General features: G+C 46.1%; 1 protein-coding gene across 1 annotated transcript; it reads right to left on the bottom strand.

Moving 5' to 3' along the window:
• Positions 1–23,689: 23,689 nt before the first annotated feature.
• LOC111767615 (heparan sulfate glucosamine 3-O-sulfotransferase 4-like) lies at positions 23,690–143,894 on the bottom strand. The gene is given in 3 exon segments (XM_023616837.2): positions 23,690–25,705; positions 143,177–143,528; positions 143,531–143,894. Coding segments are annotated over 3 exon segments (1,353 nt in total). The 3' UTR covers positions 23,690–25,068.
• Positions 143,895–144,179: the final 285 nt, after the last annotated feature.

Here is a 144,179-nt window from a genome sequence, read left to right as displayed (position 1 = left end):
TAGACACAGTGACTAAGGAGCATCAGCCTGAGATTCAGGAAATGGAACTCAAGCATCCGCCAGTTAGGAGGTTGTGTTGTCGCTGCCCTCTGGTAGGAGGCCGGGAGACCACCTGCCAGACACAGGCCACACCTGATGGCACCTCACTCTGGGATAGAGTCAACTAAGAATAGGTCTCGCTTTCTGGGGAAGAATGAGACACTGGGGTGTGGAAGAGATGGCAGCATCCACTTGAGAGAACAGAACATGAGCTAAAGCCCAAGCTGGCTGGCAATGTGCCTTCACTCCCCAGATAGTAACTGCTGCCAATGACCCTGATAGTCAGCAAAGGAGTAGTTAGTGAGCACTGCCCATGTGTCCTCAGGTGAGGTTGGGCCATCCTCCTTGTGATGCCAACTGTTTTAGTCACCTCCACTTCACTCCATTGGTGAGAGGGAGATTTCTACCCTAGACTCATGGGGGTGGCTAAACACAGTACACTCGACAGTGGACAGGTGGAATGGACAGCAGTCTTTTAGTTTATCACACATTCTCACAGCCTGGGAGGAGGACAGCACACACCATGCAGGGCCACACGGGAACTGCACTTGAGAGCTGACTGAAGAAGCAGGGGTTTGGGTAGTAACAGGACTCTGTGGTAGCAAGAGGGTGAGGTGAGCCCTGGTTCCCACAGGAGGGTGTGATGGGCTTGTTGGAATGATTCTGTGATAGGGGACTGAAGCCTGAGGTCAGGAACAAGCAGGCACTGTGTCTGCTTCCTGTGATGAGAAGGGGTGTTTGGCCAGGGGACCTTATCTGTGGGAGAAGAGGAGTGGCGAATTGCAGTTAGACTATTTGAGGTCCCCTTGATTTATCAGATGTCAAGACAGGTCATAATATTGAATCTTAATATCATGCTTTATGTCACAAGAAGTTATTAAAAATAATTCTTGGGTCTGGTCCAGTGGTACAGAGGTTAAGTTGGTGCACTCCGCTTCAGTGGTTCAGAATTCACCAGTTCGGATCCCAGACACAGATCTATGCATCGCTTATCAAGCCATACTGTGGCAGGTGCTCCACATACAAAGTAGAAGAAGATGGTCACAGACGTTAGCTCAGGGCCAATCTTCCTCAAAAAGAAAATTAAATTAATACATAATTCTTCCTAGAAATGATAATTGAGTTCAGCAACATGCTAGGATAGAAAATAAACATGTAAAAGTCAGTTGTATTTCTATGTACTAGCAATGAACATGTGCACAGGATACCAAAATTAAAAGTACACTTGGGATCACTAATAAAAATAAAAGACTTAGGTGTGAATCCAACAAAACATGTACAGGACTTGTATGGTGAACTCTACACAACACTGATAATAGTAATGAAACAGCTAAATAAGTGGAGAAAGATACCGTGTTCCTGAATTGGAAGACAAAATATAGTAAAGATGTCAATTCTCCGTAACTGTTATACAGATTTAATGCAATCAAAATCCAGTAAATTGGTTTTGTAGCTAGAGACAGAGTAATTCTAAAATTTATACAGAAAGAGAAAGGAATTAAAATAGCTTAAACAACTCTGACAAGGAAGAAGTGGGAGTAATCAAGCTACTCAGTTTCACAACTTATTATACAGGTACCGTGAGCAAGACTGTGTGATATTTGCAGAGGGACTGACACATAGATCAATGGAACTGAACAAAGAACCCAGATATAGTCCCAACAAATATGCCCCACTGATTTTTCACAAAGGAGCAACAGCAGTTCAATGGAAAAAAGTTGGTCTTCCAAGAGACTAGAGCTACTTAAGGCTTGGGAGCAAATCACAGGTCAAAACTTAGGCAAATGGAAACACAAGGAAGGAAGAAAATGGTTGACTGAGGTACTACCAGGTGGTGATGGAAAGGGAGGGATAGTTGGCGCCTAGCTCAGGAATAAAGTTGCAACTACCCAATGACAGCTTATTTCATCTTTCTGAATTTAGCTGCTTCTGATTGACTATTTCCACAGGTGCTGGTGATTTTCCCATCAGCTACCACACTCCAAACTCAGGTCACCGCTAATTGTGCATATGGTGCCCCAGACTCTGTTAGCCTTTCCATTAGCATCATTCTCAGGCTATATGAGATGGCAAGATGGCTCTCAGTAGCTTCAAAGGTACATCCTCCCAGGTTCAAGTCTGGCCAAAAAGAGAGCTCTTCTAGACTTAGTAACTCCTGGTTTGGTTCAGCTCCTTGGATTCGTTCAGATTGGACCCACCTGGTCACCGCCCTCCCCCGCCCCAACACACACATATACACACTCCTAAAGTATCACTGGGGGGTTCTGGGTATCATTGCCAGGCCGCGGTAAGGTTCTGCCCCCCGTGCCAAGCATGGAGCCTCATGTGATACAAGTGGACTGAAAGGAGAGTTTAGTTCTTCAGAATAGACTCTAGCTGTTGCTCGAGAAGAAAGCAATCCTGGACAGCCAAGGCAGCAAATGTCCACTTGAGTCTCTTGGGGAGAAAGGCCATGGTTCATGCCCAGCTTTCTCTCCCAATATTAGTGTTCACAGGGATTGAAACTCCAGTTTCTCTTTTCTTGACTTTGTCAGAGGAGGCAGATTAGCCGGCAGCCACCTTCTCTGGCTGGGACATTGTTCATGGCTCCCCCAGTACAGTCGCAAACTTGGAGGCATCATGCAGCTTGAGATGGTTAAGCTCACCATTTCCAGACTCTACTGCTATGTCCTAAAGTTTCAGCCCCTTGATCAGGAGCTTAAATGGAATGAGCTGGCCCTGCCTGAGGGAAGCCTTTGGGGTGGCCCCGCAATGAAAAACTGACCAGAGTCCTCTGAATCACCAGTTTTTCTGAATCAGAGGCTCAGCAAAGAACACAAGAATTCTTTGCTCATCGATCAACAGAGGTGTATTGGTGCATCTGCCTCCACCTTCTTCCAGTCCCCCTCAGCCTCCCCCTCTAGACCAATGGGATCCTAACCTTCTACTGTGTGTTGTTGACACTTCTTACCCACTCACACGTGTGGACTGTGTGTGCTGCAGAGCCCGACTATGCTTGTTCAGTGGCTTGCAATACCCTCTAGGCTGAGGATGAGTCAAAGAAGTGGGGTATTTCATCTCCTAACCTCTCCCCATAGCTAAACTGCCCCACCTCAGCCTCGACCAAGGTCATTTCTACTTTGCGTATCAGTGACACCCATTCGTTCCTCAAATGAATGAATAGGAAGCAAGCTTTTAATAACTGATCTCCCCCCGAGGGTGACAGGGGTCCTGGGTTTCTGTTGTTGTGGTTGGTTGGTTGGCTGGTGTCCATGTCGGCCGACGGAGGGGGGGCGGGGCAGCGGCCGGGGAGCGTCTGAGCGGCGGCGCGCGCGAGGAGAGGAGCGAGGAGAGGAGCGAGGAGAGGAGCGAGGAGAGGAGCGAGGAGAGGAGCGAGGAGAGGAGCGAGGAGAGGAGCGAGGAGAGGAGCGCGCGGCTGCTGGGCCGCCGTCGTGGGAGGCATCGGTGAGAGCCGCGCGTGCCGAGCCGAGCCCAGCCCGGCGGAGTCGGCCGCGCTCTGCTGCTCTCTCCCGGGCCGGGCTCGTCCGTGGACGCCGCTCCGTGTCCCCGGTGGGCACAGCAGCCCGGGCCCTCCACAGCCACGGCCGGCCGCTAGCCTGAGGAGGCCCTCCTTCAGCTCCCGCTCTTCCTGCTCGCCGGACGCGGACGACCAGGGCGCCTGCGAAGACGATTCCGTCTGGGAGAGGTCCCCGGGGGCGTGGGCCTGGGGGCTGGTGGGAGGCGAGCGTGTACCCGAGGAGCAGGCTTGTGCGCCGAGAGGTGCCCGTCAGGTCGTGGGACAGCTGTGCGGCGCGCGGAGCGAGGGGGTCTCTTCGTGCGCTTCACGCGTTCGTGGAACGGGCGGTGTGTGCCGGGCACGGGGCCGGCCTGGGGACGCGGTGCCCGGGAGTCGGGCGCTGAAGCGGCCCCCATGGTCTTGGCTTCTTGGAAGGACAGACGCGAAGTCGGTAAGGACGCTGGTCTCGATGCGTTCTGAGGAGGGCAGGTCTCCCCCTTTTAGAGGATACGTGCCATTGGGGGTTTTCATGAAGCCTGTTGTGCGCCTGAAGCTCAGGCCGGCTCAGGGGAAGTGGCCTGTCGAGGGCCGCATAATATTTGTGTGCAGAGCCAGCGCTTTCCAAAGCCCTTGACTGTGCGGAAGTCTACCCGTTAGGGGTGCCGTGGGGGCTGTACGGGGAGCGTTGTGAGCACAGGTAGGTGTCCCACACTTGAAAGTATGGAAAAGAAAGCGTGAGGCTCGAGGGTGCTCCCGTTCGTCCCGTCCTTCCACAGAAAGTCTGGAGAGTTGACTTTGTGACGAGTCCTTCCTCTCCTCTGGTCGGTGCGTGTTCAGTGGTCTGGACACTTGGTGAGCAAGGCTGACAGGGTGTTTGACGTACTGGACCTCACAGCCTAGTTGGAAAGGACAGACAGGCAGTAGCTGATTACCTGTGAGATACGTAAAAACAATTTTGTGTTGAGTGTTGAGAAATACAGCATTTACTGTTCGACTTTGCGACTTAGGCAGTGATGATTAAGCTGAGAGCCGATGCCTAAAAGAAAAGGAGGACTTGTGCGGGAGAGTGTTGGGACAGGGCAAGGGAGGAGTGTGGCCTGTGAGAGGAGCTGAAAGAATGGCCTGGAGAATGGGGTCGCGCAGGGACTGGAGGGTGGGGAAAACAAAACTTTTCGATTAAGGCTGGTGCTTTCTATAGGTTTTTGGAGACCAAGCATGGTGATTCGGAACATGGACTCTGGAGCCAGACTCTGTCAAATGGGTCCTAGCTCTGCCACCTACAGGCTGTGTGAACTTGGGCAAGTTACTGTACCCTTCTGTGTGTCAGTTTCCTGATCTGTAAAACGGGGATGATTATAATACTCCATAGGTGAGTGTAAAGGTGAAAGGATATTTTGTATCCGTAAAGTACTTAGAGCAGCGTCTGGCCTTTAGTAGGCCTTAGGAGAGGTTGGTTAAATCAATGGATAAATGCATACAGAAGTGTTAAAGGCTTGGAGGCTGTCCCTGGTGAAACGTGTGAACTGGAATGGATTACACCCAACTTTGTTTCCTTTCCAGCTTGCGGTTGCTACTGACCGCATCTGTAGCACTGTGGAATTAGAAGTACTCTCTCTCAAATTGGCTGCTATTGGTAAAAGAATCTAATGCTGTCAAAATTATCCCAGGGAAATAAAAGCCTTTTCAGTAGCATAGTAGGGTTAGGCTTATTTAATATGTATTGCTTACATTGGTTTGTTTAGTATTTGTTGGTAACATTTTTTTGGCAAAGCTGCTTGGTTAAAAGAAGTAGATTAGCTGTAAAATAGGTCAGACACAGAGAAAAGCAGAGAGTCATGTAAGCAGAGCACGCCTTTCCTTGACTCTCTGTCGAGAGCTTTTGTGATTCCAGCTGCTCTCTGCCTCAGACACAATGCCCTCTGCATGTCCAGTCATCTAAACAGTGCAGGGTCTGGAACCATGGAGAATCGAAGGCAGTGCAGTCATGCTTTGCTTAACAGTGGGGATAAGTTCTGGGGAGTGTGTCATGGTCAGGCAATCTCGTGATCGTGCAAGCACCACGGAGTTCCTAAACCTAGATGGCAGAGCCTCCTACACACCTAGGCTCTATGGGACTAATCTTATGGGACCCCCGTTGTTGACTGAAACGCCCCGATGTTGGGCATGGCTGTACTGCCCAACTCCAAGGGCACGTAAGTGTAGCCTGTGGGGCTTTTTAAAAGAACAGAGATGCTCAAGGCCTACTCTGGACCCACTGACTCAGGATCTACTGGGATGGTTCCAGGCTTTAAAGACCAGACATATTCCTCATCTGGAGACATTTCATCAGCGGTTTTTCACACTGGGTTTTCCCTCATCTGAAAAAACACGCAAAGAGATTGTGAGGATCCATAATTAGTGTTTTAATACATTTTGCAGGACTCAGTGTTTTTCACGTTCTGTGATACTGTGATCTGCATCTTCACTGTGATGTGTTGAACCTTTAAATCTTGTCAAAAAGTCATGTCGTTAAATAGAGAATCCTTATGTGAATTACAGGCAGATTGCCATCTTTCTGCTTCCGTCTCCTTACCTTTAAAATGGGGAGAGTAGCGGTAACCCAGCTTTTGGATGTGAGGATTAAATGAGGTAGTTGGTGCAAAGCAGTTAGCACAGGATCTGGCACAAAGTGAAGCCTTCAGTAAACTATTATTATTATAGTAGTTTTGATTTCCCTCCAGTCGGAATATAGTTTAGTTGAAGTTAGTGACTGTGTCACAGCTGTGTCTCAGGCTGGCGTCTGCCGCCCTGAGCTTAAGCCATAGAAATCCCTAGAATAACTTTGCAGAAGCCTGTTAGCCTCTTGAGGCTCCTACACTTCTTTATTTTATTTTATTTTATTTTATTTTATTTTATTTTATCTTATTTTATTTTTATTTTATTGCAGTAACAGTGGATTATAACGTTCTATAGCTTTCAGATGTACATTGGAATATATTTCGAATTCTGTGTAGATTACATCATGTTCACCACCCAGAAACTAATTATAGTCCGTCACCCCACGTGTGAGCCTCATCGCCCCTTTTGCTCTCTCCCCTCCCCCTTTCCCCTATGGTAACCACCAATCCAATCTCTGTTGCTCTGTGTGTGTTTGTCCTTGTTTTTATCTTCTGCTTATGAGTGAGATCACACGGTGTTTGACTTTCTCCCTCTGATTTATTTCACTTCACATAATACCCTCAGGGTCCATCCATGTTGTCACAAATGGCCGGGTCTCATCATTTCTTATGGCCGAGTAGTATTCCATTGTGTATATGTACCACATCTTCTTTATCCATTCCTCCCTTGATGGGCACCTAGGTTGCTTCCCAGTTTTGGCTGTTGTGAATAATGCTGCAGTGAACCTAGGGGTGCATGTGTCTTTCTGCATTTGTGTTTTCAAGTTCTTTGGATAAATACCCAGCAGTGGGCCAGCTGGATCATATATATCGTAGATCTATTCTTAGTTTTCTGAGGATACTCCGTACTGCTTTCCATAGTGGCTGCACCAGTCTGCACTCCCACCAGCAGTGCAGGAGAGTTCCCTTCTCTCCACATCCTCTCCAACACTTGTCTCTTGTCTTGTTAATTAGAGCCATTCTGACCAGAGGGTGGTGACATCTCCTTGTAGTTCTGATTTGCATTTCTCTGATGGCTAATGATGTGGAGCACCTTTCCAAGTGCCTGTTGGCCATCCGGCTATCTTCTTTGGAGAAATCACTGCTCAGATCTTTTGCCCATTTTTTTTAAATTGGGTTGTTGATTTTTTTTGTTGTTGAGATGTATGAGTTCTTTCTGTATTTTGGATGTTAGCCCCTTATCCGATATGTGGTTTGCAAGTATCTTCTCCCAGTTGTGAGGTTGTGTTTTGGTTTTGTTGATGGTTTCCTTTGCCGTGCAGAAGATTTTTTTACTTTGATGTAGTCCCATTTTTTCATTTTGTATTTTGTTTCCATTGCCCAGTCAGACGTGGTACTTGAACATAGGCTGCTAAGACTGATGTCAAAGAGCATACTGCCTATGTTTTCTTCTAGAAGTTGCATGGTTTCGAGTCTGACATTCAAGTTGTTGTGGGTGGGTGGTTGGTTGGTTGGTGGTTTTGCTTGCGTGTGCGCGTGATCTGAGGTTCTTCAAGTCTAAGTCTGTGCGTTCCCTGGTACCCAATAGGAGATGAAATACACAAGCATACTTCTTTTATTTATTTAGAAAATATTTTACCGTAAGCCCAGTACAAAATGCGTTGTGAACATCTTCAGTATGCACAATTGTGAAACAAACACAAGTGAGCAGAGCCCAACTTGAGAAATCGCTGGGGTGTCTCTGTACTCCTCCCCCATTCCCGTTCTTCAGTCAGCCAGTGTCCTACCCTCCCCGCTTCCTCAAGGTGACAGATCCTGATTGCTGTTTTTTCCCCCCTCATTCCTTTCCTTTTCTGTGTAGTATTTTTCCTCCGTGGATGTATGTTTCTCTAAACGACATTATTATTGCTTGGTTTGAACTTTACCAGAATGTCCTATTTCTTTCTTTCACCGGATATTCTGTTCCTGAAATTCAGCCCCTGATGCTTGTAACGGGTAGCTCTAGTCCGTTTTCACTGCTCCCTAGTTTTCCGCACAGTCCTTGCTTCACAACAAAGGCGAGCAGGTGTGCGAAGCCCACAGCACAGGTCCCGCCGTGAGTCAGCGCTCAGTGAACATTTGTTGAATGGAACTGAGCGCGGACTGACTGTAAACAGCGATGCTTGGTTCCCCAGGCTGCATTCTCTGTCCTTCGCGCCAGGGCCAAGGATCCTTTTTAATTCATTTTGAGTTGATTTATGTGCATGGTGTAAGTTAATGGTCTACTTTCATTCTTTTGCATGTGGCTCTCCGGTTTTCCCAACACCACTTATTGAAGTGACTCTTCTTGCTCTATTGTATGCTCTTGGCTCCTCTGTCGAATATTAGCTGTCCATAAACGTGTGGGTTTATTTCTGGGCTCTCACTTCCGTTCCATTGATCTGTGTGTCTGTTTTTGTGCCAGTACCATGCTGTTTTAGTTACTAGAGCTGCTTAGTATATGTTGAAATCAGGGAGTGTGATACCTCCAGCTTTGTTCTTTTTTCTCAGGAATCCTTTCGCTATTCGGGGTCTTTTGTTGTTCCATATAAATTTTAGGATTCTTTGTTCTATTTCTGTAAAAAATGCTGGAACTTTGATAGGGATTGCGTTGAATCTGTAGATTGCTTTAGGAAGTATGGACATTTTAAATATGTTAATTCTTCCAATTCAAGAGCACAGAATATCTTTCCATTTCTTTGTGTCTTCTTTGATTTCCTCCAACAATGTTTTACAGTTTTCGGTGTACAGATCTTTCACCTCTTTGGTTAAGTTTATTCCTAAGTATTTTGTTATTTTTGTTGCAATTGTAAATGGGATTGTATTCTTAATTTCTCTTCCTGCTACTTCGTTGTTAGCGTATAGAAACACAACCGACTTTTGCCTGTAGCGGATAAGAACACTCAGCCAATGCAGGCTGACAAGTAGCCTGAGGGCTTGTTGTTGGGTGGGGCAGGTCCCTAGGGCCGCCTGCCTGCCCTGGCTGAACTGGATTCAATCTGTGCTCTAGTGGGTGTGGCAGCCCCCTGGGCTAAAAAGCCAGGGGAAGAACCTCAGTGGTGTCTGCTGGGGTCTGAGTTAGCACACCTGGACCATGTCAGAACAATAGCCCCCAGCAATGTCTCAGTGTCAGGAGAGGTCTATTCTTTCACCGAGATGCCCCCAGAGCCCACCAGGTGAGTCTCTTTTCACCAAAGGACTGTCAGCCTTCTCTCTGGTGATTTTAGTTTGCTGAGACTGGTTGAGTTTGTGCATGGGTCATTTAAGACCCGACTCTTTTCAGTTTTCATCTGATAGCTTTTCTGGGGGTGTTCCCTGCTGCAGTTAATAGCCAGCGAAGCCAGATACTAAGACCCTCGTCTCAGTTGTGCTGAGTCTAAAGGATGCTTTTAGTAGTATTGGCCCCTGCTTTGGACCTCACCCCTCCAGGGAGGGCTGCATACCCTAGGGTGGCTCCCTCCTGGCCAGCTGAGAAACTCCACTGCTCCCAAAGGTGACTTTTTTCTCTCCAGCTGGAATTTCTGGCCCTTCTGCCTTTGTTAGGACTGTCCCTTGTTGTGGGGGTTCTTTTTATCCAGTTTTCAGTTTTCTATACAGGGTAATTTTCCCAAAAATAATTGTAACCTGGTTGCGTTCATGGGAGGAGATGAGTTCAGAGTCTGCTTACACCGCCATCTTGACAAGATCCGCCACTTCTACACTTCTGTTACTTCTGTTTTCATTTTCTCCCTCCTTTGGTACAGAGCCCATCTGGGGACCCTATTGAGGTCATCTGTCTCATGGGGGTTGTGAGGATTAAATGTGGAGTGCTTCCAACAGTACTTGGCACACAGTAGGTGTTCAAGTTTGGTAGTTATTGTCATGACCACCACCCCCATCATCCTCAAACCATCACCATCGCCATCACCGTCATCATCATCATGACCTCGTGCTGTCACTCCTACAGTCTGATAGTTAGGACTCTTCAGATTGGATACACTAGATTTATGCCTAAGAATTCCCCTTGTTTCAGCAGATATCTGTTGAGTGCTTACCATGATAGCTAAATTCTCCCCACTCCCCATTGTCTCGTCTCCTTATCTTCCCATCATGCTGTGACCCTAAGTCAGCTCTCCACTCTTAATTTTTTTAACAATGACCCCCCAAAGCCTCACAGTGTCCTTGAAATTACCACTCCATAGTCGCCAGCCTCCTCTATTTCCTCAGCCTCTTCTTAGCCCTTCCCTCCCTCTCTTTGCCTTGGCCCTGGCCCTGCCTACGGAATATCCTTTTCTTGAAGCCCTGTCAAGTGGTGCCTGCAGATCTCAGGATTAGGGGGTACGAGATTTATGTCCTCTCTGCTCTTTGTCCTCCCACACCATTTCTTTGAGATCCATAGTCCCCAGCTGGAGCACCCTCTCCTCCTCATTACTCTTTTCTGCCTAATTAGTCCCCTATTTCATTGAAGACTTGATCGCCTGGCCCACAGCTTTCCTCTCTGCCTCAATTCTGGGTGTCATCCTAGTTGACTTCAGTGTGCATGCGGAGGACTGAGCCTGCACACGGGGTACTCATTTTCTTCAATACCTCATCTGTACTGCTGACCTCTTCTCATCCACCTGTCCCCATTCCCACCATAATACCCTGGATTTGCATCCTGATGCTGCCCCACCTCACAAATGAGCAGTGCAGCACCCTCCAGCCCTGATCTCTTCTTTCCAGCTTGCTTGGTCACTTAATTCAGCTGTGCCCTCAGCATATTTTTCCTCAGGCCCTCCATGGTGTACTCTATCCTTTAGATGCTTCCTCTATGCTGTTACCTCTCAGTTGAGCTTGGACTTCATAGTCCATCCATGATTAATTCTCTTGGCAATGCCTTCCTCTCCCTTGCCCTTCAGTCCCAGTAAACCCAAAACCAAACTACCCATTTTTGTCTTGAGTACTGGAGATAGGACTCAGAGCAGGGCAGCTGGGTACTACTTTGAGTTCATGTCACCCCACCTCCCCTGTGCCCTCACAGAGCCTGACCATTCTAGTAGGATTCTCTTGTCAAGTCACTCTCCCATGCTCCAGAATATTTAATTCAGACGTTTTCCACAAACTTGTGATTTACTCCCCCAACCCTTCATTCTCAAGATAATATGGGTGATGTTTTGAGTATGCTTAACATAGAAAATAGAAGCCTTCAGATTGGAACTCCATTCACTTCCTCCAAGAAACTTAACCAACCTATCCTGTTAGAGTTGCAATGCCCTCCAGCAAAGACCACCAGAAATACATCAGTAGGTAAACCAGTTGGGTTTAATTACTCTTTGTAATGAGGGAGGCCTCACATCATGGGGAACTCTGGAGCCTATCAGGATGAGGGCATTAGAAAGAACTTACAGGATTTGGACTTTGGTTGGATAGTTTGGGGAAGGTTCAAGGAAACAGGGATTTGCTCTGGACTGGGTGCTGACAGGAGGCAGGGACGATTCTGTGATTGTGTAGCTCAATCAATCCTTTCTAGAAGGAGTTGTGACTAGAGTGAGACAAACGCTGTAATTCATAAAGAAGCCACAGTTGCTCGCTTCAGGCAGGAGAGAGGGATGTTTGGTATTTTCTGGATGGCACGACGGCCTTGTGTTTGTCTGTTTAGGCAAAATGATGAAGTGGTCTTGTTTTGTCTCACGTCATCCCTGTTGCAGCGTGACCTTGTGCTGGTGTCTGTGAGAAGTTTATGTCCAACAGGTGACCGGCATGGCTTGTGTGAGCACGAGGCCGGCTTCTAACAGGAAAGCCTAGCTCATGGTACCGGACCAGCTCCTGGATGTCAGCACTGCTTTTCTTCTTTTCACAGAGGAGGAAGTGAGTTTTAAAAAGATAAATAGGTGTTTGCCAGGCAGGAGAAAACAGCATGAGCTAAACAGGATGCAGACTGAAGCAGAATACTGTGTTAGGGGACGTTGACATCGGGTGGGGGAATGGGTGGCAAGAGAGAATTCCATTGAGGTTGTGGGAGAATGAGATGTAGAAGGTGTCAAGGCTAATGGAAGGTCGTGAGGGGTTTTAAGTGGAAGAACTGACACGATCTGGGGTGTGTTGTAGAAGACTCCCAGCAGCCGTGGGGGAGATGGGTGGTGACAGAGGGAAGGTCTGTGCTCTTTTCCGTCCCCACCGCTGCAGCCCTTGCTCAGGTCTGTTCTCTCACCTGCTCTATTGCACCACGTCCTTGGTGTTGGACCTGCTTCTGGTCTAACCCCCTCCCCCAGCCCAGTGATCATGCTGTGGCCAGGGTGATTTAGCAGAATCACAAATCTTATCCTTTCACTTTGTCAGTTACAACCTTTGATGCCCCATCAGCCATGAGGTAAAAAACCTACAGGACGTTGCATGACACACCACACCTTTCATCATCTGATGGTGCCACCTGGATACCCACTGCCAGTTGGGAAGATCCGTTAGGATGTCTCAGAATGATCTCAAATTCATTATTTCCAAGACTGTGCTCTCGCATCATCTTCACGTGTTCTCCTCCTTGTCACCCCACCCCAAAACCCAGTGAATGGGGCCGTTCATTCAGTTCCCAAGTACCAAATGTAGGAGTCAGCTTGGAACTGCCCTTTGGTGTACCACCTTATGTGATCAGTCACCCACACCTGTTGATTTTATTTGTTCGATATTTCTGGAATCTACCTCCTTTTCTCCACCTGTGCTTCTGCCATCTCGGTCCCAGCTGAGGTCACCTGTGGGCTGAGCTGTGGCACTAGTCTGCTGACTGAGGACCCCAGTCACTGTTCCCTCCTCCAAACCCATATCTCAGTGAACCCAGAGGTTTGTGAAGGGCATATTTTATCCTGTCACTCCCTAGTTTACTAGCTTCTTGTGTCTGTTGTAAAAAGACCAAAGTTCCTTATGTGGTCTCCACAGCCCTGCCTGCTCTGTCCTACTTCTCCAGCCTCCCATCACACCACTCCCCCCTTCCCTAAGGGGTCCTTTCTGTTCTTCAAATGTGCCCTGTTCCTGCCTCCCTTGGCGCCTGTCAGCACGCTGTTCCCTCTGCCTGCAATGCTTTCTCCCACCCTCCCTGCCGCAGTGGTTCCACGTATTCTCTCAGATGGAGGCATCCTTTCAACATGCTTTATTGAGTGCCTACTCAATTTCTGGAGACAGTGTTCTAGCATGGATACAGAAGTGAACAAAACAGACAAAACTGGAGCTCTTAGGCAGCATTTATTCCAGGAGGGAGACAGCCAGAAAGACAATAAGGACAATATTTGGCGTGTCAGGTGGTGATAGATGCAGTAGGAGTGTTGGAAGGAGTTGTGACTGGAGATGGGATGGCCAGGGAAGGCCCCAATGAAGTTAATGCTGGGGAAAGACTTGTGGAGGGTGAGGGAGTGAGTCCTGTGGATATGTGGGGTAATGGTGTCCAGGCAGAGAGAACAGAGAGCAGAAAGGCCCTGAGGCAGGAGCTGGCCTCCCCTGTTCCAGGAGCCACAAGGCCAGCCTGAGTGAGATGGAGAAGAGTAGCAGATGGAATCTGGGTGGCCGTGGGTACAGATGCTGCAGGCTCTTGTAAGGCCCTAACTTTTCCTCTGAGGTAGGCACCATTGGAGGATTTTGAACGGGAGAAGGAGGTGACGTGACTTGAGTTTTCACAGGATCATGTCAGCTTCTCTGTGGAGAATAGACTGTAGGAGACAAGGCTAGAAAAGGGAGATGAGTGAGTGGTACTGGAATATTCCAAGTCAGAGATGCTGTGGCTTGGATCAGGATGGTAGCAGAGCAAGTTCTGAGAGTCCGTCAGATTCTGGGTCCATTTTGAAGAGCAAATGAGCTGATATTATGTGCTGACAGACTGGATGTGGGGGAGACTGAGGAGTCAAAGATGACTCCAGGGTTTTTTGGTTTCTCTCAGATATGGATCCCTCAAGGAGGCCTTTCTGACACCTGCAGTCAAGATCTTGCCCCTGTTATATGTCCTCATGACAGTCTCTGCATTGCCTTGGTGGTCATCAGCTCAGTTGTAATTCAGACATACTGTTTCGTGCTTTTCTGTCTAAAAGTTCTTGGTCAGCCCTAAGAATCTCCGTGGCCTCTCGAGGAACCCGAGGCTGCAGTTCCCCGAGAGCATAGCGGTGACCCTGCGTCCCTCTCAGCGCACCTTCCAGCTCTGAGAAGGTCAGAAACGTGTGGGCGGGGCCCCAGGAGTTCTCCCAGGAGGGTGTCCCTGTCCGCAGTCCACCGCCAGAGGGGGCTACAATCTTAAATGGGGTGGTCAGGGAAGGCCTTTCTGAGATGGAGACATTTGAGCAGAGACTCAGTGGAGTGAGGCAACGAGTCACACAGATATCTGGCAGAACACTCCAGATATAGGGAATGCACTTGACACTTAGTAAGTGCTCAATAAACACCAGCTCACAATAATGAGAAAGCTCTACAAACGGATGGCATTTAGTCAGACATAAAGGCAAAATTCCTGTCCATGATGATAAAATGCTAAAGGAGCATTGAAGTCTGGAGTCTCCAAAGCATTTCAGGAAGAGATAAAAACTGTCCTTCCTGGACTGTTTTCCTTGCCTCTTGAAGTCCTCAGTGACGTTTTCCAGTGAAAAGTTAGATGCCTGTCACAGCCTGACAAAACATACAGTGGAAATGTGAACAGCTCTTCTCCTTCGTTTATTCACCACATTAGCTCTCACAGGAGATCAGTACACTTAGAGGGTAAGGAGGCAAGAAGTGGGAAGTCAGATTAAGAGAAGGTAAAGGGCTTATTAGAGGTTGAAGAATAGATACGTGCATTGTGGGGAGTGGGCTCAAATGAAGACTACAGACTCTTTGCCTGGGGCTCTCCTCATTTAAATAACATATTTACTCATTTGCTAAACCCTTCATTCATCCCTTTGTTCCCTGTTTACTGTATCACTCCTAAGACTGGGCATCAGTGGAACAGAGATGAATGAGACATTCCTACCCCCAAGGAGCTCACAGTCTGGTAGAACACAATGGCTCAGAGAACTGAATCACAGGGTCTTAAGTGGCATTGTAGAGTGTTTAAAGAGCAGAGGATGTGACAACCAATGCAGCCAGGGAATTATGAATGAACATTGGCATCAGGTCTTTAAGCATGAGTACTGTTTTGCAGGAGAAGGAAGGATCAGTGTAGGGAAGGTGTTTCAAGTACAAGGTACATAAAAACTGTGTTGGGGATGATGACAAACCAGTGTGATAGGAGCATTAAGTATGCAGTAGTTGCCAGGGAGGAGGCTGGAGGGGTGGCTTGGAGACAGATCGTAAAATCTTTATGTGCTAAGCTGAGGAATTTGGAATCTAGACTGTAGCCTATAGGGAACCAGGAAAAAATATTTTATTGGTTTTCCCAGCATCTCTTTTTGGATCATTCTCTCCCATTTAATAATTATGTTTCCCAAATCATAAGGGCAAGGACTGGATCTGCCCCATCCTCAGGCGTAATTTAAGCCAGACTATGAGAGTGCTTTAGATCTTTGGCCACAGTGATTGGTTCCTGAGTGGCCATGTGACCCATTTTTGATGCAGCTTTTAGGAAAACGTTTCCTATGGAATTGTTGAGAGTGGTGTAGGCTAGACTGCAAGCGGTCATACAAATATCATGTGAAAAGAATCCGAGAATGATAACACTCTTGTCACGTGAAAGGAGATGAGTGGAGGTGAAATATTGGAAGACAGAGAGGGTGCGGGAGAGGGGATTGGAAAAGAGCAAACTTACTGTTATTAGTAGGCTCCTGGATGCAGCCATACCTTAAGCCAGTCACCTTTTGGAAATCTCAGTTACATGAGCCAGTACATTCCCTTTAGTCCTTAATGCTGTTTGAGTTGTGCTGTCTGTCGCTTCCAGTTAAAGTGACAGATTAAAGTGGAGGTTAAAAGCTAGGGATTCAAGGCAAAGTAGGAAATGATGAGACATAGGTGGAGGAATTAAGGATCATACCACAGCTAGTATTTTAAATTTACAATAATAACAATAACAATAGCAAGCCTATTGGTGGTCAGGGAATCACACCACCCATCTATTGATTGTCAGAGTGCGATGGCTGTGTTTTGCTGTGATGCTGAAAGCTCTCCCACTGGTATTTCAAATACCCGCAGGGGCACCCATGGCAGACAGGTTTCAGTAGAGCTTCCAGACTAAGACAGACTAGAGAGAAGGACGTGCCCACCCACTTTCAAAAACATTGGCCATGAATAGCAGCGGAGCATTGTCTGATAGAGCGGGAGAAGGGGAGAGGATGGCGCAGAAGGAGGGGCAGGGTTCCCTCTGCTGTGCACAGGGGCGGGAGGAGTCGAAATCCACTCGATGGCACTAACAACAAAAGTTGGGCTGTTTCTTTTTGCCAGTTCCTCTTTTAAACTTCTTGCACATATCTTCTCACTTAGCCCTCAGACTGTCCTGACAGGTGGGTGCCATCACTGTCTCCATCTGAAGGATGAGGGAACTCAAGTGCAACGAGACGCAGGGAGAGACTACCTCAACTTTCTCCATGAAACCAACCCCCTTGACCAAGGGAACAAGGGGAGGCGATATGGGTAGAAATAGGAAACTTAAAAAAAGGTGGAAATCTCTGAAACAAATACAAGGGACCTGGCCAAAAGAGCTGCCCAGGGGAAAATAAAAGGAATGACTAGCAGAACTGAAGGCCTAGTTGAGGTTAGAAACTAGAAATTTACAGAGATCCCAATCTGCATTCTCTGCCAAGAGCACCAGAGCAGAATAAATGCATGACGGGATTCATCCTGGCTTGGGGACTGGTCTGTGAGTCCATGATTTAGACTCAGTCCTCGGATGTGCTGCCTATGGCATGAACAGTCCCCATTTTATTTTTCTGCTTTTTCTTTCCTCTCAGCAGGATGGCCAGTGTAATGAAAGCCCTTATTTCCAAGGCCCTTCCCCTAAGCATTCCCGGAAGCACATCCTCTCCCCTGGCACCCTTTATAGGCATTTCTACTGGGATAAAAACTAAGGAAGCTTTTCTTCCTTAAATGATGGAAAAGAAGCCATCTTCTGCTCCATCAGAAAGTCTCGCCTTTGATCGTCAAAGCCACAGTGGAATCTGCAGCCATCGTCTTGAATGCTACGTGCTCTTTCCTCTCGGGATGGAAGGAAGCAAACTGATTGCTAAATATTGCTTTTTCCATGAGTTATCAGAAGGAACACACACCACTTTTTTTTCCCTTTATATCATTTATTGTAGTTTTTTTTTATCATCCTAGGGCTGTTCCCATGATCTTAGGAACAAACTGATGACAAAAGCTCAGCCCCTAAAGACATGTACATTTAAGGAGGAAATATCCTTTGTTACAGAGACACTGGTATAATCGAGTTGCAAGTGAAGATGTGGCAGAGATGGATCTGCCAAGGGGACTGGGGCTGGCTGAAATTTTTTAGGGAAGACGACTAAATCCTCCCATCCAAGATGAAGCTGTGCAAAGTGCTGTGTCCTGTCCCAGCCTGGCCTCTGTGGGCCCACCGACAGGACAAGCAGGATATGAAGCGATGTGCTCTCGACCTTTCAAGAACCACAATTTGACATTTTCCCAGCCTGGTTTCAGCCTAATCCTGCAATTCCAGTTTATGTCATTCCCTTTTTTATAGGACATTTTGTGTTTCTTCCAGTTAGGGCGACGTTAAAAAAGAAACAAAAAAACTTAGCTGAAAGTTAAGAAGTTAGTTAGAAATTCTCAAAAAGCTTAATATCAACTCTTGTCTCAAATTCAGACCTAAAGGAAGGAGATATCCAGTATCTTCTACAGCCCAAGATCCCTTTAATAATCAAATTCCACAACTTAATGTGTCCTGGGAAACCATCCTATCCCTTCTTGCTTACTGGCTGGATTGCTTCTGTACCTTTCCAGACAGAAGGGCGTCTTTCTCCTGTTAAAGCTTCATGAGAACAAATAATGGGACTTCTGGTTTACAACCTTTCCCTAACACCTAGCACAGCTATGATACATAAGTGCTTGTCAAATAAATGATGGAATGGAATAAGTGGTGGGAATTTCACAGCCCACTTGGTTTGCTTTAACAATCACTGCTGCCTAAAATTTCCTTCTTGGGTCTAATTTAGTTGATTCTGGATAGAAATGATTCCCAATGAGCTCCTTCGGACTTCATCTTACCCCTTATCCAAAGGTCCCTCTCCTGGTTGACAGACTAAATGTAGACTTGGCAAAGAGCAATGGAAAGCTGTGTGTACCGGTCAAACACACACACAGGCCTAGGTCGACCCAAAGATGTGCTCCTTCCAGAACTCTGGAACACTCTCAGCCTAGCATGGTTAGCATCTCATAAGGTGGGGCATCTGACTTTGGGTACACCATTAGGAAAGGCTGAACTGCACTCAGAGGAGGTGAGCCTGGGGCACATTCAGAATCAAGCATCAACTCAACACTTGCTTCCTGAAAATTCTCCCTGTTAGCATTGGTAGAAGCATCCCATTTCTGAGATCTATCCGTTAGGCAAGGCTACTTTTGAATACCCTTGGTTTGTCTTCTTAATCTCTGAGGTGAGGGTAGTGGAAAGTACACTGGGTTAGAAGTCAAGTGATCCAGGTTGGAAACCTGGCTCTTCAGCATTACGTTAAGTGAAACAGGATGCTGCCAAATTTTGTGTCTATCAAATGAAGACAGAAGACACGAACTCTGAGGGTTCTTCACACCAAATTTCTCAGCCCTACTCTGGACTCCTACATCAACTTCTTCTAGTTCTCAGAGCACCCCTAAATGTTCTCCCTGATTTTCCATTGCCTTTTTTCTCAGTATAGCCTACCCCGGAGAAATACTACAGGACCCAGGTTCCTGAGGCAGATGAATAGAGAATCTGGCTCCCTGTAAGGGGAGGCTTGTCTCAGTAGAGACAATGCGATATGTGGGTGTTGGAAGACAAGAGCAAAGAGCAAAAAATTAATTAGGGAAATAAGCTGTCCAGGAAAGATCCATGGAGGAAACCTACAAGGAAGTACTTCCTGGAGCCAGTGGCTAATGAGAGAGGTGTCTACTGCTCTGGGTCTCAGTGTGAATGTAAATCTTTATTTAATTTTGGACAAAAGGCCAGGGAATGGGTTCACGATGCTTGACACTTGCCAGTGAAAAGTGTTAACCCAAATAAGCTCCATGACTCACATTCAGTCCTACTTATGCCCCACAGTTATCACAGCAGGGTATTATGAGCCTCCTCAGAGCCAGAAAGAAGCTGTGCTGAAGATCCTTCTGTACTCCAAAGACAGTAAACTGTTCTAGCTCTAGTCCACTCATGGCCTCAGGGGTGAGCTCCTCACTGGTCATTATTCTATTTCAAAATCATCCTTTTCCAAGTGGTCCAGAATGATTAGATGGAATCAGAGCTATTCAAACTGACCTTTTCTGGGCTTTGAGAAAAGATTCTGAAAATATCCTTTGAAATCGTGTTTACTGCTATTATTCAGGGCAGGCTGTCCTGGCACTTCTCTCTCCCACTAGCCCCAGGGCAGCAACCTGTTTTGTGGCTTTCCTTTGGTCATTACACTGCTGTGGAACTTTAGGAAATTCCCTTAAATTCTCAAACCATCGCAGTCCCCATCTGTAAAATACAGACCCTAACCTAAAGGACAAGTCTATATCATCTTCTAATCCAAGTTAAGATGTGTGAGTGTGTAAGCATGTTTTCATCTGAGCTATTATTGATTTCAGCACATTTTCAAAGAAGTTAGGTTTCTGTTGGTTTTGTTTCCTTCTCGCTATATGAGTCTACAAGTAGCTGACAGCTAAGTGAAGAGGGTTTTCATCTGACCTTGGCCTTAGACAATGGCAAGGAAGCTATGGGTGGTCTCTGGAAGGATTTATGTTCCCTATTAATGACTTGGTTATAGTCATTTAAAGAAAAGACCACAGCAGCTTCTCTTCTGAGAAAAGATTATCCGTGATAGCAATGGCCCTCGTGCACACTTTTCTTTTTCTTTCCCCAAATCGCTGCCGTTTCGCCTTCTTAATCACCCAATCTTGTACTTTTTTTATCTTTCATTTTGCTAGTGTCTACCTCTTGTGCTTTAGTCTAACTCTGGAGCGTGAGAATAGTCCTATGATTGAGGCAAAATGCTGCTGAGGATGGTCTTTGATGCTGCAAGGACTTGGTGGCGTCTCCTTTGCCTTAGTTAGTTATCACCCCACCCCCGACCCCGGTTTCATGTTTCCACAGCACCCTGGGCATCCCCTCTGGTAACTCTGTAAACCTTACCGTACCTATTTCTTTCACGTCCATCTTCCCTACTTGGCTGGGAGCCCTGTTGAAGCAAGTCAGCTTTGCTCTCTTCACATTTCTTTCAATTGCCACTTGGTCACTCTGTACATATTTGTGGAATAAAAGCCTGAATGAAACATGATTGACTACAGCAGTGCTGTTTTCCTGTACCAGGGACACTGGAGATTCTTGCCTGTTTTCTATCAGTGGACACACTTTTCATACATTTTCTCGGCCTTTATTTCCCACCTTCATGACAGATGATGTACTATTATAAGATATTTCACTATTAAAAAAGGGGTTTCATGTACATCTTATATGTGAAAATGACACATCCTTACCCCCCTGAGAAGCTGGAAATCGTATGAACTCATCTCTCCCCGCCCCGATTTGTTACACAAAGAACCTGAGGAGATTCCCCAACCCCACTTTATTTTCAGAAACGTGTGAGACCTGCTCCCAAGCACCTGCCCTGGTTCTCACTCTTCTTTGTCTTCCATCTAACTTTTAGGAGTCAGAGCTCCAGGTCCAGAATTCACAGCCTGGAAGCCTGGAAACTTCACCCCATTGCCGTCTCAACAGGATCTGCTTGGCCCTGTGTGAATGAGCCTTGGTGCCTCGTTGTGTCTAAGAGAACCTTGAGTGTGGAGCGAGGGCAAGGCCGGAGTGAGAACCTGTCTGTGTGTGGGGTGGGAGGAGGGTCCTGACCCGGGTAGGAAGAAGGTTGTGTATTTGAATGCCTGAAATCCAGCCGGGTCAGTGCTATGTATACACAACTTTTCTTCTGGCCCTAGCTTTGAGAAAAATCAACGGTGCTTCACTTTCTCTTAGCATTTTCATAATTGTCCAGTTTGAGTAAAGACATACCCTTGGAACGCTATAAAGACATATTGTTCTGGAAGGGGTATCTAATCTCCTCCCTTCTCTCTTCCTCCTTCTTCATCTCCTTCATGATCATGATTATGATCATCTTCATCACCATCTCCTCCTCTTCCTCCTCCTTCTTTATCTTCTTCATGACCATCATCAGCATCACCATCATCATCATCACTTCATCACTATCTATTGAGTCGATGAAGTGTTTTATTCTTTTCACATGTCTTTTCATCTATTAATTCATTTTGGTCATTACAGAAACTCTGTATAGTAAACCAGTAAGGATTAAATATGCCTATTTTAGAGATATGAAAATTAAGGATCAGATAGATAATGCTACTTGTCCAAGACACAGATAGTGGCAACAATAAACCCAGCTACCTTCCTCCTGACAGTAGTCACACAGTTTTCTTTGGGAACAAGGAGATTGAGGATGGAAAATGAGAAAGGGAAGGAAAGACAAGAAGCTGGAAGAACCAAAGTGTTGAGATTGTAAAGAAGTGAGGCTCAGATTAGGACTCCTGGTCCAGGGTACTGAGCAGGCCACTCTACTGAACTTAAAATTTGATCTGAGAGGCCCTGAAGGTTGCAGGGAATTCTCAGTGAACAGCCACATCTTTACTACTCTGAAGCTGTGGTTTTCATATAGTCTAAAGATAAATGGGGCTGCTGAATGTATTTGTTCTTATCGTTGCTATTTTTTGAGCTGGTAGGCCTAAATACAAGGTCAAGGCTTCCATACCTTTGAGGTATAGAACGATACTGGCAAAAAGAGATCCATACAGGAACCATGACAGCTGCACCATTTGGAAGGTTGAATTCTCCCTTTCTTGTCTCTGAACCACATGCAGCAAGCTTTCCAGAGCTGTGAATCATCCATTCAAGGGAAGGGAGGAGAACAGAAAATTAAACATAATTATGCTTTACTAATTGAAATCAAATACAAAATTCAATCTCCTATGAGTTGCAATGCTCATGTTTAAGTAGGGTGGAAGTATTATTAACCTGACTCTATTTTAGCAGGTTGACTTAGCTTTTCTGGATAGGAAATAATTCTTTTGTTGAATTTCCCTACTGAAGAAGGGGACATGGCTTAGTGGCTCACTCTGAGTCACAGGGATCAAGCTAGAGCAGACATTGTGGAAAACAGAACTTAAACATGTCAGGTTTGCATTTCTTTTCAGAACCATGAGCTTTCAACCATATCACCAAAAAGACCTTTAAAATAAAAATCCTCAAGATCTCAAAGCTTAGGCTTCTGCTCGATTTCTCCAGAGAATTTTAGCCTACGGTTACATGCAAGAGTGTATGAATACTTTAAGAGGGATCCCCCACTTTTATTTCCCAGGTCAGAATGGCTTATTAACCATCAGCCAACCATATTAAAAATGGATTTGCTTGTCATATTTATGTGAGGACACATACTTACTAGGTTTGTTTATACGCAGCACTTAAGGTCTTGATGTTCTGGGTTTACGGGGACAGGTAGACAGCCAGGGAGGTGGAAAATGGAGAGTAGGTGTGACTGAGGGGCTGATCAATGTGTGTCTATTCAGGATAGAAGAGATGAAGGCAGCCTAGAGTAATGGTCATTCTTAGCTGGCATAAAAACATCTGTGAAGCTTTCCTACAAGAGATGCTCCTTTGACCCCCGAAGGGATAAGCTCACTCCTTACCTAGCTGCCACTGAACTCCAAAAGAGCCCATGTTCATCCAAGGAAGCCAGAAACCCTGAGGGCCACTTTTCTTGGAAGTAATCCCCACAAAAGCATAAAAGGATGGGAGGGAGGATGAGAGGACAAAGAAACACACAGGTAAGACTTTCTTCCAGTTGTTCTCAATCCCAGCTTCCATAAGCATGTTTTTGAAAGGACGGATGCCTGGGCCCCACCTAGAGATTCTGATTCCTCAAGAAGTCTGAAATGGAGCTCAGGAAGCTGTCGCTTGAAAAGCCGCACAGCTGACTCTGGTGTGTAACTAGACCCACTCCTTTCTCTGCTTATAAAACAAGGCCCCAAATGAGCCAGCCCACAGGACACTCTTCTGAACAAGAAGGAATTTTCTTCCTTCAAACAGGGGGTGTGTGTGTGTGTGTGTATTTTTATCTATATCTTCTTTTACTTTGGTAGTGAAGGAATATATGTTACTTTCAGTTCAACATCCACTTTCTTATCTGGAAAAAAATTATGTTTAAGGTTGTTCCTGACTCGGGCCTGTCAGTCCATTCCTTGCCGGGACTGGTTAAGATAAGGAAAGCTGTACCCCTTACAGGGACCACTTCCTTTGTGCTGTTTCAAGAATCCTCCTGCCCTGCAGACAGGATTCCCTGGAAGATTCTCAAATCTGCGTCTTTCTGGCCGTATCAGAGACGGGATACTCCCAGAATTCGAGGGATGGGGGTAGGTGTGGGGATGGAAGTGACAACACAAACACGCCATCAAAACCCGTTAATCAGGTTGCATTAAGCTTTATAACAACACGGTTTTCATTTAGCAGGAGAAATGACAGTTTAATAACAGCTGAACAGATTACCTCCCCCACTCATACATATTTCCAGTTTTACTAGAACAGTTCCCGGTTTTGGAGATCTGTGCACAGTGCTTCATGTCAAATGCTGTGTTTTGATGGAATCGAATGAATGGAAGGGAGACTTTATTCAGCAGCCCTTGATGGGGTGTCTGCAGACAGCCCTTGCGCTCCCCCACCCCCATAAACTGCATCTGACAAATGGAGTCAGCCCTTTTGTCACTGCCCCAATATGTGCCAGCTCTGAAAACAGCAAAGGAAGTGTGAGACGTCTGTGAGGGGGGAATGGTGGGGCAAATAGAAGACAGGTAACTGGTCCCCTCCTCCTTGTGCTGCTAAGGGTTCTTCATAACAAAAGATATGCCAACTTTCGGGTCCTTGCCCCTCTGGGGACCCTAAAGGACAGAGCCCACCCCAAAAGCATGACTCAGAACCATGGTGCTGAGAGAGGGTCTTCAGGTGCAGAAACCTCCCACCAAGAGGACTGGCTTTCTTTTTTCCCTCCCAGATGTGGCACTCGTCTTTCCCAACCTCAGGGCTCTGAAGTCAGCTGCAAGCACACTGCTCTGAGAGCAGCCCTGCGGGCCTCAGTGTAACACCAGGGCATATGCTGGGCTTCTCCACAACCTGGGCTGCTCATGAAGAGAGAGACTCAACCCTCCTTAGAGGGCTCTTAGAAAGAAGGCTTCCAGGGGTATCGGCTTTTTTTGGTGAGGAACGTGCATGCCTCTGCCTTCATAAGATGAAGAGAGAGGAAGTCGAAGGGTTGTGGGATGAGACCTTTAAAGAGAAGGCTAGAGACACCTTAGAGGGAGGACCTTGCTCCTTCGGAGTCCTGCAGCACTCAGCCACAATTAACACTCTGGGGAGACGCCAAAGCGGACGTTTATACAGCAGGGGCCTCTGCCAGACACAGGGCTAGAACTCAGGCTTCCCAAAACAAAGTGAGAGCCCCCAAAGGGAGACCTTCCTTTCTTTTTTATCACTTAAACATTCATGGCACTGTCTCTGACCTTGACAGCTGTTTGTTCCGTCTTCAGACTCTATTAACTAGCAGAAGACGAGAATTAGCAGTGGATTCTGGTGGCCATCTGGTCAACCAGATGCTGCTGGTTCCTCTATGAGGATGCCATGAGATCCATCCCTTTGCCTAAGCCAACAGCATTGGAAGTATTCCTGACTGGATAAAGGAGGAGATCTACTTGGCACTCTAGCAAGGCTGAGGTTGCAGACCCTGGGAGACTCAGGACTCAGGTAAGGAGCCTCCTTAACTATTCACTTGCCTTCCCTCCACATCTCTAGCCTCATTTGTCACCCTCTTCCTGTTCCCACTGGAAATCTTGGCCAGTCATTTGATAAAACATCATGGTGAAGGGTTTGTAGAATTTCCGCAGTCTGTGGATCACATCTGGGTCGATGCGGGGATGAGTCCGACCTTTGCTCTTGCCTAAGCACCTCGGGACACTGCTGTCTTCCGGCTTCTTTAGGCAAGGGAACCCCTTGGTCTTGTTGAAATAGAAATGTTTCTCAGTCACAACACGCTTGAGGCCTAGAAAATCCTGTACTTTGGCCATTTCCCCAGCGGGGTCCACTATGAGCCGCTCGCCACTGACGAAGAGGATCTGAGAAAGGGGGAAGTACTGGAGCCAGTTTTCCAGGTGCAGAGCATAGATCCCGATTCGAATGGCGCTCCAGGAGGCGTCGATCAGCCCCAGGGTCCGGTTTTTGAAGGCTAGCACCTCGAAGGTGGGGATCTCCGGTTTCTTTGACAGTGTCTGGGTGTAGTCAGAGATGGCCCTGGTCACGGGGTCTCTCACCACCACGATGAGTTTGATGTCCTTGGCCATGGAGTGGATGCGCTTGGGAGCCTCACTGGTCACAAAGTAGCTTGGCATCTTCTCCATGGTTATCTGTCCATCCAGAGTCTTAGGCATCACATTTCTGGAAGAGGGAAGAAAAGGAAAGACCCTGGTTATTCCTATCCAGAAATATCTTAACTTTGGTATGAAATGTGTGAGATAAATAGCCTAGTGGGGAGCTACTAGATAAAAGTCATTGATAAACACTTGGCAGTTCTTTTTAACTATATGTCTCAGTATAGTTCTGACTATAGTATTATCAGAAAAGGCAGCAAAAGGCTTACGCGTTCATTCTCGGGAACCTTATTCACCTGGCTTAAATTGCCGCTCCTCCTCTGACCAGTTATGTTTAACCCAGATATACTCTTAATTTCTCTATGTATTAGTTTTATAATCTCTGAAATGGAGATAATAACACCTACCTCACACGGCAGTGTAAGGATTAAGGGAGATCATGCTTGTAAAGTGTTAAGCTCTTACACATGCCAGATTCTGTGCTAAATAAATCAAGGATATTATTATTGCTGTAGTGGCTTTCTGAAAATGTTTGAGCTCAACAAGACCTCAAAGATTATCTAGTCTAGGGATTGGCAGACTGCAGCCCGCCTTCTGTTTTTGTAGGGCTCGCAGCTAAGAAGGACTTTTAATCTTTTTTTTTAAAGATTGGCACCTGGGCTAACAACTGTTGCCAAACTTTTTTTTTTTTTTCCGGCTTTATCTCCCCAAACTCCCCCTGTACACAGTTGTATATCTTAGTTGCAGGTCCTTCTAGTTGTGGGACGTGGGACGCTGCCTCAACGTGGCCTTACGAGTGGTGCCATGTCTGCGCCCAGGATCCGAACCCTGGGCCGCGGCAGCGGAGCGCGGGAACTTAACCACTCGGCCAGGGAGCCGGCCCCCAGGACTTTTAATCTTTAAATGGTTGGGAAAAACCCCCAAATAATAATAATAACATTTTGGGATGCGTGAAAATTATACGAAATTCAAATTTCAATGCTCATAAATAAACTTTCATTGGGACATACCTACACTGATTCCTTTATGCGCTGTCTGTGGCTGCCTTTGCAAGGCAACAGCAGAGGGGAGTAGTTGCAAGAGAGACCATATGACACACAAAGCCAAACATATTTACTATGTGGTTCTGGAAGAAAACGTTTGCTGACCCCTGACCTAGTCCAAAGGCATCATTGTGCAAATAAGGAAACCGAAGCCCAGATACAGAGAATCACACGGGCTTCGTGACCTCAGGAAATTGAATTACATCCTCGAGCCTTATTATCTTCATTTGTAAAATCCTCAAACTTACCTCAAGTTCAGGTGAGAATAAAATAACATATAATATGAAAGCATCTAACATAGGTTTGGTTCTTTTTTGGGATTTCTTCTTTCTTTGCTCCCAAAGTTCCCCAGTGAGCCAGTGGCAGACCCCACACTGGGGCCCACGCCTCTTGGTTTCCTTGCCCAGGTTGCATTTCTAAACCCGCCCCTCCATCCTTGTTCACCTTCAGAGTGGCCTTGTCTTATCTGGAAGCTTCAAGATATTGAGGGATTTTGATGCTCTTCGTCCCCCAATCCCGATGTGGCAGGCCTGTCACCGACACAGCGAGGCTCAGGTCTATTACACAGTCAATCTGCTATAGGCACGTGCAGACCAATGTTAATTGACGATAAACCTGTTCAATACCCGTCAGGGCAGCAGGCCATCTGCCATTAAGCCTATTCATTTCCAAGCCTTGCACCAAAATGCTACGTTTGGGATTACACAGGCCCTCTTTGTTACGACGACATGCTTTTAAATGTCTCAGCTAATAAAACTTAATGCCGACACACATCCCTCAGCTTCCTCTACCATAATTAAATTTATTTACTATTGCGTGTGTGGAGAAAGAATGACTTTTCTTTTATCTCTAATTCACATGCTCTGTCAATAATTAATTGCTACTGGGTTTTGAGCTTTCTCAGCAAGCACTTTTATGAGGCAAGAGGAATTTGCCTGGTAGAGAAATTCACACAGAGCTGGAAGTCGTTAGTGTATAACAGCTGGGCAGCACGGAGCTTTCAGATCAAAGCAACAGCCCCGGCCGGAATCATGCTCGTCCCGGACGAACATATTTTCCAAAGTATTTTGCGTGTCTTTGCGTTTGTGAGCCTGTTTTACTCTCACCAGATTTAACTGTCTCATTTGGAGGGACAGGGCCAAGGAACATGGCCTTGGAGAGCCACATGTGCTCTGACTACCCATGTCACCTCGATGAAGGTACTCAACCCACTTTGAATCTCAATTTTCTCATCTACTAAACAGGGCTAATAAGAGTCCCTCCCTTACAGGATTGTAATGAAGATTAACTGTGATAATGCAGGTAGATCACTTAGCATAACGCCCAATTAATGTCAGAATTTTTTTAACTTAAGCCAGGTGCACCAGATCATTGGCACAAAAATTCTTAGAGAAGAGCAAGGAAAAAATATTTACATTTGACCAAATGGACAAGCTGAACAATCGGAACTAAGGAACTGATCTAGCAAAAAAGTATTCTGACTCAAGCTAATATCATCAACCACACTTCCCGATCTGGAGGCTGGTGACCAACGAGGGACCTCCTGTTAGCTCAGCTGGGACTGAAGGAATACACTGATGTCCTACTTTTATTTCAATGGAAGCGATGTATTCTCGTACTATGGAACTCATGTCATATTATGAAAATATTAAATAAATGTTGATGCAAAAAATACCTGAAGATAGTTATTTTTGCACGGCCCTTTCCAGATTTTAGTCCCTCAGATGTATTTTAGCTTGTTTATTTTTTTTTGCATTTTTGTTTAGCGCAGGAGCAGCTGCTCGGTTTTTCTTCCCATTCGTTTCTCTGCTATTCATCTCTTAGACCTCAGTGTTTGTCTTTACCCTGTGCCCTGTTTGAATTTATCTCCTTCACTTCAGCTAATTGCCACAGTCTCTCAAGATCTTTGCGTATCTTGGGACTTTTATCTGAAGCAGCTAGGATGAATTGGTAGCCAGCCTATAAGCCAGTGTGTGTAGGAGAGTAAGTGCGTGCCTAGCCCAGTGCCCAGTGCAAAAGGGAATGAGAGGAGCTGAACTAACTTTGATCATCATGTTACAGATGAATTAAACCATGCAATTTAGGAGAGCTCCTCCATTTGGGGCACACATGGTAAGACCATCACATTGAGCCAAGATACAACTGTTGTGGCATAAACTACCCAGGATTTTTGCCAGTAAGAAGATACCCTTAAGCTTCTCAAAATCTGTGAAGTAGCAGTATCCCTTCCCAAAACTGATTCTGAATCAGTTACATTCATTCACCCATTGGTTCCATAAATGCTCACTTCCATAAATGGCAATATAATAGTGAACAAAACAGACATCGTCCTTTCCTCCATGGACCTTCCAGTCTAAGTACCACATCAGAGAAATGTAGAGCTCTTTATAGCATCACATAAATAACTATTTGAATCAACAGAGCAGGCATCATTATTATTCCAGTTTTATAGAGAAGGAACCAGGCTCAGAACCTAAAGATATTTTTCAAGGTCTCACTGAGTGCGTATGTCTTTGGTTTCTAAGCTCAGTGGTTTAGCAAAAGTAACTCAATACCAGCGTCAGTGCCTAGCACTTATTCCTGGTAAACAGCAGGTGCTCACTAAATATCTGTTGAATGAATGAACGAATGAATGATGACAAGCCATTCATCTCCTGTCCTAAGGCGAGGCTTTTGTTGAGATTGGTTTTGTTGTCTTAATCTGCCTTTTCTCAGCCCTTATCCCCTCGCCAGTCTTCTCACCTGGCCCCTCCATCCAGCTTCTATTTCTATTTCTACACCTCTCCCAGTCTGCCTCTTCCCCAAAAACTAAAGGACGCAGCTCTCCTACTGGATGAGACCAGGGCAGGTAACAGATGGTGGAGGGCGGCCATGGAAAAGACACTGGGTTTTATTCTATATGTGATGAGAAGCCACTGAAGAATATAGAAATGGACACTGTGATATGATTTACATTTTAAGAGATTTGTTTCTGGCTGCTTTGCTGAGAATGGACAGAAGTGGGCCAAGAGTGGAAGGAAAGCCATCTGCTAAGAGGCCCTTTCAGGAGAGCAGGTTAGAGATGGTAGTGGCCCGGATGCAGGGATAGAGGGCAACGTGGTAAGAGGTGTTCAGAATTGGGATGCATTTTAGAAGTAGGGCCAGCGGTCCTTCATGATGGGTGGGATGTATGTGCAAGAGAGAGAGTGTCATATAGATGACTCCAAGGTTGTTTGGCTGAGCTAACGTTTAAACAGTAGTGCAGTGTATTGATGTGGAGAACACTGGGAAAGAGGCAGGTTTCGGGGGAAGGTACCAAGTCTGACTTTGGACTTGTGATATGAGATATCTGTTCCATACCCAAGAGGAGGTATTGAGTAATCATCCTGATACAGGAGTCTGAAGTCCAAGGGAGACCCAAGTTGGAGATGTACATTTACGTCATGTGTTCACTGTCCACCTGCCAGGGACTAGGGAGAAGGAATGTCTGACTCTTTACCTTCGCCAATAGAAGAGGGAACCTGACCGTGGCCTATTTTGGGAGGAAAGGTATTTAGATGCTGGGCGTGCAGAGAAATTTTAAAAAATCCAATCACAAAGATTTTCACTAATTCTTTTTCATTCCCAGAGCCCTTGATAACTACCTCTACACAGAGCTTAGAATAACGTCATAACATGATTTGTTCCCATGTCCTTCATGACTAGTCTCAGTTCTTCGAAGGCACGGGCAATGTTTTATTCACCTTTATGTCCCCAGGGCCAACAGTACCCGCCCCATGGTAGCTGCCCCAAACGCTCTGCGTTATTGGCTGAAAAAATGAACGGCATTCCAATAGAGACGTGGTCCCTGGCAGCCGGGAGAGCCGGAGCACTTTGCAGGGCATGGCCCCTCTAAGGAGGTTCTGCACATGGGGGTTCGGCGTTTGAGTTCCACGCCATCCCCGTCTGAAGACCATGCACTTCAGCGTGCACCATATGGTGAGAAAACACGACATCTGGGCTTGGAACAGCTCGTTAACAGTATCTGGGGTGCTCAGAGCAGCTGTGACATCAGCGTCAACACACAGTCCTGAAGCGAGAATCCTTCCGCAGGATCACACAGCTGCTCTCACAGCCCCGAGTGTTTACGAGACACTCTCTCCAATTCGCTCGCCCTGCCCCCACCCCGCTCCACGGAGCGGGGCGCTTTGCTCAGCACAAGCCCGGTCCAGATGTGGGTCAGCATCTGGCGGCCTCACAGGAAACCACAATAACAGTAGTAATCATGACAATATTTATCATACACCATTTACTGACTGCTCACTCCGTGCTGTGTTTTGTGGTTGAGAGTTCAAATTCTGACGCCAGACCAACTTCTGTAAGCAGTTTCAGACATTGCACTCCACAGTCTAGCGCTTGAGAACATAGACTCCAGACTTACTGATTTTGGATCCACGTATTAGCTGTGTGACCCCGGGCAAATCACTTAACCCATGTAATTTGTGTCTCAGTTTCATTATCTGGAAAACAGGCATGATGTTAATCATACACATTTCATAGGGATTTTATGAACATTAAATGAGTTAATATCTGAAAAAGGGCCTCACGTACAGCAGGTTCTCAACACATTAGCTGTTAATTTGTGTGTGTGAGTCTTCTTCAATTTTGTATGTGGGATGCCGCCACAGCATGGCTGATGAGTGGTGTGTAGGTCTGTGCCCAAGATCCGAACCCTTGAACCCCAGGCTACCGAAGTGGAGTGTGCAAACCCAACCGCTATGCAACCAGGCCAGCCCCTAGCTGTTAATTTTTAAAACAACTTCCTTAAGAAGGTGCTACTGTTACCCCCACTTTAGAGATCAGCAAACTGAGGCCCAGTGAAATTATTAATTTGCCCAAAGTCACAAGAGGTGGAGTTGAAATTCAGTGCCAGCTCTGCCTCACACCACAACCCAGGCTCCTAGTTACTGCCCAACAATGCTTAACCAGACTAGAGAGGCTCAGCAAGATTACACAGCTGGCCCAAGGTCACTCTGCTGGTAGGTGGTAAAGCTGAATCTTAAAATGAGACTCATTATGTGTGTTGTAAACGTGGGCTGTCACCGACTTATTATTGGGAGTTACAGAAACCCAGGCCAGAATCCCTAGAAATTCTTGCCAGATCAAGCTACATCGTTCAATTTGTGATATCTCTCTCCGGGGCCTCCTCCACTGAAGCAAATGGATACCATCATGAATGCCGAGGGAGAAAGCGATCACCTGTGTTAGATGTTAAGTGCTCATTCTCTCCGGAAGGGTCAGCGGCACGGCTTGCCTTTGGCTTGCCTGAATTAGAGGTACGTGGGCACCTCACATTTTCCCAAATGCATTATCCAGGGGAACAAATGGTGCATAAATTAGCAATATTTTCTGAGTCTTCCTGATGCACTGTAACCCAAGAGAGTGGCGGTTAGAACAAGGGCAGGAGGCAGGGCCATCTCCTCTGCACTGAAGAAAGAAACTCACTCAGAAATTCAACGGAGCACCTGCTCAGCTGCCAGCTGAGCAAGGCAGTGTCATGTGTTGTCCCGGCTGAAACTTGCAAGTACTGATGGTTCACTGAACCCATTGTAGAGATGTGGAAACTGAGTCAGAGAGACACTGAACCGTGTCCAAGGACACACAGCCGGGACCTGGCCCTGCCCAGTTCTGTTGGAAAGTTCATTGTGCTTTTCAAACCCAAATTCATGAATCCTGGAATCCCTGAAGGCAAAAAGCCAAACTATTTGCAAACTACGTTTCTTCTATAAAGACACCAGAAGAGCAGCATGCCTGGGGCCGCATGGCTCTCAGCCAGACTGAAGCCGAGGGAGAAGGGATGTTGAACCGATGCGCTGACCTAACAACTAACTCACTGAGTGAATTTAGGAGGAACTTTCCCTCCTGGACCTGTACAAGCAAAGGGCTGTGTTAACATGAATTCCCTCATTAATTCTGTCGAGTATTTATTGGTGCTTACTATGCAGCAGGTGTTGGGTATAGAGTGAGATAAAGCACGCATGGTACCTGCCCTTCAGTAGACTGGAAGTTCTTTGAAGGATAGGCCTGAATATCCCAGCTTGCAGAGTGGTCTGTGGTTCACATGGGGCATCTCCGTGGTGGGCAGACATCTTTCAAAGAAATCCTATCCGCTGAGTCTCAGCCGTATTCCTGTGTGCCCACAAGAGGGAGGAGGAAGAGACAGAAGCGGGGGCAGGGGAGAGGAGAGGAGGAAGAGGAGAAGCAAAGGCTGAAGGAGATGAGAAGGGAGAGGAGAAATGCAGACCAGAGGGAGGAAAGAAGTGAGGAAGAGGAGGAGCAGGAGGAGACAGGGAAGATGAACCTGGGCTCTGAAGATACGCAAAGAATCTAAATGACCGGAAAAGAATGAGGAAAGCGTTCCAGTTTTAAATGACGCACGACCAGCAGCTCTCAGGCGTGTTTGCTGTTTTAAAGTTTGGGCCAGGCAGGCACAGGTATGTCACGACTAGAAGGTTTGTGATGGTCTTTGTGAGAGACACTTCGCTGAGGTGGTAAGAGCACTAGCCCTACTAAAGTAGGCTGAGAAGGGAGACACTCATTGTTCCTCATATTACCAAGGAGTAAACTGAGACTCAGAGAAGTTAAGTGCCTTGTCTAAGATCACACAGCACATATGTGGCAGCGTTGGGATTTGAAATCCAGCAGAGCCTGGGCTCCTCACCACCATTCAATATGATAAAAGACTGGAAGGTCCAGAGTGGAGCTAGAGCATGGAGGACGGGATAGGACAGCCACCTCCGGTGGACAGAGGAGGGTGCAGCAGGCATTCGTACTGCGGGAGAGAAGCCCTGGTATCTGCAGGCGTGGACGTTGAAACGGTCTTGAGATTTGGGAGCTGGGATGTGGGAGAGATCAGAGAGATCCGTATTTGGGAATTTCCTGCCTAATGGCTTTGACATTCCCAATGACAGAGGAGTAAGGTCATCTGCTAAGCTTGAGGCCTCGGGAGTGGGGTTAGAGGACTCAGAGAGAAGAGAATGGAGCTGGATGAAATATTAATGATTTACGGATTATGGTGACCTGTTGAGGAACTTTCCTGTGTTTTTGCCTCTGGAGACTCACCTGGAAGAAAAGGCAGGCCACTCATCACGACTCTCACTCCACCACCATCAGACATCCCTGTCTCCACAGAGGGTAGCCAGTCCTTTATTCCCAAGGCTTGGCTAATTTGGATCCCCTGGGGAGGGGAGCAGTTTATGCATAGACTGAAAAAATATCCGAGTGCCCTGGACAAACCCATTGACTGAGAAGCCGTTACGTTTCAAAGACCTAGGCCTACCCCGGGGTTTCTGTCTCAGCGCTGTCAGCACTGCGGGATGGAGGGTTCTTTGTTGTGGGGGGGCGGCTGTCCTGGGCACTGGAGGATGACGAGTAGCATCCCTGACCTCGACCCCCTGCATTCAGTAGCAGCCCCCAGTCATGCCAACCACAAATGTCCACAGACATTGCCAACTGGCCTTGGGGGGTCAAAATCACCCCCAGCTGAAAGCTGCTTGTCTAACCAAATTGCCCGGGTGTAAATTTGGGCACTTATCAATGGAACGCTTTGGACAAATTACCTAACCTTTCTGTGCCATTTTATGGGTGAGGATGATAATAATTGTGGTAGCAGTAGTGCATATCTCAGAAGTTTGTTTTAGAAATTAAATGAGTTCCTATACATGCCGCCTTTATTGCCTGACACATGATAAGCACCATCTAAGTGTCTGCTATCACTGTTGTGGGTGTTACTCCACTGAGACAATGAATCTGCAGTAGTCTGGAGGCTGGGTCCCAACTCCTGGAATGGAGAATATCCGAAATTACTGAATACACTGGATTTGGGAAAACTGTGTAGATGTTTGTGTGGATGGGTGCTATGTGCTGAGTCTTTGAAGACCTTCTAGCCAAGCTTGGCACAGAGAGGGTGGGGCCACCAACAGTCAAATCCCATATACCCAAGATTGGGGCCATTTCCTATGTCCCTGGGCTGCTCCACAAGAGGTGTCACAGGTACTTCTGAATAGTGATCAATAAAGGACTTCTGTTCAAACTAGCCATATGGGTTTCAAGCCGGGTTTCATTTGTATTAGAACAAAAAATTTTCTTGAAACCCAAGGGTCAAGGAGTAATTTCATCTGTTTGACACAAGAGAATTATCAACGGGCATTGAGTGCCCAGCTGAAGCTGGAAACCGTAATTTGAGCTGACAATTATCTACTCAGTGCTCAGGGGCCAGGTGTACATTCAGGGATTGTGCCAGGCAGGTGTGGCAGAATGACCAGAAACAAGGAAATTGAGGATGCCTGTGAGCATTTGAGCCTTAGGCCATATTCATGTCTCAACTAAGTGATGACTGGAGAAGCTCCGTGGGAGCTGAGGGACAAGAAGACAATGGGCAGCAGAAAGCACTAGAGGTCTTTATGTAGATGTTGGAAATGAAGAGTACTTTTCTGGGTGAAATGTGAAGAAAGCACTGAATTCTCATATTTTTCCTGATGATCCTACTGAGGCAAAAGCACTACAGATGGATTTCTGAAGATATTATCACAAATGAATAAGGTGAGCGTGCAGGGCGTCAGTAGATGACAGCAATCAGAAAGGGGGAGAGAGGAATATGAGAATATAGTCCACTCTGGGAGGGGAATTTACTAGGAAAAATGATGCCTGTTACTCTCTTCTGAGGACCTCGAGTGTCCTGAACCACTTGGGACGGAACTGATCTCAAAGAATCAGAAGGTAACGACACTGCCTATCCTAGGTCCTCTTTTGTGGCCAGAGACACAATACAAGACAAATAAAAATGGAAAAAAAGGAAGACCCCTTTCAGGCCACTTCCAGCTCCACAGCAGATTGGCTCACAGCTTTTCAAAGGTATCTCTTATTCTCCCAAATGAGTACAATAAGGACTTCATTGTTTTTTGTCAATCTCATGGTGTTTTCACTCCCTGAGTAGTCAGGAGCTGCTAACATGGAATATTAAGGTTCTCATATCCATGTTCTCGCCTCAGGACCCCAAGAGAAATTGGTCTGGTGGATTCAGGCTCGCAGCACTTCTCTGGAGCTCAGAGGAGGTTTAGGTGTCCTGGGTGTGTCCAACTACCCCTGGAGGGTGGGGAAATGGCAGTCTATCGCGGAGAGCTGAATGCCTCCACTTCCACGTCCTCAAGTGATTTCCATATTGATCTCTCATATTATACATGTTTCCCTTCATGGGATCTAAGTTTTGGAACCAACTTCACTTATCCAAATAATTATATATTTATTATTTAATATTGCATATACCAGAACTATGTACAATTGCTTATTAGGGTTTCTTCACAGGAGAAAATCAAGATCACTACACTGAAACAAATTTTAGCCAAAAACAAAAAGAGAAAAATATTCATTTGTTCATTAACTTGTCAACTATAGTGTGCCAGGCACTGTGTTAGTATCGGGAGAGAAAATGAAGAAGATCTCACCATGAAGAAGTTTGCATTTTTTGAAATAGTAAAAGTAGTTGGAAAGGTCTACCCTCATCTTTTGGGATTCACAGAGGTCCATGAGTTTTAGGCTGGGAATCACTGGCTGAGGGTCAACTTAATTCCAGGGTCCACAATCACCTCCTTTGGAAGCTTGTAAGCGCATGTTCATCCTGACCAAGGTGTGTGGCTAAGCGTTGGACTTTGGGGTTCCGTCTCTGGACTGTACTTGCTTTGAGCAACTCACTTAATGTCTTTGACCCTCAATTCTGTCATCCGTCAAATGGGGACAATAATATCTATTCATTCACAAGAAAAGGTTTCAGGCATCCTGGCGCAGAGCTAGTATTGGTAATACTAATTAGTACATGTCCCCTCTTGTTATTACTGCTAGAGTCATGTAGCACACACTAGGTACAAACAACTCTATTCGTTGAGTGACGGAGAACAGCCCTGCTCAAATCTGAATCTATATGCCTATCACAGGCTGCCTGATATATGCACCGCTCTGTAAATGATGACTCTGGGTCTCACAACCCAACTCTCAGACGGCATTGATAAAACCCACTCTTAGAGCACCAAACAGCTTCAGTTTGGCATAGAGTCCAATGAATTACTAGAAATCTCTTTCTCCTTGCTACCCCCAGTTGCCCAAGCATTGGGGAAGCCTCACTGCTGAGCAGACCGTGGCCACGTCATGGGGCCTTTGCCTCACGTTGCACAAATTGTAGGCATTGCTTTCATTTCTCCCTGTCATCCCTGACTGTTCCTGGCACGATCATCCATCTCAGCATCAGTAGATCACCATGTGACAGAAGCTAACTTGTTCATATGGTTTGATTTAGAAAACACATATGGACAGAAAGCAACTCTGAAGTCAACAATCCTGTAAATGAACTCGTGATTGAGTCATCACCATTGAATCTACATTTTTGAAAGGTGTGTGTGTGTGTGTGTGTATTTATTAGAAATTTTTATTGATTTAGTTTATTATACCTAATGTTTGGTATCTATAGGGATGTGCAAGTCCCTTGCAATAATTCTCAAGCCCATAGCTTGGGAAGCACGGTTCTAAAATCTACAGCGTTGCCTGCCTGCAACCTCAGCTTCCATCAGCACCTTCTTACCAACAGCTCTTCCTCCAACCCTTTCTCTTTTGTTATTGGACCATCTCACCCCAGAGGTTCTAAGACAAGATGCTCCCTGGTTTTGAATTAACGAGATTACGGAGCATATGCTTCGCCTGCCCCTGACTGGGGGTTTCACCCAGAGTGTGCTTCTCTGATCCTTTATTCACACTCATTCAAAGAGTGCCCCACCGCAGAACACCAACTTCGATTAGCGGGGTTGTTGTATTTTCTCTCCTCGGGCTCAGTGTTTCAAAGGGCAGATGCCATAATTAAATGATGATTACGGAGATGTCAGCATGTCTGCACAGGCACCTTGCGCTGACGATTTAACAGACAATGACAGGAGAGGGCTCCTCCTGGGAAGCCTGCGCTCCAGGTCTCTCTACCTCATGCTTCACTCTCAGCTGTGTGCCAGCCTGTCACCGCCTCAGGGATGCTGCCAGCCCCGCTTCCTTCTCACCTGCATCCTGCTGCTGATCCAAGCCCTGCTGGCTCTTGCCCAGTCTGCCTCTGCCTCTGGCAACCCTGTACATGTCTAAGCCCTACCACCTCTGTGTGGGTCACCATAACGCTCAGCCTCGAAGTGATGAAGGTGCTGTTCTTCATGAAGGTGACTGCCAAGACGCCAGGTTCTCACTCAAGCCTTGCCTTTTCTTGGATTACCCTGTGCTTTGTTCCACCTGCCTCTCAGGACACTCGCATGTCCTTGTGGTGGAGGCCCATCACCATCTGCTTGCCTATCGCGTCACTGGTGGACCATTTGTGGCCCCGCCTCCTGCCCACTAGGCAATGTCCCTCAAGCCGCTGCAGCTGACACTCGCCGTCTGCCCCCGGGAGCCTGGCTCTGTCATCCTCACTCTAAAGGACTTTGGGAAACCCATTTAACCACCTCCAACCTCCGTTTCCTCATTGTCTACAGTGGAGATCACAGGCAACACCAATCTCAGAGTGTGTTTTCTCAAGACTGAAAGGGCTGGTGCTTATGATGCTGCTATAGACTGAACATTTCTGTCCCCCCAAAATTCCTACACTAAATCCTAATTTATGTGTGATGGGAGTAGGGGGCAGGGCCTTTGGGAGGGGATTAGGTCATGAGGGTGGAGCTCTCATGAATAGAATTAATGTCCTTATAAAAGGGACCCCAGAGAGCTTCTTGCTTGCTTCTGCCCTGTGAGGACACAGTCAGAAAATGAGAAGACAGCGCTCTCTGAACCAGCAAGCGGGTCCCCACCAGACACTGAATCTGCGAGCACGTTGATCTTGGAATTCTTAGGTTCCAGAACTGTAAGAAATAAATGTTTGTTGTTTAAGCCACCCAGTTAACGGTATTTTTGTTACAGCAGCCTGAAGAGACTAAGACAGACACACTTAGTGCAGTGCCTGAAAGGAACAACTGCTTAGCACAAGTGTTCATTATTGCTGCTGTCACAGTGAGGCCCGTTTCTTCACTGTGCATTCTCAGAGAACGCCATCTCAGGACCTGTGCTGACAGTGAGGTCGTTTGTTACCTCATGTGCTTCCTTAAAACAAACTTTGCTTTGTAAATCATTTGTACGTATTTCTTCCTTGTGAGTCGAGGAAGCTGGTCAGCTAGACAGATAATGCTCAGTCAAAGCACTTGATGTTTTATTGGTCAAAGGGTTACCCGGTTCGACTCATGCCTGGCCACAGAAACTCGTAAAATAAATCGATCAAGATGGAAGCATCCATCCATATGAAGGAGAGGTACAAAGGGCGCTATGAAGAACAATGTTTTGTCACACTGCCATGCACCAGCTCCACTGTTTGGTTGCAACTGAAATATGGTGTCGAAGGAAACTTGAACTGTCAGCTGAGAGAATGCAGCCTGGGAGCCCCTACTTCCCGACGTTTGGCCAGGATGCCAGGACAGCCTCTTCTATGAGGTAAGAGCCTTCCGTGTTGTCCTTGAAATATTTCCTTCATAAAGTTGCATCCCCAAACCAAGATCTCTAGCTTCAATGATGTTAAACTACAATCATAAATTAATTAGTGAAGCCAACCGTGCCTGTATTTAGACCTGACTTTCATAGCTTGGGGCGCATGAAACACTAAACAGATTTTCAAACCAATCAATCTGATCATCTAACAGATGGAGAAATGACAGATAGATAGGAAAGAAGATCAGCGCACACCTAGAGAGATACACACCCACACACACACACACACACACACACACACACTATGCTATGAAGATTGAAGTCCTATGTTATCTGATATTCATGCACACCAATCCCCTACAGAGTGTCTCCCTCTGTCTCTGTCTCACATACACACACTCACACTCACACACACACACACTTCCCTCTGCTCTTCCCATAATTGATCCCTTCTCACGATTCAGGTGTTGGCTCAGACATGAGGCACTCAGAACTCAATCCCCTTCCCCGGGCGCCATCTGAACATCACACTCCTTCACACCATCCTCTTTTGTTCTCTTCATAGAGCTTACTGTTATCTGGAATTATCTTATGTGTTCATTTTCTCATGTACAGTCTGTGTGTCCTCCTAAAAAAGCACGCTCCAAAGAAGGTAGGCAATCTGACACTTTGGTCTGCTGCTATATCCCCAGCACCTCACACAGTGCCAAGAATCAAACGGGTCTCAATAAATATTTGCTGAATGATGGAAGAAGTAAAGGAAAGAAGGAAAAGAGGGAGAATAGTTGGAAAGAATAAAGGAAGGAAAAAAGGAAGGAAAATGAGCCCAAATTGAGGCACAGAATTACACCCAATCGCTTTCCTCTGCACACCACACCGCAGCCTCCGCCCTTCCCCATCAGCCCAGCTGTTATCCACTCCCAGTCTTCCCAACCTCAGGAAAAGGCACCACCATCCACCCTGTCACTCAGCTCAAAACCTAGGAGCCATCACTGACTCTTCTTGGCCTCACCACCCATAGCAATCCAATTACTTAGGAAGCCCTGTCTGCTGCCTCTATTTCTAAAACATATTTTAAATTTAACCCCTTCTCGCCCTCATTCCATCATTCCTCTGGCACTTCCCAAGTCCACAGCACTGCCATCTCTTGCCTCTTCTCTGTCCTGTTCCCTTATATACCATTATCCACCCTGAGCAAGAGTGAGTTTTCAAAAGCTTGTATTAGCTGAGAGGGAGGGGATGCAGCATGGCGGTTAAGAGGGTGGACTCTGAGCCAATTGCCTTGGTTCATACACTAATTCTGCCACTTGCAGACTGTAAGGCATATTATTTAACCTCTGTGCACTGAGTTTCCCCATCTAAAAATGGAGATTTCAGTGATAACAAAAATATTTCATTGGTTCTATTGACGATTGAGGAGTGAGGAGTGAATTATACATAAAGGCCACTTATTAAATCTACCTAAACTTTAGCTATAATTATTATGATTATCATTATGATTACATCATTCCCCTGCTTAAATCCTTTCAATAATCTCTCATTATATTAAAAAAAAAACCCTAGCCTTCCTTTCATGGTCTATAAGGCTCTATATGAAATGTCCTCTAAACTCAATCTCATTTCCTCAAAGTCCCAGCAACACTTGCCTTCTCTCTGTCCCTCAACACTCCAAACTCCTTCCCTCTGCATTTGCTCTTTCCTTATCCTGGAATAGTCTCCCCCAGATCTTTGCATGGCAGGCTTATTCTCATCATTCAAGTCTTGTATCAGGTGTCTGGCTCTGTGCTGTCCAATATGGAAGCCACTAGCCGCATGTTTCTATTTAAATTTACATGAATTAAAATTAGATAAAGTTAAAGACGCAGTCCCTCAACGACAGCAGCCACACTTCCAGTGCTCAATAGCTGCAAACGGCTAACGGCTACTGCGTTAGAGATGCAGATGCAGCATGTTCCACCATCACACAACGTTCCACTGGATAATGCTGCTCTGGGAAACCATCTCCTGAATAAACCATTTGCTGTACTGTTTGTGACCTCTACATACCACTTAAAAGTCATGTCTCAGAGAGGCTTTCCCTGGTCATTCCACCAAAAATAATGCCTGTTGCAAGTCACTCTCTATCCCACTGTTCTGCTTTCTCTTCGCATTTCATGGCATTGGTCAAGATCTGGAATTTTCTAATGTACTTATTGGTACACATGATTTCTGATGCCTCTCTACCTAGAATTAAGCTCCACAATGGCAGAACATTCTCTTAATCACTAGGTATTATGTCTATCTATAATACAGCGTGATACATAATAGGTGCTTAATAATGAACAATGAATAAATGAATAACCCCTCTGGATATACACATTCACATTTTCACACACATAGACGCTCATTTCATACACCCAAAGAGGCCAGAAGCAGAACAAGGGAGGTGAAGTCGGTTCTAATCTGGTGGTAGGTAAGCCTCCATCTCTTTGTCTGCAGGTGGTGAGAAGGTAGGAAGGCTGAGGCTGTCCTGCTGATGCTGCTGATGCTTACTCTTGTCCCTGGCCAGGGCGGCAGGCAAAGTAGAACTAGTTAGAGCTGGTGAGACCTCAACCACGAAATGCACATGTAACATGGAATCACGTATCTCCAGTCTTCGGAAAGGCAAAGCAGAGGAAGAGTTGGGGCTGGAGCTTGAACCGAAGCTCAGCGCTAGAGTTCATGCTGGCAAGAAGAAATATTATCCAGGCCCTGCATTTCAGCTCCTGAGTGAGGAATGCTGTATTCTGGCCACAGTCCTGCCACATGCCTCCCACAATCTGCATTTGAGCCTCTTAGAACTTCTTGTCATTTTCTGGGTACACTAAATTTGGTGGTGTCTTGGATTTTGCATATCATGTTCCAACTTCCTAAGATGCCCTTCCTTTCCTGCCCACTGTCTGGGCCAAGTTTTGTTCATGGCATGTCTGATCCAAAGGCCTTCTCCTATACAGCTTCCCTGGAATGTATATATAATATATATAAATAAATACATATGAATCCATAAATTACTGATGTCACTGCATCTATCTGTGTGAAGCCCCCCACCATCTCAAACATTGCCTGGTGTTGTGCCAGAAGGATGGATGAGAGAGAAAGAGGGAAAGGATAAGGGGAGGAAGAGCAAGTATGTGAGCTTTCTAGAACATATCACATTGCCAATGAAATGATCATCCTGGAAATGATTTTCATCATTTCTGCCAATTGACCAAAACTCGTCCTATGATCCCCACCCACCTGCCCACAAGGGAACAAGCAGGCTGAGAGCTGCTAGAGAACTGCCCTAAAGAGTAAGAGAGTAAGACACTACTCTACTGAATGCCGTGTTTATCATTCTCCCATGGGTGTATATATCATATGTTGCATTTCTAAATAATATGCTGTTTTGCTGTTTTTTGAAAAATGTCATAATGTTCTATTATGTTAATTTAAAAAAAATAAGCGATATCTTTGTAAAAGTGTATTCACACTATTGCATTTAGTGTTAATCAACTCATTTTTACTACTGTATTATATTCCATTGTGTGAATATGGCATTATTTATCCGTTCTTTTGATGATGGGCACTGGGATTGTTTCTAGACTTCTGATTTATAAGCAATGCTGCTGTGTAAATTCTTGTGCATGCCTCCTGATAGAAAAGGGCAAGAATCTCTCGAGGGTATTTTCCAAGTAACAGAAATGCTGAGTCACGTGCTCTGTGACACTCACCCTTAGAAGATGATGACCCTTTGTTTTACGAAGTGCTTGGAGCAAGTTACACCCCTCGACCTGTGCATAAGAGTTCACATTCCTCTTCCTCATGAGACTTAGCTTGTGCTACTGTGCTAATTTGAATTTCTCTGAAATGAAGAAATCAAATGAAAAGAGAGATCTTTTTTCTTTATTGGTGACTTGTGTTTCCTCCTGGCTAAAACATCTATATCTTTTGCCTATTTTTCTATTAGATATTTGTCTTTTTTCCTTTTGATTTTTAGAAGTTATGTGTACATTCCAGGTGCTACTCCTTTCTCCATTATATACATTGCAAATATCTTCTCCCAGTTTATGACTTAAAATACCCTCTTTATGTCTTTTGATGGTCAGAAGTTTCAATGTTAAAGTATTTTAATGTATCAATCTTTATTTTGTGGCTAACACTTTTGTTTCTTGTTTACAAAATCCTTCTCTATCTAAAAAGCTATGGGGCTCTCTGGTGGAAGCCTGATCTAAGCAAGCAGAGGAAACAGTTAGTTACAATTTTCAAGGACCACTTGACCTGATGGATTGGAACTGACCGCACCCGGATGCAGAAGCTGGGAAACGTGTGAGGAAGCAATCGCAGCAGTGCGGGTGAGAGATCACAGTGAGGGTGGGGAAGTGGGCAGATTCTGGACATATTTGGAAGAAAGAGCTAAGAGAATTTGCTGATGGGTTATATGTAGAGTGTAAGAAGAGAGGTGACTCCAAGGGAATAGGCCCAAACAAGTGGAAGAGTGAAGTAACTCTTGACTGAGTTGGAGGAAGACGTGAGAATAGACTTGGGTGTGGAGTGGGGAGAAGGTCAGGAGCTCTGCTTCAGACATGTTATGCCTGAGATGCTGCGTGGACATCCAGATGGAAATGTCAGATGAGCAGGGGGTATATGAGTCTGGAAGAGATCTGGGTAGAGAAATATTTGGGTGTTGACAACATACAAATGTTATACACTAGAGGGTATATAGAGATAAGAAAAGGTCCAAGGACTGAGTCCTGGGACCCTTCTACATTGACCTTGTGGGCGGGAGGTGTGGGGAGATGGAAATGCCAGGAGATGAGCCTGGGAGAGCAGGTGCCTCCAGATGGACAGGACATTTCTTGCCCAGTTCTGTGCCAATTCTGCATCCCAGGTCTGTGATACACTGTCAGGGAGCCAGTGCTGTGCTTGGTTGCTCCCACCCGTCTCTTCTTCCACCCCTAGACAAGTTACTAGCACTAGTAAATATTTGCTCGGGCTCGTAAATGCATAATGCCTACCACACAAACCCCAACTGCCTGTAATCGAGACTCAGGCACGTGCAGAAAAGATTGTGCATGTGGAAGATATAAATGACGCTGTCGCCCGAGGTTGCTGCAGGAAACAGGGCCATGCAAATGGAAATTGCATCCTGCATTTACTACCGAAACAACCTGCCTCCTTTGCCACCACCACCCTGGAAGGTAGAAAGAATTCGTTGTAAATATTTTACAGTTGGTAATTTGCTGGAGTAAATCACAGTGCCTTTTGCGAGAGAGTGCACTGGAGAGTGCGCGTTTCTTTTTCTTCTAGGTTATTTGTGATGTCATCTTCCTGGTTTCATACGGCATTTAATTTAGTCCTCAACATGTTTATGTCTTTGTAGTCTAAATTATTCTATGTCTCCTGGGTGGGCTGGAGCGGTGGGGTGGGACAGGAAGGGGGCAGGATCCCTCTTAGTGCTCCAGGATTAGGACCCGTTGGGCACCAATACTCATCTCCCAGCAATTGACGCATTTATTTACTAAGCAATTTCGGACTCATCACTTACCAGATACTCTGCTAAGTCCTAGAAAATGAGGAGCAATATTGACTGTCCCTGTCATCAAGGAGTTCACTGCCTAATTGGGACACCTCTGGTAATATCTAAAACTTACTCATATCAACATATGTTCACTCAATGTTTACTGAAATCTTACTGTAAGGCAGGCACTGTTCCAAGTGATTTACAGGATTAAACTCATTTAACCCTTACAACAATCCTCTGGGGTGAAAATTACTTTTATCCCTATTTTACGGGTGAGGAAACTGAGGCACAGGGCAGTTAAACGACTTGTCCAAGGTCACACAGCTGGCAGAATTCCAATAAGGCAGCTCCCTTAACCACTATTCAATGCTACCTTTTGATATGCAAAAAAACCAAGGGGAAGATGGTTAATTATGATTAAACATCTATTACATATGCTTTATGATGTAGATTTAAATTTAGATCTATGATGCTTTATCATGTAGATCTGTGTTAGGTGATTTCTATGACAACAAATCCTTTCATTTCTACTTCTAGAAAATAAGCTCTAGGATTTTACCAAGAAAAATTAGGCTCTGAGAGTGACCCCCCACCCCAGGATACCCAAATAATACGCCACCAGGCTGAGATATGAATCCAGCATTTCCTGACTCTCTCTGCCATACTCTTTCCATGCTTCAGGGTGATGAGAGTTGATGTAGACCAAAGTCTGTTCCAGGCACTGTGAGGTCAGAAGAGAGAATAACTAACCCTGAGAGGGTGAAAGGGGGCAGCTGGTCTACACTGTGAAACAAAAAAGAACATTTTAGCTGGTCAAGGACTGTAATGGCAAAAAAGGCAGCAGAACAGCACGTGCTCATGTGAAATAGCAGTCGTGGAGGTTTCTGCTTTCCTAAGTTCTCCCACACAGGGCATGGCCAGTCCTTCTGCACACAGCAGAGGCGGGGAGATTAAGTAGGAAGGTGACTCAGCAAGGCTGAGGGGAGAGGGCGTGGGGATAGTTCCCGTGACGTCTTCCCTTCCCTCCCCACCTGTGCCAGGATATCAGGCCCTGAAGAGAGGTATCTGGTTTCACTTTCCTCCTGCTCTCTTATTTTCTGTGAGTTTCTGAGCAGGTCAACGGTTGGGCCTTTATTTGCCCTCATTGTTAAATATTCCCAAAGCTGCTCAAAGGCAGGGAAGGGCTGAACGCGTGATTCCATGTCCCTAGTCTAAGCAGAGGGTTGGTCTGAGCTACGTGACTGTGAATGAGGCCCCTCTCAGCTATTTAAACTTCACACGGCATTTCCATCAATGTTCAGCTCTTGGCTTTTCCTTCAACTTATACACATGCTTTTTGGTCCATCTTTTCGAACACTGGTTTTCAACAAGCGAGCAGAAATGTTTCCAGCTAACCGTTGTAAAGGGGAATTTACTCAAAGGACATGTGAGGTGACTCATCAGGAATAGCTTGGGAAGAGACAGGAAGTGGGGGAATTCTGGGAACAGAGGCTGCAGGACCTGATCCAATAGTCTCGTTAGGCACCACCATACGGAGGGGTCCGACTCAACTGTCTCCTTTCTCCTTCATTATCTCCTTCTTTCTTTCCTTCTTTATCTCTTATTCTTCCTCATCTTTCTCTCCCTCTTCTCTTTTTCTGTAGCACTCCGCTAAAGGTCCAAATTCCTGGTAGGAAACCTCCGACTGTTCTAGTTTATCATCCAAGTGAGTGACAGTCTCGAACTACAAACAGTGGGATAGAGGCGATTCCCCGTGCGCAAACTGGGGCACTTTTAACCAGAAGACAAGGTTCGAGGAGATATCTGAGCAGGGAAACAGAAGAAGTGTGAAAGCAAACCGCATGCAAGAAGGCTGAAGAAAGAGCAGGTGCAAAATTCTTCAGTGCAAGTGTGTCTGGCGTGTCCAAGGATGAGGGAGAGAGGGGGCAGTGTGACTAGAAAGAAGTGTGATTGGGAGAGTGGGAGGGGATGAGAGCAGGACATAGCGGTGGCCAGACAACACGGAGCCTTGCAGGCCACTGGAAGAAGTGTGGATTTTCTCTTGACGAAGTGGGAACCATTAGATGGTTTTGAGGAGGGGAAGGACACGGCCAGACATTCACACCTGAAAGATCATTCTGATTGCCAAGTGGAGAAGCAGCTCTAGGGGTAAGTGTTAAAGAAAGAAGACCAATTAGGAGGCTACTGAAATCATCACAGTGAGAGGCGGTGGGGGCTTGGCCAAAGGTTAAATGTGATGGGGGTGTGATGAGATGTGGGGGCTGCAACAGAATTTGCTTGTAGAGGGATTCAAGGCATGAGAGAAAGAACGAACCTGGCATGGCTCCAAGGGTCCTGCCTTAAATAAAAGGAAGAGTAGAGCCAACATTTTCTGATAAGAGGAAGACAAACAGAGGAGCAGAGTTTGGGGGCGCTGGTGAGAAATGAAGACTTTGCTTCTGGACATGTTAATTTTGAGGTGCTTCTTAGACATCCCAGTGGGAATGTGGAGCAGGCAGTCGGATCCACAAATCTAGAGTTAACAGGGCTGGCCTGAGAGCTATAACTTGGAAATCAGCATAGAGGAGGTATTTAAAGCTTTGAAACTGGCTGAGCTCATAAAGGGAGTGGGTGAAAATAGAGAAAATGTCTGAGGACTGAGTCCTGGAGATCGCTGGGAGCCTCGGCTACAAAACTCCCAAAAAAGGGATCTGCTGATCCTTCAACAACTAGAAGCGGCACAGAATGGTCATATTTCGGTTACTTACTAAAAGCAGAAGACTGAGTCCAATTTGACTCCAACTTACTTGGCCTCCTGCCCTTTATGAGCCATGTCAATCACAAACAGCAGGCAGGGCCACCACAGGCGGTGTGCATCAAGCCTGGAGACACAGTGGAGACGGGGATGGATGGTGGGAGAGGGGCTGGGTTCTCAAGCCTCCATTAGGGCAGTCTGGTCCCTGACAGACTGCGATAGGGTGACTGGTTAGTAGTACCAGAGGAAGGGACACCTTCAAACAAGATAATACTGAGGTCTACAAATGACTTAACTGAGCCCGTTTATCTACACCGACTTCCATTAATGAGCAGCCCACGGAGTGGTCAGGCCAGGAAACTCACACTGCCTTTGAGGAGTTCTAAATCTAATTAAACGTATTGTTCTTTTTTTTTTTTTTCCTTTAAACCACTTTTATGGCATTTTAAGAATCTAAACAATATGTTTAAAATCATTACAATTTAACTTTGCATTTCTAGTTTGTGTGTGCGCGCGTGCGCACGCATATTTATCAAATTTGCACATTTTATGAAAGATGGGTTTTCTCTGTATTGGTGTGGGTGTTTTCTTATATTTTAGCTACTTTTAAACACTTCAAGTAGTTTTTAGTGACACTGATAAAAATCTCTTCTTTAAAATTTGGTTTCCATGGATAAAAAGAATAGGACATACAAATGGATGTGAAACACTCAGGGTATTGAATTGTAAATGATATGGTCATTAAGTGAATTTATTGCTGGGCAAAATGGTGTTAGAATAATTAAGCTGGGGAGGTTTTGATTAACCATGTACCAGAAGTCTCATTCATGGGGATCAAATTAAGTAGCCAGACAGATTCATTTGAAGGAATAAAGTCAATGTACTTATAGAGAAGATGCCTGGGGATGTAGGAGGGGGACTGGGTAGAGAAGTGCCTCCTAACCGAGACGGCCAGAGTAACCCTGTCCATTCTGTGAGGCCAGTGGGGAGTTTACTCTATACACACAGCCATGAACAGTTTTCATGGCTATTTTGTGGGCTCCAGAGTCAGCCCTTTTCCTTCCTTAGTGAAGAATTGTGATCCCCTGAGAAGAAAACTGAGTTGGAGTCACATGGATCTAAATTTGAATCTAGACCCTACAATGTGTTCTCTTGCATTTTACTTCATGTCTTGGGCCTCAGTTTCCTCATTGATGATGGTGATAATAATGCCTATTTTACCCTACTGTTGTGGAAGTTAAATAAGGCAATTATATAAAAACACCCAACTCTGGGTGGCTGAGTTAGGCTAGCTACTCTCCAAAACCCATTTGCTCCCTCTCCTGGGCAGATAACTAGACTACATTTCCCACCCTCCCTTGCAGTGGTCATGTGACTGAGTTCCAACCAACAAAATATGAGCTAAAGGGAAGTATTCACTCCCAGGTCTGCCCCATAAGCATTTGCCACTCATGATCCTCCATGTTCTTTCCTCTTCTGCATGGTGGATGTTTACAGCTAGAGCAGTCTTGGAAGCTGGAAGTTCAAAATGGCAGAGCCTCCATCACGGTGGGCTTCTGAATCACTAACCTTTCCTCCTTGCCCAATAACCTGCAATCCCCTTGACTATTTATGTGAATAAAAAATAAACTCCGGCTCCGTGGCCCAGTGGTTAAGTTCACGCACTCTGCTGCGGCAGCCCAGGGTTCGGATCCTGGGCGTGGACATGGCACTGCTCGTCAGGCCACATTGAGGCGGCGTCCCACATCCCACAACTAGAAGGACCTGCAACTAAGATACACAACTGTGTACGGGGAGGGGGGGGGTTTGGGGAGATAAAGCAGAAAAAAAATAAACTCCTCCTATGTTAGCCTGCGGCAACTGATATAGACAGAATCTGATACCTAGTATGTGCTAAATAAATGTTTATTTGCTTTCACCCTTATCCTCAAGAAAGAACATGAGCAAATGAGCTAAAACCCAGAGAGAATAAATCACCTAACATTCTACAAGGGAGGTGGCAGGTAGACATTATGCACGGCGACTGTTGGATGGAGGTGGAATGTATTTGTATTGTGTGTACCAGATCCTGAATGGGATAATGAGCCTCATGCTGCCCAAGGGACAGCTGCTTCAAGGAATGGCATTTTACTTTGCTGGATTTGTTACCATGTGAGGAAGTGGATAGGAAGAAAATGGCAACACCAGGGGAGAAAGAAAGAGAAATGGAGGTGGTACTGACAAGAAACCCAGAGGTTTGTCCCTGAAGCAACAGGGAGAATTCAGAGCACCACCTTTTGCAAGCCTGGGGGATTAATGAGAAATGCTCCGGCAGGAAGGAAATATCAGAACTAGGGATTCTGGTTGATGATGATGCCAAATACCTTGGAGGCCTTCTTGATAAGAAAAATCCTCGCTGTGACTGAACCAAAGGACCTTACAAAGACTGGATTTTTGCATGACTTCAGGATTTCTAGTGTCATGGGCCAGTTTGAGAATTGCTATATTGACCCACTCACCCTCAATTTAACCACTTTCTAGATCCGTAAATTAAAAGTGCTTGCAGGTGGGATGTGCTTTTGTATCACACAACTTTTTTTCCCCTTATATACTTGGAAGAAGGGAGCTAATACCAAAAGAGATGTAATACGCTCGGAAAACAGCCCATGTTACTGCAGTTGGGCTCTACTGTTGGGGTCACATAAGAACTTCTTGTCTGTTAAGAGAATACAACCTTGAAACAGATTTCGAAAGGAGATAGAGAGGATATTGCAAAAGACAAAGGGTGAAGGGCAATCACAAAAGGAATATAAGGTTGTTTACTTGGTTATGAAAAAAATAAAAAAATCTGTGTGATCACAAAGTAAAAAGCATATATCCGTCCATCCAGCCAGCATCCTTCCATGCATCCATGCATCCATTCAATAACTACTGATTGAGGACCTTCTATACCTAGGGACTATGAAAATAAATGCAAAAGAATCAGGAAAATTAATCAGGAATCATGTGGAAAAGAAGAGAGAGGGACATACTGATTATTCATATATGTAATCAATGTAATATCTCATTTCACCCATTTGTTTAAGTTCATTCGTTTATTCCACAAACGATTACTGAGCACTGGCCGGGTCCTGGGCACTGGGATGATGGACACGTTCTCTGCCCTCATGAAACCTATATTCCAGTGGTGACAGGGGGTGTGGTGGTACAGACCATGAACACATGTAAACACACTGAGAAACAGAGGACTAGTAAGTTATAAATTTTAACGAGGGAGGTGGTCAGGAAACCTGCCTGCTGGGGTGACAGACATTTAGGCTGAGATCTGAAGGAAGAGGAAGCTGACCTCAGGAAGTCAAAGGCAATAGTGTTCCAGGTATAAGGAACAGCATGTGTTTGGGCCCCGAGTCAAGGAAATGGAGTAGCCAGCTGGCCACAGCATTTCCGGCAAGGGTGAGGGTTACGACATGAGGCTGGAGAGGAGGGCTGGGTCCAGGTGGGGCCCAGGAGTCTGTATTTCATTAGAAAGCCCTCTAAGTAAAGCAATGACTTGAACTGAGTCCATTTTTCAGAGTCCACCCAAGCTCTGTGGGGGGCCTGGAGATGGGAGGGTGAGAATGGAGGTGAGGAGACTACTTAAGGAGAAAGAGAGCAGCTTGGCCTGGGGGTGGGAGAGGAGATGAGGAGGAGTGAGAGGGCTGGAGACACATATTGGAGTAAGCGGGGTCTGCTGACAGGCTGGATATGAGCAGTGACGGACATGGTGACGGCAAGGAGGACCCCCAGGCTTCGGACATGGGTAACTGAGCAGACGGTGGTGCCGTTGTACAGAATGGGAAGACTGCTAAAACCGGCCCTCATCGCCCAACTTGAGCCCCAGCTGAGCTAGGGAGCTGCCATTGCCCCATCTGCAAAATGGGCATGATAATACCTTCCTCAACCACCTCACAAGACCATTAAGACTATTAAGAGGATCACATGAGCTAATGTGATAATAATGAAAACGCTAATAAGGGAGTTATGGGAAGAACAAGGCTCTCTCTGATGCCAGATGGCGGTTCAAGTAAATTTCTTTCAGGCCTGTACTAATGATTCCAGTTCGGTTGGGGGAGATTTATGAGGCAGGAGGACAATGCAATGGGACTAATTTTCATGAATCAGAGTGGAAAAGTTGTCTCATCATTGTACACTTGCACCACGGATCGGGAGCAGGCGTAAGCGAGGGTGCAAATGAGAGACTCAACCACACCCTGAGGAGCCCTGCAGTCCTCAAAATCCGGGGCAACTGAGTCAGTCATCTTTAGAAGCCTCAGGGAACTGAGAAGACACCTGCTCAGGAGCATGGATTTGGAGGATCTGAGAGGCCCCCATAGCATTTGAGGCAGAGGGTATACGGGCTTGTTTCAAAGACACTGCCACTCTATGACCTTGAAGCAAGTACCCAACATTTAATACTCACACCTTTTCGTACATAACACCGGGAATAATGATGCCTTCCAGGCACCACTGTTGTGAGAATGAGATGACGGAATAGATGCCAAGAGCCTTCCCCCAGATACCACCAGGCCCCTCCACAGTTTCTGCACTTTCTCCTTCACAGGGAATCCCCTCTCTTCACTGAAATAGGTCTATCCCCACATCTTTCACTCTCTCTCATCTTTCTAACACTTACCACCATTGACTCATGAACATGCTTATTTATTTACTGTCTGCCTCCCCCGCTAGAATCTAAGTTCCATAAGGGCAGGGATTTTTTATCTCCTGCTCACTGCTCTCTTCCCAGTGTCTGGCTCATAACTGGCCCTCAGTAAACATTTGATGAATGGAGAACAAACGAAAGTGAATAAACTTCTCGTGGCATCTGACGATGACAGACGTTGAGTCCATGTTGGCTTTGTCTTTTTTATTCCTCCACTGACTGTCAGAGCAATGTTTGCTCCAGTTCCTCCCAGATCTGTCCTTCATCTCAAGGTTTGAGTATAAGAATGGAGTCTGACTGCCTGGGTTCAAATCCTAGCTCTGCCTCATACCAGATGTTTGACTTGGAACAAGTTATTTAACTACTCTGTATCAACACTCTCCCTTCTTTCCTTTACCCATCAACCAATCCATCCATCTGTGCATCTGGATATCCATCCATCATCATCCACACATCCAAACTTCCATATGTCTATCCTGAGAATTCATCCATCCATTCATTCATTCAATAAACATTTACCAAGCACTTACTATGTGCCAAATCCCATGTCATATTCTAGAGAAGCTGAGTACGTAAGTGTGATGCTTAATTTCATGTGTCAACTTGACTGGGCCACAGGATGCCCAGGTATTTGGTTGAACACTACTTCTGGGTGTGTCTGTTAGGATGTTTCTGGATGAAATTAAATTCGAATTGGTAGGCTGAGTGAAGCATATTGTCTGCCCCAATGTAGCTGAAGGCCTGAATAGAACAAAAAGGCTGAGTGAGAAAGTACTCCCTCTGTCTCTTTGCCTGACTGTCTTCAAGCTGGAACGTGGTCTCCTTCTGCCTTTGGACTTGGATTCAGACTGAAACTTACACCATTCATTCACCTGGTTCTCAGAGCTCCAGACTCAGGCGGGAACTTACATCATCGGCTCTCCTGGGTCTCCAGCTTGCTGACTACAGATCTCGGGACTTCTCTGCCTCTGTAATGGCATGAACCAATTCCTTATCATAAATCTCTCTCTCTCTCCCTCTCTCTCTCTCTTCCTCAATCTCTCTCTCTCAGTACACAGAAAGACAGATGATAGGTAGTTAGATAGATACATAGATACACAGGTAGACAGATAATCTCCTATTGGTTTGGTTCTGTTTCTCTGGAGAACCCAGACTAATACAATAAGACAATGTTTCCATCGCAGGGTCTAAAGCCAGGACCTGGAGCCTCTACCCAGCCACATCTGGGACAGTAGTGACTGGACATGGAGCAATGGCAGCCACTTTGCTTAGCTGTGGCAGGTCTCTTAGTCACATTCTCATGATTCCTGGATGATCAAATTGACATTGCCTCTCTCTCACTGGAAACCAAACAGAGCTGGGGACTGTCCTGTGGAGAAACCTGTTATGGCCAATTCTCTGCCAGGATTTTTCCGCCAGGAGAAACGCAGCCATGAATGGGGTCAGGGACATGACAAAGACAGGTCCTAGAACAAGACCTCAGGAGGAGAGCACTAGAAGTCACAGAATATCATTTCCTGTGCCCCCCGCACCCCAAAATCTGGCTCCTTTGAGCGGACCCAGGTTGCCCCATGCAGTGTTGCTCAGAGCATGTTAATAATTGCCAAGGACCTCAGCTCGGCATTCCCAGATGTCATTGCAAACCTCCTACCTCCTGCTGCTCTATCCCTTCTAATTCTATGATGTGATCCTCCAGTAGAATTTAAGCCCCAGAAGGGCAGGGTTTTCATCTCTCTGTTCATGGCTGTGTCCCCACACCTAAAGCAGTGCTTGCCACATGGCAGGAGTTCAATGAATATTTCTTGAAAAAAATACATTCTTGAAATTTTTGCTTTCTTGATCCCACTTTTCTTTGGAGTCCTTGGTTTGAATTCTCTAGAGGTAAAGTTCTTGGCACACAGTGGACACAATAAATACCAATTTCTGCTCCTCTTTCTCCTTACATGTTCATGGTATCGCAGGATTAGCGTCTGGGATTCCTAGTCTTTTGGAATGGCGACCTGAATGTTCCATTACTAACTTCGTTTTGGCATCTCTTCAGGGTATGGCACCTCCCCTCTGTGTCTGTATCCGGGGGTCAGTAGCTCTCTACTTCAGTTCGCCCTTTGCACAGCGGTCCCCAGCAGCAGAGGTGGAAGGAGGGCTGGGCAACACGGTGTATCTAAGGTGTCAGGAAACCAATGCCCAAGGACATGAAAGGTGGGCTACAATGGGCCTTGAAAAGGCAGGAAGCAGCTGGCCAGGTTCTTCTCTGCTACTTGAAAAAAACAGTGTGTATATGGATCTGGTCAGGCAAGATTTATATCCAATAAGCATTCATTGAACATCTATTATGTGCCAGATCCTATGCTAGATGTTTTCAATATATCCATTGATTAATCCACTCAACAACGCACCTGATAACATGTACTAAAGTTATGGAGGCTTAGTATTACCATAGATCAAGATAAACATTGCAAGTAAGGAGAAACGCTTCATCAATCCCCATCCGTTCCTCTTTATTAGGGACTGGTTAATTATCTGGAAGGAGAACGGTTTAAATGTCTAGACACCTGCATGTAGACATTGCTGTTGCTTCTCTCTTTAGTCTAGCTTGGTGGTTCTCAAACTTTAGTGTGCCTAAGAAACCTTTACAGGGTTGTATAAATAAAGCCTCATAGACTGTACTTTATGGGTGATTTAAGGAATTCTCAAGCGTAACATTGACTCTACATGCTGAGTGGGCCTAACTTCAGGACCTAGCCTGGTGATCTTGAGACGCCATGCTATCACTTCCTCTTCCCACTGTGGGCTCCTCACAAGTCCCCTGATGCATTTTCAGGCCAGGGTGAGGGAGACCAGAGTGGTGAAAGGTCTCCCAGCCCTTTCTGGCATCATGCCACCCCTTCCTATACCTCAGTGTTACTGATTTTCTTTGTTATGGCTTGTAGGCTTAGCATCTCCAACTTCACATCTCTTATGACTATTTATGATTGCGTGCCCTTTGGATGATGGTACAAATCTTCCACAAGGCCCCCTGGGGTCTCCACGGGGAGGGCTGCAAGTGGCAGTGGAGGATTCTCAGGTCACCTTTAAGAAGCTAGGTGCGGGGCCGGCCCTACGGCCGAGTGGTTAAGTTCACACGCTCTGCGTAGGCTGCCCAGGGTTTCACTAGTTCAGATCCTGGGCGCAGACATGGTGCCGCTCATCAGGCCATGCTGAGGTGGTGTCCCATGTGCCACAACTAGAAGGACCCACAACTAAAATATACAACTGTGTACTTGGGGGATTTGAGGAGAAAAAGCAGGAAAAAAAAAAGAGGATTGGCAACAGTTGTTAGCTCAGGTGCCAATCTTTAAAAAAAAAGAATCTAGTTGCTTCTATGGGTTCAGCTCTGGATCTCATTCCTCAGTTCTTGAGGATAATCCCATTCCCAGGGGAAATCAGGGGCACCCCTCCCATGCTCCTCTGCAGAAGGAAGGAACGGCCAGTTCTCCAGGAAGGGCTCTGCATGCCCTGTATACAATCGTCCCCAATGTCTGTTGGCCCACGTACCTTGGGGCATTCTGGACAATGTGGCACAGCTCAGCAATTACTGACTTTTTCAGGGTGGATGGAAGGATCATAAACATCCCAATGCCAGGAGGTTTCATGTGATTTACTCAGCTCTTCCTCTCAAGGAAAACACTGGCCCCGCAAGTGGACTCCATTCCGGTCCTGCTTGTTCCAGCTGTCAGGTCTCTGGAAAGTTTCTCTACTAATCTGAGTCACAGTTTCATTTCTATAAAATTGCTCACAGCAGAGTTGCGAAAATCAGGGCAAAGGAAAAGAAGGCACTAACATTAAGTACCTACAATATGCCTAATATTTTATATATATAATTTCATGGGAGGCCTATTAACAATATTATAAAGTAAAAATTAATAAAAATAATGATGAGAATGAAAAATGTATTGTTTACTATGAGCCTGGTATCAGGCCAACTGTTTTCTATGCATTTTCTTAAATGGTTCACAGGGCTCTATGAGGTAGGTAGTGCTATCTGTTTACAGGAGAAGACTGAAGCACAGAGAGGTTAAGTAACTTGCTCAAAGTTGCACAGTCCAAACTTTGGGAGCCAGGACTCAAACAAACAATGCACTGGCTCAAAAACCTATGTATGATAAGCTATCTCATAGTACCATTGTTCCCATTTTGTGGATGTGGAAATTAAAGCTAACAGAGACAAAACAACTGGCCTCAGATGACACAGCTTGTAAACGGCAGATCCGGGGTCTGCCTGCTCCTGCAGCACACTGCCTCTGCGAGTAAATACAACCAAGCGGTCAATCCAGCAGACCAATGCCTGGCCTGAAAGCAGCACTCAGCACACGTGAGAATCCTTTCTTCTTTCCTTCAAGCGTCCTCGTCTTTCTATCTGCTCTCCAGACACTCTCTGCAGCGGCACTTTGCATGGTGTCTGTTTTTGCAAACCCACCCTGACCTTTCCGGCTCCTGCGGCAGACCCTCCTGCTCCACCAGCTTGAGGACAGACTGCGGGAGTCAGGCTGGACACACCCCGTCTCCGTACTGGCAGGCCATACCTGCTCTGCTCTCTGCCGCCACAGGCTGGGGGCAGCTCTTTGACCTCCCAGCTTGAAGAAGTCAACCTGCACAATCTGGAGATGCAGATGGTCCCATTCTGATTTCTAGGGGTCCTCAGGTTGCTTCCTCAGACACGCATTCTCTGGGAGGGGCTCAGGGGTGCCGGCTATAGGCCTTCTAGGAGCACAGTGGGGCTGGGACCACCACGTTACACCTGCTCAGAAATCTCCTCCTGCTTGGCACATGTGTGCATGTGTCTGTATGCATGCACACACACACGTACACCACACACACACACACACACCACACACACACAGACATGAAGCCCCTGCAGGAACCCTGGAGCAACTCTACAGGCAGACAACAAACAGTAGGAGACGCGTCCTCTGGGCAGACTTTCATTCAGGGACCAAGAAGCTTCTGCTGCTGTTTCAAGAAGAAACAACATGCCACAAGAAAATGGCTTGATGAATCTTGCAGAATTTATAGGCTATATTTTGGATGGTCTGACTTAAAATATAGCCTACATAGCTCAAGGAAAAACTAATATTGGGGATCCTTGTGGAAACTCCAAATAGAAAGGCAGGGAAAATGAGAGGCTGAGTGACTGCTAAGGAGGTGACAAGGCACACTTGCTTCAATGCTGGGGCAGATAAAACACGCCGACTGAACATAGGAGCCACGGCTCCCAGTCAGTGGTGTGGGTTTCAACGTGCAGCCCCTCACACGCACAGTCACGTGCCCCAGCTCCTCCCCTGTTCAGCCATGCAGCGTGACTGACATGGACAGGTTTGGGAAATTTGTACCCTCAGTCAGAGTTGTGTAGGGCTCATCAGCATCCCATTCATTCCACAACCAGCCACTACCACAACCAACTAACCAACACAAACAACCAGCCAGTACCACAACCAACTAACCAACACAAACAACCAGCCACTACCGCAACCAACTAACCAACACAAACAACCAGCCAGTACCACAACCAACTAACCAACACAAACAACCAGCCACTACCACAACCAAAGAATCAATGCAAATGAAGAACCAACCCAAGAATCAGCCACCACCATAACTAATCACACACCATTACAGCCAATCAATCACGACAACCAACCAATCATCATACAAAACCAACCATCACCACAGCCCACGTTCTCAACCGTCCAGCCACAACCACCAACCAGACACCACCACAAATGGCAGATTTGGAAATTGAACCCAGGCACTCTGGCTTGAGGCCAAACGCGTATCCATTAAACAAAAATACTCTGAATGATAGGTATCATGTACTGAGCACCTACTCATTGCTAGGTTCTGTGCTAAGTACTTCCTATGCATTGCCTCACTTAACTCCTTGTCATCCCTGAAAGGAAATACTATGATCTAATTTTTTAAGGTGGAAAAATAGGGGATCATGGAGTTAAAGAGACTTGCTTAAGGCCACACAGAATGTTCTGTTTAAAAGAGCAATAAGGCAGCCTCCACGGTAGGTACAGGGAGAGGCAGCCCCCACGGTAGGTACTGGGAGAGGCAGCCCCCTATGGTAGGTATTGGGTGAGGCCCAAGTAACCCCGCATGTTCTTGCTGAGTGTGCCAGACCACAAGACTTATGTGACACTGCTTGGATACTGAGCCATTTTTACAGCTGGTCACCCAGGGAACTTAGGACGTCAAGGCAACCACGGTGTGGCTACTGTGTACCTGCTTGTACCCAGAGGAAGGGGCAGCCTCATTGATGCTTCCCTCTGATGGTGCTGGGCCCTTGGCCTCGGGTTCCTCGGTGGCGGAAGAGCAGGGGCAGACTCTACCTGGGCCATCGCACCATCCGTGGGACTTGGGAGCAAGGGAAACCCACGTAACGATGTTGATGCTCCCACTGTTTGCTGTGCTTTGAGTAAGAAGCTGTCCCTCTCTGACCCTGAAGTCTCCCTGTGTACTCTCAGGGTTACTCTGTGCTGTCCTCCGTACAGATAGAGTTCTTCCCTGATGGTAGGCAATGGAGGTAAAATACGGGCAAAAATGGATATGGTCCTGTCCTGCCCTCAGGGAGCTTAAAGTCTAATGAGAGAGACAGATGTAAAATCCAATAATTAAATAAATGTTCAATTATAATAGTTACAAGTGCTGCAGAGAGGAAGCTCAGTGAATTGTAAGCGCCTGTAATTTAGGGATGTGACCCAGCTGGGGGAGGGGAAATGCTTCCATGAGGAAAAACTGCAGCTGGGCTGAGATCTGAAGGATGAAGGTGTTGACTAGGGGAAGAGGAACACGTGTCCCGTGGATTGTGTGGCCAGAGCGAGCAGGATGGACTGAATGGCTGGAGAGGGCCAGTGTGGCCGGAGCAAAGAGACTAATGGGGAGGCCGGGGCTGAATTTTCCAGGACCTCAGAGGAGGCCAAGTTCATGAAGGATTTTATCCCCATCTGGAGAGAACTGGGATGCATTGCAGGATTTTAAGCAATGGGGATGTGAGGGGTATAATCAAAATTATTTTGTGTTTTTAAGTCATCACTCTGGCTACCATGGGGAGCATGGTTTGGGCAGAGTAGCCAGAGCGGAATGGATTGAAGTGAGGATGGATGTGGTCAAAGCTATTGCAATAGTCCAAGCAAGGGATGTCTTCAGCTTGGCCTAGGGTGGCGGAGATGGTGACAAGCTGAGAGATCTGAGAGTTATTTAAGGGTTTAAATCGGGGGCCTGGTGATGGCTTTGATGTTAGGGGGGCGAGGAAGCCAGAGGTGTTAAGGCAGGTCCTGGGTTCGGGGTTGGCTCAGCAGAATGACAAGAGTTCCCTGGTTCTGTTAGGAAGCTTGAGTCCCAGTCCCAGTACCAGATTGTCCCTTAATGGGAAGGAAAAGGCCCCCGCAAACCCATTATTTACTCTCCAGCGCAGCTTGGGGCTGGCTCTAACCAAGTCAAGTAGATCGAAATCCTATTCATTGTAAGTAAGGACATCTGAGCCGCTCAGAGGTGCCCACTCCGCATGGCCACGACGCGCCTGCCGCTTACTTGAATGGTCACATCACATAAACTCAAGCCCCATCAGGAGCTCAGGAAAGAGACGTCAGCACACTCTTAATTACCTGGCTCTTCCAGGTGTCACAAAATAAACAGATGTGGAAACTGGAACCCCAAAGTGTTTAAAGAATAATTAATCAGCGCGTTCCACATTACAGGCTTGGAGAAAATTCCTTTTGCAACCGAGGTGCTCCGGGGGAAGAAACTGTTCGCTTAACAATGACAGTCGGGGGAAGGCATAGGGGAGGAAGGCGGCCCCCAGGCAGTGCCTACTCTCCTTCTGGGCCATACGTGCAGATGCTGGAGACCCAGCTACACCACAGTCGGGTTATCAGAAATACAGAAAAAAGACCTAAAACGTGCACTTACGAAAGATGCAATTGGGGAGTAGCTGGTGGTGAGAGAAAGGAGGAAGAAATTAATATTTATTAAGGTCAAAGGGCTATCTGCACTTCATTCACTCAGCAGGTATTTCTTGTACACCTACTAAGTGCTGGGCATTGTTCCAGGTGTTTGGAAAACAGATGCAATCTTACCCTCAGGATGCTGACCATCTAGTGGGATGTAGAGATAAGCACCCTATGATGGAAGATAAGCAAATAATTATGCAATACACTCGCACGTCATTATAAGGTCTATAAAGAAATATGAAACAGAGGATAGAGGAGTGTGCTATCATAAACAGAGCAATGAGGAGCTGCCGTGTGAGCAGAGGCCCTGAGGGATGCAAGGAAATAGGCGTCGGGATTAACTGGGAGTTGAGCATTCCAGGCACATCCCTGATAAATTCCATTTACTGCTCACCACCAGCACGTTTTATGAACCCATTTTACAGATGAGAACATTGAAGGCCAGGGGGATGAGTTGATATGCCTGGGGTTGTAAAGCTTGGGATTGGCAAAGCTGAGGTTTGAACCTGGACTGGCCTGACTTTCAAATCAGCTCTCAACTACCTGTCTGCTGTTACAGTTTATTTAGGTTTCCATCAGTCAATGCAGGAGTTCAGCTCCTCAAATAAGTAAACATGGGCAAGGCTTGCTTAAAGAACCGGGTCTCAACTGAGAGGGAAAATGGAGGAGAATGAAAATGGACAAGACATAGGCCCCCGAGGAGAGGAGCGGGGTCCCCATTGCTACCTTGATTCACACACGCACCCCCTAGGAGATTCAGTTCTCTCTGCTGCAAAATGCACCTACCTCCTAAGGTCAGGAAGAACATGCAGGAGATCAGAGCTGTAAACTCCGCATCAAATAAATGACAGCTGTGACAATGGCTGGAAGTCTGTGACTTGTTCTTTGAGCCCCAAGCCAAATGTCACCCCCTTAGTGAGATTTTCAGGATCCCACCAACCAGAATTAATCTCTCCTCTTCTCGTTTTACAAATCACTATTAAAGTATTTATTTGTCTTTAAAGAGATCTATAAAGTGTGCTTTTCGGAGGATGAGATTAAGGATTTTTATGTGGCTTTAGAGGCATCTGCGATACCGTGTGGAATTTTAATAAACTCCTTTAGGGTTAATATATGATATATAACCTAAGATGCTCTAAGGATCCTTCAGTATATGGTATACATAAATTTCCAAAAAAAGAAGTATCTGGGACATGAACTAAAAACTCTAAACAATCATTACAAGAATCCCTCAAAAAGCTTCTGTTCCTACCCCAGAAAAGACCCAGTAAAACAAAAACATAGTGCTGAATACTCAAACTGTGTCTTCCAAGGTTTTAATGGGGACCAACTATTTTCCCGACCCATATACAGCCATCAATTACAGCATCTGAGGATCCATCCTTCTTTCTACTCTGACTAAACGGCAAATCTTATTGGTCAAGGGCACTGGTTTGAGAGAGAGAGACCTCGGCCTAGACTTGAATCCTAAGTGTGCTCCTGTTCTCTGCTGACCTTGGGCAAGTTCCATAAGCTCTGTGAACCGCAGTTTTCTGATGTATAAACCAGGGCTCATACATACATTTTTCATAAGGACTGATTGAGATCATTCATGTACCAGCATGGTGTGTGGTTAAAATAATATTCAAGAAATGGCAGGATATCATTAATCTTCCTGGCAAGAGTGTAGGCCTCATAAAGTTAGTGGCTGTGCCTGCATTATTCACCGATAATCTAGGATCCTGCTGGATCTATGGATCCCTGCACAGGGCCTGGTATATAAGAGACACTCAATAAATACTTGTTGAATGAATGAATGAATGAATGAACTCACTTTCACACGTGCTGTTTTACTTAGTCTCCACACAATCCTGTGTGATGGCTATTATCGACATGCTTCCCGTGTTAGACATGAGATGGTGGAGGTTTCCAGAAAGGGGTGAACAAACTTGCCCCAAATTACAGAATTCCTAGGGAAGAGTCAGGAGGTGAGTGTAATTTTTCTGGATCTAAACCCCAGCCTCATTTCACCTCATCGAACTCTCTCCAGAAAGTCTCCAGGATGCCAGATGAGAGAGGAGCCAGTAGAGACACGACCTTCCATCAGAGAGTCATGTCTGGGAGGCCGTGTGCTGTGTCCCACTGGGCGAGCCACTGAAAGGATGAGAGCAGCCTGCAGGACGAGGAGCTGCAGGGAGCATCGCACAGCCATGAGCAGCGAGGGACTCAGGAGATTCATAAAGAACAAAGGAAACTAGACCAAACTCTAACCCACTGCAGGGAGCATCGCACAGCCATGAGCAGCGAGGGACTCAGGAGATTCATAAAGAACAAAGGAAACTAGACCAAACTCTAACCCACTGCAGGGAGCATCGCACAGCCATGAGCAGCGAGGGACTCAAGAGATTCATAAAGAACAAAGGAAACTAGACCAAACTCTAACCCACTGCAGGGAGCATCGCACAGCCATGAGCAGCGAGGGACTCAAGAGATTTATAGAGAACAAAGGAAACTAGACCAAACTCTAACCCACTGCAGGGAGCATCGCACAGCCATGAGCAGCGAGGGACTCAGGAGATTCATAAAGAACAAAGGAAACTAGACCAAACTCTAACCCACTGCAGGGAGCATCGCACAGCCATGAGCAGCGAGGGACTCAAGAGATTCATAAAGAACAAAGGAAACTAGACCAAACTCTAACCCACTGCAGGGAGCATCGCACAGCCATGAGCAGCGAGGGACTCAAGAGATTTATAGAGAACAAAGGAAACTAGACCAAACTCTAACCCACTGCAGGGAGCATCGCACAGCCATGAGCAGCGAGGGACTCAGGAGATTTATAGAGAACAAAGGAAACTAGACCAAACTCTAACCCACGGGTTAGCAGAGTAAGGATCTGAGGAGACAAAGACAGTGATGGAAGCATGATCAGTGTTTTGACTAGGGAGCATTTAACACTTGAGTCCCGACAATCTTTCAGGAAAAAGAAACGAGAGATTAGCTGGGGTGTGAGCTCTGAGACTTGACTTCAGAAAGATAAGAAAAAGGAAGAGGGCTAGGGAGAGCGAGCTCCAGTGGAGAGAGCATTTCGAAAGGCCCTGGTGACGTGAGGAAGACAAATCCCCTAGAGTCTCCATACAAAGCCCACGGCTGGAGGCACTGAAATATCGGGGAGGAACTACACAAATTAAGTCTGCTTAGCTTGGATAAGCAGGGCCCAAGGGGAGAAGTAATAACTACTCACCGACATCTGAAGGGAGGAAAAGCTCAGGAGAGGCAGGCATTATAGAAGTTAGCCTGTGGAGATCCAGCCAGGAACAAAGGAAATCAAGCTAAACCAAGGAAATTAGATCATGAGGGCAAAGTCCAAATTTGAAAGGGAAGCCGTCTCATCAGGAGCTACTGGCCCTCTTTCTGTTCCTCAACATACTATGCCAATTCCTGTCACAGGACCTTTGCACAGCCCACTCCTCTGTACTTCTGTAATTCTCCTCCCCCAGATCTTACAAGGCCGCTTCAAGCTTATTTCATATGTTATCACTCTCAGGCCATCCCGACTTCACAGTCCAAACAAAGTAGCCCTATAACTTCCCCCCACCAACTATCAAATTACTCTGCTTTTTCTTATTCAGGGCACTTGTCACATGTGAAATTGTTGCCTTTCTGTAACTGTTTACTAGTTTGTTCTTTATCTTCCCTGCACTAGAATACAACAGTGTAAGCCCCTGTTTGTGTAGATCAGAAATCAGCCAAGATTATGGACCAAATCTGGCCATCACTTGTTCTTGCAAATATAGCCTGATTGGAACACAGCAACAGCCGTCCACTGACCTATTATCTATGGCCAGTCTCACTTTATCAAAGCAGAGCGGAGTAGTGCGACAGAGACCTTATGGTCTGCAAAGTCTAATATTTATCCCTGGCCCTTTGTAGTAAAAGCTTGCTAACCCCTGCTCTAGACAGCACTGAATACTTAGTGGCTTGAGAGATATTTGATAAAAGTAATGGAGAAAACAAAATAAAAATTTCAAGGGAAAAAATGTCTACAATGCTCAGGCTAGCTGCAATGGCTACAGAAATATTCAAATTAATGCAGTTCACTCGGTTTAATATTATGTTTTTCCAAACACCCACTCTAGTGCCATGCATTGTGCCTGCAGCTGGGGAAGAAATGAAAGAAATAATAGACATCATTCCAGTGTTGGAGATTTTAAGAGCTGATACGGAAGAGAGACTAACAAATAAAGTGCTATAATTCCATGTGCTGCAGAGGTATGTAGAATGTGCTGTCAGAGGGCAGAGGAAGAGCAGCTAATTATATCAGACAAGGGAACAGAAACAGATGAGGGAGAGCATCACTGAATCTAGGCCGTTGCACCTTGGCCTTGAAGATCATTAACAGTGGCTTCCATTTATTGAGCATTTTCTTTGTGCCAGGCACTGGATAAAGGCTTATCACAGTCAATCCTTACAGTAAACCCCAAGGTGGATGCTTGAATTAGACTAAGTGAGGTTACACTGCAGCGACAACCAATCCTCATATCTCAGTATCTTAAAACCACCAAGGTTTATTCATTGTTCATGTAACATGTTCAATACAATTTGCAACAAGTGAGGGGAAGGGGGTAGGCTGCTCCATGAAGTCAGCACGTAGGACCCCAGAGTGGCAGACACTCCAGCGTCTAATGAAGCCACAATTTTAACATGAAGCTCCAGGTTAGTCACTGAAGGGTGGGAGAGGATGGAGAATCATGTACCAGCTCTTAAAATCTTGTGGGCAGAATTGGCATGCGCCACTGGTCCAAACAAGTCACATGACTATGCCTAACTTCAAGGGGGCTTGAAGTGTCCCAGAAGGAGAAACAGGAAATAATTGTTGAGTGTTAGTAATGTCTATCATAGTGTTATTTACAAATGATGAGACTGCTGTACAGAAAGGTTAGGTAACTCCCCCAAGGTCACACCACTAGTAGGAGAGTCTGGATTCAAAACCCAGTCTATCTGATCCTACCACTTGTGCCCTTAACTGAAATCATTAAAATGATCCTAAAGGTTGGTCAAGAGCTTTTCAAGGAGAGAAGGGAAAAGTTAAGGCGCCTTTAAGTAAATGGTTAAAGAAACAGAGGGTAAAGATCAGCAAGCCATTAAGGCTTGACGGAAGACCACGTGCTCATCACTGCAGCCTGGAAAGTGCGCCGAGATGAGGAACAGCTGTAGTCACGTCAAGGTTTAGAGAATTTTAAGGGAATATAAAAGTGACTGACAGAATAGGATACCCAGAACACATCTCCATAAAAACTATGCTATAAAGACCCTACTGAATACCAATTCAGTTAGTTTCCACCTCTCTCCCATTTCAAACAGTACGTGCCCTGAACTAAACGGTGTCTGCCTCTACTGGCAGTTCCTGAGTGGCCTGGCGCTCTGTTCCTGGCCTCCAACTCTTGGCACACCCTACTTCCTCTCCCTCAGACCTCCTTCTGATTTCTTCACTTGGACAGGTCCTCCTGATCCTTAAGGACTCAGCTTAGACATCTCCTCTCACGTAAGCTGAGCAGAGTTGTGTGCCCCAGACTGGACCTGCCAGGACACTGTACACTTACCTTGTCAACAGACCTATCGTACAGTATTTGAAACGCCTCATCAACTCCTCCAGGGCCCAGCCTGGGACTTCTCCATCCTGACTCCTCAGCACTTAGCAGAGGGCCTGGCATCTTTGAGGTTCTCAGGAGATGCTGAATTCTCTAAACCCTAAAAATTCTCTAAAGCTTGTTGAACCATGTGTTCAACAAATGACTTTATTTGGAAAAAATCCAGTGGGCCAGTGCCTCTCAAACTTTGATGTGTACATTTATTACCTAGGGACATTTTAAAATCAAATTTTGAATTAATAGGGCTGGGGGGTGCCTGAGATTGTATATTCCAATAAGCTTTTAGGTGATACTAACAGATGCTGGTCTGTGGACACACTTTGATTAGCAAGGCCGTCACAGACGCTACTGATGCTCCACCCGCATCCTTTCATCTCACTGTTCCCGTGAACGCCAGCTTGACAGATGGCAGCTGCCAGCACCTGTGACTGTTTGCTTGAGGTCCTTCTCTGGCTGCTGGAGCCAACTCGCCCATGCAGGGGGCAGCTTGGAAGGGGCTTCGACTTAACACCCTCAGGAGCAGCCATCAACCAGGGACGGATGAGTGCTGGTGAATAAGTACCCCAACTCCCTCACCCCTTGGTTGGAGGAACCCCCAGACGTTCTTCTTAGCATCTCCCAGTTTCCCCGTGGGACTGTGCTTCCATTGTCCACATTGGGGACCTGCCTGATACTGCATGTGCTGTCTGCTTTCTTTTCTTCTGTCTCCCCTCCACTCCTCCACTAGTGTTCCCTGGGATGAATACCTGAATGAACCACTTGCAATCCCCATCATTGTCCCCGGGGCTGCTTTCAGGGAAAGCCAACTCAAGCCAGGTCCCTAAACCTTGAGCTATTTGCTCTGCCTGCCCTTAGGTATTCACTCATTCATTTATGCCCCAAGTGGCCATGTAGTGACAGATCAATCAATACTTGAATGTAAGGGCTCATTAAAAGGAGACAAAAACATATCTCCAGAAAACATTGGTTGCTGAGAGAAGGAAGAAAGAAAAGAGCTATTCTGCCCTGACTTCCTGAATGCAGCCGTGGCCTTGGGGAGTGGCACTCTCCAAGTAGCAGTGGGGCCAGGGCTCAGGAGCATTTCTGAAGAGCAGCTGGGAGTGGAGCCGTCAGGCGGACGAGTTCAAATTTCCCTTCCGCCGATTTCTCACAAGGTGCTTGAACTCTCTGAGCCTCAGTGGCCTCATCTTTCACAACAGGCTATCAATAGGACCTATTTTGGGGGGTATAATTATTAGGAAGATTGAATGAGATAACGAATGGAAGCAACTCCCCAAAACATGGTTGACACAACGTACTCGGAAAGTAGTAGACCCCATGCCTGTCGTCATTGTCACTGGCTTCCTCAGATACGCCGGTTCCTGCGCTAAAGCCTTTCTGACTGTTGTCTGAAATAGAGTCTTGAACAGAGATGGGTGGCAGAGCCAGATACATGGCCCCCAAGAGGATGCTCCCTTCCCTCCTCCTGAATGTGCACTGTTCTGGCTGTCGCAGTGGAGGTTCTGGAATCAGATATGCAGGTGTGGGTCAAATTCCAGCTCTGCCGATGGTGACTTTGGGCAATTACATAACCTTGCTGAGCCTCAGTTTCCTCATCTGTATAATGGGCATAACAATAGCACTCCCCTCAGAATACCAAGGTGGTTGTGATGTTTACTTGGTAATCATATATATAGATATATATAGATATAGATATATAGATATATAGATATCTCACATATAAAGGACCTGATAAATAGTAAGAGCTTGATAACTGCTTGCTTTTGTCATTATTATCATTCCTGTTATTAATACCAGACCTATGGAAGCCACAGGGCATTCAGTTCTGCCAGCGTTGGCCCCTATATGTATCCAGGAGGGCAGGCTTGATTAGTTTCCCTTGCCTGCCAGCTTCAAAAGCACACTCCATTTTCAAAGGATACACTGATAAGTTTGTGGATTTGCATGCTGCCAAAAGCCCCCTGTGGCTTCTGTAAGTCCAGATTATTCTGTTTATTGCTTCAGTCGCAGCTGCCGTTTATCGTGTGCAGGCAGCTCGTTTACTATGTCTGGGGCTTCCCAGGCACCTGCTCAGGGCGGCCTTTAGAAAATACTTCTGCCAGCCACCGCCACTGAGTGAAATGTTGACAGTGGCAGCCACAGTCCTGGGCACCCGCAAAGGGGCCTGAGAAATGTCAGGGCTGAGGAGCTCCTGCGAAGGGCCCCTTCTTCCCGTCCTGCTGGCACCACGACAACGAGAGCCGCCTGCTTTGCTGTCGTTTTTCTGAATGGGCACCAACAGCTGCTTTCATCCTTCTACAAGAGCAACATAGTTGTCTCCCTGTTTTATTATTAACGCATTCTGGCATAACTGCCCGGGCTCTCAACTCTGACCTGTTAGAGACTCACTCAGCTGTGGAATTTTCCAAGGGAATACATGGTGGTTAAAGACCACAATATGCATTTTCCCAACCAAATCTATTTGTCTGTAAGCCCCCAAGTCAAATCTCTTGTTGAATTTGTTCAAACATAAATTAATAGTTGAATTTACATAGATTTAATGTCTCATAATCTTTCTGGTCTGGGAATCTATATTCAAGACTAGATGCATCGGCTCAGATATCTCACATTTAATGCTGAAAATAATTTTAATCCCTCTAAAGCCCAATCCTTTTGCACATTACTAAGCCAGAGCAGCCAATCCTTTCTAATAAGACACACAAAACCTGCTGCTGCCAATGGATAAACACACAGTTCTCAGATGCGAGCCATGCACAAGGGTCTGTTTTTAAAAAAACGTGAAGCACAAACAACTTTTGCACCGGAAATGTAGCCACTTGTTATTCCTGTGTCATGCCCCCCGCCCTCCCGCCCCCGCCAAATGATGCAAACACAGTTCATTATTGAAGGTTATCGAAAGGACTTCGGCTAAACATTCCTTCAACCACATTTACACAAATGTCACTTGAATGAACTCAACTCATGCATGCCACCAATATTCTCTGAGTTCCTGATATGTGCCAGGCAGCAGCCTGGGTGCTAGGCAGACAGCAGTGAACAAAACCACAAAACCAAGGAAGGCCCTGCTTTCCTGGAGCTGACTTTCCCATGGAGGAGGCAGACAAGCACACAAACACAAATAAATGTGTAAGGTGTCAGGCGGTGACAAGTGCTCAGAACATAAGTACAGCAGAATAAACGGCCAGAGCGACAGTGGTGGGTGGGATGCGGCAGCAAGGCAGTCTATTGTACAAAGGTAGTCAGCTTCCTCCAGGAGCTGAGTGACATGGGCAGAGAGCTAGGCAGATACCCTGATGTCACAGGTGGCCATCAGCATGGCCCCTGATCAAGCAGGCCTCACTGTGACCACATCCTTTCACAACATTGATGTCCCTGCTCCTCCCACCAAGGGGAAGAACCTACTTTCCCACCTCCTTGAATCGGGGCTTGCCATTGGTCAAAGCAAGTCCTACTTGCAGCCCGTCCCTCATGCACCCTCTTGGAACCCTGAGCCACCATGAAGCAAAGAAGCCCAGCCTGGCCTCCTGGAGGCTGAGTGCCCCAGTGGACAGCCAGCACAGTGGCCACACAAGTGAGTGAACAGGCCTGCAGCTACACGAATGATCCCAAGTGAGAGGAGCAGAAGAGCAGACATCATCAGTCAGGGTTGTTGTGAGGCCTTGAGTTTCAGAGTGCTTTGTTATGCAGCAATAGCTAGCTGCCACACTGGGGAGAGAGCATCCCTAGAAGAGAGCCTAGCCATGCCAGATCCCTGAGGCAAACTCTGAGTGGTGGGAGGGGGCTGGTTCAGAGAACTACAAGTTGGCAGGTAGGGCTGGAATAAAATGTGTACCACTTACCCACTCTGAATAATTTCCAAGGAATACAGAGTTTCAATTCCATGAGCCTCTAAAAGCAGTAGCTACCCTTGTCCCCTGTCATCCTCATTATTCTGCTAATAATAGCTGCTATTGATTGAGGCAATTCCCTGTCACCTCGTTTATCCCCACAGCATCCTAGGTGGAACATATCAGTAGTCCCAGTTTAGAGATGTGGAAGCTGCTTAGAGAGGAGAAGTTTTATACCCAGCTAGTGAGCAGAAGGACCTAAATTTGTTCTAACTCCAAAGCCCTCTTTTTGGTGAGGAAGAATGGCCCTGAGCTAACATCCATTGCCAATCTTCCTCTTCTTGATTGAGGAACATTGCCACTGAGCTAACATCTGTGCCAGTCTTCTTCTACTTTGTATGTGGGATGCCACCACAGTGTGGCCTGATGAGCGGTGCTAGGTCCACGCCCGGAATCTGAACCTGCAAACCCTGGGCCACCAAAGCAGAGTGCACGAACTTAACCACTACGCCACGAGGCCACCCCCCCAAAGCCCGTGTTTTAATCACTATGCTTCCCTGGCTCCCAGCCCTTAATTCCCTCCCAAGTTCAAACGCTGGGGTAACTTCTTCCAAACCCACCGCCTTCACTGCCGCCATCTCACAGGACAGCCGAGCAGCCCAAGATGCTCCTTGCCAACCCACACTTCGGCTGATGCCAACATCTTCAGCCTATTCAACTATGATCTTTCAGGTATAAGGTATAGCAGGCCCAGCTCAAGGCCACTCAGAGTCACTGTTTTAACCATGCAAACTCAAATATCACGTTCCTACTGAACTCCTGGGATGCTCATCTTCCTGCCCATCCAATGTGCACAGCTACAAGCACACGTGCTTCTCTCTGGGCCCTGCCCTTGGTCTGTACCTGCGGGCGCTTCTGGACTTCAACAAAGCTTGTGGGCTCAAGCCACAGCCCCCAATACAACCAAAGTTTCTAAGAAGGCACTATAATTCAAAGGTGATCCATTAAACGGGCTGCTCTGGAACTGCTGGTAGTGAAGCCTGAAGGGAAGTTTTTTGTCATTGATGGAGAAATGGATTATACTCAGAAACAAGGCTGGGGATAAACTATGAAATTTCTAAGTGATAATACGTAAGTATCATAGACATCCCAGGGAGGAGCGTTGGGACTAACCAAGTTAAGATATTGACAACTATTTCAAACAAAGAAATTGTCCAGCATTGCAGAAGATAATACATTCTTTTTAGTAGTGAAAAACCAAGCTGGCATGGATGAATAATTGGGGTGTGTGAGACAGCACGGGATGCCCTTTGGGAATGGATTAGGCAACATATTTAAGAAAAATGAATTCCAACCATATTTATATCCCAACCAGTTGAGAAAAGGATGTAAGGCTCATACTCTACTGTTTCCTGAGAGCTTCAGTCCAGTTTACCAGCATGTTCCCAAAGGTCTACAGAATATCTGTACAAAAGTGCACGAGCCCACATCCTAGGATGAGGTGTACAGGTCTCCAGTTAGAGTCATAAATGGTAATAACAAATAACAAATTCCAATAGAAAATATTCAGTTATTCATTCTTTTTGCAAACCTTTGTTGAGCATCTAATATTAATCAGGCATGATGCCGAGTGCTAGAAATATGACGTTGTCCCCGTCCTCAGATAATTACTATCTAAGAATAGGGGGTCAACATGCTACGGATTGAAACAGCATATCGTAAGCACTGGAGCACATACGAATGGAACAGGTGCTGTGCAATCACCCAGGAGGTCTCTGAGCCCACACTGCAAGGGAGAGAGTTGGGGGAAAAGATGGTCTGGAGAAGCTTCTTGGACTTCGGGAGACTCTGAGTGTTAAAGTAAGAGTCAGACAAAGAAAACAGGGACAGGAATTCCCCGCAAAATGAACAGCTTGCCTGAAGCTCAGACTGGACACGAGCACAACATATATGGGGAACATGGTCGTTCAGGGACAGTGGGCAAGAGAGAGAATTAGAAAGTAAGAATGGTCAGGTCACAAATTGTGTTGTGTGCCAAGTCTGGCAATTCAAGTTTTTTTCTGATGTCAATGTTCAAGAATTTGTATGTTAAGAATGATAAAAGGATATTCAGCCGTTAAACCAGGTCTTCCAGGGACCTAGCCTCTTTCTATTTTCCCTCCATCATTCTCAGCCTGTTGTCTTTGCTGCGTATCGTGGCCAGATGGCTACCCCAGGTCCAGGCATCGAATCAACATTCACAATAGGAAAGGGGGAAGGAGGTGGCACCAGCCCTAAGTGTCCGTGATCAAGAAATCAAAAGCATTCCCGGAACTGCCCCCAGCAAATGTCTCTTTACGTCTCATTGTCCAGAACATACCATGGGCTCCCTACCAAGTTGCAAAGAAGGCTGGAAATGTATGAAGCTTTTCTAGCCGTGAAAATAGAAAAGGAGTCATTTGAGAAGGATCAAACAAGTATGCCCGATGTGAGATTTTGAAGCAAAATTTTCACTTTGGGGGGAAAAAAGCACTTCTGTAAGGAGTGGGGAGGCCCCAAGTTTCCTGCCCTTAGAGGGTGGTGAAAAATGATGGGGGGCAGCATGGAAATGTTATTTCACATAAGTGAAGGACTTTTAGTTTGGAAACTGGAAGACTGAGAAGGGATTATGAAATATTCGGTAAAAGTAATCAAAATTGGAAAAATAATGCAAGTTATTGGTACAAACATGAGCTTGTCTACCAATTTCTAGAATTTTTATAATATCTACGTAGTACATCACAGCTTACAACACAAATAGTTCTGCTTTGTCTTGTTCAGTCTTGTGACACCCCCAGAAGTAAGAAGAAAGGAATCAAAAACTGGAAGCAATAAAGAATCCACCAAGGGTGACACAGCAACAAGTGGCTGAAGCCCAACCTAGACCTGGGACTTCTGGCTCTATCTCCCCACACCACGTTCTCTCTCTGATAGAATATCAAGGAAATGTAATGATATCAAGAGCACATGTGATGCTGTAAAGATTTAGATGTGAGGAGTACAGGTTCTGGAGCCAGAGAGCATTGTAGGTCTCCAAATTTGCATAATCCTAAAGAGTTTTCAAGAGTAATTTGACTCTACATAAATTTCACCCTCTGCATTGGCATTAGAATCCAATCTCCGTGTAGGACAAGATTGCACTCTTTGTAAAGGCTGCTGTGAAGGTGAAATAAAATAGTGCACGGAAAGTGGTCAGCACAATGTCTAGCATAGAATGAGTGCTCAATAAATGTTTGTGGAATAAATGGACAAAATCGTAAGAACTTATAATGTTTACTACATGCTGGACACTATGCTAAGTCACTGCATGTATTAACTCATTTAAGCCTATGAGATAAGTGGTAGAGTTTTGTTCCATTTCATAAACATGTTCTTAACCAGCATACTATACTGCCTCTCGCGTACAAGAAGAGAAGTTATCGTCTCTTGGGTGCCATCTTAAAGTTCGAAGACTAAGGACACCATCACACAGATATTTCTTCTAACTATGTCAGAGGCTCTAGAGACCCCCAGTCTGATATCAAGTACTGGAATTGATGCTCCATATTCTGTACTAAAGATATAACCACCAGCTCATCAGCCGGAGGGCAAGATTCCAGATGGCAGGTAGAAGATGGAACCTCCCTCTTCTGGATTACCTTATTCTTCTGAGAGGTAATAACCCCTCATCTACAATCCTAGGTAGTCTGAGTCAGAGTGGCCCTAAGAAATAGTTCATCCAAATATTTTCTGAGAGCTGAGGACACAGAGGCCCAGAAAGGAAAGACACTTGCTCAAGGGCACATGGGAAGCGAGTGGCCCATCTGGGCTGAGAACCCAAGCCTTCTGGTGCTGAGGTTTCTACACTACTCTGTGCTGACTTTCTCACACAATCCTTTCCTCCATGTTGGATTGTCCTTCCCTCAGTTACATCAAAACCCAAAGAAAGCCCTGGTACCTTTATTTGTTTTGTGGTCCCAAGCCCTATAAGTAACTGATAATATATAATAGAACTTATAGATAGATGCAAAAGTAATCAAATAAAATAATTAAAAACATATTATGTAAAGATAGGTTAATTTGCAACTCGTCTGTGGTAGCCTTATGCTTACCTCCAGGTATGATAGAAGTCTGGAACTGCCCCTTGGCCAAAACAGGAATGCAGTGTCCTACATAGTGATGCATGATGTGCTGTGTAAAGCTCAAGACTGCCCTGGAGGCATTCTGTGGCATCTTGTTTACCATGTTTATTAAAATTATATAGACTGATAGTTGGCACCTGATTTGAGCAGTTCCACAACCAGGCTTTGCTATGTGACCAGCGAGGAAGAGTGAACCTGTGCCTTGAGACAGAAGTATCCTGTAAGGTTTGTAATCTGAAGACGGGAGAACACAGGGACTGAGGCAGGGTCCCCAGGTACACAGAGCAACTGCGAAAAGACTAAGGAAACTGCTTCTGGAGGTCTCAAAGCACTCTGACGTCTGCCCATGCTTTCTGTATCCTGCTGTACTACCCACTTCACCTTTATTAAACCCTTATATTAGCACATCTTATTTAAAAAATCAGAGATAGCAAAGGTGGGGCCCATCAGAGGAGAAGGTGGGAGAGGCACTTGGCCCAAGTCACACATTGCCATTGGCCTCATTTGAGACCTCTGATGACTGTTGTGAATGAGGTGATATGTTCAGTAACAGTGATAGGTTAACATGACTGAAAAAGAAAGGTGCCTTCCAGAAGGGCAAGGACTAGAGGGAGGAAAGTGAAGTGCGGGGGGCACAAAACTGAAGGGGGCTTGATCCTGAGAGTGTGTGCTTCCTGAACTTTGACCCTTGGGTGCCTCACATGCTCCACCCTAGGCCCAACCCTGGTGCACCCCACGATTTAAACCTGAGTCCTCCGACTGGCCTTTGGTGTACTTTTAATGAATGTGTTTGTAAATAAACCCTCTAATTACCTCATGAAGACCACGACTATCTTGCACCATATTTTTATTAGTAAAAGCATTAAATGTAAACATTTGGTAAATGCCACCATTTTATAACCGTTTTGGCATTTCACGATTTTTTAATACAGCAAAAGCCTCCAATAATGCCAGTGCCCTGGGCCTCTCAGCACTGGAGATTCTCCAAGCAGAGAAGCACCTTCTCTTCGCTCTGGAGCCTGCTTTGGACTCATGCCTCAGTCCCTCCCGCCCTGCCCGCCCTCCTCACCCCTAGAGCCGCACTACGGCCTCAAGCCCCCTCCACTTCTCTCTGCCGCAGCCCCTTCCCCGTGGCCTTCCGAGCCTGACCCCGTTTCCCCTCACCCCTCATCTCCTCCCACGGACCTTCCCCGCAGGTTTCACGTGCCTCCTACTCAGATCACAAAGAACTTCATCTCCAGGGTTTGTGAGCCCTGGGTAGGGCACCTATGGGGCCTCATGCATAATTAATGACAATTCAGCTACACATGTTTTCTATGAGCAATTCAGGCTCTTTTAGGACTTTTTAAAACGCACTTTGCAATTCACCAAAATTCTGAGAGGCATTTAAACAGGAAAAATCCATAAGAGCACAGAATGTCTGAGGTTTCTGGAAGGAGGCTTTAATGAAGAATTTCTCCCCAGAGGAGCATTTCCTGAAATGCTTTTCGCTCTGTACCACAAGTTTCTCCAGATGAGTACAAGACTAAATCGCAGGTCTCCTCAAAAACAATGTCAATGGAATACATTTTTAAAAAAATGGTCCCAGGTTACCATAACAACCAAGGTTCCAACATCATGTTGACTAACTGCAAAGTGATACGATCAGGAAGACCAGAGCAGAGAACAAAAGTATCAGGTTGCCATAGCAACGGAATATACAGAAAATGGAGTTGTTTCAATAGGGAAGTTTTCAGCACCAAAGAAAATGTAAAGCATTCTTCCAGGGTGAATGGTCACCCAGGAATTTTTTACATTGGTCAAGGGTTATCCCATCATTTTGTTGGGTTGGCAAGGCTTTAAGAGAGAAGCTGTATCAGTTAGCTATTGCTGTATAACAAATAATCTGAAAAACCTAGCGACTTTAAACAACAACCATTTATTTTTTCTCGTGAGTCTTTGGGTTGGCTGGGAAGCTCTGCTTACCTGGCCAAGGCTCAGGTTATCTGCGCCAGGCTCATCTGATTTCAGCTGGGCTTGTTCAAGATTCTGCTGTCTGCCAGCAGGTCAGCTGGGGGCTGGCTAGGGTAGGAAGGCATCAGCTCAGATGACTCAGATTTGCTCCTCTTAGTATTCCACCCTCTAGTGGGCTACTGCAGATTTGCTCTCATGGTAGTGCAGGGATCCAACAAAAAGCCAAATCTCAGCAGACCTCTTGAGCCCTTGAATCAGAACTGGCAGGCTATCACTTCTGCCACATTCTATTGGCAAAAGCAAAGCACAAATCCAGCCCAGATTCAAAAGGTGTGGAAATAGACTCCATTTCTTAATGGGAGAGACTGCAACGTCCCATTGCAAAGGATGAGGGTAGAGGCAGGAGTGAAGAATTGGAGTCATTTTTACATACAGTATACCAAGATGCCAACTTTAAAATACAACATTCCCTCGAAATCACACGCAAAAGTTGAACATGCAGAGGTCAAATGATCTACCTACACATTAAAAGGCGTTTGGCTCCCAGAGAGCAAAACAATATCACAAAATGCCAAATTATAGCTCATGTATTAGACACGATATTTGACAATGTATTTTCAGGATTTTGTACTTATTCTTTAATTTCATTTCCTTCCTTCAAAATGGAACAGAGGCAAGTGACCACTTGAGCCCAAAAGGGCATATAATTGAGGCTGGATACGAGATTGCCTGAAATGCTCATTCATCAGCTGATGGAGAGAGGCAGTTTGCTGAAGTGATTCAAAGTGTGGGCTTTGCAGTCAGATTGTCTGGGTTCAAACTTCCAAACTCTGACTGGTTACCTGAACTTGGGTAAGATGTTGACCTTTATGATTCCTGGTACCCTCATCTGTAAACTAAGGGTGGAATATTTTATTGACCCTAAGATGTACTTTTCACTTCTTAATGTCTCTGAAACTGGGGTGCACCATACAATCGATGCCATGTGAAAGTCAGACATAAAAGTGTTGTGCATCCAACTGATGGCATCTTAGATTCAATGAGATTCAGTGACTATGGCAGGGCCTTCCTCAGAGGGTTGAGTTAATCTATGCTGACTGATTAGAACAGTGTCTGTCCCCTGTAAGAGTTCTCAATAAATGTGAGTTATGATGAGGAGAGAGAGGAGGAAAATTCATATTTGGCATATTTGTGGGAGGTTTAGGAAAGCAGACATACAATGTCTGTGCATTTGAGTTGTGCACAGTTTGAATATCTGAAAGAGAAGGACAGTCTGCCTCTGCTCCTGCAAGGTGTCTTTTCGGGAGAAGTGAAGAAACTGAATCTCCTTGACTACCGGCTAGTGCCAGCAGCAATTTTTCCTGATTGCACATAATTTTCACATCAACCCTGGGAAGACACTATCATCTGCCCATTTTACTGAAGAAGAAACTGAGAATCTGTGACGTGGGGGGAAAAAGTGTTTAGGGTCACAAAGTCAGTTAGTGGCAGAGAGAAATTGAACCCAGGCATCTCTGACTCCAAATTGTCTTCATTCATCTCCCCTGGCACAGGAACAAGCAGAGAGGGCGGCGCGAAGGAGTCTGTTATTTCGGTGCTCAGAATTATTGTGTTAAATATCAAGGAGGGTGGACAGTCAGTCAATGCTGATTCAGAATTTTTCTCTAGAAGCTGCTCAGAGGCAGTAATCTGGTTGGAAGTGGGACTGGGGACTTGCTCTGTACTATGGAATGAACACTTGTGTCTCCCCAAAATTCATCAGTTGAAATCCTATAGGAGGTGAGGACATCGGGAGGTGATCAGATCATAAGGGTGGAGCCCTCATGAGTGGGATTAGTGTCCTTATGAAAGAAGCCTGAGAAACATCTCTTGTCCCCTTCCACTATGTGAGCATCCAGCAAAAAGACAGCAATCTAGGAAGCCGTCCCTCGCCAGAAACTGAATGTGCTGGCACCTTGATCTTGGACTCCCCAGTCTCCAGAAGCGTGAGAAACAAATTTCTCTTGTTTATAAGCCACCCAGTCTACGACATTTTGTGATAGCAACCCGAAGGGACTAAGACAGTCCGGAAACAATGTTTGTACAGGAAGCACTGATTGCATGTTTGTTTGGGGGTGGTTTGGAAGTGTTGTCAGTAGAGATTATGAGGGCCAAGCCACCCCTCAGGGCAATCATTGCAGCCGGTAAAATGCTACTGAATCCCCTCTGCCTCTCAGATTCATGTGCTTACGAGGACCTTCCTGCCCAATCAAACTCCTTGGAGTCCCCATATGTCTTTATCCATGTCTGCGTCCCTGCTGATTTATTTGCCACATAAAATTTGCTGATGCCTCAACAATCCCACAGGAATTCATTCCATCTACAGACCTAATGTCTAAGGAACAGACGTCCCTGAACTTCACATACTGCAAAGGGATCTCCTTCCTTTGGTCACAGAGAGAATCTAGAGTGAGACTCTCATTCCAATGTGAGGAGCAAGAAATCATTTGGAACTTTGCAGAGCCAACTCGGCAAGAGGAACTCAGCAGTGTATTCCCACTGCACTTCTGCAGGTGCATGCTGTTTTTCTGTAATTAACCTTTCACATGTCTCAACATTGCAGCTGCTCGTGGTGAGTCTCATCTCAGCTAGATTTCCACTTGCCTGAGGGATTGGTTCCTGTTGGGAGTCATCCAGGTTTCTTGCAGATGCTCAGTGAATGAGCAGATGGCAAGAGGAAGGAAAGGACAGAGAGACCAAGGGAGAGAAGGAAAGAAGACGAAATGGACCAAATGAGGAAGAGAGGAAAACTTTCCACCTTTGTTCATTTTTGATGTAGACATTTCATTTCCTCAATTAACAAAGATAATACAAAATGACACAGGGATGGTATTCTTTCTCTCAAGGGACTGTCTTAGTCAGTCCAGCCTGCTCTAACAAAGTACTACAGACTGGGTGCCTTATAAATAAAAGACATTTCCTTTCCACAGTTTTGGAGACTGGAAGTACAAGATCTGGGTGCCAGCCCGCCAGAATCTCACCGGGTTCTGGTGAGGGCCCTCTTTCTGGTCACAGACCACCAACGTCTCATTGTATCTCCACATAGCAGAAGGAGAGCAAGCGAGCTCTCCCACGTCTTCTTATAAGGGCACCAATCCCATTCACGAGGGCTCCACCCTCATGACCCAATCACCTCCCAGAGGCCCCACCTCCTAATACATCACATTGGGATTCGAGTTTCAACATAATGAATTTTGAAGAGACACAACCATTCAGTCAATAACGAGGACCATCCACTAAAACGTTTACGTCTCTTGCAGAATGAATGTCCTTCCCTTCACCTCCCATTCCCTCTTGATTCAGAAGTCTCTAAGTATTTTATTCTGTCTTGTGTTAGGCACTTACATATCGGTTTGCCAATATTTTGTTGAGGATTTTTGCATCTATGTTCGTCAGTGATAGTGACCTGTAATTTTCCTTCTTTGTGTTGTCCTTATCTGGCTTTGGTATCAAGGTGATGTTGGCCTCAGAGAATGTGTTAGGAATATTTCCATCTTCCTCAATTTTTTGGAATAGTTTGAGAAGAATAGGTAATAAATCTTCTTTAAATGTTTGGTAGAATTCTCCTGAGAAGCTGTCTTGTTCAGGACTTTTATTTTCAGTGTGGTTTTTGATAACAGTCTCAATCTCTTTACTTGTGATTGGTCTATTCAGGTTCTATATTTCTTCTTGATTCAGCTTTGGGAGGTTGTAAGAGTCTAAGAATTTATCCGTTTATTCTAGATTGTCCAGTTTGTTGGCATATAGTTTTCATAATATTCTCTTATAATATTTTATATTTTTGTGGTATTTGTTGTATATTTTCCTCTTTCATTTCTAATTTTATTTATTTGAGCCTTCTCTCTTTTTTTATTAGTGAGTCTAGCTAAGGGTCAATTTTGTTTATCTTCTCAAAGAACCAGCTCCTTCCAAGCTGGTTCTTTAGAAGAGAAATGCATTATCTGATTTATCATAGTCCCCACCACTCAGACAACACACGTGTAATCACCAGTGTCACTCACTCGTGTATGTTACCCACCTAGCTTTTTATACATTTCAGTAGTGAATCTAAATGAAGCCCTAAGACCTAATTTAAGAACATTTTCTCCTTAAGGCATATCTTACTTGTGTTTTAGTTGTTTCTTTGAAGAAGTATGGGATGTTAATTGTTAATAAGGATAAGAATGTTCTAATTTACCGGGTACCCACAGTTTTGTTGGAATCCTAGGGGTTCACAATCGGCTTACAACCAACCCCCTCTATCTCCAGCCCCATTCAGACAGCTAGGAGTTTTCCCACAGGAGTGTAGTCATATTAGATGACCTCCAACATCTTTTCCAACTCAACTCAATATGGTTCTGTGAGCATCTCAGCCACTCACTTTCTCCCTATCACATCTCATGAAAGGCTGAGCATGGTCTTGTTAGCTGAAAATTGATGGGAAAGACAGGGAATAGTCAGGAGCTAGTCGATGAACTGAAAGGGTTGGAGAAGATGTCAGGAATGATGGAGATAGTTAGATCCAGCTCTAAGCAACAAGAGAAAGTCAGAGTAACCAGGAGCTCTGTAAAGTAGGGACATATTCATGGAATAGGGTCAGCATACAGTGTAGGAGTCCCAACAGTGTGTGAAGCATGGCAATGAAGATGCTTCAGAGATTAGGCAGGTAGGTAGGTAAGTATCAAGTCAGCTGGCAGGGCTGCAGGCACCTAGCCAAAGTTCCCGTATAACTATCTCATTGCTGGGGGCAAAAAGAGATAGGTAAGAAGAAAGCAGGTCTTCATTTGACTGACAGCACCGAGGAGGTTATCATGGCAGAAATCTAGATGGGAACAACGAGCCAGATTCCCATTTATTAAAGTTTATTGTGCACTAGTGACTGTGCTAAGCACAGTGAGAAAGTTATTACTACTCCCATTGCACAGATGAGAAGACTAAGGCCCAGAGGCAGGAAGCTGCAAATTAGCACTGGATCCAGGAGTTGAACCAGATCTATCTTACTCCAGTGTTCCTTCTCTAACTTCTCTGAATTGGATCTGAGAGGTTTGGTTGGATTTGGATTTGGGGAACCTTGCTCTGTGATAGAAATTTAACGATTGGATAGTGGGTACATGTTCCTTTAATCACTCAACATTCAGTAACCTCTTTCTCCCATTTTCTGCCCACATACTTCAGGTAGAATGCCATCGTCAATTCCAGAAGGAGGAACACATGACCCGACTTAGTAGAGTAGGATATTTCCCCTCTTTAGCCCCATGATGTTAAAGGGTAAGCATGGGACCTGAGCCAATCCAATCAGGATGAATCTCAGGAATTTTGTAGGAGCTATTGAGAGGGAAAAAGAGCTCCTTTTTCCCATGCTGTCTGAACCTGGGAAAATTTGAGGCTAAAGCTCTTGGTTCCATCTTGTCACCATAGATCAGAATTGATCAGAGAATGAAGTCAACACAGAGAGGTGAGCCCTGAGATGGAAGGAGAAAGAGAAACAGAAACAGGGTCTTGATGATATCATTTGAGCCTGAGTCAAACTGCATTTGAAGCTGGAATGACTCACATTCTTCATATTCCCGAGCCAATAAGCCTCTAGCGGCTTAGCCCAGTGTGGGCAGGTTTTCTGTCACTTACAATGGAAGAGTCCTACCCGAGTTCTGGGCAAGAGGTAAAGTTAAAAGTATGCCAAGTTCCAAATGATCTGGCCAGGATGTCCTAAATCCACTCTCCTTCTAGTCATAATTGTTCCAAGATGCTGGTGAGCAGCCAAGATGGTGGGTGGAGGTCGAGGTGAGCTTGAAGAAAGAAGAGAGGTGTGGAGACTTGGAATTAGGTAAGAGCGGATGTTCTCTACCACGACCTAACAGTGCACTTTACGCCAGTACCTTACAGTTCAGCAGCAAGGGCACGCTGTGTAATAAACAATCTCCTGTTAGAGAGAGGCAACACAGTTTCCGTAATTATGCTCAACTAATTTATTAGAGCTTTTTGAGCCGGCACAGGCATCTGGCTAAAGGAGTCTTAGGAATAATTTAATTAGACACAAAAAAGAAGAAAAAAGGTAGGAAAACTTTTGACAAATTTTCACATCAAAAATTGTCCAAAATACTGCATTACCATGGGGTTGGGAACAAATGTGCATTTTGCCAATAAAGAATTTGCTCAGAAACCAAGAACAGAGGAGTAAACAGGTCCTTTAAAGGATGGGGACATGTAATAAATGGTGTTCCTCAAGGTTCCAAGATAGCACTTCTCTTACAGAACATCTTTATAAAAGATTGAGGATTCATTGTAGAGTAGAAAACCCCAACACGTGGCTAACGGTGAATTCTTCCAGTTAGTGAGAAGCCAAAGGGAAGAGAAAGGGATGCCAACTAGAAACCCCAGCCACTCAGTAATCAATGACTGATCAGTTAATTACAAATCCAAGCTGATCAATTGCAGAGTGATGTTTGAAACTACTCTGCTGTCGTGGGTATTTCTAGACTAAAGGGAACTAGAAACTGTGGCTTTATTCCTCAATAGAGTATCTGGTAGCATGCTGAACACATGCTGGGTGCTCCATCAATATGTGTTAGTTGTTATACCAGATTTCAGATGACAAATATGCCATACCTTGGCTATCTCCCATCTGGTGGCTAAACAGAAAACTGTCGAGAAAGGGCCCCAGCCCCTGTCACGGTGAAGTGTCAGTGTTATGATTGATTAGCAATGTCTGCTATGGAAAGAAAGAAGCAGAGGGCAGTGCAAATACGTTGAGCGTCTAAAGACTGTCCCGACTGCAAGCCATGTGAAAGCAGGAAGCAAGATACTCAAGCAGGATTGTACTTCAGCTGCTTAATGGCCACCAGGAAATTCTCAGAGTGGGGGAGGAAGACATCAGCTATTGCAGAGCTGAAGGGGGTATACTTCGGTGGAAAAGGTTCCAACTAACATGTCGCTGGTGTTTATCCCACATGATCGGCCACAGACACCCTTAAAGACTCCAATGAAAGGGGGGCATAGGTCAAGTTCAAATTGCTGCACCTACTTCCCAGGGCCTCGGGTTCCTTGGACCTCTTAGGGAGCTTGAGTAGTCATCCAATCTGTCTTTTTTTGGGGGGGGGGGCAAGGCTGGGTTTCTCTTAATTGGCTGTAAGGAAACCCCTAATGCACAAACTCAGGGCTCTGACAACAATCAACACAATCACAAGGAACATAATAATAATAAGAAGAAGAAGAAGAAGAAGAATTTTATAGATTTCAGAATGCAACGCATTCACCTTCCTAGAGTAACTCTTTTAATCCTATCAAAATCCCAGTAAGGTGTGATCACTGTCACCATCTTCACAGCTCATGCTGAGAGTATTTGTGTGTTCTGCCTGCTTCACATGGTGAAGAATGGAGCTGGCAACCTAGCAAAAATTAGGCATGTTTGTGAATCAATGAATTAATGAGTGACTTGGTTAATTAATTCAGCTTTTCCGACCCAAGTTTAGTACCTTGCCTATTTTTTCAATAAGGATTGAAAGGATCCTTCCCTCCCTATTCTGTTCCTTGTTAAGAATAAAAGATAAGGATTTTGTGAAAACAGTTCTGCCTCTCCTGGCCTGGTAGTTTTCTGTAAGAAAACCAGATCTCACATCTTATGGCCAGTATTCAAGACAAAGAAAGAGAGAGAGAAAAGGAACAGCCCAAATAGCCCAGTATTCATCATCCTGACCCTGTTACTTGGACCAGGCCTCTCACTGCTTCCACATCTTCTGCCACTGTCTCTTTACAGGTTCCAGGTGTCTAGCTTTGCCTCATCCTTTGAACTGGAGGCTAGGATTGCTTCTCTGCTTCCCTGTTTGATGCTGACTTGAACTCATCCTTTGGATCACACTCTTTCAACCTGCTTCAGAAAGGTCTGGCCCACAAGGCCTCCCACCTCAGCCCGCGCCTTCACAGCCAGAATCCCCCCACCCTGCAGCTTTGAACTTGGAGCATGTATGGGGTCGAGCAGATGATGCTCCCCCGACACTTGTTCATTTGAGCCCATTGTCAGGACACCAGGGCCCAGATCTGCAGCTCTGGTTCTACCATCTCATTCATTTCCCCTCCCTCTTTGGGCCTCAGTTTCCCCATCTGTACAGAAAGGGCCTGGTGAGATGTTTTCTGAGGATGCCTCCTAAAACAAGATTCTGGAATTATCTGCTTTCATGTGGAAGAAAGCAGAGGCAAACAATGTAAGAGAAGTGATTTCCAGGCCCCCTGAGCAGGCTCGATTCTGCCTTAGGGAGTGAGAGGGTAGAGCAGGAATGCAGCGATTCTTCAGCGCTGCTAGAAGCCCAAGACATGATGGACAGGAAAGGATCCTGTAATCACAAAGCAGGAGAGAGCACAATCCATTAAGACCTTTTAGCCAAAGCTGCCGCGGAGCTGTCTACCTCCTGCTGCACTGTGAGCCGTGTCACTTCCTGGTTTTCAAGGCCAAGGAGCCCTCTCATGCTGGCCCCTTTAGCTTGCTTATGTTGCTGCCCTGCCCCAAAGCCCACATTTAAGCCAACCAAAAGGCCTGCATGAAGCAATGCAATCTAAAAATATTACCATCACTTGGAACCTGATTTCTTTTTCTTCTTTTGACAAATGTACAGTCTCCAGGGGTTGCTCTGAGCTGATGCCCAGCTGATGCCCAAATAACTAGGACAACCCCTCGATCGGCCCCTTCCTCCACAGATGGGGAAATCGGGCTTCAGAAAGGTTTGGTGACTTGCTAGAAATCACACAGCCACAATTACATAGCTCAGAGGACATCTGTAATTCAAAGCTCTAAGAGGGCCATTTTCTGGCAATGACTTGTGGTGCCTCCCACTTTTCACAGTTAAATTCCTCCTCCTCTGTCAGGACCTGCTTAAATGCCTGTGTCTCTGGGAGGACGTCTCAGATTGCCATCAAACTACATTCTAATTCTCTCTCATACTTTCTGGGCAGGACTGTGCTCTTCTATTTTGGAGCCCCAGTGAGATGTGCCCTCCAACTCAAACAGGCTCCACAATGAGATGGAGACCTCACCTGGTCCCAGGCCTCTGCGTCCTCCTCACTCAGCCAGATGCGGGTTCAGATCACTCTGCCTGTGTGACACTGGATAAATTACTTAATCTCCATGGACCTTGGTTTTCCCACCTATCAAATGGGGATAATACCAACTTCACAAGGTCATTATAAAGATTAAATATGACAACATGATGTGAATAACTCAATAAAGTATACCTTGTGCTAATTATAAACATGAATACATCTTATAATACTAATAATGATCCATGTATTGAACTTGTTATCTCTAGGTATTTGCATGACTGAGAATGCCAAGTTGATAGGTTGAGCTGTGTTACCATGATAATCAAGAAAAAAACAATAAACAAATAAATATCTGTGTGTCATGGTTCATTATTGGGGGAAACACATGGTGCCCGTTGTGATATTTTTAAGAGGCTGGGTGGAGGGCAGTGGCAGAAGCTCCATTTAGTGAATAAGAGAGGAGGCCGAGAGCTTCAAATGGTGAGCACAGCTGGATAAAGAGCCTGGTCCCAGAGAATCCTGCCCGAGCACCCTGCTTTGCTCCCTTGAGCTGGCCTGCGGAGCAACTCCAAGCCCTCACTTCCTCACTATGCATTCATGGAACCCATGGCCACATTTCCTGCCCTCAGCTCAGGCATTCTCTTGAGCCTTTGGACTCTTATGGGATCTCTGCCCTAAAATAATGAGCTGGTGCAGACCCACTCCAGCTTCCCGTTCTCAGCATTCTACGTTATTTCAGTGAAGATAGCCATTCTTCTTGTGTGACCCTTTCTTGACCATTAGCTCTCAAAAATTTCCACCTTGGCCCATTGGCCACAGTTCTGATCATTCAGCTACCCAGTTTTCCTGACCCCCTGCTAGAAACTGACAAGGATTCATGGGACAGAGGCATTTAGCCTTTGCACTGGTAGGTAAACTGAGTCAATTCAGAGGGCAAGTCAATGTGAAATGACAAGAGATAGCATCCTTCTGAAAAATCAGGGATCTTGATTCTCTCTTTCTCTCTGTCTCTTGGAGGTGAAGATTCATTAAGATATAAATCCAACCTGTCAGGTATGGTATTGTGTTCATACTCTGGGGGGATCTTTATCAAATGCCTAGTGGGCCTGAACCATGTAGACAGACAAGCCAGGTCATTTAAAACTCCTGGCCAAACCGTAAAGCTTCACTGTCTACATGAATCAAGTCAATCCGATGGTTAGCACGTCACTTTCTTCTGGTCTACATATATTCAACTGTTGGGAATTACAGTTCACTAGGATGTTATTCACCCCAAGAACATCTGAGATGGAAGAAACAGAGCTGCCATGTGCATCCTCACATAACGGCTCTCTAGAGTGGAAGACATTTAGTGAAGGGAAAGTGACTAGGTTCAGAGGATTTTGAAGTGAGAAGTTTGGGGATTCTCATATGGAAAATTTTTCTCCAGATCTATGACTTGGGCACATATTTTGCAGCCTTAGCTCAGTCAGCGGGTAACACCTAGAACAGGGCTGCTGCCATTGGTCCCAAAGCAGTCACACCTGAAGCTTCCCTCCCTGATAGCCCCTGTACTGACCAGATCATCGTGTTCCCCAGCCCCCTTCACGATGACCAAACACTGTGCCTGAGTTTCCCCTAAATCACCAGCATCGCTTGAATGCCTGCCATGAACTAGGCAAGGGACAGCGCTTTGCAACATCGCCTCCCTTACCATCATGACTGAGAAATGAGCCTCGGAGAGGCCAACTCACTCAGCCAAAGAAAGCCAGACAGCTTCTCAACACCAGAGCTGAGATTCTTGGCTGGTCCACTTCAAAGCCCGTGCCTTCCTCTTTAACCTCAGCAGGCTGCCTCCCTGCTGGGAGCCCAGCCCCTCTCATTAAGGATTCACATTACGGAGCAATTGTGGATGATCCAAAACGACCAACTCATCAGATTTAGGAAAGGATAATGGGGATGTGGCAGGGCTGAGTAACTCTGAATTCAGTCTCATAGGAACAAAATAGAACGATCAGATCTAATCTTTGTCAGGTCCTCGGAGAACATCTAGTCCAGGGGTTGGAAACGTGTGTGACTTCAGGGGCCAGCTATGAGAAACTGGGGTGTCAGGATTCTCTGCTGAATGGGGGAGCAGAGGCCTTTCTGAGGTTAAAGGTAGGGGCTTTCACAAATATTTGCTTCTCTTGCTCTGGGCGCATGGTAGGATCGTGTGTCTCCACCTACTGAAACTCAGGCATGGCCATATGACTTGCTTCGACCAATGCGATGTGGTAAGAAGTGATGTGTCAACTTTAAGAGCCAGAGTATTTCCTGCCACCCTCTCCTTTCTTTGCTTCTGTGGTAGCAGAAGTCTGTGTTACAAGAGAGCCTCCATCAGCCCCGATCCGTGAACCCCTATGCTGGGCAGCACACCCCTGCTGACACACAATAGATGTTTTCTGAATGAGGAATAAACATTTAAATTATTGAGATTTTGTTGTCATTGTTACTGCAATGTAACCTAACCTATACTGTTATACTTGCCTAAGCATCCACAGTAAATGATGATAATAATGATGAATATGGAAATAAAGAGAAAGACATAGAAAGACAGACAGATAGATGACTATGTTGCTTAAAAGAATAAAATATACACGTTAGATTTTGGGTTTTGGGTCTTCAGGCAAGTAAACTGGGTCCAGAGACGTAAGTACTTGACCTGGATCGTGCACAGGGACGTCCATGGTGGTCCCCAACCTACAATCACGATCTCCTTGTCCCAGATTGATGAGAATCACACTTCCTAAAGTCTCAGTTTTGTTCTTTCTGGGAAAGAATGATCCACGTTCCCTTTGCATGTTCTGGAGTCAGGCATATTTATGTTTCTCTCTACAATATTTCTATGACTTTGGAGTTTCATGTTGGATAAGAATAGAAACAAGTGTTAACATTAATTAGTTATTCTAAGTTCTGCGATATGCATTTAGAATGACTTATCTCACTTCATCTTTGTAAATGAGAGACCTCAGACTTCCACCTGCTCGCACAGCTCTTTATAGAAAAACAACATGCTGTCGGGGATTTATGCGGGGATGTGTATTTCTGAGGGATGTGCTTGATGTTGTCAGGATATCCATGTAGATGGTGGAGCTGGCGGGGTGCCTAGAGAGAATCTTCTACAGATGGGGAAACTGAAGCCCAGAGAGGGGAAGAGTCTGCCCAAGGTAACACCACAAACTAGTGGCCTAGAACTTGAGCCCAGGCATCCAGTCGTGCGGTCTGCTTCACTTTTTCCAGCAAACTTCATGGAATCATCTGAAGGCAACTAACACACGTTACATAAGATGAAAGAGTTAGAGGAGCTAGACAAAGCGTGTTTTTAGGAAATCAGAAGTTCCTATCGCAAACCAGAAACTCTCCACAGAGACAAAGGTCTCTACCCAGAGGCAAAGCAGCAGGGAGTGCCAGGAAGAACATAAACACGTGTTCTGGCTTCAGGGTCCGGGAAGCACCGGGAGGGTGGGGACCATGGCAAGGCACCTGTCCCCTGTGAAACGGTCTGAAGCTCCATGCTCCAGCTGTCACCGTGGAGTCATACAGCGCTGGCATTGCCAGATCTTTTGAGTCTTTCAGAATAAGTCAGAATTCTGGATCTTCTGGGTTTTGTTAAAAAAATATGCCGTCTCCTGACTTTTAAATGCTGCCACTCCCCTCTCCCCCCAAAAAAAGCATTGTGTAAGACAAACAGAAAACTTTTCAACAACTGAAAAGCAGAAGGCTGGGTGGGCCAGTTCAAGGCAAAGGGAAGGGGGAGGAACAGAGAGTAGGGGATCCAAGCGTCGGGTCCTGTCTGCTAACAGCCCCTTGCCAACACATGCAAGGTCTCTGCCTTGGGCCAGGAAGCTAGAAAGGATCTGTTCCCAGCTGCCTCCTCTCTGAACTCATCTCCTCCCAGTCTCCATCGTTCACTCAGGCTCAGCCACATGGACCTTCTTGCCACTCCTCAAACACACCAAACTCATTCCCACACAGCACTACTGTGGACTCAAGGTTTGCGTTCTCCCAGATTTGTATGTTGATGCCCCAACCCCTCATGTGATGGTATTTGGAACTGAGGTCTTTGGGAGGTGATTAGGTTTAGATAAGGTAATGAGGGTGGAGTCCCCATGATGGGATTAGTGGATCTTAGGAGAAGAGGAAGAGACACACGAGAGCTTTCTCTCTCCGGTTGAGAAGGCAGCTGCCTGCAAGCCAAGAAGAAAGCCCTCACCAGGAACCAAACTGGCCAACATCTTGATTTTGGACTTCCAGCCACCAGCACTGTGAGAACCAAATGTCTGTTGTTTAAGCTGCCCTGTCTGTGGATTTTTGTTACAGCAGCTAAACTGACTATTACAGGCACCTCTGCACCTGCTGCTTCCTCCACCTCCACCTCACAGTACAGGCTTCACATAGCTGCTTCGTTACTCCATTCAGATCTCAGACCAACTGTCACCCGGGCAGGCAGGCCTTCTACGGGCTTCCACTTCAAAACTGCCTGCTTGTCATCACTCCCATCACCCTTCCCCTCCCTGAACTTAATTTGCTTGCTCGTTTATGTGATGCTATTTTTGTTTATTTCTCATCTGTCTGCCCCAGTTACAATGTAAACTCGTGGAAGCAGGTGGCGCATCTTTTTCATTTCTGTACCCGCAGCGCTTAGATGAGCATAGACAGGAATCTCACTATATCTGTTGAAAGAAAGAGGAAGAGAAGAAACGAAGAAAGGATGGAAAGAAGGAAGGGACGAAGCATGGGAGGGAGGGAACGGGAGAGGAAGGGACGAAGAAAAGAAAGAAAGAGAGAAAAAGGGAGGAAGGGAAGGAGGGAGAGAAAGCAGAAAGCGGGGTAGTAAAAGAAGAGACTAGAGAAAAAAGCACCGAAGGAGGCAGTGGAGATCGGGTGGGGCACGGCACAGCCACATGGAATCCTGGAGGGAGTATCGGTTTTGGTCGGACCAAACTGAGTTCTATTCACATCTGTCCTGTTCCAACCCAGGAGATCCTAGACTTGTCATTTCACATCTTTAAGCCTCAGTGTCCTCCTGGTCAATAAACACAAGAACGCTGACCTCCCAGGGTTTGTTCTGAGATTAAAAGAGACACCCCATGAGAACATACGATTAGCCTCACTTGCCCTGCGAAGGTGGGTTTCCTGGAATAAAGCTCATCCTTGTCAGAAAGCTTGCGGGAAGACAGCTGTGTTCTGGGGAGAGAGAGTCTAGGAAATCTGCATATGGCTCCTGCAGTTGTCAGTCTCTGCTGGAGGTTTGCGGGGTAATTAAAGGCACAGTCGGCAGGTGTCATTAACTTGTTAACCTGAAGCTTTCTCCCCACCCCCACCTCCACTGGAAGAGAGACGGCAAGTGGGCTTGGATGAAGTAGGTCTGCCTTAGCTTCCTTTCAATTATTCTCCCTGGAGCCCTGCACATTTGTTGGGCTCGTTATTAAAATTCAGGGGCTGCACAGTTTTAATCCACAATACCTCTCCCAACTGAACACACAGTGGATGCCGGGCTCCTTAAAACTCTCTCTTCCCAAAAGGAGAGCCCTGCTCTTCACACCACCTGGTCTCCTCCATCCCGGTGGCCCCTGGTGCGGAGCCTTTGTAACATTACCAGCGAAACCACCCAAGTTATGCAATGAGGTCTTCTGAGTAGCAGCTCTGTCTTTTGCATGCTTGGAAGGCTGTAAAGGCAAGGATTCTCTGAATGGCACTTTTGAAACACAGAATGTAAGGCTCAGGGTAATAATGCTGAACACATGCCTTCGCACAGTTGGCAGAACGTGTTCATACACCTCAGCTCATTTATCACCAGGGCTGATAAGCGGGGTATGTCTCAGCCCACTAGACTCGTGAGGAAGCGGAGGCTCAAAGAGTTCAGAGAACTTGGCCGAGGGCACCTGGCCAGTAAGAGGTGCTACTGGGAGTCATGGGCAAGTCTCCGATCTCTTAGCCAGGACCCTGTCTGCCTTAATCCCTGTTGTAGCTACGGCACCTTGCACAGAGCTTGGCACATGGAAAGTGCTCAATAACTCTTTCTTGATAACTATTTGTTTCCAGAGAAACAAGCAGAATTCATACCATGATGTACTTGTGAGTGTGTGGATGTATTCAATTCTGCCTGGAGAGAGAAACGAAGCCACAGCCAATCTTGCTAACTCATCTCGGTTGATGGGACAATTCCAGGGTATGAGAAAACACACAAACACACACACACACACAATGACATCATTCGCCAGATCATTTTTCCCAATAGTTGTCCCCATTTCCTCCCTCCCTTTCCTTGCCTGAGCCCATAACAGTATTCCCAGGCTTCAGGCTTTTGCTTTCCACCTTCAGAATTTTTGCCATGGCTTATGAGTTATTTTCCTATTTTTCCAAGATTTTATTTAAATTAATTCACTTTTTAAAAAGACTTGGTTACATCCAAGTAATAAAGGCAAGTTTTATATTATTATTGCAAGTGGAAACCCAGAATCACCTGTCATAAATGGAAGGCAAGCATGAAATTAAATAAGATTAGAACAACAGACTGTTCTCAAATGCAAGCTAGATACTATTATCTTCCAAGGCTCCTAGGCTTCCTCTTTGCTTGATAGGGGACATTAGCCAAAGTGAGAGAGGTGTGAAAGACATATCAGCACCAACTGAGATCCTCTCCTTGAAAAACTGAAAGAAAAATGAAAAGGGAATGACTTCCTTGCTGTGGAATTCAGTGTTATGTAATGTTGCATCCTGGTACCACTTAAAACCTTGTGCCACACAATGACGTGTGTTCATGTTCACACACAATCAGTGGTATGTGTTCCATACATGGAATGGTGACCTAGAGGAGGATTAAGTCCCAACTCCTCCACGTGGCATTCCAAGTGTTATGCCATGTGATCTAGTCTTTATCCACAACCTTTTTCATGGTGCCACTTAGACATACCATTGATTCTAGCCCATTAGGGGCTGAATTGTGTCCATCCAAAATTCATATATTGGAGTCCTAACCCCCAGTACCTCAGAAACTCACTGTATTTGGAGAGAGGGTCTTTAGGGTTTTTTCCCCCTACAAAAATGTTGGTAGCAATGTAGGCAAAAACTGGATAAAACTCAAATGTCCATCAACAGGAGAAGTGATAGACAAACCATTGTATTCATATAATGAATGAATACTCTGCAATAAAAACAACCAAACTATAGATAAGGCAATAACATGGATAATCCCTCCAAACAGTATGGTCAGCAAAAGATTCTTATCAAAAAAGTATATATATATATTTTTTTGGTGACGAAGATTGGCCCTGAGCTAACATCTGTGCCCATCTTCCTCTACTTTTTATGCAGGACGCTGCCACAGCATAGCATGATGAGCAGTGTGTAGGTCTCTGCCGGGATCAGAACGTGTGAACCCCAGGCCGCCAAAGTGGAGCACAAGAACTTAAGTGCTATGCCACAGGGCCGGCATCCCAAAAACTATTTTTAAACACTGGAAACATATCCATTTTAATGTACCTTTCTAATACTCCTGTGTGACTCTATTTCCATGAAGTCTCAGAGCAGAAGAGTGGTTTCCTCTTTGAGATATCTTGATAGGAACCTGCCCGCGTTGGTGGAAATGTTCTATCCATTTATCTGGCTCAGAGTGACCAGGGCTGATACATTTATCCCATCTCACTGTACGCTTTTTATGTTTATAATTTTAACATCCAAAATAAAGTTAATTATCTTTTAAAATTAGAGAATTCTCAAAAACAATATTATTTTAGCTCTTGGTTTTACTCTGATATATGTATTTTTTTACTTTTGTGTATTCTGGAGACAGGGTCTTTAAAGAGGTAAATTAAGTTAAAATGAGGTCATGAAGGTGGGCCCTCATCCCATATGACCGATGGCCTTATAAGAAGAGGGATTAGGACACAGACGCCTACAAGGGAAGACCACGTGAGGACACAGGGAGAGGGCGGCCATCTACAAACGAAGGAAAGAGGCCTCGAGAAACCAACCCTGCAGACACCGCATCTCAGATTTCTAGACCCCAGAACTGTGAGAAATATGCTTATTTGGTTTAAGCCACCCAGTCTGTGGCACTTTGTCATTGCAAACCTAGCAAACTCATAGGCAGTCAAGGCAGAAGCTGCAGGGCTTCCCAAACTTGGCGTGTTCTCCTGACACCCTGCCTGTGTCACGTCCGGTTGAATCAGGAGCCATGCCCCTCTCCAAGCACCACTGCCAATGCCTCCTTCTTCATGAGATATTTTCCAATCATCCACACCAGTGTAATCTCTGCTTTTACCCAAACCCCGCAGCCTCTGTTCATGCTGTTTGTTGTCCACCACGGACTCACCGCTTTCCATCTTTCTCTTCTCATCACGAGCTTCTGGAGCACGAGAGTCTCTGTTCTACAAGAGGAGCTTAGTAAATCCATCTTCAATAAGATGGAATTAAGTAAATGAAATAAAATGAGCCACCTAGAGACTGGAGGATGTGAGTAAAGGCTGAGAAAACAGGGGCCTTGGAGACAAGATCCTGTCTGCCTCTGTTGTTCGCTAGTGTGTGACCCTCAATGACTTGTGAAGCACCCTGAGCTTTCGTTTCTCACCTGTAATGCAGGGTTAATAACAGCACCCTGCGAGGGTGTTTGAAGGATTAAAGTAGATAATAGGGACTTCCAGGGCAAGCCACCAGCTGGCAAATGACTGGATTCACTTTCTACCAACTTCCCACTGAAATATGCATGAAATTACACACACCCATAAATGCAAAGTTGCTGCAGCCCTGGGAACAAGAAATATGGATCAAAATCTTCCAGGGTCCTTGAAGAATTTCCGCTAATCAAAGAAGGGAGGGGTCCCTGATGTAGAAAGATAAGGCCAGGCCCTTCTGTTACAACTTCTACGCCACAGGAGCTTAAGCCCACGGCCCTGTGCCAACCAGAGGCAGGGGGCTCCGCCAGCCGTGGGAACTCTTTCAGGAGGTGCCTACGGATACTTCCTCCTCCCTTCCTCTAATAAGTTCATGACCGTCTGTACTCATGCAGGACTACAATGCCCAGTTGAGGAACACAACCATCATGTCACTTCCCTTAAGTAGGAAAGGAAAGGGACAGAAAAATCAGAGCAGCTGCAGTTTCCCATACTTATTTTCTGGCAAGAAAGGGACACAACAAAAACAAAATACATATATATATATATATATATATATATATATATATATACACATATATATAGCTACATATTTATAGTTAAGAGATAAACTGAGGCATATTAAAAATTTTAAGACTTTGAGCAAAAATCAACCTGAATGGGGCAGCATCCAAGCTAGCAGAAAGAAAGGAGTGCTGGGGAGCTGTAGCAAATGAAGGACTTTTCTAAGCAGGAGGGAGTGGGAAGAAGTTGTACTAGGCAATCAAGCAGGTCAGTTACTGCACAGTTCCTTCCCCGAGGGGACAGCAGGGGTCTGTCGGGCTGTGCTGACGACTAACTAGTGCTGAGCAGGTGATTCCTGATTGGCTGGTTTAAGATTCCACGTCTGGGAGGGTGGAAACTGTAATTAAGTTAAGTCTCGGTTTGGTGACGTGGGGCTGAGCATAAGCGATTCCATTTTGGGTCTGTTTTCTTGTTTTTAACAATATTATACACAGACATATATAAACATACACATATATACACACACAAACACATAGATTTCTCTGCATGAAGCAGAGACAGCAGATTCCCCCTGAGTCTTAAAGAAACATACTGGCTAAGTGTTTGACGATGCCAGAAATTTGGTTCAGCGTGGTGAGCATCAGAGAGAGAAGAGAAAGTCTAACAAGAAGCAGAAGTCCCATGCAGCAGGACTGAATGAGGACTTTCTTGTCTTTACACAAGGAAATGTCTTCTGAGTGCAGCCAGAGCTTGCCCAGCAAGAAAGAAGGACGCAGCACTCACACAGCACAGGTGGAACACGGCCGGGAAGAAGACACACGACAGGGAACAGAAGCACATTCTTGAAAGCATACGTTTTATGGTCTCTATAAAGTTTCAAAAACAAAAACTCAAACGAAAGAAGAAATAAAGCTGAAATGATAAAACAATGAACTGAAATGAAAAGTGTTGTTTGAAATAAGCTAGACTCTATGGAAAATAAAAATAAAATAAGAGGATTAAAATATGCATGAGGTGTGGTAAAGGAAAAGGTAATCTTCGATGCATAAAAATATAATCATTAATGCGAGAAAAACTGGGATGGTATAAAAGTGCCGAGAAACAGCAACAAAAGATGAAAATGTTGAGAGATGAAAATGAACGAATGGCAGTTGTCCTGAGGAAAAGGCCAGAACACAAAAAATCAGCATTCAAAGACTGGGAAAGATGCCATGCTGCGTAAGTTAGACACGATGCCTGCATTTGCAGAGCTTGTAGGAGCTCACCGTCTAGTGGGGTACCTGGCAATCAGGTACAATTCGCCAATGAGGGCAGTCTACACTGGTGAGCCTGCTCACTCTCCATCTTCTTATGTTCTCCAAGTTCGAGTGCTGCGTCCGACCGAATCACTGTTTCCCAACTGAATCCTGAGGGACACTCTTTGCCATGCTACCGACTCCGCTGCATAAAAACAGTTCTCTGGTCAAATAAGTTTGGGCAAGAATATGTTAAACTAAACTAAAAATGGATTTTTTACTACAGAAATTTAATGCTAAGATGCATTATGAATTTTGAAGACCGTGATGTATTATGCTGTATTTTCAAATTCGGAAAGAGTAGAGGTTATTTTTTTCTGGTATTTTTGACCACGATGCCAGCCTCCTGTCTTTTTCATCCCTTGTAAGAGCTACTGACATCTCTCAGACACGGTTGAGAAATGCCAAGGTAGACAGTGAGCAAGCAAATGCCAGCATCATAATCTGTCAGGCTCTCACAGATGCGCCCTCAGAGCTACACCCACGGCCTTTACAGCGGCTTGATATACAAATTACACACTCACACAGGCTGGCAGTGTCTTTTGCCAAGTCATGGCTGGGGAGACCACAGTCAACCTTTCAGCGAACGTCGAGCTCCACAGATTGGTCAGCAAGCAATGCTGTCCTGGACCTGAAGTGCCTCAGTTTACTTTTCCTGCCACTCTAGTGCCTATGACCGCAGGGCGTGGGAAAGCCCTGGCCTCGGCTTCAGAGTGGCTGTGGCTTCACGGGAACATGGATGATCTGTCCCTGTGGTACCACAGCATCACGTCTGCCTGCGATCCTGCTCTAAACCAGCAGCCGCTGTTACCGCCAGAATCCGAGCATCATCCCCCCCGGCAGTTCTTCATGCCAGGCCCCACCCCCTGGACCAGACTCCTGAAATGCTGAAATGGACCTGAATCCCTACTTTCTCCATCCCTAGTTCAGCCTTCTCTTTTTATACATGGCCCACGTCAGCCTCTGGACAGCAACCACGATGCACTGATGGTCTCCCACCTGAACTCATTTGTACATTTCTGCCTGTTCCTCCTTCACCTGCTCTCTTCCTGCAGAATGGCTTGGCTGCTCCTTGGAGCTCCTGCAGGATCGATGTATCAGTTAGAGCAGCTCTAAGGAAACATCTGGTGAGGGGGAAACAGGACTCACTCGAGGCAATTACCAGATGTAGGAGGTACTGCCGATTTCCACAACCAAATAATGCACTGCACCAAGCTCCAAGGTAGGAAAGGGCAGAGATCCTGGAGCCAGGCTGCTGAGGTTGGAATCCCTATAACACCACTTACTAGCTGTGTGATTTGGGGCTCTTGATTGAACCTCTCTCTGTCTCAATTTTCTAATCTGTAAAATGGGGCTACTAATGGATCATGGAGGATCCAAGCCGAAGATACTGAAATTGGTTAAGAGGTTCTTGCATTAATCCAGACAAAAGACAATAAGGGTCTGAACTGAGGCAGTGACAGGGAGGATGAAGCTGAGGAGACCGAATTAGAAAGTTATTTTGGAGGCTGAATGGCACAATTTGGTACCAAGTGACCATGGGGGATCAGGCACGAGAAGAAGGGGACAGGTAGGAGGAGAGAGAAACCATTTAAGTGTAGCTCCTAATTTTTTTATGAAGGTAGCTGAGTAAATGTGGATGCTATTAACATTGACAGTTCACAAAAGGACTCATATTTGCTGTGTGCGTGGCAGGGAGGGGCATATTCCAGAGAGTTCTGTTGTAATGATGACATATCTCCTTTCATTTTCATCACCACACTGTGGTTCCGATCCTCAGATGATGAAAGTGTGTCTGCAGCCTGACATTTGTTACCTCACTTAATCCTCACACGAGCCCCATGAGGTAAACGTGTTGCTATTATCTCTGTGGTACTTGAGTAACAGGGTAATTGAGTCTCAGAGAGGTAAAGCAACTTTCCCAAGATCACACAGCACCTTGGCTGGGATTTAAATCCAAGAGGATTGGACTCCTTGAGCTATCAGCCTTCCAGTATTGCACACTGCCTCTCAAATACACTCTTCCAGAGAGGCGTCCTAGATATTTTCATCTGTGCAGTCCTCCTGCATGAGATAGTTCAGATTCTTCTACCTAATTTTCATTTGAAACTCTCCTTGTATACTCTAGAATTTGTCCCAGCTGGTGAAAAGGTGTTTTACCATATTATATACTTGTCACAGCTGCTCTATAAACCTGCATGTGTGCACTGTGTTGGCACGGTGTGGTTTCTGTGTCTAATTACAGTGTTGAAAGCTACTACATGCACAGGTAGATATGTACATAGAGATTAGGAACACAGAGCGGTTCCCCTTTCACATAAAAGTGCATGTGCTGTAGAGGAAGAATGGCATATTTTTAACTCTTGAGCACTATTTGCTTAGCTGATAGCTAAGTGAAATGAGGGGGTGTTAGAAAGCCGTGAATAATGTTCAATATGAATATTATAGGTTACCTGGGAAAAAGGGGTTTTACAGTATAAAATGGTACTGCCAAAATCCAGCAAAAGGCTTAAAAGTCCAAACCACTCTAAACATTCATTTGACTCAATCGTGCAATTTAGAACATTCCATTTCCGCAGAAAGAAGTCATTCCTGAGAAAAACTGTGCAAATGGAATGTAAGAAGGAGAGAGAAGAAAAAGTAAGATTGCAGATCCACAATGAACAGCGTCCACTTTCATCTTTTGGGAAATTTATTTCTATCCCTCAAAAAAAGAGAGCCGCAAATAATGGTTTTCCCGATGAAACCACCCCAGCTGGATCATGCTAAAAAGCTTTCAGGAGGGAAGCAGTAAGTAAATTCAACTGTTCAGATGCATTTGGAAGTCATCCTAAAGCAGCAGCCCCAGTAATCGCCGCGCCATCAACAACTAAAAGGATCCAGACTATTAGATGTGGACAACAGAGAAATAATGGATGCTAAAGAGGTCAGAAACAGAAATGATGGCATTCACCCACTACATAGCTTCAAAGCGGATGACGGGAAAATGGAGGCTCCATTTTCTAACTATTGAACTATTAACACACACACACACACACAGAGTGATAAATGCCAGTATCAGTTTTATCACGTAGGTGGTTAAACAGTCACTTTCTTCTTCAATATTTTGAAATATACAAGGACTTTGGTCTTCTACTAATTTCAGAGTTGAAGAGGCAGGACGGCTTCCTTCTCTGCCAACGTGCAGACTGGGAAGATTTGATGCTGGGGCACCAAAGGTTCCAGAACCTTGGAGGCAGGATGCTGGAACATAAGGCAGGCAGGGACGCACAAAATGTCTATCCGTGAGCTTAAAGAATTTTTGGATAAGAACCAGTTCTGCTTCTCCAGCCAAGCTTTTGCTACTTGCCAAGAACATTATGCTTCGGTAGCCCAGTGATTCTTGCAGTAAGGACCCACGAAGTCTGCTTACATCAGAATCAGCTGCATCCCTTGTTGAAATGCAGATGCCCAGGCCCCAGCCTACTGAAGCAGAATCTCTTGAGGTGGGGCAAGGATTCTCATGCCACTGTCCTTGAGACTTAGCATGGTAATTAATGTGACCAGATGTCGTGGTTTGACTGGGACAATCCGAAATTCCAAGATCTTTGAAGTATTATCATATAGACTAGGGGTCCACAAACTATAGCCCATGGACCGAATTTGGATGCCATTTGTTTTTGTAAATGGGTTTTAATTGGAACACAGTCATGTTCGTTCATTTTTGTCTTTGGCTGTTTTGACCCTACAACAGCAAAGGTGGATAGTTGCCACAGAGACTGTATGGCAGGCAAAGTCTAAAATATTTACTATCTGGCACTTTACAAAAAAAGCTGGTTCACTCCCAATGTACACCAAAGGTTTTCAACCATTTCTGCACATCAAAATCATGTAGGGATTTTTGTAACACCACTTCCCCAGACCTATTCCCAGAGTTTCTGAATCAAATGGCCTGGGGTAGGACTGGATATAGCTATCATTTAAAAGCCTGTTGAGGTGATTCTAATGCGTGGCCAGGAAGAGGCCAATTGCTCTAAGGGAGACTGCACATACTTTGGAACCAGGCTGAAAAGACTCTGCTCCATAATCCCTCCCTTCATAATCCGGCTGAGTGTCCTTGGGCAGCCCGTGTAACTCGCGTGAGTCTCAACTGCTTTATCTGTAAAACAGAGCTACCAATAGTCACTTTGTTGGGCAAGGTCTTAGGAAGATGAGAGACAATATACGCACACCTCCCGAAACAGGGCTTAGCATCCTGTGAGACTAAATAAATGGTACTGGCGGTGATGAGGAGGATGATAATGATGATAACCATGACAGAGGGTAATGCCTATGGCTTCAACAATGCAATTGGATATAAATTCATTAAGCACTGTCTGTGTGCTCTGGAAGGGGAAACCTTGATAAATAAGATGTGATGACCACCTGAAGGAGCTCACAGTCAAGTAAAACAAACAGGCACGTAAGATAGTGACAGCAAGAGAAAAGAAAAACGGGCCAAGAAGATGGAAAAACGAGTCACAAAAGAGAAACTAAATTCTAATAAATATAGACAAACAGGTAAACTTCAGCAATAATCAGGGAAATGAAAAACAAAACTCGAATGAGACATTTTCTCCCAGCAAATAGGCAAATATTAAAAATATCCCACCTTCACAGAAGCATAATTTTTATAGGCTTTCTAAAGGGTGAATTGGCAGGTTAAAATCTGCACACTTTTCAAATCCTCTATTTCCCTTCTACGTATGTAGTCTGGAGAAACACATATGCTCTAACAGACCTGTGTAGGAACTTTCACTGTGGCATGGCTGCAGCAATGTGAACCATCTAAATACCCATAAGATGGGGAATGGCCAACTAAATCTTCATGCCTCCATTCTATCTAATTCAATGCTAAAGTATTTTTTAAAGTGATTTAAATGCATACAGGTACAAAATGGGCAATCACCCAAAGCACTCTGGCTCAAAGATGCAAATCATAGAAAATGCCAGAACATAGGTACAATAAAGCACACACATGCACACTCAAAACAAAACTTTACTTTTTTATCCATGTATGTGTATGTAAATTCCCAGACAAGATTACTTCTGGAAAGGAAAGGTAGATTTTGAGAGTAACCTAGAGGAGATCTTTCACTTACTATATTGTTTGAATATTTAATAAAGTGAATGTATTCATGTACTGCTTATGTACATCTTTTAAAAGAAAAAAACCCACCTGACAATAATTGAATGCAGTGAGTATTATTAGAGAAGTATGTGTAAAGCATGACGGGGGAACCAAAAACAATGCTGCTGGGGTGGGATGGAGAGGAGGAGGTGCCGCAGAGATAGGGTAATGCTGAGCTAGGCCTTGAAGGAGAAGATGATGGTGGCATCCCAGACAGAGAGGGGACCATATGCAGGGGCTCAGGGGCATGGCATGTATGCTTTCATTCATTCATCCCATTATTCACTCAACAAACATTTGTGGAGTGTCACCTCTGAGCTCAGGAGTGTTTCAGGTGCTGGAGAGACAGCAGGGAACAGACAGACAAAGGTCCCTGCCCGCACTTTGCTTCTCTTCTAGTCTGTCTAGATAGATAACATGCAAGAAACAATCAAGATGCATAGTGTGGCGGGGAGTGCTGTGCGGAGAATAATGCAGGGAAAGGAGGTGGGAGATGCTGCGGTGGGAACAGGGTCCCCTACTTTAGTTGGGGTCACCAGAGAAGATTGTGCTAGGAAGTAGCATAAACAGAGAACTGAAGGAGCTGAAAGAGCTAGCCACGGGGACAACCAAGGGAAGAATATTCCAGCCACAAGGACAGCAGGTGCAGAGGACCCCATGCAGGGCTGAGCTTGACGTGTCCCAGCGACCACCAGAAGGACAGCATGGCTGGAGTGGGTCAGCAAGAGGACAGAGAGACGGTGGATGGAGGCTGGGATGTGTCATGCAAAGCTTTGTAAAATGTGGAAAGGATTTTGACTTTTGCTCTGGGCGGGGTAGGTGGGGATGGGGAGTGGTCACCGTAGGCTTTTAAACTGGGAAGTGGCTTGATTCGTTATATATTTCAAAGATACCTCTGGATGCTCGACTGAGAAGACTCCAGGGGACGAACGTGGAGGCAGGGAGACAGTTGGGAGCCTCCGGCATTTGCAGGGTCTGCTCAGGGCCTGGGCAGCTGAGTCACGGGGCGCTGGGTCACTACATGCAGGGGTGGGAACACGGAATCTCAACAGCACGTGGACATCACTGGCCTCCTCCTCGGGTAGCAGCATCCTGATGCTCTTTGACCGACCTGCCTATACCCTTGCAGGACCCAGAGGAAGAGTACAAATGAAGGGCCATATACCACATGCCCAGGGATTTGAAAGTTATAAAGCAATCTATTAAAGTGTCATTTAAAATATGTACTATCCTCCTATCTTCATAATGACCTGGAAGGCCATTTGGAATCCTCTGACTTCTCAGATTTTCTTGCCAGAATATAGCAGCATGGGGAGAGCTGGCTCCTGGCTTATGGTTCCCAGATCCCTACCCTCAGCCTGTTCCCCACTTCTCTTCCTACTCCCAGCTCTGCCCATCACTGTAGTGGCTTTTTGTACGTGTGTGAATACATCATAACCTGCACAGTGAAAATGGGTGGACAGCAGTCTTTACATCCCCTCTGGCTTTCATGTGCCATGTGCCCTCGGGAGGACAGATCCAGGGAAGAGCCAACTTGGGCAGGGAAGTCCAGGGTCTCCGCGACCAAGAGAATGGTCCAGAAGGGAGGGTGCAGGTTGAGGTGGGCAAGTGCCCTTGGCCTGTGGCCTCCTTATCCCCTGGGAAGACGTGATGGAAGAAGGACTAGAGTGGAGACTTCTAGGGCGGATGACTCAGTGCAGGGATGTTTTCTGCATGGGCTTAAGAATGGCGCTGCCCTCCGCAATCAAGCCGGCTGAGCTTAGGTCACTGCTCCTTACCCAAGGGACGTGGGACACCTTGGTTGGTATTTCCTCTAAGAAGCCACACAATGTTGGTGGGAGGTGGTTCTTAGGAATTTAAATCATGAATGGAGGGGCTGAGGGAAATGTCTTGGAGCTGGTTTGTACCAGCCACAGGGTCTTGAAGAGATTGTCGCTTAAGTCCTATTCTCTGGATTACTGGAGGTCTCCTGGTTCCAGTCCTTTCTTAGGCTTCTTTGATCAGCTATGCCTTCCATTCCATGAGCTTTCTAAGGCTTGCACCATTCAGAGATAGTTACTGTGCCTGTAACCAAGAAACCCTACACGATGCAGGCCGTGTTACAAAGAATTCCATGTGCCACATTAGAGCGGTTGAACTTTAGTCTGCAGAAAATTGGAGGCTTTTAAACAGAGCTGGCTTTTTTTTTTTTAATGTCTCTAGAGAGACACAGAAGATGGGCTGAAAGGGAAGAAACTCTGTCTGGCCTTCCTTGCTCCTCCAGCACTTCAAACGGTGGATTAAACAGAGGCACCTATTATGAAATATAAGTTCAACTTCAAGAAAGAAAGAAGAAATCTTCAGGGTAGGTAGGTGAGAGAGACACCAGGAGACTGGCGATGAGCAATTGAGCTCATTTTCAGGCAAGAACAAAGATTCAAGGCTGACTCCCAGGAGTTAGAGATCGGGCAGTACAACATCAAATCCCAGTTCAATTCTAGAAGACATTATAGAACAGGTGGTTTCTGAGCAGGGAGAAGCCAACGGAGGTTCAGTATGAGCAAGTCATGCCAGACTCCTGTCAGCCCCAGCCTGCTCCTGTGTAGCTCCATGAACTGGAAGTCTTCAGCAGTCAGATGCATATTAGGTGCCTTGGCCTCACCACTAGTGTGGTCTTACTAACGCTGCCCTAAACTTGATAGACGTGCCCTGATTCCACTCAGTCAGCTTTTCCCTAAGCCTATAAGGTCTCTTAGTCTCTTGCTGAAACCAGTATCTTAGCCCACCTGTACAGGGTCTTGAAATCCTGTTAATCCCTTGCAAAGTTCTTCCTTGAGAAAACTCTCCCTTGAGAGGCTGCCCTTGTGGTGGATGTCTGCTGTCGATCCATGACCAGCATCCACTTCCCCTTGTGCTGTAACAGCTTCGTATCTGGCCTTGATAAAGGACCCTTCCTCCACTCCCACTTCCGTGCTCAGCTGGGGGGAGCTCACTTTGTCTCCAGCTCTAGAGCCTATCTTTATCATATGAGCAAGGAGCCACCACTGAAGAGTTTTAGTATGCCCCTATGAGGACAGAGTCAATGGCAGGATGATGTGATCAGAGATGCATCTGGGGAGAATCCCTCTGGGTGCAGGGTGAGGAAGAAACTGCATGCAAGAAGACCAGCTGGAAGACTGTGTGGAGTTTTGAGGAAAGAAATGGCAGTTTGGACTAGCATATTGGCAGGAGGTGGAAGAGAAGTAGATAGACTCAAGTGACTTTTGGGAATTACAGTCAACAGGCTGGTGATGAATTGGATATGGGGGATGGAGGGAGAAAGAGATGTCACAAATGATTCCTAAGTTTGCGCTTTGTGCAAGTGAATGGATCATGGTGACTTCACCGATAGAGGGAAATCAGAAAGACAAGCAGACTCAAGGAAGGGAGTCATGAAGAGCATGGCTTCAGTTTGGAGCATTTTGAAACACCTAAGAGAAAGCATTAAGAGGCAATTGGATATACAAATATGGAACACTGAGGATGTGTCTGAGTTGGAGATAGTAACTTGCCAGTCCACGTAGAAAGCCGAAGATGTGCATTATATCAGTGAGAGGAGCAGAGCGAGCCAGAGACCAACCTCATAACTGCCCCCTCTGTGTTCCCTCCGACAACTCTCTCTTTCCATCTTACATTTATGCTCTTGGTTTTTCTCCCTCTCAAAATGCACGCACCCATGACTTGTTCCTACTTAAACCCAATCTTACCCCCCTGCTAATTTCTGCAGATGGTATTTTGACTTTGTTAAATATTTTTCATGGCAGAATCATAGCAATGCCTTGCATAGAGATGGCAAAAGAGATCTGGGCAGACGATGAGGCTAATTCTATTTTGTCTTTTATTGGTTCTTGAAATGGAGACACCAGGCATCTGGAATCTGAAACCCTGTACTCTATGCGTCCAGACCTCCTATTCCATACTTCATGAAGCATCTCCAGCTTGGGAGATTACACATTAGGACAGGAATGGATAAACTAGTTTATGTCCTGTGGACAAGGGTCCAGCACAGAGAGCAGCCTGGAAGCCATGCAGGATGGGGAGCAAGGTAACCTGGGGATATTATCTGACTTATTCCATGTGGTCCCAAGAATAAGGGCAGGATCCATGACTTACACCTCTTGTGTTCTCGGGCCAGGACAGGCCTGTTACAAAGCGGGCTTCAATAAATGTGTGTTAATAACTCTACAGATGATGAATATACGGAGCAGTGATGAGGCCTGGCTGAGGATGCTGAAGATGTCATTCAGACATCCTGGCATATATTACCCTTAAGTGCTGCCTCGGTGGTTGGGCATCTGCACTTAGAACCCAGCAGAGTCTTGCCCCTGACATCAAGATATCCATGGGCCTGCCTCCTGCTGTCCCTCCCTCACCCTACCCTCCTCCCAAGAACCTGTGGAATTGAGTCAGACAGCAGAGACTCCAGGAAGGTCCTAGAGAAGAGGCGATCAGGGGTGAGACTCTCTCAATCATTTCTTGAAGCTCTCATTGGCTTTCCTAAAATCAGCCAGAGCTGAAATCTGATTGTGGAACCTGGGATTCTGGATTGTGGGGGTATGGACCCAGGGAACATTTATTAAGCAAGACTATATGTAATGTCCACTTAATTCTCACTGCACACTGGCGTTCTTATTACTTTTGCTTAGAGATGAGGGAACTGAGGCTCAGAGAGGCTGAGATTGTCCAGCCTGCAAGCAGTGGAGCATGCATCAAATACAGACCAGCCCAATTCCACAGCCTGTGTTCATTCCAAGGACTCGTCACAAAGTCAACTCTCCAGACTTTCTGTGGAAGGACGGAACGAACGGGAGCACCCTCGAGCCTCACGCTTTCTTTTCCATACTTTCAAGTGTGGGACACATACCTGTGCTCACAATGCTCCCCGTACAGCCCCCACGGCACCCCTAACGGGTAGACTTCCGCACAGTCAAGGGCTTTGGAAAGCGCTGGCTCTGCACACAGATATTATGCGGCCCTCGACAGGCCGCTTCCCCTGAGCCGGCCTGAGCTTCAGGCGCACAACAGGCTTCATGAAAACCCCCAATGGCACGTATCCTCTAAAAGAGGGAGACCTGCCCTCCTCAGAACGCATCGAGACCAGTGTCCTTACCGACTTCGCGTCTGTCCCTCCAAGAAGCCAAGACCACGGGGGCCGCTTCAGCGCCCGACTCCCGGGCACCGCGTCCCCAGGCGGGCCCCGTGCCCGGCACACACCGCCCGTTCCACGAACGCGTGAAGCGCACGAAGAGACCCCCTCGCTCCGCGCGCCGCACAGCTGTCCCGCGACCTGACGGGCACCTCTCGGCGCACAAGCCTGCTCCTCGGGTACACGCTCGCCTCCCACCAGCCCCCAGGCCCACGCCCCCGGGTACCTCTCCCAGACGGAATCGTCTTCGCAGGCGCCCTGGTCGTCCGCGTCCGGCGAGCAGGAAGAGCGGGAGCTGAAGGAGGGCCTCCTCAGGCTAGCGGCCGGCCGTGGCTGTGGAGGGCCCGGGCTGCTGTGCCCACCGGGGACACGGAGCGGCGTCCACGGACGAGCCCGGCCCGGGAGAGAGCAGCAGAGCGCGGCCGACTCCGCCGGGCTGGGCTCTGGGCAGGCAGGCAGGCGCGGCTCTCACCGACACCTCCCACGACGGCGGCCCAGCAGGCCCAGCAGCTGCGCGTTCCTCTCCTCGCTCCTCTCCTCGCGCGCGCCGCCGCCCAGACGCTCCCCGGCCGCTGCCCCGCCCCCCCTCCGGCGGTGGACTGCGGACAGGGACAGGGACACCCTCCTGGGAGAACTCCTGGGGCCCCGCCCACACGCTGCTTCGGACCTTCGCGGAGCGGGAAGGTGCGCTGACAGGGACGCAGGGTCCCCGCTACGCTCTCGGGGAACTGCAGCCTGTGTTCCTCCCAAATGCTGGCTGCCCCAGGAAGCCCATAGTGATGTGGTCCCTCCATCCCTTCTAGTCCCCTCCTGCCTCCTTGTGGCAAGAAAGTTGCTCGCTTGCTCCCCCCAATGGACCCCTTGATCCTGAGGGGCTGGGGTCCTTCACTTGGTAATCTTGAGCTAATTTAATTGCTAAACGTCTCTGGTCCTATTTCTGTATTTACAAAACAAGTACAGCGACCAATTTTACTGTGCCACTGGGAGAACAGAACAAGAAAATGAATGTAGAAGCATTCTGTGTATTCTGAACAACATCCATAGGAGCCTCCCACAACAGATCAGAGCTCTGCGCAGCTAAAAGCTGCAATTAGCATCTCAGTGCCGACCAGCCAACGTGGGACAACGTAGGCTGGGGGTCCTCAACACCCATCACAATCCAGCCTCTACCCTCTCTCCAGGTGCACCTCCCACCAGTGTCCTCTGCACACCCAGTGACAAACACCACTCGGATGTCATGAGCACAGGGTGCTTCCCTATGCCCATGTGTTTCACACATGTTGCTTCTCTGCCTAGAATGTCCTCCTTTTTATGACCACGTGGGTAAATAAAATCACGTAGGATCCCATTATTTGAAACTGAGAAACAGTTCAACTCAAAGTGAAATAAGAAAAGAAAAGTAGAAGTGAATGGACAGGTTTGTGTAACTAAACAATCCATGGGTAACATTTCAAGCACAACTTGACCCAGGGTTCAAATGCTATTGCTGGGCAGAATCTCTCTCTGTTTCTTGTCTCCATTTCCTTGATCTGGATTCCATTCTAACTCCCTAGAAACTCACCACCCAGTTGCAGCACTTCCTACACCTCCTTTCTCTCTCGTCGGCAATCAGGTAGGCAGATGTTCAAATTCCCTGTTAACCCAAACACAGTCCCATAAAGGTATTGCCTTCTCCCTACTTGGTCTGACTTGGGTGGCCAGAAGACAGATCCCCTGACCATCTGCATCAGTCATGCATCCCACCCTGAGTTCAGGAGATGAGTCAACTTCATGCAAAGCACAAGGCCTAAGGGATGCCCAGGGTCTCATAATGCCAAATGCCAAATACCGGCAGCAAAAAGCACGGCTATCTGCTACCGCTACTCTGGCAACCATACTCTCCGTTTGTCTCATGGAAAACTCCTATTCCTCCTTCAAAAGCTCATTTTGTTAAAAGTGCTTATCACAAACAAACAAACAAAAATGTTTGTAACTATGTATGTGATGCATAGTAACTAGACTTACCGTAGCCATCATTTTGGAATGTATACAAATATCAAATCACTATGTTGTAAACCTGAAACTAACATAACGTTATATGTCAATTATACCTCAATTTTTTAAAAAACGCATTTTGCCTCCTATGTGAAATTATATAAGGCTAGAAAAGCAGCCACTGTATATTCTGGACTCCCATAGTGATCTATAGAAATGCCTTCTGTAGAATTTATCCCACTGGACTCTTTCGGTGAAAGAAAGAAACGGGACATTCTGGTAAAGTTCAAACCAAGCAACAATAATGTCGTTTAGAGAAACATACATCCACGGAGGAAAGATACTACACAGAAAAGGAAAGGAATGAGGGGGGAAAAAACAGCAATCAGGATCTGTCACCTTGAGGAAGCGGGGAGGGTAGGACACTGGCCGACGAAGAACGGGAATGGGGAAGGAGTACAGAGACACCCCAGCGATTTCTCAAGTTGGGCTCTGCTCACTTGTGTTTGTTTCACAATTGTGCATACTGAAGATGTTCACAACACATTTTGTACTAGGCTTACGGTAAAATATTTTCTAAATAAATAAAAGAAGTATGCTTGCGTATTTCATCTCCTATTGGCTACCAGGGAACGCACAGACTCAGACATGAAGAACCTTAGATCACGCGCACGCGCACACGCAAGCAAAACCACCAACCAACCACCCACCCACCCACCCGCAACAACTTGAACGTCAGACCCGAAACCATGAAACTTCCAGAAGAAAACATAGGCAGTATGCCCTTTGACATCAGTCTTAGCAGCCTATGTTCAAGTACCACGTCTGACTGGGCAATGGAAACAAAATACAAAATGAACAAATGGGACTACCTCACAGTAAAAGAATCTTCTGCACGGCAAAGGAAACCATCAACAAAACCAAAACACAACCTCACAACTGGGAGGAGATACTTGCAAACCGTCTATTGGATAAGGGGTTAATACCCAAAATACAGAAAGAACTCATACACCTCAACAACCACAAAAATCAACAACCCAATTTAAAAAACGGGCAAAAGATCTGAGCAGTGATTTCTCCAAAGAAGATAGCCGGATGGCCAACAGGCACTTGGAAAGGTGCTCCACATCATTAGCCATCAGAGAAATGCAAATCAGAACTACAAGGAGATGTCACCACCCTCTGGTCAGAATGGCTCTAATTAACAAGACAAGAGACAAGTGTTGGAGAGGATGTGGAGAGAAGGGAACTCTCCTGCACTGCTGGTGGGAGTGCAGACTGGTGCAGCCACTATGGAAAGCAGTATGGAGTATCCTCAGAAAACTACGAATAGATCTACCGTATGATCCAGCTGGCCCACTGCTGGGTATTTATCCAAAGAACTTGAAAACACAAATGCAGAAAGACACATGCACCCCTAGGTTCACTGCAGCATTATTCACAACGGCCAAAACTTGGAAGCAACCTAGGTGCCCATCAAGGGATGAAGGGATAAAGAAGATGGCGTATATATACACAACGGAATACTACTCGGCCATAAGAAATGATGAAACCCGGCCATTTGTGACAACACGGATGGACCCTGAGGGTACTATGTGAAGTGAAATAAATCAGAGGGAGAAAGTCAAACACCGTGTGGTCTCACTCATAAGCAGAAGATAAAAAACAAGGACCAACACACACAGAGCAAGGGAGATTGGATTGGTGGTTACCATAGGGGAAGGGGGGAGGGCAGAGAGCAAAAGGGGTGATGAGGCTCACATGTGAGGTCACGGACTATAATCAGTTTTTGGGTGGTGAACATGATGTAATCTACACAGAATTCGAAATATATTACAACGTACATCTGAAAGCTATAGAACGTTATAATCCACTGTTACTGCAATAAAATAAAAATAAAATAAGATAAAATAAAATAAAATAAAGAAGTGAAGGAGCCTCAAGAGGCTAACAGGCTTCTGAAAAGTTATTCTAGGGATTTCTATGGCTTAGCTCAGGGCGGCAGACGCCAGCCTGAGACACAGCTGTGACATAGTCACTAACTTTCCAGGTTGTCTACCCTAGTTCCTGAAGAGGGTGCAGCCAGAGAGCCCGGGTTATCACTCGTATTACTAGCCCCAGTAAAATTCCTTCTGAGAGAACTGAGTCCTCACTTATTCTGGTGCCTCCGGGCTATAGGAGGACAAAATATCACAAACCCATCCCACATCTCGCTCTTCCTCTGCTTCCAACAGTTCAAAAATGTGGAACATGAAACCTTCAAAATTCAAAAGAATCTAGTTCAGTTTTTCTAGTAAGCTCTCAGGCAGTTCCACCCCCCCCCCCCCAAATGCTTTACAAGGCTAAGTTTGTTATCACTACCTCATATTCCACTGGGCCATTGGCTGCCAGGAATCAAGTGGGAAGGAAAGCACGCAGCTGATTGAGCTGATCAGGAAAATTAAATGACTTCACACTAAATTAATCAAAGATCTTAAAGTATTCTGAATGGTCCCATTCCTTTCAGAGGGTCCCCAAAGTAAAAGCAATGGGGGACACTCACTGACAAAATCACAAACTAAAGTCTAAAAGGTGCAGACCTCTTGAGATCCCAGGCAACCCAGGAGACACGGTTCTTGTGAACACACTGTCAGCGGCTGCGAGGCATTGAAGTTCTGTGCTTAAGAGAATGGATTTCTCAGCTACACAGAACCAGGTCTGAGGCCTGGCTCTGTCACTTACTATCTGAAAGTCCTTAGCCTCTCATAGCCTCAGCCTGCATGTCTGCAAATGCCAACAACAAGAGAAGTACCTCGTCCATTGAAGTAAAGGTTAAATAAGGATTATGGGGTTTCAATATTAATATAAACACTTAGCAGAGCATACAGCACACAGCAGGTGCTCAGTAAATGCTAGCCATGCCATTCTTAAAGCTTGCCCCAGATCAGGAAATAAACTGAATTCACGCCTGATTGCAGTCATGCATATGGACTGTTCTAGTCCGGCTGCCATATGCAGGCGTTCTGCTAAGCCCCAGGTAAGAGAGTGGTCTTGGTGCTTAAACTCTACTTGGAGATACATATGCATAAACGACAATGACCAGATCATCATCAGAGTACATGCACAGCACGTGAGGAGCCTGGAGGACAGAAGGACTCAGCCAGGGGGAGTCCAGAGGTCACACAGAGGCAAATCTAGAGACGCAGAGAGACCAGTGGTCGCCTGGGGTTGAGGGTGGCAACTGAGTTGAATACAAAAGGGCTTGAAAGATCTTTCGGGGGAGAAGGAACTGTTTTAAACTGGACTGTGGTGATCGTTGCACTACTATGTAAATTTGCTAAAAACCACTGAGTTGTACACTGACGACGAGTGAATTTTACTTGTTAGCGTGTGTAAATCACATTTCAATAAAGGGTTAAAAACTACAAAATGGTCACAGAGGAGGTCAGCTCACAGTTACGCTAAGCCTGCAGGATGGGCAGGATTCGTACGTGGAAGGAGGATTCGGTGCCCCCGAAAGACAGAGGGCACTTGCATAGGAGTGAAGGCAGAGAGCCAGCAGAACTTACCTACTCAGGAAGCAGCCGCGTGGCAGGTGGCAGGAGAGACGGCTGGAGAGGCTGGCTGAGGCATCCCGTCCAGCATGAAACTCAGGGCATGGGGCTTCCCTGAGACAGAGACACAGCCGTACTAACCCGCCCTCAGCACGGCCCGGCCTCTGCTGTTCCCATTCCATCTCCTGCGCTAATGGTGAGCTTTGGCTTTGCAAAAAAAAACCATCTGAGCTCACTGTTTGAAAGCAGAAATCCCCTCACAGGATATGAGAGCAGAGCAAAGTGTTTGACTTCTCTGATGTTTCCCCAGTCGAAGCTTCTCCTTCGCTGGTACTTAGGGGATTTGTAGCTTCTTTGTGGAAACCGCGCAAGAGGTTTCTCTGCTTAATCCCCAGATCTTTAGAGTTTGAGCTGCATTCGGTTTACGTTTCAAGAGTGCCATGGTGTAATCTGTGACAGTGAGCTTCAAGCTCTCTGAGCAGGAAGCGAGCTGGGAGAAATCAAGGTGCCCGTAAAGGTCTTAAAGACGAGAAAGCTGAGGCCAAGAGCAGCACCTTTCAGGGTTTCTGGCCAGGCCTCAGTTTCCCTTCTAGCTGGCACACCTGCCACTTAGCAGACAGGATTATATTCTCTGACCCCACCCTCCTGACCTACAACGATTGGATCCCTGGGCCCAGCTGGACTATTCAGATGACCTCTCCAAAGAGTTCAGAACTGAGCTGAAGAATGTTCATTCTTCTGGGCTGGTCAGTGGACTCGCACCCATGTAGGACTGGGAGCTGTGTGTATCCTGAAGCATTGACACCTGGTCGGGAGAAAGTGATGCAACTGATCTCCCCACTCCATCTTGACTGCTGTCTGGTTTCTGAGTGCAGTTTTCTGTGAGGACGGGTTCATTTTACTATACCCTTGGGATTTATTAGATGATCAGTATGCTTCCAGTAAATTCTTATATTTTTCTAAAACAAGTTGCAAATGGATTCCTTTCACTTGCAATCACAGTGTCCTAACTGAGTCAGAGAGTGGCTTGCCGAAATCACAATGCAAAATTAACACCAGAACCCTTCTGTCCTGCCTGACCAGGGGTCTTGATGTTCATTGCCCAAGATGGCAGAGGTTAGCTGCTCATCAGTGCGGGCACCCACACAGAAGTCACCGGACTGTTCCCAGAAGCAGATTCCTTTTGAGTCCAACCTGAGAAGGACTGCATTTCATGAAAGGGGAAAAGCTTGTAGACGGAAATCCCAAATCCAAAGACAAGCCAGGAGAGGCAGCTAGGGGTCCTATTTGCACAACTTTACAGCCACCGCAACAATTTTGGTTTTGCTTAAATGGATTAGTACAGCAAAATGGGTTGAAATATGTAAAACACAGAACAGTACCTTATACAAAACAACTACTAGTTACTATTAGTAAATGATAGTGACTCTCATCCCGAGGGGAACGGTGGACACTTGAAGGATTTTTAGCAGAAGTAACATCACTTGTAGATTTGGAAAGGTCCCCTGGACGTGGGGTGGACAATGGATGGGTCAAGAGCCTCCGAGGGTACAGGAGGCAGACAAAAGGCTGCTGCCATCCTCAAAATGAGAGAGGATGGTATGTTTAACTAGAGTGGTGTTGGTGGATATAGAGAGAAGCTGAGAGGTCAGAGAGAGACTTCAGGGGTAAAACTGACAGGACATGGTGATAGACTGACCACGTGGAATAAAGAAGCAAGCAGCTCAGGGATGACTTTTAAAGTTTGGATCGAACAACTGGATGGCTGGTTGTGTCATTTAACTGACACAACGAGCACTAGAACAGGCCATCTCTGCCCTTGGTCTGTAACCTCCGTTCCCCGTCCCCTGACGTCACAGCCACCTCTGATTCCCAAGCTTGCATTAGATTTGTAACATTACAGGTGTGAAAATGAAATGTCAAATTCTTCTCACTCCGTCTCAAAGAGAATGGTGAGACAGTTAGAAAGGACGAATTCCTCAGACTTAAATGTCTCTCACTTTTCAAAGACTCTTTCTAGAATTTCAAATACACTGGGCCTCCCTGGGCTCTACTGGCTTTTACAGTTTACATTTCCATGTTGCAGCTGAAAGGTTGGGATTTGGGGTAAAAGCCTGCAAGAAGACAAAGTAACTAATATTTGCTCAATCCCTATTATGTGCCTGAAACAGGCTAAATATTTGCAGCCCTTTAAAATGCTGCAAGGTAAGGATGGTGATCTAAGTATCACAGACGGGAAAAGTGAGGATCAGAGGGGCTCAGTAACTTACCCAGGATCACACAGCTTAAATGCAGAATTCAAACCAGAATAGTTGACTCCAAAGCATAGGTCCTTTCCACGACAACCTACGAGACCCCTTTAATGATACCTAAATGGGCCAACAGTGAGGCACTCGGAGTGATGCTATGCATGACACTGAACAGACAATCCTTTCTTCAAGGCCCAGTTTAAGACTGTAGCTTGGGCAACTAAGCTAATCTTGACTGTGATAAGAGCAGCCCAATTATCATCTTCCAGTCTTCGTCACGACAAGAATCTCCTAGAACACAGGTCAGCAAGCAACAGCCGGTGTGCCACATCTGCTGGCTGCCATGTTTGCAAACAAAGTTTTATTTCACACTACAGTGGCAGAGGTGAGTAGTTGACAGAGCCCACGCAGCTTGCAAAACCTAAAATACTTGCCATCTGTCCCTTTACAGGAAAAGGTCAGCCAACCTCTGGGCGAGAAACATTATTCCATCGTCCACTAAATGCTGTTTGAAGCCAGAAGATAAGAGGTGGGGAGGGGGCCAGAATGATACAAAACCATCAATAAAACCATACTGAGAACGGTGATGGGTAATCTTGTCCACTGGACGGGGCTGGGGAAGGGATGCCCAGATACCTGGAGAACACTATTTTGGGGGTGTCCGCGAGGTGTTTCTGGAAGGGACTAAAGCAGCCGACGGAGTAAAGAAGCTCCGCTGTCAGCACAGCGGCTGGGCAACTCCACTCGCTCAAGGGCCCAAACGGGAAAAAGGGGAGGGAGGGTGAGTTCCCTCTGTCTCTCAGAGCTGGCACGTCCATCGTCCCCTGCCCTCGGACATCCGAGCTCCTGGTTCTTGGGCCTTCAGACTCAGACTGAATTGCACCAGCTGGTTTCTGGGTCTCCAGCTTGCAGGTGGCAGAGCACGGGACATCTCAGCCTCCGTGACCATGTGAGCCAATTCCCATGACAAATCTCCCCTTAAATATGTCTCTATATAGCCTCTTGGCCCTGGTTCTCCGGAGAGACCTGACTAATACAAGCACTGTCACATGCGCTCAGTATGTCTGCTGCTGTGCTCCAGGCTAGGCACCAGCGAGACAGGGACTCACCCTTGGCACCTGGGCACCTATTACTACCCGCCACTGGAGTAGGTTCTGGGAGAGTGACAAATCACACAGTCGGGTGAGATGCATCCTTCATAATCTCCACTTCAAAGGATTTACAACTCCATGGGGTATACAAATTATGACAACACAGTATAAGGAGGGCAGTAAGAGAGTCTAAAGACAGCAGGGTTCCAGGGGAGGAGGCAGAGAGAAGCAACTAGCTCTTTCCACGGAAGATGACGAAAGTTTCCCAGGGTGACACCTGAACGGGGTGCTAAAGCATGGTTTGCTGAGAGGAGAAGAGGAGAAAAGGTGTGCGAAGCAGAGAGCTGAGGTTGTGCAAAGGTCCTGAGGTAGGAAATCATTTAGCATGTTAAACCAACAGCACTGAGCCATCCTGTGGCTGGAGCAGACAAGACACTGAAGAGAGAACAGCAGAGGAGGAAATTGTAACATGGTAAATTAAATGATGGGTTCACTTCTAACTGTATCAATCCTGGTTCAAATCCTGGAGATAGGATCGTGGTCGGTGACTTCCATACCCACGTTTCACAGTGTGAGAGCCCCAAGTGAAAATGCATTTAAAGCACTTAGCACAGTCCCTGCCATGTCATAAACACTGACTATTCACTTTTATGATGAGTAATGTCCTGCACACTAACCGCTCTTCACGAACTGCAACATTTGGCCTCCACGGACGGACGCTTTAAATGGCAGAGAGAAAAGTATCAGGAAACACGCAGCCGGATGAAATGTATCAACATAGGCTGCAGCGCAGAGTGTGTTCCACTTAAAAGAATGGGCTGAGCTCAAACCCAGGTACCACCCCTCCCCCGCTGTGTGGCCTGAGAGAGGTTACCTAACCTCTCTGCGCCTTTGTCTCCTGATCCGTAAACTGGAGATGATAACAAAAGCAGCCTCCTAAGCTGGTTGTGAGGCCAAGATGATCATGTGACGCACCCAGCCCAACGCCTGATGTCTAAGGAGTGGTCAATAAAGGCTGGCTATTCACTTCTCCTCAAGGCCATCATGACGGGAGTGAAAGGAGAATATGTTTTATTTCTCGCACTCTAGGAAGGCCCGATGGAGGAGCAAAGGCTTTTATTCATCTCTTGGCAAAAGCACTTTAGATTCTAGACATCTCTAGTAAAAGCAGAAAAAACTATTCACCGGGTGGGAGGCATCTACGAATCTGGAAACTTCTAAGTTCCAATTCAATTTTAAACACACTGTCCATCATCTTTCCTGGAAACCACTGGGTTAGCAATGCAACAGTACTTCCTAGTCTGCATTTTGTTCTTAGAAATGCAGCAAAAAAACCTTGGCATGACCACCAAAACCACGGCAATCAACTAGAAGGGAGAGGAAGCGGCAGGACAAGAGTCCATGGGGGAAGGACCGAGGAGAGGAGAAAGCACTCGCCTGTGCCCGCGCTGACCTGTCCCCACTCCCAGCTGTTGTCAACAACCTGTGAATATCAGGTCTGTCCCCAGGCTGGGGGGAATTACCCACGGAGGCCCCTTTCATCAGCTAGGAGAGGCATCAATTAGAACACTGTTTGCTTGTTGGAAGAATATAATCCAGGCTGCTTTTCAAGCACCAACAGCTAAATAGGTGCTTATTTAAAAGTCAATCTAAAAGTCAAGGTTTCCTTTTCAAATCCTTTCCATGAAGGAGCAATGGTGGCAGAATAGAGGGATAAAGCTTTGAGTGGTCCCAGCTGCTGAACACACGTATCTCAAGGAGACTGCCACGGATTTCAGAGCATCGCAGATAGAAACGGATTGTGAGAGGCAAACAACACGTAAAACACCAAGATCGCCAGCCACTCAGAGGGCCCCACCACGAGAGTGAGGATGCCTGGTCCTCCCGGCACCAATGAGCAAGAGGTTGCTCCCCAAGCCTGAAAGCCAGAGCCGAAGACAGCAGAGATAAGTGCTTGGTAAAGGGGAAGATGGAGGGAGACGGCAGAAAGATCAAACCTCCATGCCCTGCACGCACACGTGCACACACAGGATGGATGCAGGTGTGCACACACACACAGGCACAGGCACACACACACACAGATCTTCCACCAGGCACAGATAAAAAGTAAAAAGGTCTAGGAAGATCCAGCAGGACTGATTTTGCTCCTGAGAGCGATCTTCTGCTTGGGGAGAACTAGCACGCTGATTTTCACCGTCAATCCACACTGATGTCAGGTGAGTTGGATGCCCCTTTCACGTTCTGACCCAACACAGATTTGAACCTGTGAGCACAAACTCAAATGCCTACAGGTGTCAGGGAGGTCACATCAGTAAGTGCAGTGGGCCAGAAGTCAACAATAGGGAGCGATGGGGACTGTGGCAAACTAGGCAGCCCCTGTCTAAAGGAAGTGCCACACTCAGCGCCAGGAGTCTGTGACCGGGTAACACTGGACTCAGTGTTGTTCCATCTTTTGATTTTTGTTTTCTAAAGAAGCCAGAAACCGAGATCTTTGGGTGAAATATCCCAATTTTAAAACATTAGCCATTAACTCAAAATGGTCTTAAAACTCTCCGGGCCAAACAAATCAAATCTGATCTCTGATGTAAACACATCCCTTCCCTCCACTGAGAAGTGTCCCATGATAGCAGGTTGGAACCCAGCCTATGACCAAAAATACCCTGGCCCGCGGGCGTGCTTGGTTTGGCCCACATTATGGATTTTATTTTGTTTTGTTGAAACTGAACTAAAATTTAAATTGAAGACATTGTGCATGAAATCTTGATTTGTGTTTCTCTCAAATGACGAGCGCTGACAACATGGCGCACCCTCCACACACGTGGGGACTGGATGGCGCTGAGTCATGGCCGCCCCCAGAGGATGCAGGCTCACTCTCGAGGTCACCAGTATTCCCACCAGGCCCCCTTCACTCACTGTCACACCTGCCTGGCCCCACCGGGCATCTGCCTTGCAGCCCCTGACAAATCCTAAGAGAGAGGAGAGGAATTGTCAAGAATGCTAGCCTAGGGGGCTGGCCTGGTGGCCAAGTGGTTAAGTGCGCGTCCTCCACTTCCGCAGCCCGGGGTTCGTAGGTTCAGATCCCAGGCGCAGACCTAGTACCGCTCATCAAGCCACACTGTGGTGGCGTCCCACCTAAAGTAGAGGAAGATTGGCAACAGATGTTAGCTCAGGGCCAATCTTCCTCACCGAAAAACAAACAAAAACAAGAATGCTGGCCTAGTGTAAAATTCCAAAGGGAGGGAAGACGTTTTAGAATAAGGCTGTGAAGAGGACTATGGCATTACTTTATCCATAAGGATAAATATTTGCCCGGCAATGCGAGAAGCTAAAGTCCCCTGCACCCCTCATAGAAAGTGTGCTATGGGAATTTAAAACCAGAAAGGAAAATAAAGGTAACCGAGTGAGCTATTTTTTACCCCTTGCAACTCATGGAACTTCTTAAGGTTGATTTACAAACTCTTATTTTGAAAACCTTCTCTTTTTTTCTGTCAGTTCATATTTCTCCCTTTTCCCAGGAAGTTACATTATGGGGAAGTCAAAAGAATGCAGGATGCCGAGTCAGGCAGCTCTGCTCCAGGCAGGCTGTGCCCACCTGGTGAAATCAAGGCACCCCCGCCCCCCGAGTCTGACTTTTTTTTGTCTGTAAAATGGGATGATGAGACCCTCTTCCATCACAGAGGTACCACGAGGATAAGATGAGGCAGTGAACACGGAAGCACATTAGACTGTCACCGTGTGCCATGAGTTAGCTTTCAAGTATCATCTTTTGCACCCACGCCTCAAACGCAGGCTCTATGAAGTCGTGGGTTTGTTTTCTTCATCACTGTCCCCCCCGTGCCTGGCAGATATTAGGCATTCAAGAAATAATTCTTAATTAAAAAATGAGGTGTGTGTACATAGATGACTGACAGATGGAACAAAAAGTAGACGAGAGAGAGAGAGAAGTGACAGATGAGTGAGTGAGTGAGCAGGAAAGACAGACAGACAAAATTATCACCACTGACACTCTATATCTCTCCTCTCTGGACATTGACCTAGAAAGTTTGGCCACCATCTGTCAAGCTCTTTTGGCTGCAGTAACTAAAATCCTTATGTAACTTATATCCCACTCACTTGCCCCTGGGTGGACACACTCCTTCCACAAGTGACTCTATGCTGAAAGGTCCCTGGTATTTCACTGAAGGAGACGAAGGCATTACGTGCCTCCCGGGTACCAGATGCTAGGGCAGGTACCTTCCTCACCTCATCCTCACAACCCTGGGAGGGGGCATTGTTGTTGGTCCAGCTCACAGCACGAGAGGTGAGGCTCTGATTGGTTAATCAAGCTTCCAAAGACCACGCAGCTCTTAAGTGGTAGTGTCTGGTTTTCAACCTTGCCCTCTGACCCAAATCCAGAGAGATTCCCACATCCCTGACAGAGTAGACTAGACGAGCCTGGGAAGGTGTTTGCACCATTCTGGGATTCTTGACTTGCTACTCAACACACGTGCTCTTCCTGGTCCCACTCTCTAACACAGCGGCCGATTAACACACCAGCCGTTAACCAGTCTGGTAACTTAGCTTTGAGCCAAGCCCTTGCCCCTGACAATAGATACTGGGAGTGTGCAAGTCAGCCACGGTCCAGCCATTTCAAACTCCCCCTCCCAGCACTGCCCACTTGGCAAAGTAACATGGCTTTGTCTGAGTTGGTCACTGACTGGACCGGAACAGAGCATCTCACTCAAAGAAGATACCTCCATAGGTTGGCCAACGATTACCATGAGGCTTCCTACAGAGGGCTCTGCCCACTAGGGGGCGATGGTACTTAGTTAAGCCAACAGGATGCTCTCTCTGGACTAGTCCAAGTAAATTCACTGAGAGACGCAGAGAAGACAAGAGCCCACGCAGGGCTAAAAGGGACAAGAAGATGGCCACAACCTTGAGCTGAGGATGTGTTCCAGTCCCGAGTCCTACTCGCAGAGGGTGGAATTAACACCCAGGGAATCTCTCTGGTCAAAGCACTGACAGCCCCTCTTGCTTCGATCTGATTTAGAATCTGGCTCACGTGCTCTCACCCCAGCTCTAAGCCCCATCTGAGCTGGCCCCTATTTTAGGGACATTCAGGGAATCAGCATTTTCAGCCCCAGTCCAGGTTGAACAATGGCAAGCAGCAATCAGCTGCTCAGAACTGGGTCTTGACAAGCCGAACCCCTTAGAACAGCTTCTCAGCAGCGTCTATGGTTTTTCATAACGTCTTGGCCCACCAAACAGGAACATCTTTCCGAATGAATTCAGTGGAACAGAATCTCATGCCAGGATTTGTTTCCTTTTCACACACACACACACACAAAGGGTCTGCTTCCACGGATCAAAACATAACTTTTAATAAGGTTACGGCCTCCGAAGCCCAGGGGCTGTGGCCTTGCTCTCTGCTATTTCACAAAACATTTCACGCGGACTCCACTCTGCCACGCTCCAACAGCCCAGAGTATTCACAAGTATGGCTGTGCTGCCCATCTCGGCTATTTATTTCTTCCCCTCTCTTCCATCCTTCCCCTTAAGCTATTTCTCTTCTTTTATGTCTAAGCTTTTTTCCAGGTAAAGGAGACAGCTGTCAGGATCAGAAGGTGGCCTCTCGCAAGGTTACTCTTACCTCAAATGACACCGCAGCGAGTTCATGCACACAAAGCACTGAGCGGAACTATCTTCTGATCTCTCGTTCTTCAGCAGAGAAGCAATTTCACCAAGATCTATGCTCATGGCCACGGAAGCTGCCCATATGGCAGGGTGCAAAAAAGGAACCCTCTGAATCTAGCATTCACCACGCATGGTTACATTATGCTCCCTCCATTTGCCTATCCATCAAGCTAACGCCAATGTGAATCCCCAGCTCCAGTATCAATGTGCCGTCCCTATTCTAGGGGCAGTCAACACTAGATGTCCCATAGAAGTAAGCCAACGATACACGCCAAGTTGGCAAAGGCAACTGTGATATTTTCAAACACTGGCTGGCACAGGCATGAGTGATGACAGGACTGCCTACTGGGGAAAACACACACATGTGCACGTGTGCACACACGCACACACACACAAACACACAAAGGGTGTGGTTCAAATCTCAGCTTGGGTACGAAGCCCTGAATGGTCCTCAGCCTCTCTGCGCCTCTGCCTCCTCGTCCGTGGAGGCACTCCCGTTCTGCAGCAGGCACTGATAAGCCCTTTTGCACCCTCGCTGCCTTGCAGCTCTGCAAATCACCTCCAGCCCAGGTCGACTGCTGAGCTCCAGGCCGCCGAGTCCAGCTGCCAGTGGGCACCTCCCTTTCATGTCCCAACATGTCCTCAACAGAATTCGTCATCTTCCCCCACACACCTGCTCATCCTTCTGTGTCTCCTGCATCACTAACTGGGACCTCCTTCTACCCAGTCGCCTGAGCCAGAAGTCAGCCTGGAAGCTGCACTCTCCTTCACCGAGTGCTTAGAATCATCGTCATTTCTTGACCCCTCCACTTCTTTCCATCCCGGCTTCTGCGTCTCTAATTCAATCCAGGCCATCACCTGTGCTAGTTTTCAAACTGTTCTTCCTGAATCTTTTCTTGCCCCCAACTAATCCATTCTCCAGCCCCACACAGCTAGAGTAATTTTTCTAAACATTCCAATCTGAGCAAGTCACGACCCTGCTTAGAATCTTCAGTGGCTCACTACTGCCGTCAACCTAAGAGACCATCTGTTTACGTACTGCGTCTTAGGAAACCCTTCATCGTCTGATCTTCCTCATCCCCCTGCAGCCTCACTTCTTACTCCTCCTCCTTGCTTTCAAGATCCAGGCACAATGAATGTCTTTCTGACACCTTGATTTGATAATTAGTTGGCAGAATTAGTGACTGCGACCCCAAAAGTCTTCCATGAAATTCTTCTTTTTGTGATATATTTATTCAGAGAGTAAATGGAACAGAGAAGACTCATCCTATCCAATCTCTACCTGTCTTCCCAAAGCTGGTCTGAATCATTCTCTGGTTTGGAAGCTTTCAAACAGTCCCAGATTTAATCTTAGGATGAAAAAAGAAAAGAAAATGGAAGCTGTGGAGTAGATTTAAAACTTCTAGTCACAGAAACACAGTGGGAAAGCCATTTTTTTTTAAACCATCTAATGCATAATGACTTTGGGACTTCCTTCCATACATCTTCGGCTGAGATCACTGCCGACGGCAGCAGAACCAGCCCTTTCTCACTCTGCCTTCCAGCAAACAGTCTAATCCTCATTGCCCACCAATACTACCACTGTGTGTGAGCCAAACAGCAGAGGAAAACAGGAAAGACAATTAGATTTAAATCTAGTCCTCCTTAATCCCTACCAGTCCTTTTTTTTTTTCACTGAGATGCTTTTCAGTCTAGTAACAAACATGATTCCTGTTTAGCACAGTGTGAAGCAGGAATGTAATGCAGGTCTGTTAGCACTATTCAGTTACCTGATGACATTTCAAACTCCTGAAAGGGGACTCTAAACATAGATTACTAACAAAAACCCTGAGTGCTTTGTAATTATTCGTATGGCATTCCTACATAATCAATGTCACTCGCCAGTAAGGGTACTTGTTATTTTTTGGTTCTGAAGCATTGGTGCTCTGCCACCACAGGTTGAGAGGCCTGTCCTGCATGGAGACAGACCAAAAGTCTCGGCCTGTAGAAGGCAGCAACAGCTCAGGGATGCAAGAGGTGCTGTCCACAACCCATGGTGCTGAAAATGAACCATGTCTCTGCCTTCGGAAATAGCACTCTCGGCTATGTGACCGTCATGTCCGCGGCCTCTACTGGCCAGAAATCTATGGAAAGAGGAGTAATGCTAGTATCAAGGAACAATGCAGAGAGTATTTTTCCACACCAGCCATCAATTTCTATCACTGTGTTCTGATTAACTGTGATGGTTAACATGAACTTTTCACTGACAGCTTGATCCCCTCCTCGCTTGCTACACGCCACAGGCTCTGATCACTGGCAACACTTCCTTCCTCCTCAAGCAACTTCTATGCACTCATATCTCCATGTTTTTGTGCACAATGATTGCTTTACTCAAGATGCTCTAATCTCATTCTTTGCCTAGCAAATTTCCTTCAAGGTCCAGATGACAACCTCCACAAGTCATTCTCTGAATTTCCTCAGCCACATTCCTTTGCTGCCCTATAGCACTTTTACATCATATTATAACAGTTGTAACAAAATTCTGTGTTCAAGTCACTTGAAAAGACTTTTTCTCTGACCAAACCAGATATTGTCATAGGCACTGGGGATTCGATAAGGAGCAAAGAATAGGCACTGGCCTTAAGAAGCACACAGACTAATGGAATAGACATGCAGTAAGCTTAGAATCAAAAGGTAGGTCCATTGAACAATGTAGCATATGTAATAAGCAACTCATGCATGATAAGAGGAATGAAGAAATGACTTAATCAGAGGAAAATGCAGGGGAAAGGCTGTATGCAGTGGATAATTTATGTTTCAATATTTGCCAAACACAACATCTGACAAATTGTCCCATGATATTACAGAAACCAGATGAAGAAATTAAAACCAAATGAAACAATGGGTAAGACAAGTCAGAGCTTATTTCTATCAAAAGCATGTAGATTAAGGGCTGGCCTGGTGGCATAGCAGTTAAGTTCATGTGCTCTGCTTCCGGTGACCCAGGGTTTGCTGGTTCAGATCCCAGGCGTGGACCTACGCACTGCTTATCAAGCCATGGTGTGGCAGGGGTCCCACAAAAAAGAGAGGAAGGTGGGCACAGATGTTAGCTCAGGGCCAATGTTTCTCAGCAAAAAGAGGAGCGTTGGTGGTGGATGTTAGCTCAGGGCTAATAGTCCTCAAAAAAAAAAATGCAGATTAGTGAATCTCAAGTTTTAATGGTATACAAAAGACTACATATTATATGACTCTTTTTATATAAAATTCTACACAAGGTAAAAATAAACTGACATAAAGTGTATTTCTTGGTGCCACAGTGGCGGAGGGGACTGTAAGGGGCACAAAAGAACCTTCTTGGATGATGGACGTGTGCTGTACATCTGGATGGTGCACTTGACTACACACATTCATCAAAACTCATCAACGTCACACTTAAATTTTGTAAATTTTATTGAATGTAAATTATGCTTCGATAAAATCAATTTTAAAGGGAGTAATCAAATATTGAATGTGTATAAAAATAGAGGACATGGCCCAGGATTCTGCATCCTCAATAAGCATCTCTAGCAAATCGGATACAGATGGTCTGAGAACAAACATTTCAGAAATGCTGATGGACTGATCATCTACTCAGAGCCACACTCAGGAAGACCTCTAACTGTGCAACGCATGAGCCAATGCCTGATCCTGTTCAAAATGTTATCACCAACACATGTGTGGCCAAGACTGACAATGCCCAACTCACCTTCTCTCCTTCGTCTTTAGTAACAGAAACCTTATTTTTATCTGGGTACATAGTTCCTCAGCCAAAAGACTGTATTTCCCAGCCTCTTTTGCAACTAGACATGGCCATGTGATTAAATCCTGGCCAATGAGAAGCATTTTTCAAGATTTCAAGGAAAACTCCTTTAAAAGGAAGGAATTTGCCTTTCTTTGGCTCTTCTCTACTCCTTCAATTAGAATATGGATGCAATGGCTGGAATACCAGAAGCCATCTTGAACCCTGAGGCAACATATTAAAGATGGAAAAACACCTGCTAAAAGGAGCCTGAGTCCCTAATGGCATGGAGAAATTATGGACTACGTTAGACCAAGCCTAACTCTGGATTTCTTTTATTGAAAACAAAAATAAACTTCTGTCCTATTTTAAGTCACTGTTATTTGGAACGTTTCTGCTATATATATAGCAGCTGAACTTAATCCTAACTCATATCTGCAGCTTACCAATCATGCACTTCACATCAAGCTGGTTGCTTATCCAGTGTGCTGGGCAGCAGAACCAAACTTCAGGCAAATGTCTAGACCCACTGAAAAATGCAACCATAAAAGACATTTGGTCAAAATCTCAACAAATGAAAAAGTATGTCTCCTAGGGGTCTTAACTGACCACAGAACTCAATATCAGTCAACAGTGTGATGTAGCTGACTTAAGAAAGGCAATTCAAAGTCAGGTTATATTAATGGAGGTAGCGTATAAACAACAGAGAAGATGAGCCTTCTAATAGGCTCTGCAGACAATAGATAGAATATTGAATTCATTTCTGCACACTTCATTTGAAGAAGAATGCTGGCAAAATTGAAGGGATCCAGGATGGAACAGAGACAGTGGGCAAGTGCCTAGAAAACGTCAACCAAAGAATTTAGACTACCTAACCTGAAGAAGGGAACACTGAGATGGGATGATACAGATGACGGGAAATATTCGCAAAGCCATCATGTTCTAGAACAATAAGACATTCTGCATAGCTACAGAAGAAGAAAGTGGAGCAGGATGTGAGAGTCAGAGGGAGTCAGTAGTACAAGAAGACCCATCAAACCAAAGAATGAGCTGTCTTAAAGGATATCAACTTCCCTGATACACTGATTGATTAATTGATTTATACCTCATCTTGCTCCCAAAATAAATATCTAACATTTTTAAAGTGATTATGTGATAACACTATTCTGAGTGCTTTAGATGTATAATTCAATTGATTCACACAACACTCTTAAGTAGTTACTAATATTATCCCTATTTTTATGGATGAGCTAATTGAGACAGAAAGGTTAAATAACTTGCCCGAGGTCACACAGATGAGAGGATGGGTGCAAAGCCAAGATTCAAAGACAGAGTTCTAGCCCTCGGAGCCCATGCATTCACCACCAGAAAGCTACACTGTCTCTTTCACGCTGAAACATGCAAGGTTCCCATGATTGCCCCATTACTGGAGCACATCTTAACAGTTAACTGTCTGAGATGTTGAGGTGGCAACTGGGAACTGTGGACCTCTCTGGTACCTTCAATGACCTGGGGCTTTGGGGAAGCTCACTGGGATTCCGGTTTTGTGGAACAGTTGATATCCTGGGTTTGTGACATGTAAACTTTGATGTGAAGGTAACACAACTGGAAGGTGGTTCAAGAGAAGCGTTAGATTTCAGAGGCACATCTTTGTCAGGAAGGTCAAGGCTAGAGATAAAGAATTGGAAACCACCCTTTGCATATGTGACAACTGAAGCCATGAAGCATTCCCATTTGAGAAGGTAGGAAGCAGAGACAAAGGAAGGCAGATGCTAAGGCTCAAACCATGAACCACACACTGTACACAGAGAGCAGAAAGAGAACCCAGTGGCTGATAAGCATGGAAACAGCCTAATGCTACAGAAGATAGTACATGAGCCTTTCAAAAGGCTGAATGACTGAGAAGCATGACAGACCTCTGTTGCTTTTACTTGCCCAGGTTCCATTCCTCTTTATTCTTCTAACAGCACCCTACTTTCCTCTGGGAGCCACCCCTCTCTGTCATGTTTTCCTGGTGTAGTTGACCCCATTCCCCAGAACCCAAGGTTACTCATGTTTCAGACTTGGCCAATAAGCATAGCCTATTCTCCTGATCACCATGGTTGGCTTAGGGTGAACATAAGACCCAACTGGGTCCAATCCAAATCAATGCTGAAACTTTTCATAGAGTTATTAGTAAAGATGCTTGCTCTTTACCACCCAGGGTCCCTAAGCCAGTAAGATGAATGCATAGCGCTGCTGGAAACATCTTTGTCGCTATGAGAGAACTTGGCCACAAATGAAGCAACATGAAGGAAAGAAGAGCCAAGGGACTGACTGGGGGGCAGGGGGAGCATCCGCACACTCAGACCCAGCTATTTGAATATTTACACAAACGTCCTGATTTTCCAGTTATGTAGGCAAATAAATTCTCCTTTTAGTTGGTTTCTGTCACTTGCCACTGAGAGTGATGGCCAATATATCACCACTATGCTTCAGAGACACCTTATCAGAACACGCACTTCTTTATGTATCTACGCCTCTCTAGAACAACACAAATTCCTTGAGAGCAAGAAACGTGCTTCCCCCACATGCCAACACCTAGTACAGGGCCACACACATTCACGGTAGAAACAAACCTCACTGAATGAAGCTGAATCCACTAAAGGAAATAATACAGACAAGAGGACGTGAGAAGCTGCAGAGCATATTTTACTATGATTTCACACAAAGATGATACAATAGCCTCTTTTCACTTTTAAAACTTGATTGAATCTGAAGTTCAGTCAAGTTCACTGAGAAGAGCTCTTCATGACTGAGGACTTTATATGGCTACATAGAGTCCTACCAATCTGGACCCATTGCTTTTTTTTCCCCTCCTCTTTCTCGAATGCATCCTTTAAGGAAATGCAGTGCTGCTACTTAAAATCAAATCTTGGCAAGGTAAACGCTTTCCTTAACACAAAAACAAAACAAAAAAGACTGAGGAGTACATCATTTAAAGTAATGGAAAAAAAAATTATGATCCATCTCTGATGTTCAAATGCAAAATGGAACGGAAAAATGTCTGTGTACAATGAATTTTGCAACACTTGCTAAAGTCCTGCATGGGAAGAAAAGGAGACAAATGATTCAAAAATAGAAATCTCTTCAATTCAAACACCTTTTGCAAAAGTAAAGTGCACACACACAAACCGTATAGTATAATCAAAAATGTAATAGTGACAGATTTGAGACAGAAACTAAAAATCTAGTAATAAGAAACTCTCACCATATCTTTCAAATATATTTACTCATACATTCTTTCTTTCCATGGATCTTGGTAAACAGAGAGATTAAAAAGTAAATATTGGTGGGAGCGGGAAACCCCATCCACTACAGCAATTAAGAATGTAGGTTTGGAAGGGCAGGGAATATGTGAGTCCCTGGCTCTACCACTGTATGACCTTGGACAAGTCATTCCACCTCTCTGAGCCTTAGTTTCCTCATCTACATAAGGGGTAACATAGTAGTGTCCTCATAGGTTGCTGGGATGGAGGGAGAAAACAGCATGGAAAGTGCTTACCACAAAGGAGTGATCATTGTTTTAACTATCCTTTCATTTTGCATGGTTTGAATCAGCCACCACAAAATCAACAAGACTCTTCTACATGAAAGGAGCCACAACCAGAATACCTGGTTGCTAATCGTGGCTCTGTTTCTAACTACTTGTCACTTTGACAATTCACTTTGACAATGATGAGCAATGTCACAGTTCCTTAGGAAACAGGAGCAGGAATCGCAGTCACTATGACAGCCAACTATTGGTGAGTCTTTTGAGTTGCTTGTTCCGTGTTTTTTTAAGCATGTCACTCACTAAAGAGGAGACAGGGAAAGTAGGAAGATACAAATAGCTGCTGTCTAATTGGAGGCTTCAGATAATTAGCAGACAATTCTAAGTCTTCATTTGTTCATTCATTTATTCAATAAATATTTATCAAGTGCAAGGTTCTTTCCTGGATGCTGAGGATACAGCAGTAGACAAAATAGGCAAGATCCTTGCTCTCCGGTAGTATATGCACTAGTGGAAGGACACAAACAAACAATAAGGAAGTAAGCAGATAAACAAGGTGACTTCAGGCAGTGGCAAGTGTACAACAGTAATAAACGAAGTGGCATGATAGAAAGTGACCAGGGCTGGAGGAAGCAGGGATGCAGCCTGTGGATGCAGGTTGTAGTCTGAACACTTCCAGAGGAGACCATTCAGCTGTGAGTAAGTGAGAAGAGGGAGACAGCCAGGCAAAGCTAAGGGCAAGAGCCACAGAGGTGCAGCTTTTCTTGAAGGGGGTGCTATTGGTGTATGGAGTGGGGTTTTTTTCTTATGTGGGTCTGTGCTGAGCGTTGCAGGACATTCGGTATCTCTTGACCCCACCCACCTAATATCTCTATGGAAGGTCCCCTCTGTAGTCACTGGGGCAGCTGAAAATGCTCCCACTCACTTCCCAAGAGGAAGGGCCATAACTGCCCCTTTTGAGAACCACTGATGAAGGAGAGAGCAAAGACAATGACCCTGAGGTAGAGCGGAGCGTGGGCTTTTCAATTAACAGAGAGAGACAGCCAGTGTGTCTGGCACACAGTGAGTGATGGGGAAAGAGGGAGAGTTGAGCTGACAGTCATAAAGGCTTACCTGTTGTACACTGACTTTGCATGCTGCCAGCCGGGAAGATTTTCTGGAGGAGACACAATGAGCAGAGGACAGAAGGCACAGTTACCCACACACTTTCTGCACGTGTCAGGAAAGGGCATACAATTCAGCGAGCAATATAAGGTTTGCTGTCCTGGTGCTGCTATTAGTAAAGATGGGAGAGCAGAGAAAAGTGAGCAAGATACCATATTTCATCAATCTCAAATGGATATTTTTATTCACATTTCAACCTGTCTGAAATAAAAATGTGTCTCATAGTCATCATGACATATTATTACTGCCTGGGCCTGTGCACCAAAACCAGTAACAGCCTGGAAGAAAATCCCGGGGACCATAAGGAGCACTCTGCAAAAAATGCTGCAAGAGCAATGGCCTTGATGGAACTATGAACAGTACTATGAAGAGCATGCCAGGGAAGGACACTGCAACCTGGGGGTGACTTAGAGTCGAACGCCGAAAAGGAAACTTGAGGAATACATGAACCAACTCAGTGCATTTACTTTTTCCAATACATGAGTCACAAGAGTGATAGAAGATAATGTCCAAGCATAGCAAGGCTCTTTCAGTAAATGCAAAATGTGAAAATTCTAAATGCAAAAGGATTGTTATGGTTTAATTGGCAATGCTTTATTCCTAGTGATCACACAAACAAGAGTGCACTGTCTAGATTCGAGGCAATCTGAGAACACTTACTGAGTATCCAGTGAGTGCTAGGAATCTCATATGTGCAGTACAGCAAGTAATCTCACAGCAACCTCCTCAAAATTCATATGATGAATACTACCTCATAGATGTTAATAAGCGACTTCATATAGCACAGTTTCTTTTCTCCCTTCAAATGAATCATACGCAACATTTAAAGAGCCAAGGTCATTCTGTAAGGACATTATGACCAAGAGTGGTCACATCCTCAACGACATGCTCTTCTAACACTGTTCTGGACCACCGCTCCAGTTAGCACCCTTACTATGCCTTTGTGATAGTTAATTTTAGGGGTCAACTCGACTGGGCTAAGGGATGCCCAGATAGCTGGTACAACAGTGCTGGGTGAGTCTGTGATGGTGTTTCCAGAAGAGAGGAGCATTTGAATCAGTAGAGTGAGTAGAGACGATCTGCCCTCACCAGTGTGGGTGGGCGTCATCCAATCCGTTGAAGGCTTGAATAGAACAAAAAGATGGAGGAAGGGCAAATTTACTCTCTCTGCTTGAGCTGGGACATCCATCTTCTCCTGCCCTCAGACCGCAGCACTCCCGGTTCTTGGGCCTTCAAGCTCAGAATGAACTACACCATCAGCTTTCCTGGTTCTCCAGCTTGCAGATGGCAGCCTGTGGGACTTCCTGGCCTCCATAATCACATGAGCCAATTCTTTATAATCAGTCATTAGCTTTCTCTCTCTGTCTCCTATTGTTTCTGTTTCTCTGGAGAACCGTGACCATGACAGCCTTGGAAAATATCTTTTGACTTCTGCTCAGACACCATGAGGAGGCCTATTTGGAGACAACTCTGAGGCATGAAGGGATGAAAGCTTAGACTAGGAGAGACGGAGGGGCCTTTGTGAGAAGCACTGCCAAGTTGAACTTAGTGACTAAGGAAATTAAACTTAGTGACTAAGGAAATTAAACTGGTCCAAGATCTTAGGCAAAGACTTGACCCATCAGAGCCTCTCTGCCTAACTTTTATTCTTCCATCTTGTAGTAATTAGTGCCCCAGTTTTCCTTTGGGGACATCCCTCCCTCTTCTTAGTCTGTGTTGTTTGGGGCAGGCCGCCTTCCCCCTAGCTCCAGGGGCGGCAGGAGACCCAGGGCTATGGGATGCAGCCCAACTGGGGCCAATGAGAATCAGTCTTGGAACGTCCACTGAATCTACTGAGAAAGAAGCATTCCCTTTCCTCTGCTGTGAGCAGGCCATTTCGAAGTAAGCCTGGAACTATTGGCAGCCACACGTAAGGGACATCTGCCTGAGAAGGAAGCCAGCACAGAGCACAGCAAAGAACTGGAGAGAGATGGAACACTGATGGTTTTGAGGCTCTGGGTGCAGCTTGGCCTGAAACCTCTGGACAATGTTGGTTTTTCACTTAGTTGAGGAAATAAATTCCTTTGTGGGTAAAGGGGATGTTACTTGCAACAGACAGAGTCCTGACTTAATCGAAACACTATAGACTACTATGTCCTATAATGCTGATGGCCTAAATGTTGGGGCAGGTGGAGCATGCTGGCTTCTTACCTAGGCTTGGAATGAGACTTCTTCTGCAAGAGCTCAAGGGGCTGGTGGCCAAGTTCTTCAGTGCACGGACATCGGGAGTGCACTCATTGCAATACTCTGCTGAGGGTTTTCTAAACCAACGGCTCGTTCAGAATCCGCAAAGCACACTGCATTGTAGACAGGCTCTTGGTAGGGTCAGCCCTCCATAGCCTGGCGTGGGTGTCCCAGGGGCAATGATGTAAGACACACAAGAAAATTCCACTGGGCCAAAGTAGCCATTGGCCCCCTCACCTGCCCATAACAAAGCCTGAAATCCCCACCATCAGGTGACCCCTTCAGCTTCTAGCACTCTCTCTCTCTCTCTCTCAAAGACTTCTGTTGGTATACACCTGTGTCACACGGGAAATGCCACCTGAACTCACTACCTCACCTGTCCTGATCATGCAGGTCTGCTCGTGACACTCGCTGCGGCCTCCTAGGGAAACCAGATAGGCCTGGGATGGTCTGCTTGCTTGTGGCTGAGTGCTCCACCATACTGTAAATTCCTTCAGAGGGCAGAGTTGTGTCTTTCCTGGGCCCCGCTGTACCCCGGCACCTCATACAGTGCCAGGAACAGAAGCACACAATCCACATGTGTTGAGTAAATGGTTGTATGGCAAGCAGCCCTGGGCTTGGGAGTTAGGGGTCTGGTTTCCAGTCCTCGCTCTCCCCCAAGCCTACATGCTCACAGTCATGCTGTGCCCTTCTGAGGGCCTGAGTCCTCATTCCAACAAACGAGGAGGTAGGCCTCTGAGACCTGGCTGGGAATCCTGCACCGATGGGTTTGTTTGGCCTATCCTCTGATTTTATACATTTGTAACAATCTAAAAAACGGGGAGGGGACCAGTTCCGTGGCACAGTGATTAAAGTTCCACGCACTCCACTTCAGTGGCCCAGGTTCACAGCTTTGGATCCTGGGCACGGACCTACACCAATCATCAGCCATGCTGAGGCAGCGAATCACATACAAAATAGAGGAAGACTGGCACAGCTGGTAGCTCAGGGCTAATCTTCCTCACCAAAAAAAAAAAGAGAGAGAGAGACCTGGGAGATTTCATAGAAAAGTTCATATCTCTGGTTTTTCTTGCGAAACATAAGCTCTGACAACACTGAGCCCACAGTGCAAAGGGCAGCAACGGGCTAGAAAGGAATCAGGGCTGTGTCTTTGGGTGAGGCCCCAAATCTCCCAGCAGCCACAGTCCCATCGTAGTCCTGCAGCAGCACCATATGTCGGCTGCCATTTATGATTACATGGCCCTGTGTCTTTTCTTTTAGTAAATAAACATCTATAAAGACATAGCAACAGAGCCACGTTTTAAAAAATTTTGAGAGAGAGCACATTTCTTTGTAGGAGTGAACTTAATCTTCACACACTTAATAATACAATCTATCATCCATGTAGCACTTATTATACATGCCAGCTACCATTCTAAGCACAGTACATTTGCTTAACCCATTCAATCTTCAGAGTAACCCTATGAGATAGGTACTATGAGTATCTAGATTTCAAAAAAGAGGAAACTGAGGCACAGAAAGGTTAAGTAATTTGTCCAAGGTCACACAGACAGTAAGCAGCCAAGCTAGGATTAGAACTTAGGCAACATGCAAGAACCCATTACACACCACTGCCCAGTGCATCTGAGCTCAAAGAACCCAGCCTAACTCACACGCAGACTGCTGCACTCACCTGTTCACTAATCTGGTCTCCCCCGCTTCCCCACCCTTTCTCAGAGGGGGATGCTGACACCCAGAGGTGGGAAGTGAATTTTCCCCCAAATTCATAGAGAAAACTTGAGACAAGACAGGAACCAGAATCCAAGCCAACTGACTTCCAGCCCACTGCTCTGTTTTCAACACCATGATGTTTAACCCTGGACCCTAGACTGAAGTCAAAATCTCATATAGCTTCTTTCTGCACCAAGAGAATTGAGCCATTTGAGAGAGTTTCACTCACTGCTTTGTAACATGTGATGCCCATGACCAGGCGTGATACTCGGGGACATGGGGAAACAGCCCCAAATACAGAGGGATGTCCAGCGTCAGCTCATACAAAGCGTCCACTGGCAGACAGGTGACTCCACTGTCACCCTGCACCAAGATGCTTGATGAGCAGACTATCCAGCAAGTCCAGTTATCTGAACCCAGGTTCAGGATGGAGAGAGTCAAGATTACTCAGTTAAATAATAACCAAAGAGGGGCCAGCCCAGTGGTGCAGCGGTTAAGTTCGCACATTCTGCTTCGGCAGCCTGGGGCTCACCAGCTCGGATCCCAGGCACAGACCTACACACCGTTTGCCAGGCCCTGCTGTGGCAGGCGTCCCATGTATAAAGTAGAGGAAGGTGGACACGGATGTTAGCTCAGGGCCAATCTTCCTTAGCAAAAAGAGGAGGCTTGGTGGCAGATGTTTGCTCAGGGCTAATCTTCCTCAAAAATAATAAGAAGAATAACCAAAGATAAAAAAAGTGTATCTCACATCACCATTTTTTTAAATAATAACATGCAGTGCTTCCGTCTTGATAAACTCTAGAATATGTCATCCAGTGTCTCCATTTCCCCATGTCCTAGAGGAAGAGGAAGCCTAGGTAGAAGGTTCTAGAAATTCCCTACATGGGATGGATCTCAGAGACCATCTATTGGGAAGGCACCTTTCACCCATAAACTTACAAGGTAGGTGTCGTGATCCACGGATGCATCAGAATGTATTACTTTTATTATTACGATGAATGTTGCCAACAATAACGCTGCCATTGTACGGCTGTTTACCGTGTGCTAACCACCTTGCTAAAAGCCTTCCGTGCTCTATCCTCCTAATCAGCATCACTATGCCAGGAAGTAGGTACTATTGCTACCCTCGTGTGACTGATGAGAAAACAGAAAGCCTGAGAGGGTAGATGACAGGCCCAAGGTCTCACAGCTAGAAAAGAGCAGGAGCAAGACCAACAATTAAAACACACGGCTTCTGATAACCCAGCTGCACTGCCTCCCTCCAGAAATCTAACTGATCCCACTCAAAGCAGTGGGGTGCCTTTGAGGTTTTGTTGTTGTTATTGTTAGATCGGTCGAGACTGCACAAGACTATTGGCAAAGCCATTTCTTGAGGCTTCTTCAGGGTGTCAAGAGCTCCATGGGATCACCCAGGTTCAGAGCATCCTTTGTGACACCCAGAATGTCAGCTGAAGGTCAATGGGTGTCACTGTGAAAAGCTAGAAAAGGAGACACCTGTTGCTCTCCTGGGCTTCTTAGCATGAAAATAATCATGCATTTCCTACGGTTTGGTGGCAGATTTACAAGGGTCAGCCTAAGAGATGGCATATCAAGGTGGCTCATCAAATGAGTCGGTGAGGATGAGAATATCAATTGATTTGAGCAGACATGTGTTGAAAGGACTCATACAATGTAAAAAGGTAGCTGAAGTAAAGTGCCTCCAAAAAGCGCGGCCCACTTGGCAATTTTTCCTGATGCTCACCTGGTCCCTAGGGTTTGGGAGGGCAGGGAGAGGAGTGAGAGGAAGACGAAAGGAGGGGGGAAACTACAATATTTGTTTTAAAGACATAAGTTTGAAAAACAGAAAGCCTGATCCAGTTGCTGTGACTGAAATGTTCCCTGGATTCCGAGAAGGCAGGCCATCTCTAGTCACATCGCTTAAGGATTCTGTGACGTTTCTCTATCCCAATCTTGGATCAGGAGAGGCCAATTGGAAGTGCAGCAAAATGATTACACTCCCTGCTCCTTTGAAACATTATGAAAAGGTTTCTCCCTCCAAAGTAGGTCCTAAAAACATTGTTTAGTCACTGTGGGACGGCCAAGAGAGAAGAGTAAATCTTCTATTAGTCCCAAGGAAGTTCTCAGATTTGCATATAATAGAAGGAAACATCTTTACGTTCCCAGCAGCTTGGACTTGCCTGACCTCGAGTCGTGTTGGGATGGCAGCACACGTTAAAGGGTCTGCTCAGCAGGCGTGGGATGCCCAAACCCTGCACATTCCAAAGAAAGGACTGGCCCTTGACCATGTGCTGGAAGATAACCTCTGAGCCCTTGGAATATGCTGCCTGATGAGAGTGTCTCACTGGACTGCACCAAATAGTTTATGCAAACAATGTGTTTGACAATGAGAAGCTGTTTCTGTTTTCCTGGCACCCTGGGCCAGCCCATATCAGCTTGACCTCTGGAGGGTGGAGGACCTGGAGACTGAGTGGCTAAAGTCAGTCATGTGGGCACTCCAGGCCTATACAAGTGACCTTCAACACAATTCCTGGACTCCAAGCCTCAGAGAGCTTCCCTGATTGGCAACACTCAGCACGTTTGTCACACACCACTGCTGGGAGAATTAGCACTGTCTGTGCCACTCCACTCAGATGGCACAACTGGAAGCTCGGGTCTGGTTTCTCCTGGCCTCTGCCCAGCGTGTCCTTTTCCTTTGCTGAATTTCGTGTGTATCCTTTCACTGTAATAAACTGTAACTATAACAGCCCAAAATTAACCCTTTGTCCCTCTTTCCTGGTTAAAATACTCAGAGAGATCAGACACCTATCCCAAGTAGATCTTTATAGGTTTAATAAACATGTGGCTAGACTGGTCCCCACTTCTTCTAGCAACAGAACCCTTGAACACCTCATCTTCATGGGGAAACTATTCCCTATGGTCTCAATGGGACTAGCCCTGGTTGCTTACTCCCCCCACCACTCCAGGCCAAACGGGTGGCTACATCAGCCAGGCCCATCAGGGTACTACACAATGGCAGCTTTAGGAAGGAGCATATGACCCAACCTGGACCAAAGGCATCTCCAGGAACTTCTTGCAGAAGCTCTTAAGAAAAATTTTTTCCAAATCACTTATCTACCTAAGTTTCATGTAGCCTCATTATTAATTATCTCAGTGATCAGACATCACAAACGTGAACTTACATTTATAAGTTAAGTACTTTGTTCAGTGTGCCCATACATCTTTAGATCAGCAAAACTGTACTCACGAAAATATGGGTATACGCTTCTCATTTGGAGGCAATCCATCACGGAATCTTCTTGGCCTTCGGGAACTCAGCTTTGCTTGAATGTGTGGTCATTTCATATGGGCCTTTGGGGTGGAGCCGTCTGTGTTTTAATGGAGAAGTTATTTCCTTCTCTATGGTTTACTACTGCTTTTGGTTGAGGGTATTTTTACGTGAATAGAGCTAGCTGAAAATTTTCAAGAGACCAAGAAAAGAGACTATAAAATTTAGAAAATTTTATATTTCTGGAATTTTCAATAGCATTTACAATTCAACACAATGCAGAGGAAAACATTACACTAGAGACTTCCGTAATGGGGTTTAACAATTCTGTAATTTGGGGGAAAGCATAAACCTCTCAATTTAAAAAAAATGTATTACTTCCAAAAGAATTAAATAAACATATAATGTTTGTCTCGGGTTGCTGCTTACCATCTTGCCTAAAATGTAGTGAGAAAACCTATCTGAGAATGAGGCAAGGTAGAGACAAACCAGGCAAAGAATGGAAAGAGACAGAGACCTTGTCAAATCATTCAAGCCCCTGGATTCAGCTTTTCCTGAAGCCACTTACCCCAAAGACTTCCTAATTACATAAGCCAATAAAGCATCTTTTTTTGTTGATAATAATTGAAGCTCAATTTCTATCATTCACAACCAAAAAAGTATTGCCTAATTGATGTGTTGCTTTGTTTCCCTGTAAATATGCTTTACACATTCTTAAATAAAGATTGAAAAAAAAAAAAAAAAGCAAAGGCAGGCAACCCTAACTAGTGAGTGTTAAGAAAAAAAAAATCAACTGCTTGCTTTTAATGAATGGCAACATGGGCTGAAAAGCTCCCTTAGTGAATTATAATTTCAGAGTGAAATTCCCAAGACAGTTACAGAGGAGCTTGTCAAACCGCAGAAACCAGTGGAATCAAGACATTACTTGAAAGATCGTTGGTTCAATCAGTTTCAGAAATAGCATCCATTATGTAAACCCAAAACCTTTAAAACTTTCTAACGTACAACCCTGGCAATCTCTCATTCACCTAAAGTCTCAAGGCCCCTCTCCTGACTCAATTTAAAACTAAAAATGCCTGGTGTGACTTACAAAAGTTAAAATAATTAAGTCATGTTATGATGGCAGGAGAACTCCAGGGAAAGTGGCCAAATCGCAACATAGGGAGTTTGGCGGGGTCTGCCAGAACAGTCCTGCCTTCTCCAGTGCCTTCAGCTCTGCAGAAAAATGGAAGGCAAAGCATGCCCTCGGCATTCTAAATACCTCAGTCCCTCTCCACTGCAAGCGGCCTCCATTCCTATTGTGGGCTCAAGAAAATATGAGAAGGAAAGCCCCGAGAGCCTGCCCCCTTCCATACCCCGTCCCCTTAGTGGAGAAGGCTGGCTGCAGGTACCCCAGGAAATCAGACTCTTCTCCTCCTTCGGCTCATGTCATAGTAGACCAAATTCTGGAATCGGTTTGGATTATTCTCTGGAGAGCTACTTAAGATCCGCTTCAGGGTTTGAAATCCCTCATTCAGACATAATCTTGAAATGAAAGACGATTTGCTAATGAAAAATGCATTACAGCTTTCTCTGTAGGGCCTTCCGTACTGATAGGCAGGATAAAAGGAAGGAATTGAAGGAAAATGAAGGAGAAATGCAAAGGAAAAGGAAAATTAGGAGAGAGAGGAGAGAAGGAGAAGAAGAAATTTATCATGTCACACACTCTGCGTGAGGGCACTTTTTAAGGGCCACTTCATTTCACCCTCACATAATCACTTGCAAGTAAGCAACATTGAGCCCATTCTGCAGACAAAAAAATGGAGGCTTGGTGATATTAAGTAACTTGTCTAACGTCACACAAAGAGGATGCAGCGGCTTCTGACTCAGAGATACAAAAACAGCCTCCAAACAATGTTGCTCCTACAGTGCTCTCGTGCTTCCTCTGAAGGGTCTAACACAGACGTCTGCTCCAGAACCAAAGCATTTTAGTGGGCGAATGGGCCCTACGGAGACAATATAACCTCATCAGAAAAGAAACAGGGATTTAAAAAAAAAGATGAAAAGAAAAGAAAAGGAGAGAAAGAAACAATTTAATATGACACCCAACAGAACTAGGATGGGGCAAGGCAAAGCCAGAAGCCAATTTTTCTAACTCTCAGGTCTTACTCAATCCACCTGACCAGAACCTATTATATAAGTATAGTTTATCAATATGGATCAAATAGGGGACTGCCTCATTAATGAGCGAAAGGCTGAAAATTTTCCCAACTTCTGGAAAATGTTCATTGGGAACAAATGGGAAACTTACTGGGGAATTGTCTTTTTCTGCCTCAATGTTCCTCTTTCTACCCAGCTCCTTTTGCTGTTGTTGCAATGTATCTGGGAGGTATTTGCCCCACGCTCTTGCAACATCTGCAAAGGGGGAAAACTGTAACCTAAAATAGCACACAGAAGCCACAATTCTGACAACCACAAAGGGTACGGGTGTGCCAGTTACTTTCCGAAATGAGTTTAAGCCAGAGTCACAGACTGGTAGCCGGCTGGCTGTACCCAGCCCACAGGTGGGTTTTGTTTGTCCGCAGTGCTGGCCCACACTGCGCTCGGAAGAAATTTCCATCTGTTGCCAGCATTAAACACCAGATAATTTCACATCAAAAACTGGATTTCCAGTTTCTCTCACCAAGTGGAAGATCTGATAACCCTGATGCCACATTTGCACGTGGAAAAGAGTAGCTGCCCCTTTAGACAGAGCATGTGCGTCCCAGTTTCTCCCCACCTGGTCTATTTCACTCATTTACACAATCGCTGTGGGCCCAGAAGGCATGTGAGTTGGTGACCCTTGGTTTAAGAGGTTAAGCAGATGTAGACTGCAAAGCCAATCATTATTAGACTTTTCCTAAAAACACCCCCAATAACAGACTCTTCTCTCAGTATTAAGACAGCTGTGACAGAAGGTAAGGCCAAAAGGATTTGAGAAATGGAAAAACCCAGTAGTTGAGTCCATTTGGATTTTTGGTCTAGGATACTCAATTTTTGCTTAGAAAATACATTCACTTTTATTATTTCATTTATTCCTCTCAACAATCCTGCAAGGAAGGAATTATTCTCAGATAAACAAACTGAAAATGAGTGATGTTAAATCAGTTATCCAACCAAGATCATCTAACTAGCAAGTTGCAAAACCCAATTTTGTCCAGCTACAAACACCTTGCTTTTGAAATAATGAAAGAACACTCTGTAAGGTCACAAGGCCTGTTTCCACCTCAGGGCCTTTGTACCTGCTGTTCCCTCTATTGGAAACCTCTCCACCTAGATCTTCACATGGAAGGATCTTACTCTTTCACTTCATTTACATCTCCACAGAGAGGTTTCCCCTAACCATTTGACTTAAAATAATATCTGTGCATGCACACACACACACCCCAATTACTCTCTAGACGCCTGCTTCTCAAAGTGAGGTTCAGGGATCAGCAGCATCAGCATCAACTGGGAAGTTAGAAATGCAGAGTCTGAGGCCCCTCCCCAGACCTGCTGAATCAGAATCTGCATGTTAACAACACCCCAGGTGATCCACGTGCATTTCAAGTTTAAAAAGCACTGCTCTACAGGAGCCCTGCCCAGTGGAAATGCAATGGGAGTCACAAGTGTCATTTTAAGTTTTCTACAGCCACATTAAAAAGGTTAAAAGAAAGACCATTTGTTTGCTGTCTCCCCTACCGCCCTACTAAAAGATGTCATTTCCACAAGAACAGGTCCTCCCTCTGTCTTGTTCTCCACTTTATCCCCAGTACCTAAAACAGTACTGGGCACATGGTAAATGGTATTAAGTGTTTGTTGAATGAAAGAAGGAAAAGATATTCTAGTACCTTCTGTGCAGCAGCGTGGTACAGGGAAAGAAACCAGCACTCTGAAATTGGACAGATGTGGTCAACTCAACCACTGACCAGCTGAGCAACCTTCAGCAAGTGGTTCACCCTCCGGGAGCCACCTGGAGTGTAAACCAGGAATGTTGCTGTTTAACTCACAGCCTCATCATGACACCCCGATGTGATAACATGTCTGTGAAGCACCAACCACCACAATCACAGGCATTCAATCAATGCCAGCGCCTTTCCATTGTCCTCTTTCATTCTCCCCAAATACCACATGCGAATAACGCTGCTGACCACTTTCCTCTGTGTGGCATGAGCATGACTGAAGCTGTTTTCCTGAGTTATTTTCCCCCAGCCAATGGGACCTGCGTATTAACTGCTACCACTGCAGACAACTGGAAACCGTGGAGGGTCACTTCTCCTCACCCTGGAGCTGAATGGCTCCCAGAGCAAAGTGGTCAGGGTTACTGTTCAGTCTGTCAACCACGAGGGAGGCCACAGCTCGAGTCGTCTCTGTCACTTTGATGAGTTCTGCTGTGGCAGCCAGTTGGCCCGCCACAAGGTCCATCCCTTAGGAGAGTTCAAGGTCTCTGCCCAACCAGAGTGTATCGGCTCATACTGAAAGGTGTGTTCTGGCTTTACCCTTTTATTTGGGGGGTGGACAGAGGAAGGAGTGGAGGGTTTAATCTACTCCCAATTATTAATCACTGGCCTCTGTCCATCCACCAAGTGAGGCTTGCTTCTCCATAGTTTTAACACACACATCCTAATCCATCAGTCCATCCTGCCCTGAAAATCCAATGCACATGTTCTCATCTCAGATGTGTCTTTGACTCACGTTAGATCAACAGCACAGCAGAAAGCAAAACCCAGATTTAGATACAGCCTGAGGGACACCAGAAATAAAACTGCTAGGGCTACCTAGTTGGATATGAGGAAACCCCAAGCCAGCTGTGCCGAGAGCAGCCCCAATTTCTTCTCGCTCTCCCTCTTGCTGAAAACACAACCAGAACAGAAACACTAGCAGAATTAGTAGGCTACTGGGAAACACACTGAAAACAAAAACAAAAACAAAATAAATATATGGGGGGAAATCAAAGCCTTTAATTAACCTGTGGATCTCTAACCAGTTAAACAGTAGAGTAAGATTTCAGGCAGAATACGCAGTATAACCATTTAAGTAGCGATGCCACCACTGAAAAGACGCAGCTGCACCAGGGAACCAAGAGGAAGGGTTTCTGTTACTGGTTTGAATCAATGCCACTGTTTCCTTTTCTACAATAGAGTGAGGTTGTCATCCCCTCTTCCTACATGGGAGAGAGAGGAGCCTGAAGAGGTGCAGCAAGCAAAAATCCCACAAATGTCCTCAAAGCACTGCTGTCCTTCATAAGGCTGGAGAGCGGTCCAAGGCCAGTGCCAGCCCACTCGGCTCCTGCAGGTCCAAGGGGTTTCTGGGAGTCTTCTCAACAGCCAGGTTTGGGTGGCTAATGATTCCCTCTATGTTAGACAGATTCTCCTCCCGCACTTCCAATCGGCACCACTGAGCCTAAGGGTCTCCCACAGGCAAGTCACTGGGGTAGCAGATCGAGGACACAGAGACACCGCATGGTCCTCTGAAGTGAGGATCAAGAGGATCCAGTCCTGTCCACACCTCTCCAGTGGAACAGTTCTACAGGTGGCTACCAAATACTGACACCCAATACCACAAGGTCCAAATACCACAAGTGATGGTGAGAGTACCACAGAGCTGGAATGACATCTTCAGTAGCGATGTCATGACAGCGAGGCCGGTTCATACCTTCCTTTCCCAGCCACAGTGTAAAACAACGTGAGAAAATCTGGCATCTTCTACCCTTTCATTCAGAAAATTCTCCAGACCCTACGATAGGACTTCCTGACACGCACTCCACCACGCACACGTCATCAACGTTATTTCAAGTCACCTGAATCAAACACCCCATCTCTATTTCCAGCTGCCACAAAGCAACACAACACATGTTGGAAAGGTCTGATCTTCAGGCCTTCCTCTCCCCCAAAGGGCATCTGACACTTCTCACAAGATACACAGCTTTAAAATTAGAACTGGAAAACACCACACTGACCCTCATAGGGCTGAAGCTACCCCACAGCAGAAATCAGAACATTCCTACAACAATTAAACAACCAAAACCTTCCCAAACATCTCCTTCCTTCTCTAGTTGGCTGTTGTTGCATTAATCATCCTGACACCTTTTTAATTATAATCTCAAACTGGAAGCCATGACTTGCAATGTTATAAATACTGATTTTCCAGTTCAAGTAGGCATTGACTGGTTTCTGTTTTGATAGGAAGGGGCTGTTTGCAGCCTCCTAAAATGTTGCAATTAGTTCTCTCTGTTGAAACAGACGAGACATTAACAGACACATTTGCTGTTTCCGTTTAACCTGCTGGAATGTTTATGCCTAAGTGTACTTCTCTCAAGCTTTGAAAGCATAAGGCTATTTTCTAAAGCGGAAGGAATCAATCAATACATATTATATATTCATATATAATAGATATTATATAATATACATATAGTAATATATATTATTATATAATACACATTTACTATATATTTTTGAAGTTAGGTTATTTCTAAAACTTTCGCAGGCTGTAATTTAAACTTAGAAAGCACATCTCTTCAACAGCAAGGCAATTTGTCAGGAAACAATCCTTATTTTACCTATTGGCCTTGTGAAGATGATAATACCACTTTAGCTGACAAAGCCTGTGTTTGTCTGACAATTCTAATTAATTACTGAGACGCAACAGAGATGGGACCAGCCATCCAGATGTTTTTCAGAAAGAGATAAAAGGGGGGGGGGAGCAAAGGAGGTTTGCCTTTTGGGCTTCTGCTCCAGTGTTTTTTAAATGTTATGGCGGGCAAGAAAGCCGGATTACTAATTTATTTTACCTGCACTTAACTTTCTACTCTCCTCTCCTTTCCCTCACCGCTGGGAGACGGTGGAAGAGAAGGGAGATGAACATCTCACAAGACAGAAGCTCTAATCTGTTGCCAAGGAGGCGCCTGTTAGAAAGGGCAGGGGTGCAGGATGTAAAAACTCTTAGGGCACCGACTGTCGTGCAGACCTTGATGCTCCTGATGCCAAAGCAACCCAGGGTTGCTGGAGATGGGGAACATTCTCAGTCTTTTCTAGCAAGCCAAAACTCGCCAGCATCATCTTTTTAACTGTTCCCTGTTCATTTTGTTCTAACCTGAAAATACCAAAGCCGGATTCCAGACACGCAAATACGTTTGAGGGCGATTTTGAGAGATTCCAGGAGACCTCAAAGCCCTTCAGTCAATCTAGCTATCCTGCTTCATGACTTAGCGTCCCCAACGCAGCAGCGCAGAGCCCCACAAGAGCCTGGGCTGGGAAACACCCCGCGGGCACTTGGGCTGGGGATTCCCAGGCGTGGAGCTAGGCAGCTTCAGAAAGCACCTCCCTGGGTGAGGAGCCTGAGGCAGGCAGGGCAGTGTGACACCAGCTCCCCTCGCCCTGAAATACAGTGATCCCTGGCCAGCCTCCAGCCCTCTCCGCGCTCCCCCGAGCAGCCCCGCCAGGGTCCGCCGAGCCCTCGTGGGGCGAAGGGCTCTCGGGGAGGTGCCTGGATGTCGAAGGGCGTGGGAAGCCGCAGCTTTCCCTCTGGGTCTTCCCCACGCATCTATCCCCTGCGCCGAGCCCAGTGTCCTACCTGTACCACTCCAGCCCCTTTTCGTAGTTCCTGTCGAAGAAGTGTGGCTCTACGCCCACGGCCCACACGTCCGCGTGGACTCGGATCGCCTCCAGCAGCGCGCGGGTGCCTCCTTTCTTGACCCTGATGATGAGCGCCTGTGGCAGCTTCTTCTCCCCATAGTCAGGGGTGCTGAGGCCGCCGCCCCTCTCGCTGCTCCCGTTGGCCGCTCTCCGGCCTGCGAGCTCCTCGTCGGTGGTGCTGGACTCCTGCGCTTCGCTCTCCAGCAGCGCGCTCTGCGCCGTGATCATCTCGCCAGGGGCCAGCGGGGTGCGGAGCCAGGTGTCCCGAGCGCCCCCGCCGCCGCTCGCCAGCCCCAGCCGTCGGCCCCGGGGGCAGCAGGCTGCTCGGAGGGCTCCGGGGGCTCCCCGCGGCTCGCGTTGTCCGGCGGCGGCGCGGGCGGCTGCGAGGGGGTGCCGAGGCGCACGGGGGGCGGCAGCAGAGAGGGTGGCGGCGGGCTCGGCGGGGGCTCGGCGGCGGCGCGCGGCGGCTCCTGCAGCGCCAGGAGGAATTGCAGGGAGCCCGAGCCGCCCAGGAGGCTGTAGCACAGGTAGGTGACGGACAGGGACAAGGTGCACAGAAAAAGCAACTTGCGCGCCGGCGGCCACTTAGCAGAGGCGCTGGGCGGCGGCGGCGCGGTGAGAGGTGGAGGCGGAGGAGGTGCGGGCCACGGGGCCATCGCGGCTCCCGGCTCGCGGCGGCGGCGGCGGCGGCGGCGGCAGCCCCCGGCGCTGCCCGGACATGGTTTCTGCCGCCGCCGCCGCCACCGCCGCCGCCCAGCCGCCCCGGCTGCATGAAGCGACGCCGCTGCACCCCCGGCCCTGGCCGCTGTCCCGCTGCGCCGGGGGAGAGCCCGGCTGCATGGCCCCCGTCCCCACTCTTCCCGCGGAGTCCGGGTGGCCCTCCACCACCCCCGAGGGGGGCGCGCTGACCCGCCGGCTGCACCTGCTCCGTCTGCAGCGCC

Source organism: Equus caballus, chromosome 13 (assembly GCF_041296265.1).
Source record: "Equus caballus isolate H_3958 breed thoroughbred chromosome 13, TB-T2T, whole genome shotgun sequence".
NCBI lineage: Eukaryota > Metazoa > Chordata > Mammalia > Perissodactyla > Equidae > Equus > Equus caballus.
This window is presented reverse-complemented; position numbering and strand designations above follow the sequence as displayed.